Source organism: Lynx canadensis, chromosome C2 (genome assembly GCF_007474595.2).
Source record: "Lynx canadensis isolate LIC74 chromosome C2, mLynCan4.pri.v2, whole genome shotgun sequence".
Taxonomy (NCBI): domain Eukaryota; kingdom Metazoa; phylum Chordata; class Mammalia; order Carnivora; family Felidae; genus Lynx; species Lynx canadensis.
The window spans coordinates 132,863,689-133,007,867 of record NC_044311.2 but is presented as its reverse complement, the minus strand read 5'-3'; the positions used below and the strand labels follow the sequence as shown (position 1 = coordinate 133,007,867).

The 144,179-nt window shown below is 38.6% G+C and overlaps 2 protein-coding genes across 4 annotated transcripts; one reads left to right on the top strand and one right to left on the bottom strand.

The window, feature by feature from the left end:
* Positions 1-44,545: 44,545 nt before the first annotated feature.
* On the top strand, positions 44,546-65,171 carry BTG3 (BTG anti-proliferation factor 3). Its single transcript, XM_030329583.1, has 5 exons — positions 44,546-44,678; positions 48,037-48,215; positions 52,046-52,183; positions 57,961-58,168; positions 64,497-65,171. The coding sequence occupies exons 2-5, from the start codon at positions 48,043-48,045 to the stop codon at positions 64,734-64,736; spliced, it is 759 nt and encodes a 252-aa protein (XP_030185443.1). The 5' UTR covers positions 44,546-44,678; positions 48,037-48,042; the 3' UTR covers positions 64,737-65,171.
* Positions 65,172-65,316: 145 nt separating this feature from the next.
* Positions 65,317-122,210, bottom strand: CXADR (CXADR Ig-like cell adhesion molecule). Of its 3 annotated transcripts, XM_030329581.1 has the most exons (8): positions 122,043-122,184; positions 97,718-97,884; positions 93,439-93,643; positions 86,678-86,833; positions 85,175-85,297; positions 84,504-84,642; positions 82,813-82,996; positions 65,317-65,674 (listed from the first exon to the last, which is right to left on the bottom strand). In XM_030329581.1, the coding sequence occupies exons 1-8, from the start codon at positions 122,083-122,085 to the stop codon at positions 65,633-65,635; spliced, it is 1,059 nt and encodes a 352-aa protein (XP_030185441.1). In that variant the 5' UTR covers positions 122,086-122,184; the 3' UTR covers positions 65,317-65,632. The 3 variants fall into 3 exon arrangements, with proteins under 3 accessions (XP_030185441.1, XP_030185440.1, XP_030185442.1); XM_030329580.2 differs by lacking the exon at positions 65,317-65,674 and having other exon boundaries at positions 78,707-82,996; positions 122,043-122,210; XM_030329582.2 differs by lacking the exons at positions 65,317-65,674; positions 85,175-85,297 and having other exon boundaries at positions 78,713-82,996.
* Positions 122,211-144,179: the final 21,969 nt, after the last annotated feature.

Genomic DNA, 144,179 nt, shown 5'->3' with positions numbered 1-144,179 from the left:
GGGCTTTGTTAATGGGGAATCTCATAAAGAAGCCGTGATGCTACATCAACCAAGGTAGTAAATTGCTTCAAACTGTTTTTGTTTAAATGTTATAAAGCCCCATATACACTCACTGTCTCCAACACAATAATTGAGAACATGTACAATTAGATCTCGTAGTTACCAGTACAGTGCAAAACATAAGTACAGTTTCACTTTGATGTTGGAGCTTTTAAAAAATATTTTTCTTGATATTTCTTTTGGTTTTATTGTCTGTTGTAATTTGCTTTACCACAGTATGTAAACATTGGGAACTATGTATGCACAATTTAATTCTAATCTACCTGTGCCCTAGTGGTCAATTAGCATGTGAAGTGACCAAACAGAGTTAAAATCCTAAGAATTTGCCAGGTGGCATTCAAAGGTATTTTTGTCAAAATCACTTTCAGAAGCTTTACTACTGAGCATGTTAGAATTTCTAATTGGCAAAATTAGTGGCGTTTAAGTTATGTGATCGTTAGGCGTTGGGTATCTCTACCTTTGCAGGAACAACGTATATGTAAGTACCTACCCAGGCCAGTACTTCATACCAGGGGGACAGCCGGTATGGCCCTGCACCTCTGTCATCAGTGGATGATCTTGTCATCTGATCTGACCAAAAGGCCTGACCCTCCCTCCAGCAGACCATGCCTGTCTTCATCTTGGAGACAGCCTTGCATGAAGAGGCTGGTCATCATGTCAAGGGTTGAGACTGATAATATTCCAAACATACCCAGGCTGTATGATTGTTTTCTGTCTGTTGCTTGCTTAGAATACCGTGGTCTGAAATGTGCTTCTTGCTACAATTGCCAGACAAAAAAGTGGTGGGTTGGAAACACAGAGCTGACATTCCTTGTAACTGCTGGAGACTTCTGATAAAGTTCAAAATTACCTGACATTCATGCAACAAAAAACTGGGTGAAGGTGGTTCAAATTCTCATACTCTGTTGTTCAACACAAACCTCAAAATAATCCTGTATACCTGAATTTCCTCCCGCTACACTGTCATTTGTCTTCATTGACGGGCTCATTGATCTCTATGTAAGTGTAGTCTACTGGTCAGAATATCATCTTCAGGCAACGTAGGAATGCTTTTGTTTTCATAACCATCATTCAGGTACTAGGTCATGGATCCTCATGCTAGCTCCCAGACTCTTTTTTTTTTTTTCTTGTAAACAGATTTTATTTCTTAGACCAGTTTTAGGTTCACAGCAAAAGTGAGTGGAAGGTACTGAGATTTCTCATTATCCTCTCATATACACACACAGCCTCTCCCACTGTCAACATCCCCCACCAGAGTGGCCCATTTGTTACAACTGGTGAACTATATTGACACATCACTATCACCTAAAGTGAATAATTTACATTAGGGTTCACTCTTGGTGCCGTATATATTGTATGGATTTTGACCAAATGCATAATAACATATATCCACCATTTCAGTATCATACAGAATAGTTTCAATGACCTGCAAATGCTCTGTGTTCTACCCTTCATCCTTCCTTTCCTTTATTCCCTGGCAACCAGTGATCTTTGTATTGTCTCCATAGTTTGCCTTTTCCAGAATGTCATATAGAAGAAAGCACACAGTATGTAGCCTTTGCAGATTAACTTCTTTCACTTACTAGTATGCATTTACAGTTCCTCCATGTCTCTTCATAGCTGGATAGTTCATTTCATTTTACTGTTGAATAACATTCCTTTGGCTGGATGTAACACGGTTTGTTTATCCATTCACTTATGAAAGGACATCTTGATTGCTTCCAAGTTTTGGCAATTATGAATAAAGCTGCACATTCGTGTGCAGGGTTTTTTTTAATGTTTTATTTACTTTTGAGAGAGAGAGAGAGAGACAGAGTACTAGCAGGAGAGGGGCAGCAAGAGAGGAAGACACAGAATCCTAAGCAGGCTCCAGGCTCCAAGCTGTCAGCACAGAGCCCCGCTCAGGACTCAAATTCATGAATCACAAGATCATGACTTGAGCCGAAGTCGGACACTTAACCCACTGGGCCACCTAGGCGCCCCTCACGTGCAGGTTTTTGTACAAACATAAATATTCAACCCCTCCGGGTAAGTACTAAGGAATGCCATTGCTGAATCATATGGTAAGAGTATGATTAGCTTTATAAGAAACCATCAAACTGTCTTCCAAAGTGGCTGTACTATCTTGTATTCCCACCAGCCATGAATGAGAGTTCCTGTTGCTCCATACTCTCGTCAGCATGTGTTCTGGGTGTTCTGGATTTTGGCCATTCTAATAAGTGTATAGTTGTAGCTCATTATTGTTTTATGTTTTCTCTTCATTTGTTTTAAATTTATTTATTTATTTTTTAAGAGAGAGAGAGAGAATGCATGCGAGTGGGGGGGGGGGGGTGGCAGAAAGGGAGAGAGAGAATCCCAAGCAGGCTCTGCACTGTCAGCACAGATCCTGATGTAGGGCTCCATATCACAAACCATGAGATCAAGACCTGAGCTGAAATTAAGAGTCAGATGCTTAACTGACTGAGCCACCCAGGCACCCCTCATTATTGTTTTAATTTACATTTCCTTAATGACATAGGCTTATTTGCTATTTGTATATCTTCTTTGGTAAGACATCTTTTCAGGTTTTGCCAATTTTTTAAATCAGGTTGTTCATTTCTTATTGTTGGGTCTGTGTTTTTTAAGTTTATTTATTTATTTTGAGAGAGACAGAGACAACACAAGTGGGGGAGGGGCAGAGAGAAAGGGAGAGAGAGAAAGAAAGAGAGAGAGAGAGAAAATCCCAAGCAGGCTCCAAACTGCCAGCACAGAGCCCCATGTGGGGCTCGAATTCATGAAACTGTGAGATCATGACCTGAGCTGAAACCAAGAGTCAGATGATTAACCAACTGAGCCACCCAGGCACCTTGTTGTTGAGTTTTAAAACTTCTCTGTATTATTTCAGGTAGCAATCCTTTTTCAGATATATCTTTTGTAAAGATTTTCTCTCAGTCTGTGGCTTGTCTTAACATTCTCTTGACCAGAGTCATTTTTGATGTAGTAAAAACATGCATATTTGTTTGTGCATTGGATTTATTTACTCTTTCATCCATTCAACATGTGTTTATTAAGTACCTGATAAGTATGAGGCACTGTGCCAGGCATGCAAAAGGCAGGGGTAACCAACAGAGGCACTGGGTTGCATTTGCCTCTAAGTCAGAGCAACTCACATTTTAAATCCTATAACTTGTATTCCACCCTTTGTCATTTATCCTCTGACATATTATGGAGCCTGTCCTCTCCTCTTTATTCACACAGACTACCCTGATTGTTCTCCTTAACATGGTAGATGCTCACACCTAACTAGTCTCATTTTAGAGTGAGAAAAATTCCTTCCAATTCCTTCTCTATGTGGGTGACAATTATCCTTCTAAATTTTAAATACAATCAGGTCACATTTTTGGTTAAAAAAAGCATGTATGACCTATAGCTGGAACAGGCATCAGTTTTATTCCACAACACTGGAGTGTAAGAAACATCATTTCTCTTAACTTCTCTAAAATAGTTAAATTATGCTGAACTCTCTGCTACTTAGTTGGGGAGAAAGTCAGTTTCAGTCTTCTGTTTATTTGTTTTATTTTTATTTAGATTCAAGTTAGTTAACATACAGTGTAGTCTTAGCTTCAGGAGAATCCACAGATTCATCTCTTACATATGACACCCAGTGCTCATCTCAAAAAGTGCCCTCCTTAATGCCGGTCACCCATTTAACCCATCCCCCCCAGCCACCCACCCCCAATTTCAGTCTTTTTATTAGGCTTATTCTTTCCACCAAGAATCTTTTGAAATTCACAAGGATCTCACAAAATACATTCAAGAATGGCCCTCTGGTCTTAGTCTACAATGATCATTACTAACCTTCTCCTTGGCCGTATCCAGGTGGTCCTATTGTCAAGTCTAGCTCTTTAGAGAAAGAGTTTTGGCCGAGCAATAGAAAAGCCTCTGAAATAAGGAAAAACTAAAGTTAATCACCTTCTCTGGTGGGAGAAAATAAAAATACATAAAACAAGAGAAACAAAAACATTAAAATTTCAAGTTATCCTGACCTATGGAGAGCCCAAACTTCATAGTTGGCAGCTACAAGATATACCTACACTTCCCAATTTCACCTTCATCCTAAGGTGTGGCTGGAGCAGGTTCTCAACAGCTCATAGGAGCCAAGTGTGAATTTTTCAGGAATGTCGTGAGACAATGTTTAACAGAGCTATTATTAAAAATCAAATTATATAAATCTCACTCTCTCTCCCCTCCTGCCTCCCTAGAGAGCCCTCCCATCCCATCTGAGCTCCCAAAGCACTTTAAACGTGCTTGTATACAGTGAGTCTGACATTGTTCCTGTTGTTTTCACTAAAATATCCCGCAGAATATGAGTTTCTCAGTAAGATTTTTTATTTGTATTTGTCTCCCTTGCTCCTAGCAGAGGGCCTAAAACATGATAGGAATTCCATAACTGTTTGGTGAGAGAGGGAATGACTTGAAGGTTAAACCTATTCCCTTCCTGATATCTTGGGATCAGCCCTCTATCCAGCAGCACTGTTTCCTAGATCAGGCTCTGCATGTCCTTCCATTCTTTAATCAGTCACTACAGGAAAAGACTGGTTTCCCTCCAAAAGAGAGGTAACTTCCATTCTCCAGGGCTTTCACTCTAGGGGAGGGTTAAAATGCAGATGAAATACAAGTAGTAAAGAAGCAAAGAACCTTTAACAGTTCCCTGAGGTAAAGAAAGCAAATTAGAAGCTCAACATCCGTACATAAGGCCCTGTGGTACATGAGCCTGAAATGGAAAATTCATGTGGCTGGTTGGTAAACCATTGCAGGGTTGTCTTCAGCCCAATTAACATTTTGCAGGGAGGAAGTAGATTTGGTAAAAACTATGGGAATGTTTTATTGGTGTGTTGATAGGTGGACAAGATGGCCAGGAGGGTTGTTCATTGCATAGATACAACTGGGAAACACTCTTTTCCTCCTTTAGAAGAGTGTCATGAACATTTTGGAAAATTCGTGACAGAAATGTGTCAAAGACCAAAAATACAAAGATTGAAAATGATTGCTTTTGATTTTAGACTATGCAACCCCAAGTACAGAACTGCTTGACCTCATTTCTGATTCCATAAACAGCTTTGGGGAAATTGTCATTGCTTTGTCCTAGTCTTCCCAGAACAAGAACCAAATATCCCTAAGGATACCAAATGACACTACCACCCCACCACCAAGCTGGCAATGGCAAAGACGTAGGCTATTTGCAGAGAGCACGCCGCCTCTGCTGTGAGTGGGCAGTAAACTACCCGGGAGATTCGTGCTGCTTGCCTGGAGACCGGGTTGCTAGGTGCCTCTGAAGTAGTGAGACCGAGAGGTGTGCATTATTCCCCCCCACACTTCTTATTTTACACTGTGACAGTTGTAGCTTGGAAACAGAAGCAAAGAATAGCGTCTATAGTGTTAGGAATAATGGCCAGCCAAGTGCCCTATGGGGCAGAAGGAACAGAGTTGAGGCTTTTATCAGGAGTAGAAGAAAAAAGTAATGTGATTTGGTTTCATCATAATTGCTTAAGCAGCCTGGGTGAGAACTAATTGTGAGTTCATCTGGCTCCAGAGAAACCCCACCTCTTCCCTCTCCAGAATGGTACTAAAATATCAGCATTGCATCACCAGAAATCACTCCCATTGGTGGCCTTTCTTAAGGAGAGCAGCATGCTCTGTCTCTCTGAAAGCCACTGGAATCTGTATAGACCTAGGAATTTATATCTTTCCAAGACAAATAAAATATTCCTGGCACTCACTTGTCACTTGAAAACTCAGAGTGCTTGCCCATTATTATATCATAGAGGAAGTGTTGTTTTAAAAATGTGGGAGTAATGAAATGCAGAGAAGGAAATGAAGGGACAAGTTAGACCCTACATCACTACATAGTCCTGCCATTGTTGGACTCAGGGGAAGTCCTGGGTTTTAAAACCAGACTGTTCACTGATAATATCTTGACACTCCTGGGCTCTCTCACCAGCTTCCAGTAGCCCTAAAGAGACAAGTACTTTTGTTTTTTAAGTTTATTTATTTATTTTGAGACAGACAGACAGAGAGAGAGAGAGAGGGTGAGTGCATGGGGGAGGAGCAGAAAGATAGGGAGAGAGAGAATCCCAAGCAGGCCCTTTGCTGTTAGCCCAGAGCCCAATGAGGGGCTCGATCTCACAAATCATGAGATCATGACCTGAACCAAAATCAAGAGTAGAACGCTTAACCAACTGAGCCACCCAGGCACCCCAAGACAAGTACTTTTGCTCAGAAAGTTGGTCACCTAATTCTCAAAAGAGCAGAGCTAACATTGGAAGTCATCAGCTAGGACTTGGATTTCATCTATGTTAGTAGCCCAAAATAAAATCTAGCTGAAAGCTAAGTAATGCTGCTATAATATGCTTATTTGGATTCTATGTGAAATCTGAGAATGAGGCAAGTGCATATACAGTAGTAGAAAGAACATGGATTCAAGTCCTGGGTTCAATCTGAGTCCAAATCTTGACTCTGATGCCTACTAACTATTTGTAAGTTACTTGCTTCCTCTGAGTGTCAGATTCAACTGAGAAATTAGATAAGAATATCAGTTCCCTTGCAGGATCTATGTAGGATGCAAAATAATATGTAAAGCGTCTCCACGGCATTTGGAACAGAGGATGTACAAGATAAGTGGTGGCACACATCACAGTTCTGTATCATGGTAAAATAAAGCATAATCTGAATGCCTCCACATATGTGGCACTGTGGAGGTTACAAAGACATATCAAGCATGACTCCTGTCTTCTGAACCATCACAATTTAGTTAGATGCCAAGGGGAGAGCAGCAGACGGGGAGTAAGGACTATCTGAAGCAAAGTACCAACCACACACTGTAGAATTAGATATTTAACTGTGAGGTACAGATTTGAGGCAGAGTAAGAGTTTATGGAAAAGGCAGAACAACGTGGGTGGGGTGCTGGCTTTAAGCACTAAACAGAAAAACAAGCACAAGTGTGATTTCTTGACCACTAAGATTTACACAGAAGTCAAATTCTAGATTTAACAAAATCAAAAGAGCAATCTACTAAAAAGGGGTTCATTTTAGCATCCAAAGGTCATGTTAGCAAAACCAGGCAGCTCTGGTGGCTTATGCCCCAAGGTCACAATCTTGGAGAAGACCGGAGCACTTTGAAAGTTCTAAGCATGGACCTTGACTGGCCTTACCTATAGTGGATAGGAGATGAATGACCATCTTTATTTTGCAAGGAAAGTCATCTTAGAGTTAGAAAATGAGGAGCAGAAATAAATCATCCAACTCCACATAAGGTCCAAACTGAAATAAGTTTAAAACATATCATTTTAGGGGCTCCTGGCTGGCTCAGTCAGTTAAGTATCCGACTTGGGCTCAGGTCATGATCTCGCAATCTGTAAGTTCGAGTCCCATGTTGGGCTCTGTGCTCATGGAGCCTGCTTCCAGTTCTGTGTCTCCCTCTCTCTGACCCTTCCCTATTCACGCTCTGTCTTTCTCTCTCTCTCTCTCTCTCTCTCTCTCTCCTCTCTCTCTCTCTCTCTCAAAAATAAACATAAAAAAAAAACCCACATTACTTTATAAAGTTAAATGGTTTACTCTGCCCATAACTCTACTGACCTCACTTGTCATATATTCTTTTAAATATTTGGGGCGCCTGGGTGGCTCAGTCGGTTGGGCGTCCGACTTCAGCTCAGGTCGTTCTCACGGTTCGTGGTTTCCAGCCCCGTGTCGGGCTCTGTGCTGACAGCTCAGAGCCTGGAGCCTGCTTCGGATTCTGTGTCTCCCTCTCTCTGGCCCTCCCCTGCTCATGCTCTGTCTCACTCTCTCTCTCAAAAATAAAATAAAAAGATATTAAAAAAATTTTAAATATACGTTGGGCTTATGCCCAATTCCATAAATATGGATGAACAAAAAATATTACTTTATTTTCTGCAAATCATGGTAATCTGAATATGCACCCCCACAAAAATCTAACCATCATTATTGACCTCCGCTCAGTGGGAGACAAGGAAAGAAAACACACTAGTGCTGACTAGGTTACACCCATGCTTTATATTTTATATAGATTTGCCTAAATACAATATTAACTTGAATATTAATGATGCTTTCTCAAAAGTTATCCCAAAGAAATAGAAGGAATTGACTTGTATTTGAGTCTTTACAAAGCCTTTCCTGTTACAGGGGGGCCTGTTTAATTAATTCAAAAAGTTAATTACATATATTTGAATAGATGGTATAGTTTTACCCAAATTTTTTCTTAGAGATAAAAATATACCTAATATTTGAACCTGATCAAAGTCTCTCCTGTTATGGGAGACCTATTCAATTATCCTGATTCAGTCTCAGATGTTTAAAATGCTTATAGAAGTCAGCTGATGGAGTTTATTTTTTTTTTTTAATGCAAAAACATTTTACAAATTTGAAATTATTCTGGGAGGTATGATTTCTAAATTAACAATAGTTGGATGACATTGTAGATAATCCTTTTCCCCAAATTCATATGCTGAAATCCTAACCGTCAAAGTGATGATACTAGGAGGTAGGGCATTTCGGAGGTGATTAGGTCATGAGGTGGAGCCTCTCATCAATGGGATTAGTGTTCTCACCAGACACTAAATCTGCCAGCACCTTGATCTTGGACTTCTCAGCTTCCAAAACCACAAGAAATAAATGTTGGTTGTTTAAGTCAGTCTACGGTACTTTTGTTATAGCAGCCTGAATGGGCAAAGACAACCCACATATGAAACAACTTAACTGTGGAGTAAAGATGATGACTGAACATGCACATTTGTTTTTTATACTTTTCTGAAATCCCACTAAAACATGATAAATATTATTTTTCCAAAACATCAAATCATAAGGACAAAGTATGAGGAAAGACATAATATCAAAAAGTGGGGGGGGGGGGGGAGGGGGAAAGCTGAGAAGCATTGATTACAAACAAGCTTTGGGAACTGATGGCACTAGACAGCTCTGGAAATAGCGCTGAAGGTAGAACCAAGAAGAAGACACAGAGCCTCAAATCCCCTATTTACCCACAACAAAAGCCTATAAGTTTATCTTCTAGAAAAGCTAAGCCAGAGAACTCTGGGAGAGTTGGGGGGTGCTGCAATACTAAGCAGAAAATTAAGAATAGGTGGCTGTTGGCATATTGGGAATGAAAATCATCCCTGCCCCCAGTCCTCCATCTCTAAGTGGCTCTCAGAATGGTAGCAATCAAAGCCTAACCTTCCAGAAAAACATTCAAAGATCTTTCTCTAGGGGCACCTGGATGGCTTAGTTGGTTAAGGGGCTGACTCTTGATTTCAGCTCAGGTCATGGTCTCATGGTTCATGAGTTTGAGCCCCACATCAGGTTCTGTGCTGACAGTTGGAACTTGCTTGAGTTTCTCTCTCTCTCCCTCTCTCCCTGCCCCTTCCTGACTCTCTCTCTCTGTCTCTCTCTCTCAAAATAAATAAACTTAAAAAAAAAGTTCTCTCTCTAATAAATCCAACTCAATTCATTAAGGAAAAAATTCAAAGAGAAACCATAGGCCTGTATTGTCCAATATAGTAGCTACTAGTCACTTGTAATGATTTACATTAAAACTTTGATTAATTAAATTAAGTAAAATTTAAGCATCAGTTCCTCAGTGGCACTAGTGATTGATACATAGTGGCTATGATATTGGACAGTGTATATATAGAACATGTGCATCACTGAATACAGTTATATTAGATAGCACTCTTCCAGACAGATCTCCCTACAACAAAGCCAGCAATCTCTGCTATCACACTCTAAGTGTGCCACACTCTTAAATATGTGCAAACGCAAAGGATCACCGGATACTTAAGACATCTTTAATACAAAAAACAGAGAATACAGTTACAGTATAAGCAAACTGGAAGAATCAGACAATATAAGAGAAGAAAACATTTTATTACTAACATCTTCATGGAGGTAAGAGAAGACTCTGTTTCAATGAAACAAGTATAGCCTGTTTTAAAAAAAATCAGTAAATAAACATATGATATTAGAAATTTAGAAAATAACAATGGCATAAATGAAAAACTCAATAAAAGTGTCAGAAGATAAAAACTGGAGAAATCCCTCAGAAAGCAGAGCCAAAAAAGATAAAGAATGGAAAAGAGGAGAAAAAAAAATGAGAAAATTAGAGGACAAATTCACAAGGTCAACATTAGATGAAAGGAGTTCCCAAGAAACAGCACAGAGAAAATGAAGGGAGAAAGTTACTTATGAAACATTTCAAGTGTATTTCCCAGAACAGAATGACCTAAGTATGCAGACTAAAAGAGAATCCAGAGTACCCAGGCAATGGCTGATAATAAACCACACCAAAGTCATGTCATTGTGAAATCTTAAAACACTGGGACAAAGGCAAGCTTCCAGGTGGGGGGCTGGGGATAGATGGTCACCTAAAAAGATGGAGAATATGAATAGCTTTGGATTTTTCAGCAGCACACTGGAAGTAGAAGACCAACACCTTAAAAATTCTGAGGAAAAATATTTCTCAACAGATGTCTCTATTCAGCCAAACTGTCAGTTAAGTATGAGGAAGAATAAGGATGTTTTCAGATACTCAGTGTATCAAAAATTTTACATTACCTGTACCCTCTGTCAGATAATCACTTAAAAGCTATGCTTCACAGCGGGTAGACCAAAAACAAGGAAGACATAAGACCCTGGAGTCAGGAATTCTACAGGTGAGAGAGGTAGAAGAAATTACAAGATCCTGGTCAAGAGCAATCCCATGGTCATAGGTGTGGAGAGGCCCTGAAGATAGCCTTTCTAGATTAGGGCAGGTTAGGGTGCTTCAAGGATATGCAAAGCCAGAATAACGTACGTGTCTGAACATACCAAGAAGAGATTTAAGCAACTGGCAGATAGTTGCAGTTAGAAATACACAGAAAACTAATTTTAAACAATTTCAGGACAATTATTTAATCCAGGAAAAACATAGCTGTGAGTGGGAGGAATAATCATACTTGTATTAATCATTACATTCTACAAGGCATAGCTGTGAATAATAGCATTTATCATAATAATAATAATGCAATAACTTTTCTCCAACCCAAATTATGAAATAACTATAGAAGAAATGTGGGGAGCAAAAAAAAAATAGGCATGTGACAGAGTGAGGTATAGGCATGAGGACTAAAGAAAAATCATCATCTTCCAAAATGGGATATATTAATATCAATAGATAATGACTGAAATTTAAAAAATCAAGAATAAAAATTTTATTTACAAAAAGGAAGGTCATATACCCAAGAAAAAATAAAAGAGCTAAACGTGGTTGCTTCTGGGTAAAGAGAAATGGATGAGAGAGACTAAAGTTGTTTTTGTTGGTGGTGGTGGTGGTTTGTATTATCCTGTTATTTTATTACTTAAGCTTTGTGCACCTATAGCTTTGATTTTTAAAAAACTGAGGGGGAAAAAGGCACAGGGAAAAAAATCTAAACCTACTGTCCAAATATTGTATGAATAACTATTTATATCTTGGTGAAATTTTCCAGTGATGGCATCATGCTCAAATTCCCATCATGCCTAAAGTTGCCATCTTCTCTTCTAAGTTTCCTGTAGGTTTTCTGTTTTGTGTCATGATTCCTGCTTCCAAACTCTTCCATTCAATTTTCCTCTGGTCCTCCCCATGTTTCAACTGCCTGCATTTCTTGCTTAGAGATATAAACTTAGTACTTCTAGATAGTCCTATATACTTAATCTGCATCTCTAATTATAATAAAATCCTTGGGAACCAGAAGTATGTCTTGTACTTCTTTGAAAACCTAGCACCTGATTCTATTCTTGCAACAGTATGTACACATATGAATATTTCCTGGTGAAAATTTATTGAACATAGATGATTTGATATAGTCACTTTGTACGTGTCATCTAATTTAATGCTAAAACAATTCTGCAAAGTGAGTTTAATAATTGCTATCTTAAAGATGAAGTGTGGGGAAAATAAAGGACAGTGAAAATTTCACCATAATTCTGAGTGTAAGACAGCACATTTCTTTATTTTGTTTAAATGAAACTGAGTTGCTTAGAGTACCAATCAGCTGGCAGGAAATTCCATTTCAGACATTTCTGGACTGACCTCCTCCATTCACATTTCCAGTTGATACAAAGGTCGGGAGTGAGGATGTCTTCTGCACTCCAACATATTGGCTTATGGTCTCCACTGATCCCCACTGATATTTTCACAGTCCAAGGTCACATGATTTGTCCCTGAAGGAAGTTGTACTCACAACTTGAACAAAGGTCTCTGTCATCTCAGTTCCTGGCCATAGCTCCTAGAGCCCCTCTTCCCTAGCATCCTATAGCAATCCACCCAACTGGGAGTTAACAAGTAGGACCTGTGCTACCTTTTTTGGAAACCACCTAAACCCCCTTCCTCCTGCTGAACTCAAGGATTTGCTTACCTATATCCAGTTCTGTTTCCACCCCCAATACCACACCCCCAATAAAGCCCTCATCTTTATTCTCTTCCAGAGAAGAGAATGGGTCCCCACAATGGATCTACTCTTTCAAAACAAAACCAAAAAAAAAAAAAAAAAAAAGGAATGAAGCTATCCTCTGGCAACATCTGCTTTCCATTCAGCAACCCAAAGCCCTTGGGGCAAAGGAACACAATGGTTTGGCTACTTTCTTGGAATGGGAAAGGGAAAAATACCTCGAGCAGCGAAAACAAAGATTTTTTTTTTAATTACAGAGCAATAAAATAAAAATCCTGCCTCTAATATAAATGCACATATGCATATACAATATAAACACAGAGAAGCAGATACTTACATAATTATATTTATAATATACACAGTTGAATGAATGCCTGTGTGAAAAGATTTTCATTGTAAAAGCAGTAACTTTTATTACAATGACCTATCTTATCCTCCAGTCTTCTACTATTGCCTTTGAACCACATTCCAAACCCAGGGAAAAACATGTTTATAAAACTGCAAAGGTCAAGGCCAGTAATGGAAATTGATTTTACATGCTCAGTGGAGTGTTTTTAAAACCATGGAACAGTCTAAAGGAAAAGAAATCTATTTAATTACTTGACAGTCTTTTGTAGTCCATTAAAAAGGCTCCACAATTGTCTACCTCTCCTGAACTAACTTAACATAAATCCCTCCCATTAAAGAAGCACTTCTTAGAATTGCACAGAATGCACCCTTCTGAAAAGGTGAAAGACTCCAGAGCATGAACTCAAACTGAGAATAATGATTCCTACATGAAGACAAGTTGGTTCCTTTAAATGTTTTTAATGAGGCTGAAATTTTCACTCGAAGTTCCTGCCCAATACCTGAGTTGCTGGTCCCTTTGAACTTGTATTTTTCTCCTTTCACTGTCTGTTTGATAAGATGATGGGGAAGAAATCAATAGCTTCTGTTTCAGCAGCAATTATGGTACATTTTTGCTTTTATTCTTTTTGAATTTCAGTCTATCACGGTCAACACTGAAAGTTTTTTTCCCACATTTCAACGTTTATTTATTTTTGGGACAGAGACAGACAGAGCATGAACGGGCGAGGGGCAGAGAGAGAGGGAGACACAGAATCAGAAACAGGCTCCAGGCTCTGAGCCATCAGCCCAGAGCCCGACGCGGGGCTCGAACTCACGGACCGCGAGATCGTGACCTGGCTGAAGTCGGACGCTTAACCGACTGCGCCACCCAGGCGCCCCTTTTTCCCACATTTCAAAGCAAATTCATGGTAATTTGAAATATGATTTTACTGTAATTAACAACTAACTGCTCTTTAAATTCTTACCATTTTAGACCATTTTAGATAGGAAATAAAGAAGAAAATGGTATATAAATTAAATTCAAGGAGGTTTATATCTGACTGACTACTTGATTATACGAGCAAGTATAAGTCAGTACTAAAACGAGTCTTCTGGGACAATTGTTCTCCAGCTAGGGGAGGTCAGACTGTAAGTTCTTCTTAAGATCATTATGTTCATTACATCATTAAGTGAATTAATTCCACTTAATTAAAATTCTTGAATAAGTACATAATCAAGCACTATCGTCTGGAATTTTAGTAGTCTTTCTAGACAAGCCATAATTAATTGATTATGCATTAACTATACCGTATCTATTCTAGAATAGTAACTTGGAAACCATGGTAAATGGTTTGTACTACCACTGCTAGTTTGAAACAAATTTTATTTCAGATGCATTTATAGTGCTCTCTCCTCATACTAACATGACTTCACCATAATTGTTATGTCAAGGTAGGTTCTTACCTAAGGTTTCTTTCACCTTCTTGTCTTACCTGAAATTTAGCCTTCTCCAGATTCCTTCCCTTGCAGTCAATTCCAGTAAGGGCTGCTTCCTTCTACAAGTCCTAAACCTACAAGAGAATTGCTGTTTTCTTTTTCCAGACTGTGGTTTCCAGCTTAAACAACAACAACAACAACACAGCCTCAATACTACCCTATTCATTACTTTCATTCTCTAAGACTTTAGCACTTATATTGTTCCAAGAAGTCATATAGATAACCAGTAGAGGGGTGCCTGGGTGGCTCAGTCAGTTGAGCAACTGACCTTTGATTTTGGCTCAGGTCATGATCCCAGGGATGTTGGATTGAGCCCTGCATTTGTGTGGACCCTGCTTTAGATTCTCTATCCCTCTGCTCCTCTCCCTCACTTGTGCATGCTCTCTCTCTCAAAAAGAAAAGAAGAGAAAAGAGAAAAGAAAAGAAAAGAAAAGAAAAGAAAAGAAAAGAAAAGAAAATCAGTAAAGAAGTATTCATAAAAGCCCATGAATAGTCTCAAGAACAAGGGAGTAATCAATATCTTCAAACACTACCAAAAGTTTAAAGATTTTAAAGTGCCTGTTCGATTAGGCAATTAGGAAGTCTTTAGTAACAAAAAGAATAGTTTCAACATGGTGGTAGGGATGGTAGTCCATATCCAATGTCCAGTAAATTGAGCAATGAAGAAAAGGTCAGAAAGATGAAATCAATAAGGATAGATCAAATTTTCAAACATTGTGTTTACATATTAAAACAAATATATAAGACATTTATCTGTGGTAGAATATAGATCCAAAGTTAATTATTCTTAAGAGTGAGAATTGAGGATATTCATAAGAAAGCAACCAGTAGAGGGAAAGACTGAACACACAGAGGGAAGATACTTGATAAAATGAGGTCTCTGAAGAGGTGGGAAGGCTAAGAACAGGCTATGTTAAAAGATCAGGCATGAAAAGATATAAAGAATGGGATGGGAATGAAGCAAATAAAAATGGGGAAAGAGGTAACTAATTTTGTATTAGGATGTGGCAGATTACACTTTCTTTCCATATGTCCTTTAATAATGTAACCGTGTCACTCCCTCATCAAAAGATGGTCTTACCCTTGAATCTAGGCGGTGTTTAATGACTTGCTAGACCAGCAGAATGCAGTAGAACTGACATTCTGGGACTTCTAGCACTTCTGACCACATTTGGGAATACTTGATCTTGGGACATTCCCTTTCAGACCTAGACAACATGCTGTGAGCAGGCACACATAGCCACTGGAGGCTAGTCCCACATAGGTGCTCTGCTCAATATCCCCAGCCCAGCTCTTAGCTTACAACCAACAACAGTTGCCAGCCTTGTGGGAGAGACATCTTGGGCATCCAGCCAAGTCTAATCTTCAACTGTCTATAGGCCAGGCTGACTATCTTTGGTCAAGCTGCAATCACATGAGACACCCAAAATGAGAACTACCCAGCAACCCACAGAACAACTGGAGAAAAAGAATTGTTTTAAGCCACTAAATCTTAAGCCTAGTCAAGGCTAATCAGAACATAGAACAATGGGGAGTTAAGAGAGTTCAGGCTTTATTTCCTCTTAGTTGAGTAGAATGCAAAATGATTTGAAATAGCTAATATGCGCTAATATAAATGACACAGATAATTGATCAGAGTCATGTAGAAAAATTATTAAACACTGTCAAGGGCTCAGTTCATGTCATAGACCTAAATCTGTAATGGCATCAATCCCCTTTATGATTTTTCTCTAGTATCATGCAAAAGATTCATATAGGTTTGAGGTTTAGCAGTGCAGATAATCAGAAAAGCAAGGGGCCAAGAGAGCAGAAGGTGGTGCTGAGAAAGTGGGTAAGCAGTAAATCAGTGCCTGGAAGCAAGAGCCTACTAATACTTTAGGCACACGGTCTAGGTCCACAAAAATGTTTTAATTTCTTTCAGAATCAGAAGAAAAAATAAACTTTTTAAGCCAAAGAAACTGTTATATTTACCTTTTATAAGTGCAATTGTAATTTTTCTTCCTTTTTTTAGTGGAGAAAGGGGCCCATCAAGGCAAAAATCCCTAGGTCTCATGAAAGTCATTATGTGGTCCTGCCTAGGAGGAGAGACAGACAATATGAGAAAAAAAGGAGGCAGTAAGGGTCAGAGGTCTTGAGAAAACTATTATGAATATGTAGTCAAACTAGGACTGCAAGAAACATAAAAGGGTAAGGGACTGTGATGAGGGAGTGGAATGGGAGAGGTTTAAGTTTTCAGTAAAAGAGAAGGGTCTCACAGGGGATGAGAAGCTCCAGGATATGGTGGTAAGTGGTGGGAAGAGAGGTGGCTGTTGGAGAGAAGACAGCAAGGACCGTGGTGGTTGGGAGGTTGAAAAGGTTATTAGCACTGAAGTGATTCAAGATGGTGGCAGGAGTTAGAAGGACTAGGATTTTAGATGGATGAAAACTTTTTTTTTTTTAACTTTTTTTGTTTTGAGAGGCGGTGGTGGAGGGTAGAGAGAGAGGGAAGAGAGAATCCTAAGCAGGCTCCACTCTACAGTGCAGAGCCCAATGCAGGGCTGAATCTCTCATGAACCATGAGACCATGACCTGAGCTGATGTCAAAAGTAAGACACTTAACTGACTGAGCAACCCAGGTGCCCCAGACCAAAACTTTTCACATAAAAACTGAAGTACTGGAAGAAACAAAATTTTTTCTTAGTTGACACTTATTGACAAAATTCACACTAAGTGGAATATTGAGAAGCTCCTCAATTTTTATAATAATAAAATATATTTCAAGTATTTTTCTACCAAAACTATTGTGAATTTCTTTCTTTTTTTTAATTGAAGTAAAATTGACATAAAATATTATATTGGTTTCAGGTGTACCACATAATGATTTGGTATTTTTATATAATGCAAAATAATCACAATGTCTAGTCAATGTCCATCACCACATGTTTACAAAGTTCTGGTGTGCATGTGATGAGATCAAGATCTACTCTCAACAACTTTCAAATATGCAATACAGTATTATTAACTATGTCACCATGTTGCACAGGAATTTTTAAAATCAATTTCAAAATAGGAAAAGTATAAGCATGATATAAAATATAGATAGCAAAATGGAGACATTGGTAAATAACATATGAATAAAATTGTTCTACACAACAAACACCAAAACCAAATGACCATTCAACAAACTAGGAAAAAATATATTTCAATTCATGTATCAGTAGAGGTCTATTTTCCTTATAATGTAAAAATCTGCAACAAAACACTACAAAGATAGGTAAGGGTTCTGCCCCCAGTTCCAATGTGTGAGGTTTTTTTCCCACTCCACCAATCAAGCCTCTGACACCAACTAGGTGTCCTACAATTCAACTCAATTCTGACACCACCCAGAGATAACATCAGATTCCACAGGTTAAGGGCTCAGTCCCACAAGACTACCCTCCACTTCAGATACCAATCACAAGTTCAGGTTAACAGTGCTTCTGACTGGCCAGCTATAAATTCAAGTTCCCACAACTCCCTCCTTAGGTTTGATTAATTTGCTAGAGCAGCTCACACAACTCAGGAAACCCATTTACCCACAAGATTACCAGTTTATTACAAGAGATATTAAAGGATACAATCAACAAGCAGATGAAGAGATATATAGGGTAAGGTCTCAAACAAAGGATCTTCTGTCCTAGTGGAGTTTGGGGCCCAGCATGGTGGCACATGGAAGAGTTCTGTTTCGCCAACCTGGAAGCTCTCTGAACCAACTCCTTTCGGATTTTTTTTTTTTCAACGTTTATTTATTTTTGGGACAGAGAGAGACAGAGCATGAACGGGGGAGGGGCAGAGAGAGAGGGAGACACAGAATCGGAAGCAGGCTCCAGGCTCTGAGCCATCAGCCCAGAGCCCGACGCGGGGCTCGAACTCACGGACTGCGAGATCGTGACCTGGCTGAAGTCGGACGCTTAACCGACTGCGCCACCCAGGCGCCCCCTCCTTTCGGATTTTTATGGAGTCTTCATTACATAGGCATAATGGATGAAATCATTGGTCATTGGTGATTGATTCAACCTCTGTTCCCCTTCTCCTCTCCAGAGGTCAAGGAGATGGGACTGAAAGTGCCAACCCTCTAATCACATGGTTGGTTCTCCTGTATGTATGCATATGATTCTGTTTCCATAAAATATCTCTGGAAGGATATCCAAAAATTGATGATAGTTCCTTTCAGACAGAGGGCAGTGGGGGACTGGAAGACATAAGAGGAAGACAATTTTCATTTCACATTCTTTTTGATGAGGAATCACTTGTTATAGCCCTCAGAAATGTGGAAGTGACCAGAATAATTGAGGTAGGGTAGTGGGTATTAGAGTGGGGTATCATACAACTCAAAGAAAGAGGGCTTTTGGGGCATGATAGGAGAATCAAGGTTTGGAAGTAACAATGAAAGTCTAAGTGAATATCACTTCTGGGCCCCGAGATACAAATGAAGAAAGAATGGCTAGCATCTTTAAAGAAAGCTGCCTGACAAGTTATGATGTCAAGGAAAAGCCAAGTTTACATTAGAACAAGAATACAGTGAGTTCTGTGAAGAGATCACGGATGTTGTAGAGAATAGAATATTTCCAGAAAGCAGTAGAAAGGGTTGTGAGAGAGGTCAGCAGTGGGAAGCAATGAAAAGATGACTCAGAGAGGAAAAGCACAGAGCAGGATGAAGAAAATAAGAAAGAAATGCCTGAAGAGCCTGCATTCTAGACTAAAGGGTGACAGCCAATGAAAGCATGAAAGGAATTAATAGCTGACAAAGTTCTGTGAGTTTATCAGTGTCAGTCGAGCTTAGCCCAAGGTGACCCAATGATGTTAGCCTGGTCTGTAAGTGCTGAGATTACCACAGGCTAGAACCCATGTGTTATCAACTGTTTGACTATGGCATTTATTCTATGGACTCCTTGCACAGTGGCCCTAACAGAAATTCAGTAAAAAAAAATTCTTTCTGTGCCACCACAAAATTCAACACTGGGTAATGTGGACCACTTGTGTGGAGGGCCTTTCTCCAAACTTCATCATCAACTTGAAATTTCACTTTCTGACCTATTTTTCCCACATGCTCACTCACTCACTATACCTGAGCTTGCTTTTGCCTTCACTGAAACCTCTAGTCAAGTAGAACAGAGAAGAAATATTAGAGATCATCTACCCTAGTGGTTCTAAACTCTGGCTGCTCAATAGAAATCACCTGGCATTGCAATAACATGTTTGGACATTGAGGGCATTATGCTAAATGAATAAGCCAAACAGATAAAGAAATATTATATAATCTTACCTATACGTGGAATATACAACAGCAACAACAACGAAAAAAATAAAAAAAAACAAAAAGCCAAATGCATAGAAACAGAGAATAGATTGGCGGTTGACAGGGGTGGGAACTGGGGAGAATGGGTGAAGATGATCAAAGGGTACAAACTTCTAGTTCTAACATGAATGGGGAATCTAATGTACAGCATGATGACTGTAGTTATGTAGTGTATACTTAAAAGTGACTAAGAGTATAAATCTTAAAAGTTCTCACTACAGGGGTGCCTGGGTGGCTCAGTCAGTTAAGCGTCTGACTTTTGATTTTGGCTCAGGTCACGATCTCATGGTTTGTGAGATCAAGCCCCATGCTGGGCCCTGAGCTGACAGCACAGAGCCTGCTTGGGATGCTCTCTCTCCCACTCTCTCTGCCCCCACCTCAAAATAAATAAACTTAAAAAAAATTCTCACTACAAAACAAAAAAGGTAACTGAGATGATAAATGCATTAACAAACCAAACTGCAGTGATTATTTCGTAGTATATACATATATCAAATCATCGCCTTGTATACCTTAAATTTACACAATGTTATATGCCAATTATATCTCAAAAAAAATGGGGTAGAAAGTAAATCAAATGGCATGCTTTAAAACAAAAAACAAAAAAATCTGATTTAATTGTTCTAAGATAGGGACCAAAAATAATATATATTTTTTTAAGTTTACTTATTTATTTTGAGAGAGAGAGAGAGAGAGACACAGACAGAGGGAAAGGGAGAGAGAGAGAGACAAAGAATCCCAAGCAAGCTCCACACTGTCAGTGAGGAGCCTGATGCGGGGCTCCAACTCATGAACTATAAGCTCGTGACCCGACCAGAAGTCGGATGCTCAGCCAACTGAGCCACTCAGGTGCCCCCCAAGAATAATATTTTTTTTTCACTCCCAATATAATTTAATTGTTTGAAGACAGGGACCAAGAATAATATATTTTTTTAATTTCCCCAGGTCATTCTATGTATAACCAAGTTTGAGACCTGATTTTCTTCAATGCTTTTGTTATAAAGACAAGAAATTAAGGGAGATGACCCAAGGTCAACCCTCTAGAAAGTGGAGGGAGGGTTGGAACTCAGGTCTCCTTGTTCTCAGTCTAGTATTCATACCCTCTATTCATATTGCTTTGACCCATGATTCTATCCTTTCTCTTGGCTTTACTTGGCTCTTTACCCAACCTTAAAGCAGCAATCAAAAATACCAAAATGTGACCAGCATGACCTTCACATCGATCCACATATCCAGCTCTCAGCAACTGTGCAAGCCCAAACATCAACTTCAGTTCCACTGTAGGCTGCCATGCAATGCTTGAGAAAGTCACTTTATAGTGCCACTTGCCATCACTATATAATTCGTGATTTCTAAACTCTGAATCCTCATTCTACACGGCCATCTTATTTCACCCTACTTTGTTCCTTGTCATGTTACCCAGAGAGGCTGCTCCAAATTTTTCCTATGTGCCTTCCATCATCTGCCCTAGCTATATACATCCTCAGTAAAGTAAACCATCTGAAATTAATGCCATCTATTTCCCTGGCCTCTCCTCTGCCTGAAATCATCTCTGTATTTAAACCTATCCACTTACCAAGTCTAACTTTTGTCTGTAATTGGATTCAACCCCTCTTGTTTTTCTCTAGTACATGTTCCATCTGTCCCCCAACTCTTCTTTCTCCAATCAGTCATTTATTCTCTGCTGCCTCTTCTCTCTCAGCTTACAAATTTAGGAGCTTTTCCCATCCTAAGGGCAATCTTCCCTTATAATTACCACCCTATTAGTACCACCCTACTAATTACTATCCATCTTTCTTTCTTAATAAGACACTATTATCCAGCAAGACAAGTTTAAATGGGTTTTATATTTGTAAAGCTCTTAGAAGACTTGACTCATAACTTATAGTAAGTGATCTACCTACCCACCTGCCTACCCACCAATCTTCTATGTTATCTATGATGTTTGCTATCGATCTACTACCATACTATCATCTATCTACTATCATCTATCATCTATCTATGTATCTATCTATCTATGTATCTATCTACCCATTATCATCCAACAAAGTTTTATATATCACTCAAGGCCCTGTTCAAATGGCCTTACCTCTATGAAGCTGTTTCTTGATCAACTATGACAGGCCAAATCAATGCATGCTTTCTCTCTTTTACCAAATCACTTAGAACATGGTGAATCAGAGCATTGCTTCTGCAGTCCAAGTGCCTGGGTTTCAGGCCTAGTTTTGTCACTTACTTACTACCTACTGGTTGATGAAGTTTGGGACAGGTCCCCCCCAAATATGCCACTTTGGCATAAAGGTTATTTTGAGTTAAAAGTAATCAAGATCCAGCAGGTTTAGGAAAAGCTTTTTACCTCCCCTACAACTGCCTAAAAAGAAATTAGATAGAGGACCTGCTCCAGAAAGAGCTGTCACCATAGATAACTACATTATGATATGAAGTAGATATAATAGACAGGGAGGAACCTAGCAAGGTCTGTTTGATCAACGTCCTCTCTGTCCCATTGCTTCTAAGTGGCCCAGCAAACATTTGTTTACCAAACATTAACTCTTTTTCATTCTTCTTGAGCATTGCATTCCCTCCCTTTGAAGTCCCAGACCCTTGGCCCCTTCTCCTTAGTTCAAGACACCTTGCTGCTTTCTTTGCAATTTCCATGTCTGTGTGGATTTCCCGTATACACACTATTAAATTCGATTTTCTCCGGACAATGTGTCTCATGTCAATTTGATTCTTAGTCCAGCCAGAAGGACCTTGAAGGGGACAGGACATTCTTATTCCCCAACAAGGCCTTGCACTTCAGTTACTATCAGTAATATGGCAATGACAATAGTACCTAGCTCATCAGAGTACAATGAAATGTCATGCACAGTAGTATACATAGATATACAGCAATGACCAAACTGATGAGGTTTCTACAGCTGTGAAGCTTCATTTCAGAGGGTGAAGTAAATAATAAATGAGTAAAAATAAATGTTGATATATAACATCTTAGCTGATCACCTATTTAGAAGCCTTCTAAGAAGGTAAAGAATGATCCGGGGTCCATTCAATGCACTGGAGGAAGAGAGCCCCTGGTGGAGCAAACAGCATGTACAAAGGACTAGAAGCATAAAAGAAGCTGAAATGTTTACACAACTGACATGTCCTTTAACAGAAGCACAGCCAGTGAGGGGGAAAATAAAATAAGATGAAATTAGAGACAGAAAGCAGGCTCACAAACCATGGTAAAAAGATTTTATTGTATTTAAGTTGTAATAGGAAGAACTGAAGCATTTTAAGAGAATAAACAACATGGTCCAGCTTTTGTTTTTAAAAAGAGTACTCTAGGGGCACCTGAATGGCTCAGTCGGTTAAGTGTCCAACTTTGGCTCAGGTCATGATATTACGGTTCATGGGTTCGAGCCCCACGTCGGGCTCTGTGCTGACAGCTCAGAGCCTGAAGCCTGCTTCACGTTCTATCTCCCTCTCTCTCTTCTCCTCTCTTCTTCCCCTGCTCACACTCTCTCTCTCTCTGACTCTCAAAAATAAAAAAAAAATAAGTAAAAAATAAGTAAAAATGTTAAAAAAATTTTAAAAACGCTAGAAAAAATAGAAAGGAGGGAAAGAAGAAAAAAGGAAGGAAGGAAGGAAGGAAGGAAGGAAGGAAGGAAGGAAGGAAGGAAGGAAGGAAGGAAAAAGAATGCTTTGGTTGATGTTTGTAGAAATGAAATATTCATGTTCAGACATTAGCCTAGTAGCAGGTAAGCACTTACTGGCAGATTATATCTTCCACAGGTAACACCAATATATAGCACCAAGATGTATCCCATCTCGCATGTTCTTACAATATAAGATGCCAAGTCCCCTTCCTTTGAATTGACATAGGCCTATGGCTCCAGCAGTAATAGTGAAACCATATGACTTCCAGGCTAAGTCATAAGAGGCAACAGAACTTTGCCTTTGTTATTAGAACTCAGCCACCATATCGTGAGGAAGACAAGCAGCTACACAGAAGAGCCACCACATGAAGGTGTTCCAGTCACTGTCCAGTGGAGGTACCAGGTAATAGCCATAATTCTCCAGATACGTGATTCAATGAGTAAGGCTTCATATCTAGCCTTCAGCCTTGAGCCAGTCCAACTAATGCAGAATAGGGCAGAGAGAACCTGTCCCTGCTGAACCCTGCCAAAATGCAAATTTGTGAGCAAATTAAATGTCATCATTGTTTTAAGTCACTAGATTTGGGGGTGGTTGATTGCATAATATTGGATAAACAGAGAAGTGGGTTTTAGTATTAATATTATATATGCTAATTGCCTATCCAATAGTCTTTCCCTCCTTCCTTCTGAAAAGCAGGACCTCAATTTTCTTTGGAGTAGAAAAATAACCAGTTATAAAAACCTATTTCCCTAAATGTCTTCCAGCTAGTGGCTGACATATGATTCACCTCTGGCTAATGAAATATAAGTGGACATTTACTATTTAAAGGCTCCCAGGAAAGCTATTGTACTCCTAACAAAAAGGGACAGATTCAGTTAGCAGGTATTTTATGCCTCCACCTTTCCTATCTTATTGTCCATAATTTAAATATGCTATCTAGAGCCATCTTGGTTTAAGTGCTTGGCCACTGAAGTCAGACCACCTGAGTTTGAATCTGTGTGACATCTCTGAACCTCAGTTCCTCATTTGGAAAACTGGAATAACAACAGTCCCTATGCTATAGGGTTGTTTTGAGGGAAATAAATGAAGATATTTAAGGGGTTTCATACATATTGTGTGCTGAACAAATATTAGCACACTGAACTGTTATTGATTCTGGGAAGTCATAATCTATTCCTCTAATTTTGGTAACCATATCCTTATTTCTCTTCAGGGTAGGACATCAGCCACTCTCAGGCTGTGTGTGTTTTTTGGCTCAGGCCTAACCCCAATTCCAGGTGGTACACTGGACACAGGCCTGAGCCATTTGACTCCTCATACTTCCCAGGCCAGGCTAATTTGTTGAAGGATGGATAAGTTACCCAATCTAAGGCAAAAATGCAACAAGACTTTTGCTGAGACTTCCAAGACAGAGGCAGACATTCTCCACGGGTGGTCTTAAGGTTGAAAAGATGTAAGGTCTGGAACTGCTGGAGCCATTTTGGCCACCACAGAAAGAAAGGATGTCTTAGTATAGTGACAAATAGGAGAGCAGAGATGCTGGGAGAGAGAAATGGGCCGAATGGCATCACAGGTCAGTGTGAATGACTTTCAGTTACACAATCAAACCCGCCTTTTTACTTCAGTCAATGTGGTTTTTTTCTGCCCAAAGAAAGAGTTTTAACTGATTCAGCTATTATTATTATTGAAGAAGATTTTGTTGAAAAGATGACATACATAAAAATTGAGAAACATAACTGAGATGTAATGTTTTAATTACTCAAAATTATGCCAAGCTGACAATTACTTTTTCAGTTTGTATGTTACCTCAGTAAAACAGGAATAGAAGGAAACTTCCTCGTCCTGATAAGAGACATATATGAAAGTCCTATAGCTAGTATTAACATTAATGGTGAAAGACTAAACACATCCCTACTAAAATAGGAAGGGAAGGATGTCCACTCCACCACTTCTATTCAACATTGTACAGAGGTTCTAACACCATAATAAGGTGAAGAAAAAAATAAAAGCAAACAGATTAGGAAGGAAAACACAAATCTGTTTATTCATAAATGATGTGCTCGTTTATGTAAAAATCCTAAAGAAATTGCAAATAAGCTACAAGAACTAAAACTGAGTTTAGTAAGATAGCAAAATCAACATACAAAAAAACAATTATATTTCTAGAAATTAGTATGAGCAGTTAGAAACTGAAATTGAAAATTTACAATAGCATCAAAATTACGAAATGCTTATGAATAAATTTGATGAAAGAGGTTTATGACTTATACACTAAAAACCATAAACATTGCTGAGAAAAATTAAAGAAGACCTAAGTAAATGGACAGATATACCATTTTCACAGATTAGAAGACTCAATATTGTTAAGATATCATTTAAGTGGCAAGCTGATTTTAAAACTTATATAAAAATGCAAAAGATCCAGAATAGCCAAACACTTTGGGAAAAAAGAACAAAGTGAATTTTAAGTTTTTTAAAGTATTTTTCTAGGGAGTCATTTCTAGAAGTATAGTTCTAGATAAAAGGCTGGAAATATCCATAAGAAAAACCAATTTAATATTAAAGTAAATTTTGCAGCTTAAAACCATTTTAGTTTGAAATATTTTTAAAGTATATTAGTAGTTGTCATGAGCTTAAGAAATGCTTGAATGAGTGTATAAAAGACATGAACAGAAACTTTTCGAAAGAAGACATCCAGATGACCAACAGACACATGAAAACATGCTCAACACCACTCTTTATCAGGGAAATGCAAATCAAAACCACAATGAGATACATCCTGACACCTGTCAGAATGGCTAAAATTAACCACTCAGGAAACAACAGGTGTTGGCAAGGATGCAGAGAAAGGGGAACACTTTTGCACTGGTGGTGGGAATGGAAACTGGTGCAGCCACTCTGGAAAATAGTATGGAGGTGCCTCAAAAAATTAAAAATAGAGGTACCCTATGACCCAGAAATTGCACTACTAAGTATTTAACCAAGGATACAAAAAATGCTAATGTGAAGGGGCAAATGCACCCCAATGTTTATAGCAGCACTATTGACAATAGCCAAAGTATGGAAAGAGCCAAGTGTCCACCAACTGACGAATGGATGAAGAAGATGTGGTATATACATACAATGGAATATTACTCAGCAATCAAAAAGAATGAAATCTTGCCATTTGTGACAATGTGAATGGAACTAGAACGTATCACACTAAGCGAAATAAGTCAGAGAAAGATATCATATGATTTTCACTCATATGTGGAATTTAATAAACAAAACAGATGAACATGGGGAAAGGAAGTAAAAATAAGATAAAAACAGGGAGGGAGGCAAACCATAAGAGACTTAAATACAGAGAACAAACTGAAGGTTGCTGGTGCGGTGCTGAGTGGGGGATGGGATAAATGGGTGATGGGAATTAAGGAGGGCACTTGTTGGGATGAGCACTGGATGTTATATGCAAGTGATGAATCACTAAATTCTACTCCTGAAACCATTATTACACTATATGTTAATTAACTTGGATTTAAACAAAATTTTAAGAAAGAAAGAAAGAAAGAAAGAAAGAAAGAAAGAAAGAAAGAAAGAAAGAAAGAAAGAAATGCCTGAATAACTCCATCCTTCAGACACCAGGTGAGAGTGAAATGGGATGGTTCATGAGGGTGCATGGGACTACCTGCTAGTGAAATATATGGTGCACTGGAAGAAAAGTAATCTAATTTGCTAAATAAATTAAAAGTTATAAAATTACTAATAAATAAAAAGAAAGATATCCTATTATAGAGAAGATATTTTACAAATATTTGATGCTTATAATTATTATGCCTTAGCAGAGCAAAGAATAGCAATTTTAGAAACTGTACCGAACTGGGAATCTGTATTAGTACTGGCTCTGTCACTAACCAGCCTTTGGACAGGTTAGTTTACTTCTCTAGGTCTTAGTCATTTTCAAAAGAAGGTTATTAAGGGATATAATTTCTTTTTTTTTTAATTTTTTAAAAATGTTTATTTTTGAGAGACAGAGAGAGACAGAGCGCGAGTTGGGGAGGAGCAAAGAGAGATGGAGACACAGAATCTGAAGCAGGCTCAAGGTTCTGAGCTGTCACCACAGAGCCCGATGCGGGGCTTGAACTCATGAACCACGAGATCATGACCTGAGCTGAAGTCGGACACTTAACCAACTGAGTCATCCAGGTGCCCCTAGGGACATAATTTCTAAGAGCTCCTCCAAGATCCATCCTAAAAATTTTTATTTAGGCTTTTCTGTGTGTGTGTGTGTGTGTGTGTGTGTGTGTGTGTGTGTGTGTGTTTCAGCATTACTTCATTTTGAGATAACTTTTATTCATTTCTTCTCTATAGAATCCACCTCCTTGTAATCTACATCTTTATTAGAGAACAGTACTATGGGGTTGTGGTTGTTTTGAAGGAATCAGGGGCTATAAAATGGTATCCTCTTTCATCTAGGACCAGTAAAGGTGGCCTTTAGCACATCTCTACCAATGATTGTGGATACTTCTATTTTTAATTCTCTCTACAGTCCTCCAAAATGCAGTCTTTGGCAGATCACATGCATGAGATACCACCATTATTTTTCTCTATTGATTTCCAGAGCAAGCTAGAGTATTGAAGGATAGATAAGTAAACTAAGAGGTTCAACGTACTAAATGGAAATAGCTAGTTCAAGTTCACCAACTAATCTTTCTCTAGGTACATCTGAAAAGCTCCCTTTGATATTTTTGTAAATCTGATTCCTGACTTAGTAGAGAGCTATTTTGCTAAAAGGAATATAGTCCAAAAAGAGCCCTGTTTAGGCTATCTCTTTTTAGTGCATAAAGACAGAATTCAAAAAGATAAGCAACATGAATGAAATTTTGCAGCCTTAAAAAGTATTTTGTCTTTTAGCTGTGATAGAATGAGGTACCACTATCTTATTCTGCCCCAGGCAGGTCCCAGTTGGCAGATCTTCCCATATAGGGCATTACTATTATGTAAAGTTTGAGATGAAATCTCTTTTCTAAAGATCATACTCCTGGGTTCATGACCTTTTGAGATTTTCTTTCTTCTTCTGTTCAACTTTATTTTAGAAGACCAAAAGACCTGCTAATCTTTACTAGTGTATGTGAGGTCATTCTGAGATATAAGTTTCACATATATAAAAAACATTCCAGGTGTGGTTTCATGTTATACAATTACCTTAGCATAGGTTTAAAAAATTAGACGTGGGGTGCCTGGGTGGCTCAGTTGGTTAAGCATCCAACTTCGGCTCAGGTCATGATCTCACGTCCGTAGGTTAGAGCCCCACGTGAGGCTTTGTACTGACAGCTCAGAGCCTGGAGCCTGCTTCGGATTTTGTCTCCCTCTTTCTGCCCGTACCCCCGGCTGGCACGTGTTCTCTCTCTCTCTCATGAAAATAAATAAACATTTATGAAAATAAAATAAAATAAAATAAAGAATTAGACTTAAACTTTGGGACCATGTTGATTCTTGACTCTAGCCAGAATCTAAGCTCCCTCCTTCAAACCTTTCATACCTATCAACACAGGCTTTGACTCAAGTCTAACCCCTTTAGTTTTAATTATAAGTTATACCACTAATGACTACCTGAGTTACCAACCTGGCTTGTGGCTCCTAAATGTTGCCCTTTGGAAATTTTTACCAGTTTGCCCTAATTTTCTTTTAACTGAGACTCCATATTAATATGCAACTCGTTATCTGTTCTTTTTATACTTCTTCCCATCCTTGATCTTTCCTAAGGCTGTTAACTCACATTGTATTCTCTTAAGTTTCCCGCTGAACCCTTAAACTTTGTATCTCACAGACTTTTTAAACTCAGATCCCAATTTTAACCTAAAGACTGTAAAACCCTTCACTCCTGAAAAACATGTGAATTTTGTTGACTCCAAACTGTCCACTCTGAATCTTTTACTATATGGTGCTAAAACTGGAAATATGTAAGCTATGTATACCTCAATTCTCAATCATGTTTGCTTCCTGTTGAAATTTCCCAAATTCAGACACTTTTTTAAATAGTAAGAAATAAATCCAATCTTCCTTCATTGTCACCATAATCAAGTGCTGTCTAGCCTACTGTGCCTTGGCAACACAAATGTGCCTTTGGCTTACAGTCTGCCTTAGATGGCATTAACATGGAGAAATGTATAAAATGACAATCTGTAGAGAAATGTATAAAATGAAAAGGATATCAAGAGTGAATTTTTTTTAAAAAGGTAAAATTGCTAATACTATTGTATTGATCTCACCAGGTCTCTATGGGAATGAGAATTTGATATATTTAAGTTGTTGCTGGAATCTAAATTGATTACTGTACACTACATTTTCAAAGGTAATTCTGGAAATGTTTTAGTGTATCTGGAATTCATAAAAATTATTTCATTAAAAAAGAATCCAAGTTGACATCTGTAGGTGCTATCTCACACTTGAGTAAAAACAAAGTCAGCTGTTGCCTAACTGTAACAGTACTTTTATTTGACACTTCCAAATGCTTGGCGTAAAATGAAGCAGTGTGCTGGCCAACAAAAAGCAAAAGAGTGTGGAAAGCAATGGGGAGATGAAATTGGGTAAAAGCAAGACATTTTCAGTTCAACTGTTTTATTTTATAGTCTAAGACTATAAAAGCAACAAACTGTAAAACTTTACTAAACCGTTTACCACTGAATTCTACATAATTCTACAGTAAATGTCATAATCTATCCTTCCCTCAAGAAAAAACTGTCAGTTCTATATTTAAGCTAAAGAGTCTACAATGCCAACATAACAAAAATCTATTTTGAGGATTAAATACATTTCACTATTCAGATTTCCATCATTTTCTTAATATAATACTGGTCTTTCTACAATTACCTTAAAGTCTACACTTAACGTCTCCATTTTTCTCAAATTTGGTTCACTTCCTTCAGCAGGTATGAGGGAGATGGGAGAGGCCTGTTTCTCTACATTAACTTTCTCTTTTCCATCTCTGTTTCCTTTATCTTCTTGATCTATGCCATCAATGTCAACTTCCGCACTTGAATTCTTTTTTCCACAATCCACCACTCTCTTGGAAAACATTTCCCCATTTCTTTTGCTCTCGTAAGAACCTATGACTCAAGCTGAATGGGGAGCTGAATTTGCTAAAAGTATATAGCACAAGGTAGAGAATTATATTGCAGAACAATGCAAAAAATAACTTAGAAATGAATATTAGAACAAACAAAAAAAGGAAGGAGGTCTTCTCTAGATTAAAAGACTTGTGAGTTAAAACATTCAAATGTAATGTGTGAACTTTACACACATTATGAATTATGACTCAGGCAACCACACTGTATGAAGAAATTTTTGAGACAATCAGAAACATTTTAATATGGACTAAAGGTATTTGACAATATCAAAATGATATCAAGATGTGATTATGAATTTTGTTTGTAAAAGTGGATTAAATTTTGTTTTTTTTAAAGTTCACTTTCTTTTTCAGAGATGCATCATGAAGTATGCAGAAGTGAAATAGTAGGATTTCTGAGATTTCTTTCCAAATAGTCAGCAAAGAGAGAAAAGAGATTAAACAAGTGTGGCATAATCTTGATAACTGTTAAATCTTGATGGATATGGATTGTGCTATTCTTTTTTTGCAGGTGTTTAAATTTTTTCATTTAATACTATTTTCAAATTCAAAAAAAAATAATATATTCCTCTTTTTAAGAGTCCTTATTAATCCTGAATCTTAGAAATTTTCATCTGAGTGTCTTCTCCATTCAAGAATTGTCCAATATATTTTTTAGTTGTTTTGATTTCTTCTTAGATTCTAGCTCTTAATCTCCTGGCTGTATCTAACCCTCAAATGCACATTATTTCCCACTCAGAATGCCTTAGAGATCTCCTGGGTTATTCTCACTGTACTCAGAGAGCCTGATACCCATAAACAAAACAACTCACCCAGGTGTTTTTCTAAACAAAAGCTATTTTTCCTGTAAGTTCATTGACATCCCCTCTCTCCACAGACAGAACTTATCATTCTCCCCTTTGTGTTTTCATAGCACTTTAAAAATAACCCATATTGAAACATTAAAATTATGTATTATTATTTTACTTGTCTGTCTTCCCTAGTAAATTGTAAGTTCCTTGAGAACAGCAACTGTGATGGCTAATTTTATGTGTCAACTTGACTGGGCTTGCAAGTGGTGAGCAAATATTTGGTCAAACATTATTCTGAGTTTCTGTGAGGGTGTTTCTGAATGGGATTAACATTTAAGTCAGCAAACTGAGTAAAGCAGATTGCCTTCCATTATGTGGGTGGGCTTCATCTATTCACTTGAAGTCCTGAGTAGAACAAAATAGCTGACCCTTCCCCAAGTAAGAGAAAATTCCTCCTGCCTGACTGCTTTCAAACTGGGACACTGGCTTTTCTCCTGCCTTCAGACTCTAACTGTAACTAACATCAGCTCTCCTGAGTTTTGAACCTGCTGACCATTAGACTAGAAATACACCATTGACTCTCCTGGGTCTCTAGTTTACCAATTCATCCTACAGATCTTGGGACATTTTAGCCTCCAAAATAATAACATGAGCCAATTCCTTATTTAAAACCAACCAACCAACCAACCAACCAACAAACAAACAAAAACTCTTTAATATGTATACATCCTATTGGTTGTTTCTTTGGAGAACCCTAATTAAAAAAAAAAAAAAAAAAAAAAACAACTCATATCTTATGCATTTCTAATGAACTAGAACTTGGCACAGTGACTAACAAGAAGTAGATGCTTCTTTTTAATGGTTTGTTGAATTACCTGGCATTTTAATATAGTGCTTTAATGGTCTAAATGTAAGATTTATATTTGACTAATTAGTTAATTTTGAAAAGAAAGAAATGTTGGGCCCTACAATGGTATGAGAAAGAGTAAATTCCTTGCTTTTTAAAAATTGCAGCTAAAATGTTAAGTCAACTAAAAGAAGAAGGAAACTACTAAACTAGACTAGAATTAAACTAGTTTCCATGTTTTATTGATCCATTCTTTAAATTTGGTCACACATCTATTCTTTTATCAATTTGGGTCTGAATTTTCTCATTATGGAACATGAAGCTAGCTCCTCCTCCCATTTTTCCCTGGCTCTGGCATTTCCCTCTTATCATTCCCAGTAGCAACTATAGGTTAATTTTCCTAATACATTCCTTTTATCTTATCCCAAAATTTTCAGCAGTTCTCCACTATCTACATCCTTCACTCTAATATTCAAAATTGCTCACAATATGATCACAATCTACCTTTTCATCAGACTCTCAAGCAAATCCTCCATCCTTCCTGCTACGTTGGTAAATGCACACTTCTTTTACTTACATTCAACTAAATTTACTGTAGTTCTTAAAATGCCTTCCCCTTATTCTTAGCAAGTCCAAATTCTCTTAAGAAATAGTGGAGAGGGATGGACCTAGAGGCCATTATGCTAAGCAAAATTAGTCAGAGAAAGACAAATATCATATGACTTCACTCATATGAAGAATTTAAGATTCAAAATAGATGAACATAAGGGAAGGGAAGCAAAAATGATATAAAAACAGGGAGAGGGACAAAACATAAGAGACTCTTAAATATAGAGAACAGAGGATTGATGGAGGGGGGATGGGCTTAATGGGTAAGGGATGTTAAGAAATCAACTCCTGAAATCATTGTTGCACTATATGCTAACTAACTTGGATATTAATTAAAAAGAAAGAAAGAAAGAAAGAAAGAAAGAAAGAAAGAAAGAAAGAAACTGCCTAATTAAAAAAAAAGAAAGAAAGAAAAGTAGTGGAAAGGGGTGCCTGGGTGGCTCAGTAGGTTAAGCGTCCAACTCTTGGTACTGGCTCAGGTCATGATCTCACGGTTGGTGGGATCGAGCCCCACATCGGGGCTGTCAGCACAGCCTGCTTGGGATTCTCTCTCCTTCTCTCCCCACCCCTCCCCACTTGTGTGTGTGCACTCTCTCTCTAAATAAATAGATTAAAAAAAAAAAAGATTTTTAAAAAAAAAGTATGGTTTCTTCATCTTCCAGCACGGCTCTGTCATTAATAAACAGTTCTTAAGTATCTCTTATGACAAATACACACCTGTTCTGTGAAACCAGAATCCCCCTCACCGCACCCCCAATAGCTGGACTTGCTGAGTCAAGTGTACTTTATTTTCTATGCCATTCATTCGCCACGTATTATTTTTAGGCTTTATCATCTTAAATATACTACTGTCTCCTTACTAGCAGGGATTTATGCTTCTGCATATCCTTGACAGATAAAGTTCTCAAACTTTAAAGAATATGCTTGAGAAACTTATTTAAAATGCTGATTCCCAGGGCGCCACGTGGTTCAGTCGGTTAAGCATCCGACTTCGGCTCAGGTCATGATCTCACGGTCCATGAGTTCGAGCCCCATGTCAGGCTCTGTGCTCACAGCTCAGAGCCTGGAGCCCGTTTCAGATTCTGTGTCTCCCTCTCTCTGACCCTCCCCCGTTCATGCTGTCTCTTCCTGTCTCAAAAATAAATAAACGTTAAAAAAAAATTTTAAATGCTGATTCCCACACCTCTCATCCACCTCCTTCCAATTCTGATTCAGTAATTGGTAATCTACATTGTCATAAGTATTCCCTTGCTGTCTTGTGATTCTGATTCAGGTGATCCAGGGACCACACTTTGAGAAAAAACTGATCCACTATATATATAATACATTTTGTTGCCTGCAGTTAGCATGGGTTCAAAACTTTATTTTTAAAACATCTGTTTTAGAGGGGCCTAGGTGGCTCAGTCAGTTAAGCATCTCACTCTTGATTTTGGTTCGGGTCATGATCTCACGGTTTGTGAGATCAAGCCCTGAGTCGGGCACTGTGCTGGCAGGACAGAGCCTGCTTAGGATTCTCTATCTGTCTTTCTCTCTCTCTGCCCCTCCCCTGCTCATGCTCTCTCCCTCTCTCTCAAAATAAATAAATAAACATTAAAATTTTTTTTTTAATTTTTTTTCCTTTATTTTGAGAGAGAAAGAAACAGAGCACATGAGCGAAGAAAGAGGGAGAGAGAGAGGATCCCAAGCAAGCCTTGCATGCCATCAGAGCAGAGCCCAATGTGGTGCTCAAACCCACAAATCGTGAGATCATAACTTGAGCCTAAGTCAAGAGTCAGATGCTTAACTGACTGAGCCACCCAGGTGCCCCATAAATAAACATTTTTTAAAAATCTGTTTTAATTTAGAAGGATAGGTATGCTTGCATTGAGAAAATTCTTAAATGGAAAATGGCTTAGGAGTGCTGGGTAACTCTAAAATATTCTGCCCACATTATCAAAGACATTACCCAGGAGGAAAGAAAAGAGAAAAATGTATAGGAAACTAAAGAGACTGCACAAGGTGCTGCTTGATGGATCAGCTACAGATAAAAGTCATGGGCTGAAACCTTAAAAATGGTGAAGGCTAAATGTCAGGATGAGCTGATACTTCCACAAGGGGCTGTTTGGCTAAGTTCAGAGGAAGTGTTCAGATCTCTGCACAGTGTAGATGGAGCTAGAAAGCAAAACCTTCAAAATCTCATTTTGTGTTTATTCTTTGCTCCAAGCAAAGCAATTTTATTTTTTTTAATGTTTATTTATTTAGTTTTGAGAGACAGAGAGCGAGAGCGGGGGAGGAACAGAGAGAGAAAGGGAGACAGAGAATACCAAGCAGGTTCCACATCGTCAATACAGAGCCTCATTGCAGGGCTCCAACTCGTAAGTTGTGAGATCTTGATCTCAGCAGAAACCAAGAATGGGACGTTTAACCATTTAACCGACTAGGCCACGCAGGCACCCCAAGCAATGCAATTCTAAATAAGAAAAAACAAAACAAACATCATAGAGAGGGGAATTGAAGAAGAAGGAATGGTAATTTTGAGGGGATTAATATCTCTGATTCTAGAGTCATTTACAGATTTAGGGCTGTCAGTAATCTTTGAGGAAATATTTTAAATAAGAGAAATACCAAGAATTTGCAAATAACATATATCTTTATTTTGAAAGATGGAAAAAATGAATTCTTAACTGCAGACTTGAGCTCTTTCAAGTTTCAGAACAGATTATTAAAAAGCTTGTCATCACTTAGAGATGGAGGAAATGGAACCTTTGAGCTAGTTTACGTATGCCAAGGATAGAAATGCCAAACTCTGTATTCTTTTATGATAGATCAGGGGATGCTATAGAAGTTGCAACTAATGACTTCAGCAAGGGATTTGACAAACTAGTAACATTCTTATGAGTAAGAGTTTTCTTTAAGTTGTTCTATTATGTGAATTCAGAGTTAGCTGACTCATTTTTCTGAGACATGATTAATGGAGTGGGGGCTCTGGGGCTTTTTTGGTGATTTGCATTCATTCAATAAATATTTATTAAACATTTACCATGTGCCAGGAACTGCTGTAGGTAGTGGGAATACAATGGTGAATAAATCAAAGTCCCTGTTCACAAAGGATTTCATAGAAGGAGACAGACAGTAAACAAGGAAACAAATATATTCAATGTCAGGCAATGGTCAGAAAAAGGAATAAAAGAAAAGGTTAAAGGGGAAAAAAAGGAGCAATGGCAAGTGGATATTTCTTTTAAAGGCTGGTCAAAGAAGCTGATAGAATCTGGTGATAATGGAGCAGAAACCTGAAAGAAGTGATGATTATCCAGGTGAAGAATATTCCATGTAGCAAGACAGTAAGCATACAGGCCTAAGATGGAAGCATGCTTGGCCAAGAGGCCCAGTGGTAGGCAGAATAACAGTCCCCCAAAGCTGACCATGTCCCAATTCCCAGAACTTATGAAACTACTATATTTCAGGCAAAATAACTTTGTAGATGGAATTAAAGTTCCAGACCTTAAAATAAAGAAATTATCTTGGATTACCGAGGTAGGTCTCACCTAATCTCATGAACCTTAAAGGCAGAGAACTTTCTCTGGCTGTAGCAAGAGAGATTTGGCAGAAGAGTAAACCAGAAAGATGCCAAGTATGAAAAGAATACTGAACACTGTTGCTGTCTCTCAGATGTAAGGTCCCCAGAGCAAGGACCAGAAAGAGGCCTCTGGAAGCTAAGGGCAGGCCCTAGATGACAAACTGCAAGGAAACAAGGACCTCAGTCCTACAAACATAAGGCACAAAATTCTGCCCATAACCAGAGAGAACAGCTAAACCAACCCAACTTCTGACCTGCAGAACTGTGAGATAATAAATTTGTATTGTTTTAAACTGCTAAATTTGTGGAAATTTGTGGTCATTTGCTTTGACAGCAATAGAAAACTATTATAGACTACACTGGATTGAAAGATAGGGAGTATAATAGGAGATGAAACAAAAGAGGTAGAAAGGATGGATTGCAGGAAGAAGATGAACAAGAGGGTAGCTACTGTGTGGCCTTCTAGACTATTGTAAGGCCTTTGTTTTTAACCACAGATGAAATGGGAGCCAATGGAGGATGGGGGCAGGCATAACAAAATCAAATTTACATTATAAAAGGATCACTGTGAACTACCTTGTTTAGAATCCAGCTGAATGAATATTGCAATAGTTCATGCAACAATGTAAACTAGGAAAATCATAAGGGAAATAAGAATAGTCAGATTCTGGATGTATTAAGTTGAAGCATATAAACTTGCCATTTGAGTGACTCAAAAACAGTTAAAAATCAAAGGATGAGTCTAGAGGATTTGCTCATAGATGGCCTAAGGGGTGTTGGAGAAAGAAAGGAGTCATTGTTGACTCCAAAATCATTGGCCTGAGCCAAGGGTATAAGAGTTCTACTGAAATAAACAACGAGATTATGGGGGTAAAGGAGCAAGGGCAAGCATGGATTCCTCTTGGGACATGTTATGTACGAACGACCTATCAGACATCCAAGTAAGGATGTTCATTAACTGTCAGATATACAAGACTGAAATTCAGAGGATCATCTGAGCTAGAACTATTAATTAGGGAGTCCTCTCACAACAACGGTTTTCAAAACCATGAGATGAAGAGTTCAAACACGCAGGAAATGAGTGTAAAGAAAGAACAGTGGTGCTTCCTGGTTTACTTCTTTTTGAAAGTCTTTCCTAGATCATTTTTTTCTGACTTGTAAATACAAATACATGAATAATCCCACAATCTGAAATACTTTTTAAATATTTAGTTATATATTTAATGAATTGCCTGCTGAAGGGCCCCAGGCTCCAATGTGCAACAATAGCATATTGATAATTTTGAATCAAAATTACTTAACAAATAGCCAGTGCAAGAACAAACACTCTGACCCCCCTTTGTCTCCTGAAAGCAGGAAATAAATCTCCCAAGTGAAAGGTATCTTCCCTGTACCAGGAGGTAAAAAGACATCCTTATCACCAAAGATAGGGATTTCAGGGCTGAATAGATAAACAAACCTTGTTACTTTTACTAATTTACTACCTAGCCCAAATTTTGTTTAGAATTCCTTACTAACTGAAACTCCTGAACATAAATTTATTTTGTCCTGTCAATTCCTCACTGATTTATGTTTCTTTGTCCAAAAAGTATATGCCTTGGTCATTTCTTTAGGTTTCAATTTTATTATTCGGCCTCTGTGCACACGTTATTATTAAACTTTGTTTTTTCTCCTGTTAATCCGTGTCATGTAAATTTAATTCTTGGACCAGCTGGACAAACTTTGAAGGGTAAAGTAAATTTTTCCCTTTCCAACACTGCATTAAAAATAATAAAATTGAATAATATCCGTACTATCACAGAAAATTCAAAATAAAATAGTCATAAGGTCTTCCAAATTAAACACAGATCATACAGTTGAAATACCCTAGTGAAGTTAGCATAAGCTACACATGCATATCAAAAGACAGGTGAATTATATTTCCTCAATAGCTGTTGCTCTGAGACATTTTCATATCCTATTATTGTTTACATTTTTATATAACATTTATGCTGAGTATCTGGTGAGGAGTATTATTTTTTCAGTTCATTTTGGTTCCTCAATACTGTGTGAATTCAGTATTTACATGTGTGCAATTAAAAGCAAAAGCGAAACAAAACAAAATTACCAACTTAACAACTTTGTTCTATTTGCTTTGCCCCCATTGTGTTTCAGTTGTTGCTCATGATATATACAAGTCATAGCTAGTTTACTATTCTCACACTTTCCTTCTGAAAAAAAAAGTATTTGTGAGCACTTTAGGCTAGTATACAAGCACTAAGATATTATATATGTACAATATATTATATATTAAGCATAAAGAAAATTTGTAATCTTTACATATATATATGTATACATCTTTATTATAAACCTGTCATGAATCTCTCTCATTCTCTTTCTCACTCCCTCTTTCAAAAAGAGAGATAAAGTTTTTATTTGTATATCTGAAATTTTAAATATTTATATACATGTATCTCATACATATAAAGTTTTTATATCACAGAGTTACTGAAACATTCCTACAAGGTAGAGAAAAACCTGACCTGCTGCAATTAACTCCCTAAAGCACTCCTGTGAGCACAATTACAAAATATTTTTGCCAACCACATCACAAACAATTATTAATGTACTAACTTTAGTTTCATGTTTTGAGCTTCTCCTGGGCCAGGTGTGGAGTGGGAACATGCTCTTTACGAAAACATCCCATTGGATGTGCTGACAAAGCACATTTTTAAAGCATACTCATAATCACTCTAATTAGGCCATCAAATGTCAGGACTTGCTATGTGAATTTGGTGAATTCTACCCAACTCTGTGGTGCAACTGAGAAGTAACCCTACCTTGGAAACAATTTCCTCATACTATGGCCTCTCCCCCTCTACCTGCCTGTATTGAAAAGTGGTAAGGAGGGTTTGCAATGCTGCCCTTTCACAAGTCTGTGAAACTTCCTTTCAGGTGGGAGCCCAATCACATCCAAACCCTTTTATATGCCCACAACACTATATTGTCTTTATATGTCTTTGAGGGAATGAATTTACAAAATAACTAATATGGAATATGGAATATGGAAGATAGATTGTTCACATCTCTATCTTCCACTAGATTGTGAGTTACTTATTTGTCCATATTTTGATCCTTTCTAATGACGGACACACTGTTCTCAAAGCTCTAGCACAAATATTTGACACGGTTATGCAGAAGAAGTCACATGAAAACATCCAATCTTCCCTCCCTCATTCTCCCCCATCTCTACCACCACACAACTGATTGAAAAGAGCAAAGAAAAATAAAACAAGAAGATATGTTTTCTTAATGAAAACATTCCTTATATTGTTCACTAAGGAATTTATATTTTTAAACTTAATTACCATTGTGCCTTTGAGAAAACACTATTGAATGGAGGCCATTGTGATGGGTAATCTTAGGTTTCAACTTGGCTAGACTGTGGTGCCCATTTTGGTCGAACACTAGATGTTGGTCAAACACTAGATGTTGCTGTGATGGGTATTTTGTAGATGTATTAACATTTACAATTAGTGGACTTTAAGTAAAGGAGATTACCCTGATTAATGTGGGCGGGTCTCAAACAGTTGAAGGCCATATGAACAAAAATTGAGGTTTCCGGGAGTAGAACAAATACTACTTCCTCAAAATCATAACAAAAATCCTGCCAATGGATTTTGAACTCTTCGACTCTTGCCTGTATTTTTAGCCTGCCAACCTGCCCAACAGATTTCAGACTTACCAGTGCCCACTACCGCATGTACCAATTCCTTAAAAAAATCTTTCTCTCCACATATGCATCCTATTGGTTCTGCTTCTCTAGAGAACCCTAACACTTGCATTTCAAAGCATTCTTTCCCATACCTCTGAAACTTTTGCTAATTGAATTATACTGTATTCTTAATTTTGTTTCATGGAGTGTTTCTATTACTTACTAATAGAAGTCAGTTTCTCTGTTGGTACAGAGAACAAGAGAGTTGTCAAAGGAACTCAACAATGGCGCATGTCCTGTCAAGCAGGAAAATTTTACATCAGAGGTTTCAAATATGAGCTCTATTTGAGCCCAGAGTGTGAAGGTACCTAAATATTATACCCTACCTCCTAAGCTAGGAACATTTTCCTAAGCTAGTTTGTACCAATTAACAAATCTTAAGCAATTACCAATAAAGAATGAGTAGTTTGACCAAAACATTTTCTTCCAAAAAAGATGTGCCATGTTTGGGGCATGGTTGGGGCAGGGAGGAGGGCTTCAACAATTAATGCAACTCAAAATAGGAGGTTGGTGTGCCCAGTTTCCATTGCCTCATTCATCAAGAGAGTCTGTGTTGTGACTCTTGGAAGTCAGTTTTATTGCATGATGTAATGGAGAAAATAATGAAGATTACAAATTTTCTTTATACTTATGTTTTTTTAACCACTGCCAGTTTACAGATATTTAAGAAGTTGAAGCAAAGAGACTAGATTTAGTTTCTTTTAATTTAGCCAAATGGTTAGGTCCTGGAAATTTTTGAAGAAATGTATTAAAGTGTTTTTAGAATTAAAAAGTCTTAGATCTCACTTGGTAGACCTCCAATGGCCCTCAGAGCCTGCACACTTTTCCCTGATGCTATATAACAGAACTTTCTCTGTCCACTATAAAGGTGATGGTTTTGTACTCAAATTTAAACTTGACATGTACATTGAGAAGATGGTGAAATTGCTATTCCGTTTACAATGCTGAACTTCTCTGAGCTCAATGGAATAACAGATTTTAAGGAGTTACACAGTTATTTAGTGGAAAATAAGTCCTGGTTATGAAAGCAATTCATAGATCTTGGTGATTGAGTGTGAGTCATATTCTCTATGACTTTGGGATACCACAAGATATGTGTGATTATAAAGCCCCTGACCAATGAGGGTGGCTCATTTTCAAACAAAACAAAACAACAGCCTTAAAATTTGTCCTGGGGCCCATGGGTGGCTCAGTCAGTTAAGCATCCAACTCTTGATGTCAGCTCAGATTTTAATCTCAGGGTCATGAGTTCAAGCCCCACTTTGGGCTCCAAGCTGGGCATGAAGCCTACTTAACAGAAAAAATAACAGCGACATGCAGAAGAATGAACCTGGACCCCTTTCTTACACCATACACAAAAATAAACTCAAAATGGATGAAAGACCTAAACGTAAGACAGGACACCATCAAAATCCTAGAGAAGAAAACAGGAAACAACCTCTTTGACCTGGTCTGCAGCAAACTTCTTACTTGACATGTCTCCAGAGGCAAGGGAAACAAAAGCAAAAATGAACTACTGGCACCTCATCAAAATAAAAAGCTTCTGCACAGCGAAGGAAACAATCAGCAAAACTAAAAGGTAACCGATGGAATGGGAGAAGATTTTTGCAAATGATGTATCAGATAAAGGGTTAGTATCCAAAATCTATAAAGAACTTATCAAATTCAATACCCAAAAAACAAATAATCCAGTGAAGAAATGGGCAAAAGACATGAATAGACACGTTTCCAAAGAAGACATCCAGATGGCTAACAGACACATGAAAACATGCTCAACATTGCTCATCATCAGGGAAATACAAATCAAAACTGCAATGAGATACCATCTCACACCTATCAGAAAGGCTAAAATGAACTCAGGTAACGGCAGATGTTGGCAAGGATGCGGAGAAAGAGGAACCCTTTTGCACACTGCTGGTGGGAATGCAAACTGGTACAGTCACTCTGGGAAACAATATGGAGGTTCCTCAAAAAATTAAAAATAGAACTACCCTATGACCCAGCAATTGCACTACTAGATATTTATCCAAAGGATACAGGAGTGCTGATTCACAGGGGCACATGCACCCCAATATTTATAGCAGCACTATTGACAATAGCTGAAGTATGGAAAGGGCCCAAAGGTCCACTGATGAATGCATAAAGAAGATATGATATATTTACACAATGGAATATTACTTGACGATCAAAAAGATTGAAATCTTGCCATTTGCAACAACGTGGATGGAACTAAAGTGTATTATGCTAAGCGAAATAAGTCAGAGAAAGATAAATACCATATGGTTTCACTCATATGTGGAATTTAAGAAATAAAACAGATGAACATAAGGGAAGGGAAACAAAAATAAGATAAAAACAGAGAGGGAGACAAACCATAAGAGACTCTTAAATATAGAGAACAAACTGAGGGTTGCTGGCAGGGTGTTGGGTGAGGGAATGGGCTAAATGGGTGAGGGGCATTAAGGAAGACACTTGATGGGATGAGCACTGGGTGGTATATGTAAGTGATGAATCACTAAATTCTATTCCTGAAATTATTATTATACTATATGTTAACTAACTTAGATTTAAACTAAAAAACAAAAACAAAAAACACTTGTACTAAAACTATTATACCTATTAACACACAGTATTACTGAGCATTAGAGTTAACTACGGAAAGGAATCAACTGTGAAAGAAAAAGTACGTATTAATGGATAATTGTATTAGCTCTGCTTCCCTCTTCCAGACTCCTAAAGAGGGTCCTCCCCTCCTAAAGAGGGTCCTCCCATGTAACACGACCAATTCTTTTGGGCTTTTGTCATTCAGAATCAGGAAGAAAGACAGCTGGGGGAAAAGATCTAAAGCACACACCCAGGGCTGGAGAACAACAGTAGGGCACATTTTGAAATACAATACAAGCAGCTATCTTGTGTGAGAACACAAGATGAGAGAAAAAAGAGATATGTTTAAGATATGTTGTTTGTTATTTATCTGCTTCACAGTGTTCGGGCTATGAGAATTTTTAAAGAATTATTTCAAAATTATACCTCAGATATTTGCCTGTGTATTTTGAATATGGTCCTGATCTAAGACTGGACCATGTGGGTCACAGATTTATAAACATCACACAAAATACTAATCTCAAACTATAGAAATTTCTGGACAAATTCTGAGTATTTGTAGCTATTTTATGAAATTGCAGAGATAAAAGCCTTAATCAGTAAAATAGCCTCAATCAGATTGTTAAGAGTTTAGAATGATGGAAACACTCTCCTATCTGCTAGAACAGTCCAGGGTGTAAATATCAGTATCCTCTTTAAATCGACCAATAAGGAACCATAGATAGAACAGTATAATTTTTTTTAACAAATAAAAGCTTATTGTATTGGCTTTAGAATTGCCTAATAATAAAAAAAAAAAAGTGCTTTGAATCTTGAATCACCAGTATCAGTAATAAAAAATAAAATATTCATAGAATAGGGCTGAAAACATGCTCTCAGGCCTAGAAGGCAGTGAAGAATCTGGTCCACCTACAACTTGAACAATCAGGGCTTGAGCAATTTACATGTTTTAGCTGGAAACAGTGAAAACTGGCTCTCTTTCAGTAATAATTTTTAAAAGAAGTACCTTGTATTTTTCTAGTCTGATGTATTCACGTACTTTCGCAAACCTAATAACATGGTGCCAATTCCATGTAAAAGATTGGAGAGATGCTCCTCCTTTTCTTCAGAACGTTAAAATGTACCTTTTCCACATTTGTATTTGCTGAGATTAAGCTCTGTGTTTGGGAAGCCCTTGAGTAGAAGTGTCTCAGAAATAGAAAGCTCGGGCTCCCAAGGTTTCATTCATTTGGCTGACATCCCTGGAGCCCGTTCCTTGCGCAAGACACTGAACTCAGTGCCAGGCAGGTACACCGGTCTACAGGACGTAGTCCCTGTTCTGAAGGAGCCACTGGCCTGGCCAGGGAAGGGCCCAACTAGGGGTTCTAAACAAACAACCTAAAATATCACAGAGCGGCTGCACAGTTGACGTGCCTGAAATTACCCCAAAGACGAGGATCAGTCCACAAATGCAAAGTCTTCCTTCCATCTGATACGGGTCGCCACCCCACCTCTCAAGAAGAGCTGAAGCAGAGCGCTGGGTCTAGAACTCATGGCCCCAGATTGTTAGGGGGCAGGTTGGCAAGGAAACACAAGAGGGGGAAGCGGAGGCTCAGGCGCGACCCCCGATGGCGACGCAACAGGCAGGGCGGGCGGGGGTCGGTTCGGCCCTCACCGTGATCTCAACGCAGGATGGAAGCACGAGGTGCTGTGGGCCTCGCCGTCGGACCAGAGGGTCTGTCAGCGCGTCGCGCGGCTCGGGTCTCAGGGTCGGGCTCTAGGCGAAGCCCCGCCCCCCCCCCCTCCCCGGCTCCTCCGCCCCCGCCCCCTAAGGCGCGCGAGCCGGTCCCGCGCGGCGCCAACCCTTTCCCGGGTCATCGCCCCTCCTCTCTTCCGGGCCGCGAGCCCCCCGCGCGTCGCTTCAAGGCTGCGCTCGCTCGCGCGCGCGCGCTCTCCTGTCCGCCCGCCCTCTCAGCGCGCGCTCGGCCGCCCGACGACGCGGGAGCCACACGCTCCGGACTAGGCTAGCTGCGCTCGCTACCGCCGAGCGCTGGCCCGCTGAGGCGGCGCCCTCGGTTCCCCGCCCGGAGACGGTCGGGGTCGCCAAATCTGCGGCCCCAGGGCGGCGGCGGTAAGGAGACCGGGACGGGGGAGGCGGACATGGTGGAGCCGAGGGCGCCGGGAGGAGGGTGGTCCCGGCGACCAGAGGCCACGTCGAAGGCTCGCGGCGGGCGGCGCGCCAGGGAAGGGGGAGGAGTGTGGGATCGAACCGGATTGCATCGGCCCTGCTCGGCAAGAAGGAAGGACTGTGGACCGAGGGGGGCGGCCCGAGAGGGTTTCCGCACGACCCTCGGCGGGATGGGGACGGAGGAGACGCCGCCTCGAGGCTCCTGCCACGTTTCCACCGCGCGTTATCCTCCGCTCGGGGTGGGCGACAGCCTTGCTCCTTCCCACCACCCTTCCGCGTCCGTGCGTTTTCCCAAGCCGGGGACCCGGCTTGCTGTCCGGGGGGTCGCGCCTGAGGGGAGCGCCGTCCTGGAACCCAGGGCCCCCCGGAGGCTGGAACCTGGCCGGCGGCCGCGGACTGCCGGGCGAACGGGAAGACGCACCCCGCGAGGCTGTTTGCGGGGGAGGAGGGGAATGGGGCTCCAGGGCCCTTCCCCCGCTTAACTCGGGGAAAACCGCGATTGCAGAAGTTGGACGCGCTCGCAGGCCGTTCTTTCCAGAGTGGGTGGAGATGTTTGATGCCTACTCACCTAGCACTCTTAAAACCCAAGCGTGAGTGCTTAGCAGCAGGTTTTTGATGGCTTAAAAAGTCCGAGTCCCGGCCCCGTGGGAAATCCTGTCTCTCCTCCTCGCCCGGAGCCCGCTTTGTAACGCCGCGGAGGCTGGTCAAGGGCTCCTCACCCCCACGGCCGGGATCCCCGCTTCCTCAACCTTGGGAATGTCTATCAGGAATATTTGTTTGTAGAAACGGTTGCGATTAGCCTTTCGTTACAACACAGGGAAAAGTGCAAAGTTATAAACTCCTGGAAGGCTGAGCTTGGTTTTCCTTTGGATTTTGTGCACGCCGCTGTGAGCAGAGGAGCCTGTGGAACAAAGTAGAACTTGAGCCGCCGCCGCGGTGACTACGTCCCAGGATGACGTCACCGTGCGATATTTAAAATGGGAGCTTTTCGCTCGCGGTGTGGGTGGAGGAATTGCGGCTACTTAAGACGCCTTTGGTCTTACTGGACCTGCTTGCTTCCAGTTTCTCTTTCTCTGACTTTATAACTACCTCGTTTACCTTTTGGTACTCCCAGAATTCTAACTGGTGAGAGTGGGTTAATTTTTCTGCTATTCCAGGCATCATTCCTTCAAACCGAAAAAAAAAAAAAAAGTAATTCCATATGACTCATCCTGTGTTACAACCAATAGCAACCACTAAGTGGTTCTTTCCTTCCTTTTTTTTTTTTTTAATTTTTGATAGGAAACAGAACAAAACAAAAATGAGAACAAAACCCTGAACTCAGATATGTAGAACGTAGTAGACAAATTTAATGAATGAGAAGAATGATCTAGTTAAGAATTCAGTACTTTAGTATGGTTCCTTGTTTTCTTTGGTGAGATGGAAGCTAACGTAGTTCCATCAAAAAGCAACTTTCATCTCAAACCGTATATTAAATTGCAAGTGGGCTATCTTTTCCATCCTAATGCGGTGGAATATAAATACAGCCTTATGAAGTGGAAATGGCTCAACATTTTTTTAGGAGTACGCCTCACAGCAGTTGCAGAAGGCAGAGATTGTGTGTACCTGCACGCTCTTATATGCAACCTAGTACCTGTTGTCTGGTAGCTGGCATTCTGTGGTTCCAGGAGAAAGGTTTGGGTGTCTTCCCATCCAGGATCAGAGTGGGTATGGCTGCCAGCACACTTCTCAGATAACTAGAACTTCTTTCACAGTGAGATCCCTTGTTTGAATTTGCACAAGGAGTAAAGGAATCATATTATGAAGAGGGATTTTAAGAGGTGTGAGAAAACAAACGTGTGAGAACACAAAAACTATCAGTTGGTTAGTTGGTTTTTATACTAAATATAGCAGATGCTGTATGTCTTTAATAATTGGCTCTGGAAAGGGTGATACTGCTTGGTAAATGCAGCATGTGAATAACTCCAAGTTACTTCCAGCAGCCAAATGAATGAGCTCATCGTGTAAAGCCAGAATATACATCGAAACAATCCCAGGACAAGGTTTTTGCCTTTATGGATTAATCAATGATAAATCAGATCTGCCATTTAAAGAGTCTTGAGGCAGTTCCAGAATGCAGCTAAATCTCTGTGATTATTTCTTTTAGTTTGATTTTTCTGTAGATGACCCTGAATTTCTGCTCTCTTAAATATGTTTTGATAGAGCCACTATTTTTGGTCATATCTTTTAGGCAAATAGATATCTGTTCCTGAAAGAATGCTTATAATAGAAACTCATTGCTGAATTTTTTCTTTATGTGTAACAGCTTTGTTCAAATAGGATTCACCTAGCATACAACATACACATTTAAAATCTACAGTTCATTAGTTTTAGTATATTCACAAAGTTGTGCAGCCATCACCACAATCCATTTAGGACATTTTCTTCACCCTACAAGGAAACCCTGTACTCACTGACATCTCTCCTCCTTTCCCCTATCACTCCTGCCCCTAGACCACCAACCTACTTTTTGTCTATGTAGATTTGCATATTCTGGAAAACTCCTATAAATGAAGTCATACAATGTTTGGTCTCTTGTAACTGCCTTCTTTCCCTTAACACAGTGTGTTTGAGCTTCACCTATGTTGTAGCATGTATCAGTATATCATGCCATTCTTCTTTTTGTTGCTGAATAATATTCCGTTGCATGTATATACCACATTTATTTGTCCATCAGTTGACAAATGTCCATCAGTTGAACATTTGAGTGCTTCCACTTTTTGGCTGTTATGAATAATGCTAATATTGACACTTGTGTACACGTTTTTGTGTAGAAGTAGGTTTTCATTTCTTTTGGGTATATATAGCTATGAGTGTAGAATTGATTGGTCTTATGATAATTCTGTCTAATGTTTTTAGGAATTGCCACTGTTTTCTATAGTAGCTATACAATGCTGGCTTTCAAAGTGGACTTGTGTTTTAAAGTTCAGATTATTTCACAAAATTTTAAACTTAAATTATTGTAGCTAAATGTTGACAAATTTAGTAAAAAGTATATACTATCTCTGATTTATTTTAGCCAACAGGAGCAATTTGGTGTGCTCTCTTTATTGAACTTCACAAAGCTAAGTGATACGGTTTTTAGATAGTATTATTATAAGGTCTTTATGGTATAAATTAGTGGTTATTTTCCCTCTTCCAGATCTGAGCCAATGAAACAGAAGATAAAAGAAGGGAAGCTGTGGAAGAGGGGTATTTTGCAGAGCTTTATCTTCCAGTTTTTATGTTCCGTTTTTTGAGAAAAACTGTTTTATCTTTGCAGGGAAAGATGAAGAACGAAATTGCTGCTGTTGTCTTCTTTTTCACAAGGCTAGTTCGGAAACATGATAAGTTGAAAAAAGAGGCAGTTGAGAGGTTTGCTGAGAAGTTGACTCTTATACTTCAAGAAAAATATAAAAATCACTGGTATCCAGAAAAACCATCAAAAGGACAGGCCTACAGGTAAAGGATTAAATTGGACAGTTGGATTGGACTAAGTGGAGAGGCTCATAGCACCTGAAATGAGTGCAAGGCCAGAGGACTGAGGGGGTATCCAGTCCATTTCTTTCACAGTTTATCTGCAAAATACAGAACTCTGGGGTGACTTTGGTATTTTTTTCCTTACACATTTTAAAATACAAGTATTTGTTGTTGGTGTCCCACTGTCTGGACTTGGGAGGCCAATACTGTTGGCTTATGGGAGTTAGTCTTGTGATTGTAGTTTGGTTTCTGCTTGAGTGGATTTCTTTATGTATCACAGGTACTTGAGGGTTTTCACAATTCTAGAAGATCCCTAAAACTTATCCATAAATGGGCACGGTAAGAGTTGAGAGAAATGAGTTTTCTTTGTTTCTGCAAGTGAGTTATGTGTTACACATTTTGGAAAAAAATAAAAGTTTTATGGCAAAAGAGAGCTGAGTATTAGACACCTAATGCATTTTGACACAAGAATAATTGCATTTATACTATGCATAACTCTTTATGGTAGAAACCACTATAACTGTTTTATTGATGAAGATAATTTGTTATGATCTACAACTGGTAAATATTAGCTCTGCGTTTTAAAGTCAGGTCTCACTGACCCTAAATTCTTTAGGGCTTCTGCATACCACAGTTTAACCGCTGCCTTGTCTCTGAGAGGGAAAATAACTCTCACTTGCAGCTGTCTGTTGTACTCTGGTTTATAAGTTACATTTTTAGGGGCGCCTAGGTGACTCAGTTGGTTAAGCATCTGACTTCGGCTCAGTTCATGATCTCACAGTTCATGAGTTCAAGCCCCACTTCAGACTCTGTGCTGACAGCTCAGAGCCTGGAGCCTGCTTCAGATTTTGTGTCTCCTTCTCTCTCTGCCCCTCCCCTGCTAGAACTTTCTCTCTCAGAAATAAGTAAACCTTAAAAAAAAAAGTTATATTTTTAGCTTAAAGAGCAGGCTCCTGCAAAGCATGTCCTGGCATGCTAATTCCGTGGTATTTATGTGACCACTGTATTGAGAACCTGGGTTCTACTAAATGAACTCAGCTGTCAAACCGTGCCCCATTTGTGGAGGTGGCCACAAAAAAATGAAACAGTGTGACTACAGAAATTCTTTTATTTATACATATTGCTGCCCCCATCAGCACTTCTGTGCTTTGATGTAAAAAGGACTTCATTTCATTTGCTGAGCTGTAGCAAGTGCAAGACTATTCAGGGAATCTACAAGGGAAGTGAAAATATGATTTGTTTAGTTCTCATTTCCTAGAAGCCACAGGTGAGCATGTATTCTATTGAAAAGAAAAGAATCAAATTTATTGATGTATTTTCCTCTTCATTTTTATCCAAGGAGGTTTCCTAGTAAATTGGAAAATGTGGCGAATTAAAGTAGAAATGTGGATGTTCTATATAAAGCAGACTCAATATATTTTTTATCTTCTCGCTTGATTCTCTTAATTTTTTTCTGCACATCTTCATATCTGATAGAGTGAACAGCTTTTTTAAGTTAGAGCTGTTGAGGCTTTTACACTGATGTAATTGACATTGGACAAAGACTTTTTTGGAAGTGCCAAGACAACTTTTACTATTACTGAAAAAGGAGACACTGTCAAGTAAATGCTTAAAGGTCAGACAGTGTACAGTTTCATTTCCATTAATTCTAAAAACTTGAGGAAAAAAATTAGCTAAACAGGATTAAATTGGCATATGATCAGAAGTATCATTATTGAGTCATTTTGAAGCTGTCTTTGAAGTAGAAAACTATTAGACTTAATGGTGGGTTGTTACTATTATAAAAATGAATAGAATATAGGATTAACCAGTAAGAGTCTTGAATCCATAGAGTAGGTTGTACGTGTTCATTTTCTTCTAAAGTGTTTATAAATTAAAATAGTTTCTCCACAATATATACAAATAAGAGGCGTTTATAGGGCAATTTGGCAATATTATCAAGATCTGTAAAAATACTCCTACTCTTTGAACAGTAAGTCTCCTAAAAATCTCTTCCAGAAGTATAATCAGAAATGCAGATAAATATGTATGAATATGGATGTTTCTTTATAATTGCAAAAAATTGGAAATAACTGTCAACATTAAGTAAATGATAGACTATTTTTATGCAACTTTTAAAATCTTGTTTTTGAAGACTGGCTAATGGATGAGTAGTCACAGTATAAAGAGTTTAAAAAAACAGCACAAAAATATGTAAGGTATGCAAATTTTGTTGAAGCAGAGTCTCTAAGCATCTTTATTTACATATATATTTTTTAAGCTTAGAGTCTACATCATCCTTACTGTAGATAACAAAAACACATACATCTATCTTACCTATAACTGCTTTTGATCCTAGGGCACATGAGGCTTTTGAATCAACATACACAGCACTACAATTTGTAAACATAGGACCATCTTAAATAAAGGAACAAATAGCATCTTACCTGCATAAAATAATTTTTTCACTCTGATTAGTACAGACAGAATAGGGTATTTAATAAAAGAGATTTTAGAGTCTTGTCCAGATTTGACCCTTGAATTCACCACTTTCTAGTTGTGATGTTGGGCAAAATACTCAGACTCTGCCTTCTTTTTTTCTTACAGTGGGGAAGTGGTATCTAACTTACAGGATAATATGAAAATTAGAAGAATTAATACATGCGAAGCATCTAGTAAACTGTCCATTTTATAGTAAACTTTGAGAAAGAATTATTTAGAAATCTGTATTCACTGTTAATGAGAATTTTTTCAGTTTTAAATGAAAATTGACATCAACTAATAAAATAATTTTTAAAACTTTAAATAGCATGTTTTTCTATTCATATTGTTTTATTTAATGGTATAATTACTATTTTTCAGCAAACTTGTATGTTCCATATTTTAGAACTTTGGATCTGAGGAAGAAGTGAAATGACTTAATCTGAATTCACCCAATAAATAAGTGCTGGGACTGGTACTAAAACCTGGGTTCTCATGATTGATTTCTTAGTTGTAGGCATTAAATACTTTTATTGTACCCACCATTTCTGTTACATAATCAAAATGCTTAAATAAGTATGTATTTTTGCGTTCATCCTGGGAGTCATCTTTGAGCATTCCATTAGGTAGAGGTGGTATTTCTTAGGTTTAAAAAATGGAACAGAGGCTACATTGGTTTAAATTTTTTTTTCAAAAAAAATTTTTTTTTCAGTTATTCTGACAACTTTTTTTTTTTTTTTTATGAAAACCCTTTGGTAACAAATAAATGAGATAAGCCAATAATACTTTGGACTGTATTTTAATCTTAACTATGTGATATGAATAGTTCTGTGTGTTAGACTGATTCTGTATTTTAGAACAATGATAGGTATTTCTTAACACTTATTATCTGGGATGTATAAGCAAGGAAATGATCAAATCACAAGAATTTGAAAATATTTTAAACATTGGTTAAGGTCTTTTGTTAGTTGTGGAGATTTTGTTATATAGTAACTTGGCCTATTAATACTACCTTTAGAGCTCTAAGTAATTTCATGCAACTTTAATACTCCTTGCTCATTTCATGGACCTGTGAGATTGAGTAGTTTCTGGCTAAAATGAGGTAGAGTCAGTTCTTCAGATTTCTCTGGGCTCGCACAGAAGCCCTCCTCTTTCCACCAGGCTGAGTAGTCTTGTTGATGCTTCCTCTTTGCCTTTAGTTCGCATTTATTATCTACTTAGGATACATATGCTCCAGCATTCTCCGCCAGGGTTTGTTTGTTTTAAATTCACATTGGCAAATACTAGTAATATAATGAGGTTTATGATTAAGATTCAATTAAAGCTATTAACATTATTCTACTTTGTTGTAGATGCATTCGTGTCAATAAGTTTCAGAGAGTTGATCCTGATGTCCTGAAAGCCTGTGAGAACAGCTGCATCTTGTACAGTGATCTAGGCTTGCCAAAGGAACTCACTCTGTGGGTGGATCCATGTGAGGTGTGCTGTCGGTAAGTTCTTGAGTGTGCCAGCTGAGAGGATTACCGTGCTGGAACTGATTTTATGAAATTCTCTCAGGTATTGCCTGCCTGTGTATCTTTATGGCCAGGTTTTTGCTTTCTCAGTTGTGAATTTTGTAAAGTAATCTGAAGGTGAAGGGCTGGTTACATTCCTGTTTTACAGCTAAAGAAACTTACAGCTTAAACTTACTTACAGCTAAAAACTTGGGGTACCTGGGTGGCTCAGTTGGTTAGGCATCCGACTTTTGCTCAGGTCATGATCTTGCAGTCTGTGAGTTCAGTCCCCGTGTTGGGCTCTGTACTGACAGCTCAGAGCCTGGAGCCTGTTTCGGATTCTGTATCTCCCTCTCTCTGCACCTCCCCTGCTCACGCTCTGTCTCTCTCTCAAAAAAGTAGATAAAGATTAAAAAAAAAAAAATTTTAAGAAACTTAAAAACTGATTGGGCAGGGTTTTTATGGTTCTTTCTACCAAGAAGTTTATTATACACCAAAAAGCAGAATTTAGATAGCTAGACTCCTGTAGGTCAATTATTTTCTTTCATTGGTGGTGTACATGTCTTTCCCATCTTCAAATAAGAAAATAAGTTAATTCCAAATAGTACTGGATAATAACTTTTGGTTGGGGCACCTGGGTGGCTCAGTTGGTTAAGCTTCGTTTTGGCTCAGGTCATGATCTCACGGTTTGGGAGTTCGAACCCTGCACCCGGCTCTGTGCTGGCAGCACGGTGTCTGCTTGGGATTCTTTCTAACTCTCTCTCTCTCTCTCTCTCTCTCTCTCTGCCCTCCCCTCCCTCTCTTTCCAAATAAATAAATAAACATTTAAAAAGTAATAATAATAACTGGGGCGGGGGGGTTCTGTTTGTTTCTACTCTTGCCTCCCTCTTTCTTTTTGGTTTTTAAGTGACCAAGTAATATTTTCATGGTTTTGTTTTTATAATGGAGATTATTTCTACTCTTCTAATGAGCAGAATTATACATAGGTGAGTGTTAGGTATGATATTTAATTGAACTCCATTTATTCTAAAAGCATTTATTGTGGACCAGGCATTCTTAGTTTTGGGGTTTTAAAAAAATGAAAGTGGCATTCTGCTATCAGGTGTTCAAAGTGTAATAAGGGAGAAGAAAGAACAAGCAGATTACAACAGGGTGATTTATACTATAATAGATAATATGTACAAAATGCAGTAGTTGGTGGCACAAAGAGAACGTTACTGCCTCTGCTGGGCAGTACACTGCTAAGTGATATGTGAGCTGGGTGGAGAAGGATGCAGTTGACTAGGTGACAAAGTGGGAAGGACATTTCCATGCAGGAAGAAAATAGGATGAGTAAATTCTTGGAATCCCTGTGAGTAATTTCCTACAGCTGTTCCTTTAAGGTGTTTCCCTTTGGTTTTAAGTGCACTTCACCCGTTGACTATATATAGTAGAGACACTTTTTGATGCAACCATAATATATTCCAAAGGTGGACTATGGAATTTGATCTGATCTTCAACAATAAAAGTAAAGATGATGACATGTCATGCCAAAAATACATGGTAATTCTTCCACCAAATTATTCTGGACCACAATGGAGTTATTTGGTAAAAGCTGCTGTTGTCAGCTTATTCTGTAGGAAACTTAGGTACTAGATTCTTCAACACTTCTTCTCAGAAAAAAGGAGAGCAAGACATCTCAAGTTTTGGTCCAAGAAGGTCAAACATTTTTAGATTCTGGGACTAATTAAGGACTCCTTAAGCCAAGGTGAGACTTTATAGACTTTGGCCACTGAGCCCCTGCTGAGGACCTTAGTATACAAGAAATAGTTATCACAAAGTTACTATATTGAATTGCTTACTTTTTTATTAGGCCTGCACTTAGATCCTGACTCTTATTTAACACACAGTTCTTTTAGTTGGTTACATAGGTTTTCAGCCATAAAAATTATAAGCAGTGTTTGAAAGGGGCTTTTTCATGTAGTTATAAAACTACCAAAAAAAAAATACCATGTAGTCTTAATGTGGAGACAGGAGCAAAAAAGCTAAAGAGTTGGCACAAATGTATTATCACCCAATCAAATAATGAGTATTATTTAATATAATGATCTTGAGTCATTAGGGAAATGTTTCTATGTCCAAAGATGTGTTTAAGAATTTGGATAATTGTAGGGACTCCTGGCTGGCTCAGTCAGTTAAGCATCTGACTTCAGCTCAGGTCATGATCTTGAGGTTTATGAGTTCGAGCCCCGCATCAGGCTCTGTATTGACAGCTCAGAGCTTGGAGCTTGCTTCAGATTCTGTGTCTCCCTCTCCCTGCCCCTCCACTGCTTGTGCTCTCCCTGCCCCCCAAATAAATATTTTTAAAAATTTTAAAAAAAGGTTGGATAATTGTATAAACATTTTGGACATATTTATTTGAAATGACTTAACTAAATCTTGGCACCTGAAGATGAAATCTCTAAATAGATCGTCTACTTAGGTGGATACTTCATTGCTTAATAATGCCAGATAATGAAAAATTATTGTTCCTTCATCTTATTAATATAAGAAAATCTTTGCATTCAGTAGCTTTATAATAATTTTACAGGGGCGCCTGGGTGGCGCAGTCGGTTAAGCATCCGACTTCAGCCAGGTCACGATCTCGCGGTCCGTGAGTTCGAGCCCCGCGTCGGGCTCTGGGCTGATGGCTCAGAGCCTGGAGCCTGTTTCCGATTCTGTGTCTCCCTCTCTCTCTGCCCCTCTCCCCCGTTCATGCTCTGTCTCTCTCTGTCCCAAAAAATAAATAAATGTTGAAAAAAAAAAAATTAAAAAAAAATTAAAAAAAAAAATAATAATTTTACATACAAGTAAAATTTTGCCAACAATTGACTGTGATGTGATATTTTTTCACAGCTAATAGAAGTCACCCTCAAGGGCGCCTGGGTGGCTTGGTAGGTTAAGCGTCCAACTCTTGGTTTCGGCTCAGGTCATGATCTCACAGTTTTGTGGGTTCGAGCCCCATGATGTGCTCTGCGCTAGCAGCACAGAACCTGCTTGGGATTTTCTCTCTCTCTCTCTGCCCCTCTCTATTTCTGTCAAAATAAATAAATAACAACAACAACAAAAAGAAATCATCTTCATTATGTGATAACAGAACTCCAAAAAGAAAGATGTGCTAGTGATTGAGTAGAGGTGATTGCTCTAAGTTAATAGAGGAGATTGCAATATTGATTAGTACTTTGGGACCAAAACTATAGAGATAAACATTCTGAAAATTAAAGCTGATCTAGCAGTTATATAATAGAACAAATATCTGAGTCATTAATAATAACTCATTGGTACACTAGAGATTAAAGTTATGAAAAAATTGAAATGCACTCAAAAAAGAACATTCTTCATAGTATCACTGAGTTATTCCATCAGTATAAAATATTGGAAGTGTGCAAGGATTGTTGGTGTAGTTAAAAGGTTATTGTTTAATGAACTATGTGAGGACATACAAAATAGATAATGGATCCTTCCTACAAAGAGAATGCCTGCGAATGGGTGGCAGCTTTATTATCCACTCAACATTCTATACCTTTTTTTTTTAGAATTTCTATTATCCTTTTCCTGATCTAGAGCATTAGACACTATTAATGTGTTTCAAATTAACTAAATGGACTTAATGTTTAGCAGCATGTGGTTGAAAAATGGAAAGTTTAAAAGTTGTCCGTTACTAATTGTAAGGCATTAACTGCACACTCTAATGTTAAAATAATCAACAGCTTCACTTAATATGAGAACCCTCATACCCAAAATACTACAGAGGGAAAGATGCAGAACCTAATTGAACTAGCTGATCCTTCATTAGATGTCTGCCCTTGATTTAGGTTTCAGTTTCTACAGAGGCAGGGATTTTTCTCAAATTGCCTGCCTTTCTGTTTTACTTGAATTTTGACTCCATTAATGGGCAAAAACTGAAGGTTGGCCTAAGCCCCTTGTTAATATTGCTGGCATTATTAACATGAATTAAGCTTTGTATTGAAATGTGTTGAGTCTTTAATATATGGGCAGGATGGAGAGGTAAATTTCCATTGCTAAAACTATATTATAGTTTTAAACTTGAAATTATAGTACAGGAATTCTGTGTTGTGAACAATTTGCCCAGCTTCTCAGGCATCTTATAGCAGAGAATCACTAGCTGAAAACCAACCAGTACCCAGTCAGCTCTCAGCTTTCTTGCCTAACAGACAGAAAACCAAGGCCTAGACACGTTAAATGACTTGCCCCTTGTTACAGAGCTAGTTAGTGGGAGAGCCAGAACCAGAAACATGTTCAGTGCTCTTTCCACCATCTAGCAACTCTTTTTATGAAGTAAACTGGAAAAGAATAGAAAAGGGAGTTATGTCCCATATTAGGTAGCATTTATGGCCCCCTTTCAGCCTGTGTGAGAATGGAAGACAGCACAGCTATCTAAAGAAATAGAACTCACCTGTGAGACTGCATGATTTCTGTAAAACTTTCAAAGGCTTTATTGCAGTTTGGCCTTTTACTTATTGTACATATCCTGATTCAGAAATAATTTGAGATAAGGATTATCTCAAAATGAAATTAATTTACATAGTTAAAATAAACCCTGTTTTTCTGTCAAGGTTGTTTTTGTTTTTTTAAGCTTAAAATCACTTTGTCTTTCTAACTTTAATCATATGTTGTATAAGAACTGCTTAACAATCCCATTTCCTTTGTCCTTAACACTTACTAGAAATAGTTTCATAGTGTATATGCTGTGTAGTCTATGTAAATAAATTTGTGGGTTTCTCCTATGCTCCACATAAAAACTACTGGTTTTACTATTCTTTATGTTATTTTCCCTCATTGCAGAATTTATTTTCCTTTTCTTGTTTCTATTTTTTTTTTTTTTAACATTTATTTATTTTTGAGAGACACAGAGCAAGACAGAGCACAAGCAGGGGAGACACAGAGAGAGGGAGACACAGAATCCAAAGCAGGCTCCAGGCCCCGAGCTACCAGTACAGAACCCCATACAGGGCTCAAACCCACAAACTGTGAGATCATGACCTGAGCCAAAGTTGGACGCTTTGACTGACTGAACTGCCCATGCGCCCCCCTCCCGCCTTTTTTTTAGTAATCAACAGCCAAAGTTACATATACCAATTATTTTTTTTAGCTCAAGGCTTTAAAAATATTTTGGCAGAATTAAAAGGCTCATTTTACTTTTTTCAAAAAATTAAGATGAGAAGTTTTCCTGGTAAGCAATATAATTCAAGCAAAACCCCTTTATTTTCCTCAACAGTAGTGTTTGTTTTCCAGTTGTCTTAGTTCTCATTTTTGTCAGTGTGGATATAGGCAACTCAGACCCTCTTTTAATTTAATAATGGTAAAGTAAATCTCAAAGGAAATGTCCAGTTGATTTGTGACTTGAATCACTAGTATCTATATTATAGTAGTCAGCTAAAAATACATTAGAAAATCTTACTATATAAGCCAGGTTAATGGTACATACAAAAATGTAATCAAAACAGTGAATTTCTCATAGATATTTTAAACAACTATTTTTGTTAGGAGGCAGTGGGAAAGAAAATTGAAGAGAATAGAATCACTTATTATTTGCACGTAAGTAGGCCAGAAGTAGAAAATCATGGCTGACCTGTTGGCCTGTAGGTGGGTTACGTAGGGTTAAGTTCTGGGAGTGTTCCTTCTTTGCTTTGGACCGATGGCATGTCCAAGCCTGTTTAATTGTTTTTATGGACAGTTTCTTGCTTTTGTTGATAGTGCTTCAAGGTGTGTGAATTTGTTTTTTTAATTTTTAGGTATGGAGAGAAAAACAATGCATTCATTGTTGCCAGCTTTGAAAATGAGGATGAGAACAAGGATGAAATCTCCAAGAAAGTTACTAGGGCCCTTGATAAAGTTACCTCTGATTATCATTCAGGATCCTCTTCTTCAGATGAAGAAACAAGTAAGGAAGTAGAAGTGAAACCCAATTCGGTGACTACAACCCCAAGTCCTGTGTACCAGGTAACCATGGATCAGCTCTCTATTAAAGGTCATGAGCATGGCTTGCCATGTCATTCCAGGTAGTCCTGCTCATGTTGTTTGGGGTTTCTGATTTGAGATTTTGAATCCTGGTTCTTGCTTTTGTACACTAAAGGAAGCTGCTCCTGAGATGTAGACGTCCTGAGTCACTTTATCAAGGGTCTGCTTTACTACTACTCAATAAGTAGGATAAAAACATTCTATTTATTTATTTTTTAGGATGAATATATATTTTTAATTTTAACAATATATTCAGAAAAATTTATGTATTTTTAAATTTTAATTTGATTTTTTAAATTTAATATATATATATTTAATTTTTGACTTGAGAGAGCAAGCGAACGGGGGAGAGGGGCAGAAGGAAAGACTGAGAATCTTAAGCAAGCTCCTCATCCAGTGCAGAGCCCAACTCAGGGCTGGATCTCACAACTTTGAAATCATGACCTGAGCCAAAATCGAGAGTTGAACGCTCAACCAGCTGAGCCACCCAGGAGCTCCTAGAATAAGTATATTTTAAAAGGTGTGTCAAAGAGAGGCCCCTGGGTGGTTCAGTTGATTAAGTTTCTGACTCTCTGTTTCAGCTCAGGTCATGAATTCATAGTCTGTGAGTTTGAGTCCCACATCGGGCTCTACACTGACAGCTCAGAGTCTGCTTCAGGTTCTTTGTCTTTCTCTCTCTTTGCCCCTCCCCTGCTCTTGCTTGCACTCTCGCTCACTCTCTCAAAAATAAACATTTAAAAAAATGTGGCAAAGAATAGAAAAAAACCGTGGTGATAAAACATTCCTGATTTTTTAAAAATCCTTATTGTATTAAAAAATAGGTATTCATTTTTTGTAGCCTTCAGCACTTCTGATTAATACCATTGGGTTTAACTTTATTCTCCCCATGATTCAAGAGAAACTTCACTGAATAATACGGGAGTTAATTTTTCACTCAAGTCAAAACAATATCTCCTTTACTTACAACAGTGGAAGAGTTACATAGCTACCAGGCACGCACTTACAAATTTGTTCACTTATTTATTATTTATACCCCACACACCAAAGAACGTTTAACATACTTTTAAAAATTCTTGGAGTGCCTGGGTGGCTCAGTAGGTCCAACTATTGATTTTGGCTGAGGTCATGGCCCCATATCAGGCTCTGCACTGGGCATGGAGCCTGCTTAGGATTCTCTCTGTCCCTCTCCTGCTCACAGGCACTCCCTCTCTGAATGAATGAATGAGTGAATGAAATATATATAGTACATATATATAAATATATATAAGCAGTTCAGTGGGGAAAGTCTTCAAGAACTGGTACTAAAACAACTGGATGGTCTATATGGAAAAAAATGAGCCTAACTGCTATTTAATGTACTTAATATACTCTTAATATACACACATCTATATATACATATATATATACACACACACTTTTAATACAATAATAGTCTTCAACAGAAAAGATAAGTCAAAAAATGTTAGGAAATCTATTCAGTTGAGCCTTATTTGTACTTTTTTCCTATTTTGAGGGTTGTTTTTTTAAGTTTTTTAATTTATTTTGAGAGACAGAATGAGCTGGGGAGGGACAGAGAGAGAGTGGGGACAAAGGATCCGAAGCAGGCTCTGTGGTGACAGCAGAGAGCCCGATGAAGGGCTCAAATTCATTAACCATGAGACCATAACCTGAGCCAAAATCGGACACTTAACAACTGAGCCACCCAGGCACCCCTGAGTTTATTTAAAAATGTACCTATTTTTATTAATTTCACCTTATTAGTTAGATGTGATGAAACATATCCAACATATGGAGCGTAGGATTTGGGCTACAATGAGAATTTCAGGCTAATGAGTAAGAAATTAGTGTTTTAAGTATGAGAAACTAAATCTTTACATTCACCATACATTTATATAATGAACATACTTTCAGTATACTTTAGTTTTTTATTTCTCTGGGGTTTTGTTTTGTTTTGTTTTGCTTTGTTTTTTCAGTTGTTGAATTATCCTTCCTAGGCTTGTGAGGGAAATTAGGTCTGATGATTATCATTTTTAGGGATATATCTATATATGCATATTGTAAGATAACATGCACTTTTAAAAAACAACTTAAAGCAATGTAAAAGAGTATGTATGATATATTCTCCAAATTACTGTTGTTATATTGCCTGGAATTCATTCACACATGGCAATTTTCATACTCAGAATTTTATTGTTACTCAACAAAGCAAGAAAGTAAGTCTTAAATTGAACTGATTGCTGCTGATTTTTTACAAGTAAATTGACCTTTAATTTTTAGATTTTCCTTTTAAATTAAATTGTATTTATTTCTCCCCATGTTAAGAAACTTTTAGGGTAAAATTAAACAAAGGCATGGAAATTGAAGTGTCTTTTGTGTGCTTTTAAAATAAAATATTTTTCCTTGACAATTTTTCATAACAGAGAAGCTTGACTGTTATAATCTATTGTGTAGAAAGCTGGTGCAAGTGACCCACTTTAATCTTTTCTTCCTATTCACTTTTTCATCTTGAACCTGGTACTGCTAAAAGGTTTTAAAAGGGGAGTTTTCAAAGTAAAGATAAAAAGTTCCTAGGTTAGGATCTTTTTTCTCTTAGAAGTCCATTTTTTGAAAGATACCCCAGGAAATTACTAATTAAGAAGTCAGGATTATATGGTATGGGGTGCCTGGGTGGTTTTAGGTGGTTGAGTGTCCAACTTTGGCTTAGGTCATGATCTCAGTGTCTGTGAGTTCGAGGCCCACGTCAGGCTCTGTGCTATCAGCTCAGCCTCGAGCCTGCCTCAGATTCTGTATCTCCTCTCTCTGCCCCCTCCCCTGCTCATGCTGGGTCTCTGTCTCAAAAACAAATAAACATTAAAAAAAATTTTTTGTGTGAAGAAGTGAAAATACTGTCATTTCTCCCCAAATTGATCTATAGATTCAAGGTCAGTATCAATCAAAATCCCAACAAGCCTTTTTCTAGAAAGTGACAAATTGATTCTAAAATTTATAAAAAAGGAGAATAAAGTTAGAGGCCTTACACTAATATAAAGCCATTGGTGCCTGAGTGGCTTAGTCAGTTAAGCATCCGACTCTTGATTTCAGCTCAGGTCATGATCTGGTCCATGGGATCAAGCCCTGCATAAGGTTCTGTGCTGATGGTGAGACTGCTTATGGTTCTCTCCCTTCCCTGTCTCTCAAGGTAAATAAATAAACTTAAAAAAAAAAAAAAAAAGACAGTGTAGATTTAAAGATACACAAATACATTAATGGAACAAAATAGAGACTCCAGAAATAGACTTACATATGTTCAGTCTTTTTTTTTTTTTTATTACTAAAGTATCAAAGCCGTTCAATAGGGGAAAGTCTTCAAGAACATGTACTAAACCAATTGGTTAGTCTATTTATGGAAAGAAATGAGCCTAACTACTGTCTGACATGATACACACAAAAAAATTAATTTGAGATAGATCATAGACCCAAACATAAAAGCTAACTCTGACACTTCTGGAAGAAAATACAAAAAGGTATCTTTATTATTTGGGATAAGCAAAGATTTCTCCCAAGGGATATAAAAAACACAAGAAAAGAACTTGATAAATTTGACTTCACCAAAATTAAAAATCTTTACTCATCAAGACAAGCCATTAAGAAAATTAATAGGCAAAGCATAGACTGGGACAAAATAGTCTCAGTACATACATCAAAGGACTTGTTTCCAGAATATACTTTGTAAATCATTCCTATAAATCCATAATAAGAGACAAATGACCCAATTAAAAATAATAGACAGAAGATGAGAGTAAACACTGTACAAAAGAAGTTATATAAATGTCCAGTAAACACATGAAAAGGTGCTTAACCTCATTTATCATCTGGGAAATGCAAATTAAAACCACAATGAAACACTGCTTCCAGAATGGCTGAAATTAAAGTCTAACGCCACCAACTGTTGGCAAAGATGTGAAGTAGCTAGTCATAAACTGTTGGTGAGAGTATAATGTGGTACAACCACTTTGGAAACTCTGGAACTTGTTAAATATGCATCTCCCCTATTACCCAACAATTATACTCTTAAGTATTTAGAGAAATGAAAATATTTACAAAGCCATGTATTACAATGTTTATAGCAGCTTTTTTCATAATAGTAAAATGGAAAACAACCCAAATGTCCATTAACAAGTGAATGGAAGAAAAATTGTGAGGTATTCACAAAATAGAATAATAGTCAACAAAAAACAGGAAGAACTAATAATACTAAATACAATATGGAAGGACCCCAAAAACATTTGGTTGAGCAAAAGAATTTTGCCATACACAAAGAATACATGCTGGCTGATTTTTATTAAAGGTCACAGACGGAAAACTCTGGTGATGGAAATCAGAACAGTGGTTGCCTGTGGTGTATTAGGATTAACTAGAAAGGGTAATGTAAGCTCCCGAATTTTGTCGTCTTTCTGACAGTTTTAAAACCTTACCAGCACCCCAGTGTAAAAAGAAATGAAAACATTGCATTTTTCTGTTTGTTTTATAGGCCAATTATTTGAACTCTAAATTCTGCCTTATTTCCCCATTATTATATATAATCAAGAATTAACTGTATTGGGGTGCCTGTGTGACTCAGTCAGTTAAGCATCCAACTTTGGCTCAGGTCATGATTTTGCGGTTTAGACCATGATTTTGCGGTTCACAGGTTCAAGCCCTGTTTCGGGCTCTATGCTAACAGTTCAGAGCCTGAAGCCTGCTTTTCTGATTCTGTCTCCCTCTCTCTGCCCCTCCCCTGTTAGTACTCTGTCCCTCTCTCTCTCAAAAATAAATAAAAATGTTAAAAAATTTTTATTAAAAAAGGAATTAACTGTACTAAGGTTATTCATTGAAGCATTGTTTTATTTGTTGTGCATTGTTTTTTAATAGTAAAACATTGAAAACAGCCTAAATGTTCTATCAGTAGGACACCAGTTAATTTAGTTATGGCATAGTCATTGCATTACATCTAGCTGTAAAATAATGAAAAAGGACGTTATGTATTGATATGAATGTCTTTTAAAATATGTGTATAGATGTATGCCTAACTATTATATGCATGGATTGATTCTAAGGGTATACACAAAAAAAATAGTGTAAGTTGCCTCTAAAGGGTAATTGGGTAGCCAGTAATCAGATAAAGAGGGACTTTCCATGTATATGCTTTTATACCTTTTGTATTTTCTATCATATGAATGTAATTGTATACAGACTATAAGTTTTAAAATACCTGTACTAAGAGGAACAGATTAGAAATCAGAGAATTCAGGGGCACCTGGGTGGCTCAGTTGGTTAAGCATCCCACTCCTGATTTCGGCTCAGTCATGATCCCATGATTTGTGGATTCAAGCCCCTCATCTGATCAGTGCAGAGCCTTCTGGGGATTCTCTCTTCCCCGTGTGCTCTCTTTCTCTCCCTCTCACTTTCCTTCTCTCTTCTTTCTCTCTCCCTCAAAAAGAATAAACATTTTAAAAAGAAAACTCAGAAACACATAGTCACAAGGTACAGCATTCTTAGCAGGGGTGTACAAAATTGCTGATAACTTTTTGAGTAATGTGGACTTGATGTCCCATTTGACTTAGGGGATAATCTAAGACTGTAGTTCCAAAACACAAACTGGTTGTGTCAGAATCACCTGAAGTGCGGTCAGAGTACCTGGCCTCTATTCCTAAAAGATTGTTATTGTTCAGTTAGAGCAGGGCTAGGGCATAAATGTATTTTGTGTTTAAAAGCTTTTTTAGGTGACTTCTTATTAAACAGCCAGCTGTGGAAACCACTGGTCTGAAACATGATGTGTCCTTTCAGGCTTCCATTCATTCTGTTTTGATCTTTCCTGCTTGTTTTAGAGTGCTGTGTTTTTTATTCATTTTCATTCATTAAGAAAACTAATCAGGGGCACCTGGGTGGCTCAGTTGGTTGGGCGGCCAACTTCAGCTCAGGTCATGATCTCACAGTTAGTGAGTACAAGCCCTGCATCGGGCTCTGTGCTGACAGCTCAGAGCCTGGAGCCTGCTTCTGATTCTGTGTCTCCCTCTGTCTCTCCACCCCTTCCCTGCTTGCTCTCTGTCTGTCTCTCTCTCTCTCTCAAAAATAATAAACATTAAAAAAAAAGAAAAGAAAAGAAAACTAAGCAATCACCTACAATATATGAAATTTCTAACATATTTAGATCTGACCATAGGAATGTTATTTAGACCTACACTTAAGGGTAGGGTATGGGTGAGTGGTTTTGGTTTTCTTTAGTGAGTAATCTGGAATAATGTGACTGATTTTTCCTCTGAATTAACTTACTGTTTCCTCTTTCATGCAGATTTCAGAATTGATATTCCCACCTCTTCCAATGTGGCACCCTTTGCCCAGAAAAAAGCCAGGAATGTACCGAGGGAATGGCCATCAGAATCACTACCCTCCTCCTATTCCATTTGGTTATCCAAATCAGGGAAGAAAGAATAAACCGTATCGCCCAATTCCAGTAACATGGGTACCTCCTCCTGGAATGCATTGTGACCGGAATCACTGGATTAATCCTCACATGTTAGCACCTCACTAGCTGCTTTTGATTCTGTTGGTGTCAATGTTGAGAGAAGGTAGAATAAGCTTGACCACATATTAAAAGTTCATATTCATATAGTAGTAAAGTTAGATGGGCCAAACCGTCAAACTTATTTTTATAGAAAAGTTATTGATAATAATCTTTCTTAAAAAAATATATATGCACTTTAGATATATTGATATAGTTTGAGAAACTTTATTAAAGTTAGTCAAGTGCCTGAGTTTTTAATATTGGACTTGAGTATTTATATATTGTGCATCAACTCTGTTGGATATGAGAACACTGTAGCAGCAGACGATCTGTTCTAGCACCTTTGAGCATTTATGGAGAATATGTAAGTTATTTATACACAAGGAAATCTATTTTATGTCATTGTTTAGAAGAATTGCGTGAAATCATGTAGTTGCAAATAAAAAGTAGTTTGAGGCATGATGATGTGTGCTTCTTTTCTATGCATAAAAAAGGCAGAAATAGCAAAGGGGATATTTCACTTTAATGTGTTTAAATATTTAGCAAAGAAAAAACATAAAATATAAAGTTTTCTTAAAAAAATCAACTTTTTATTAACCATAATTTTCCCCAAGGCAACAGTATCAAAATGTGCATATAAAAGTCTAAAGTTTATTAGTAGTACTAGTGGAAAATATATATACAATAAAACCTCTTTAAACCATCAAAGTTGTGATACATAGGATTTTCCTAATCAAGAATCAAAGTCTGTATTAATTTTGACATGGCATCTGACTTATATGCCTAATGCCACTTCATAAAGCAGAAATGTTCTCACATCTCTGTTCCTTGTGCTTTTTTTCAACACATGAAAGTCATTAATAGATGTCTGAATTAAAGCCAAATAGTACAGTACTTCAGATTCTTCAGTAGTCCCTTCATATTTATACCACTGTGATGCCATCAGTCTTGTAAGCGTACTTGAACTACAAAAAGAGAGAAAGACATATAAGAATTTGGATTTTTTCCCAAAATTAAATTTTTTTAAAAAGATACTTTTTTCCTGTTAACCCACATCTTTAAATGTCTAGTCATAAATTATTTGACTTAGAAAAATCAGGACTTGCTAATAAATCATTAGAAGACCTTGGCTATTCCACATATTCCTGTTGTCATTTTTTTCTGAAAAATTCTATTTAAGTATAGAATGCCAGAAAAGTACCCAAATTCTAAGGATACATATCCCAAAGATTTGAAAGTATGTGGAATTTAAATTACACAATGTCAACAAGAAACTTGTTTTTAAACCTTAGAGACATCTAGTTTTAGTATTAACTTAAACTATATACACCTTTTAATGTATTTCTAAGCCATGAACATTTTTTTCCTGAAATATAAAATGAATGCCTATTCAGAGTTGAGTGTATTTTTCTAAGAGTAACTGGCATCACATGAACATTAGTTTTATTTAAGTTTGAAAATGTTTTTAACTGTTCCATTCTGGGTCCTAGGAAGTTTTGTGTAATAACTGCAGATAGTGTGCAATTATAAAGATGGCGGGTTTCAAGTATTTTTATCATGGAATTAGCAGAGAGCATTTGTTCTTTTAGTTTGCTCATGTTGTAGTTATGAGCTTATTGGGAAAATCAGAAGCAATAAATATCCATACAAGAAAGGAAGTATTTTTGGGACACATCTAGTAACCAGGGCTTTCCACTGTGGATTACTATAAAACCTAAATTTCCTACTCATTAGTGCTGACAGCTAAATGGCTGAGTGCCTTGGGGAAAATGCTTGTTTTACATATTCCTAATACATATTACCTGTAGAAGACTTTGCCCTTTGATTGACTATCCAACCTCCCACCTTATTTGAAAAGTTATTTAAAGCAAAAGAAAACTCATCAATATAGCTTTTCTAATCCATTCCTAATGAAATAAGCCATCTTTCTCTAAGCAGTTGGGTCTTAAATTCAGTCTAGTAAGCACAGGGTACAAAAATTTGTCAAACTTTTTGAATGGTATTTAGCACTCTAGGAATCATAACATCTCTGTGTCTCAGATAATTTGGACTGTTCTAATGAAGACAATATGGCTGCATAATTTCAGTTTGAAGGCCTTTTTTGGGCTGTTTCAAACAGTGGTTTGTGACAAACACATCTTTTTGGTAAGTTCTATTACATCAGTACTAAAGTACTTATTTCTGTTTTTTTAATGTGATATTTATGTCAAAGCATTTATGTTGACTTCTCAACTATCACTGTCAAAGTGATTTCTTATTTGCTGAGTGGAAAGAAGCAAAACCCAGAGAAGACATTCTATCCATTTTACAGATAACAGTAAGTTCAAAAACATTTTTATATATCTATGTGCCAGTAGTTTATTTAATCCTCATAATAACCCCATGAGGTAGGTACCATTATTACCAATTTAGATAAGGACTCTCAGAGAAGTTAAAAAATGCCCAAGATAACAGCTAAGAAATGAAGCCCTGACTTTAACCAGTCTGGGTTTTTTTGCAAAGCCCATGTGGTTCATGGTGCCTTGGTTCAGTTCATTATAATTCTGTGAGAAGTTTCGGTATCAAGCCAACATGTGAAAAAAGGGACAGATGTAAAGATTAGATTAAGCAAATGAGGATAGAAGACATTTAAATTATCTGTTGATTAATAAAATCTTGACAGAGTTCCTTTTTACAAACCACTAACTTGATAGACATTTTACTTGCTTGAACTGTAAATCAGATTGCAATAGGAGGAGATACAGCCCACTTGACAGGATTGAGATGACAAAGCTAAGTGTATCAATGATTGGTCCCGGGGAAAGATCACACACAGAATTAGCGGTATTAGAAAGGCACAAGTTCATCATAGGCTTTAATTTCTGTTCGTTATCAAGTATATTTGATGGTTTAACATGGTGTTCAATGTTCTCATATTCTCGGGAGTTTGTTTTCCAGTTGTGAGGCAGTAATACTGTGAGGTTCGAAGGGAAACAACATCCATACGTTACAGATGGAGCATAGGCTTATCCTGGGAGTTGTGCAAGCACTAGTTCCAGAGAAGGCTCATGTAATTTGTTTAAAATGTGCACACTTTATCCACCACAGAAAGCATCCCTTTGTCTCCCAATTTATCGCATTAGACACTTTGTAGGTTCCTTTGTTCTTTTACATAATTCGAAGGATAACCTAAGGAATGAAATGGAAACCCATCTAACCCTTGTCAGACGCAAATTCACCATTAGTACTTGTAGCATATACACCACTGCAATTAGGTTGGTTTGATGTTAATTCTTTAAAGCACATGATCAGCACAAATAAAAGTGTTAAACTTTTATTGTTTGTACCCTCAAAAAAGGAATAACTTGCTACAGAAGCGACTCCTGTAAGTTTTACATAATTAGACCCTTGCTTAAATTTCATAGGACTTGAAAAATACCAAGTATTATGTAGACATCCATAACTTGGCTTTAAAACACCATTTTTGAAGGGTAGTTAAAAATATAAATGTGCAGATCTTCTGGCTAAGAAACGAATTCTGGGAATTTGTCTTTAGAAATACTCAAAGGGTCCAGCCATTATCTATGTTCATTGCAAAATCCAAGTAGCCAACAACAGGTGAACAGTTAAATAAAATCTGAACATCTATTCAAGAAAATACTATGGAAAAGTCCATGTAGCTACCAAAAAAAAAAAAAAATTGAAATGACATGGCATAAAATGTTGCAGATTGGGGAAATACCACAAGTGGGGGATGAAAAATATTATTTCTATGATGGTGCCAAAAATTGCCTGGAAAAATAAGTACCAAATTAACAGTAGCCAGTGTTCTCAGAGGCAGGGGAAGGGGTCAGATACAGAGAACTTTATTTTTCTAGATTGTACACTTCAGTCTTTAGACTTTTATACTGAGCATTATTACTTTGTAACTAGAGGGGTAGAAAGAAAAAATATTTTTCATAAGCACTTAATTTAAGCCAAGTTTGGTGGATTTATTTTTAGCAAATACAAATACTCTATCACTGATAACCAAACTGCATGTATGTTTCATGGGGAGTCTTACACTTCTGAATAAAAGGATTGTAATGTGGGTAAAAATTTTGTTGATCATACTGCGTCTAGAAGGAAATATTCCAAAATAATAAATGCTTGTAATAGAGTGGTAGTATCATATACTTTTCCTTCACTGTTCCCAACTATATGTAAATAATATCAATTTCATAAGAAAAATTTAGAATATGCTTTGTGGAAGAGAACCCCTATTAGAAAGACTACTAAATACCTGGAAATAAACTAAAAACAGAAAGGAGTGAGTCAAATAGAAGAGAAAAATTTATAAAAATTTACAAAAAGAAAAAACTGACTAGAAGAATATGCCATATTTCTAAATTGAGTCAACATTATAGAAACTCCACTTTTTAAGTTAATGTGTAAAAATATAAATCATAATTAAAATTCTGATAAAATTTTAATGGAAAACGAAACTGATTTTATGTTTACATGGAAGAATAATTCTCCAAAATAACCAATAATTTTTTTTTTTAAAGAACAATGGATAGGGAGTATTCTTCCTTTTACACGATTTGTCAATATATACTCAAAAGTTAACATAGACCTGAACAGATGAACAGTGAACAATGAAACAGAATTACAAGTCACAACCAGAAACAGAAATTTAATGTATGGTGAAAGTGACTTTTCAAATTGAAAATGATCCACTAATAAATTAATAGTGAACTATTTTGACTATGTATTTTTTTTCATTTTTTTAAAGTTAATTTTTAAAAATAATCTCTACATTTGGGGGCTCAAACCCATGACCCCAAGATCAAGAATCATATGCTCCTCCAAATGAACTAGCCAGACACCCTGGATGCATTTTTTTTTAAGTTAAATTCTAACTCTAAGCCATAAAGATACATTCCAAATAGATTAAAGATAAAATGTTAATTATGAAACTAAAAGTACTGAGAGGAAATATGAAGGGAGATATTTACTAACTTCAGCTTGGGAAACTTTTCCCAATTTTAACAGGAATGTTAGTGGTTTGGAATTAAAAAGTAAACTGCATATCAAAAGACATCATAAATTTAAAAGAGAAACTCCAAAGAAAATTTGCGCATGTTTAAAAGAAAATGGATTAGTATTCTATCAAAAGCTTGTATATATAGTTATTTAGCAGAGCTAAATACATATAAAGAGATGTAAAAACTAAAAACGAAAGATGTGCTAATGGAACACTAATGGCAAGGAAAATAGAAGAAGTTATGAAATACCATTTTTCACCTAACAAATTGACAAATATTGAAAAGATTGTTGTTTGATTCTTTGTGGAAAACAATTTGACAATGTCAATGTTTTTTTTTTTTAATGTGCATATTCTTTAATCCAGTAATTCAAATTCTATATACCTGGAAGATAACCTATGGAAATACTTTTGCAAATGTATAAAAATGTATAATTGATGCAGCATCATTTGCCATAATAAAAGACTATAATTCATTCATACTATGTAAGAACATGAGGCCAATAAAAAAATGATCTGTGTCTACTGATGTGGGAAGATAATCACCATATTGTGTGACAGGTACTGCCAGTAAGTCCCTTCCTTCCATTCTAAGTTAAACCTATGTATGTTCTACTATTCTCATCTTACATTTGAGGACACTGTGTCTCAAGTATTCAAGTTGCCTAGGTGACCTAAATTAACAAGAGCTTCAAACCCTGGCAGGATAAATCCAGGACACATGTTGGGAAGATAGGCTAAACTGTTAAGAATAATATGTGAGCATTTTTGTCGTTTAGAAAGCAATAGCATCGATGTTTTGGTGTTATTCTCTTGATGCAGACTGATTTAAATGAAAAGGAATAAATTACCTTATTAAAATTATTTGGCCACAAGAGGGCATCAGATATTCTTTTCCAACTTCAAAGCAGAAGGCTGTATTTGAAATCTCCCTTTTCCATGAAAAGCATTAGTGGTTATACTGTTTTTTTTAAGTGGCTGTTGTTTAAATCACTGCTTTTCCTATGGATCTATATGTAGAATTGTCACTAGTAATGGGGAATTCTAACTCAGAATGCCATATTCACTGTACACAAAATTTCTTTATTAGAATTATTTTTCTGTTAACAAAAGTAATGTTCATTTTGGAAAAAAAGGAACAGCACAGAAAGATCATTAATCACCTATAATCACCCCCAGCAGACATGACCACAGTTAATATTTTAGTAGATGGGGATGTTTAAAAGAGGGAACTTTTACTTTACATACTCCTATACTGTTGTATTAAGAAATATGTTCGTTTTATGGTTACACAATGTGATATTTTGAAATACTTTCTTATGTCGATTTTCTAAACAATTTTTTATTTTCTCTCTATGTTTTAATTTATTGTTTAAATTTTTATTTTAAATTCTAGTTAATTAACATATTCTAAAACATTATTTTTAGTAGTTTCATATTATGGACAGGTTAATCATGTACCAGAACTGCTAACTGAATTCACACAGAAATGTATAGATGATAAATTTTTGAGTTAAATTAATAAGCCAGTGTGATTAACTATTTCACTAAATTCAATAGGAAAAAAACTGGGTTTGCATCTTATAAATCATCCCCCAAACACTTCTTCTAAAGAAGTGAAATAGGGGCACCTGGGTGGCTCAATGGGTTAAGAATCTGACTTCAGCCCAGGTCACGATCTTGCAGTTTGTGAGTTTGAGCCCACGTTTGGTTCTGTGCTGACAGCTCAGAGCCTTGAGCCTGCTCTGAATTCTGTCTCCCTCTCTCTTTCTGCCTCTCCCCTGCTCTTGCTCTCTCTCTTAAAAATAAACATTAAAAATTTTAAAAGAAGTGAAACAAATTTTACTGATTAAAAATGAAATTTTTGAAACTCTAAGATTAGTGGAACATGAAAAATGTGAAATTGTTTTGTCATCTGAGTTATTACTAAGTGAAATCTATTTCATGTTTCCCAGTGATAAGACAGACTATATTTAAAATCTGATATGGATAGCTAATAAGTTCCTTTGGAAAATAATTTTGAAGATACCATTTGTGATGCTTGATACTGTGAAATCTGGGAAGGAAGACACAAAAAGTTAAAATACAGGACCTGACAGGCATTTGGCATGCAGGTTTACAGTAAAATCCCTCTCCCCAGACACAATTAGGAGTGCCAATAAAAAAAGTTTTAAGTGGAAAACCATTAAAAGTGATATATCTCTTAAAAATTTTTAAATGCTTAAAATGTACCAATATACTTTGTCACCAAATCATGTAGTTAAGAATTTTTCTTTGAATATGGGTCTACTGCTAAGAATTATGTTTTCTTTTTCCCATAACCTACATCCATATTGATCCTAATTAAAGCCTAGGTTTTTTATAGTCAAATGAAACCAACATATTTTGAAGCAGAATCATTTCCTTACATATGTTGTCTTTGCCACATCTAGTATAGCTGCTATGTACAATTTACTTAAATTTTGTAATCAGCAACATAACAAGCATACATGGGCGTGGTACCAAACAACATGCACTCCAGTCATAACCCCCATGGGACCATCAATCCATCTGGGAGAAGAGTGCAGCTGCCAATGCTCAGCGTGCCCTGGGCATCAGTGACCACGTTTATGCACAGAAAGCACTGGTTAGGCCAGAGTCTGCTCTTTTCCACTGGCCTGCCTGGCTGGTGTTGGTGGGAGCAGTGAGAGATGAGACAGCCACACATTGCAAATTCCCATTTTCTTTCTTTCAAATGGTTCTCAAGGGGCCCAGACTGCCAAGAACTGGAGGTTCTTAGAAAAATACTAGATTGGGAGTCAGGTGACCTGGAGTTTGTTCCTAATTATGTGGCCTGGGGAGATCAAAACCTTTCTGGATCTTTATTTTTTTCCTGAAATGATATTGAACTAGATAATGTAGCCCATGGGTATTTTAGGTTTTTTGTCTTTTTACAAAACTTAAACTGCCATGTCAATTTTCTTAACTATATCACAAATTTGTTGCTCATATTACAAAAAGGTTTAAATCAAACTTATAAACATGCTCATAAAAGCCCTGTTGGGTACTATACAATGTATCTTTACTCTGTCCTGGGCGTAGAACAAAGTATTTTTTAGTTGGCAGAGCAGAGATGATAATTCATGTGATTATTTAATTTTACTTTGTGCTGTTGTTCCTGTGAACACATAATAAGTCCCCTTCTTGTTAGTAGATCAAAATACTACTGGAGGCTGAATGTCAAAGGACTGTGATTTTCCAACAGGTTGCAAACCAGTCATTGGTATCTTCTATATCCCACTCTCCTTAGAATTGCAAGGTCATTCATTCTACTGTTCCCTACGAAGGTTCTCGCTGTTGACAGTTCTGGGACTATGTGAGAGGGAAACAGTCCTACTTAGCAACATTAAAAGAGCACAGTGAGGGTAGCCAACATTCAATTTGGGAGAGTGTGTGATAACTGACCTAACACGTGACATACACATCTCTTCTTTTCAAGTGCAAGAGAACTCATTTTCTTCATTACTTTAGTTTGTGCTGATTCCATTAAAATGCTGTGAGCCAAAACACCAGCAACTAGAAACCAAAGATAAATTAAGAAAAAACACACTGTGATGGGAGTACATGAAGCAATGGCTTGATGTGAACACAGAGCTCCTGCAATTTGATCATCAACCAAGGTTACTGAATCTGTGTGTTGAACATCTGGGTAAAGATGTCCCATCTTTGAAAGGTCTGACATCTGCTTAAGTTTCCATGTGAACATGGAAAGACACGGGACCTTCAGCTTCCTCTGAGGGTACAATTTCAAGAAGGGAGAAGGCAGATTGCACCAGGAGGATGGTTTGGGAAGGATTTGGATTACACCATCAGGAAAGGGTTAAAACCATAATCAGAGTGAAAGAGAAAGGGTAGCCTAGCCAAAAAAAAAAAAAAAAAAAAAAGTTCATTTCACACCACAAAGGACTAATTTTTATTAATATTTAAGAGCTTCTCCAAATTAGCAAAATCAGTACAAAAGAAAACTGAGCAAAGCATATGAGCACTGTTCTCAAAAGTACAAAGGGCTTTTAAACACGGGAAAAGATATTCAAGTGAATAAACAGAAATACAATTTTAAAGAGAGAATTTTCTTCTCAGAAATTGGGAAAGATCAAAAAGTTGGGTAAGAGTATGGGTGAGGATTTGGGGGAAGCTAAGCACTCTAATCCACTGCAAGACAAAGTGCTGTAAGAAGGTATGTTAATAATAGCTATCAGAATATTCTTGACTCAGCACCTCTTCTAGACATTTACCTTAAGGATATAGTTATACATATGCAAAATAATGTATATACAAGTATACTGCTTGTACTTTTACTCATTATATTAAAAAGATGGGACCAATTTAAATGGCCCTCAATTGGAGACTGGTTAAATAAAGTTATGGTATATCACTATGACACAATATATAGTTTTAAGACAAATATGGTTGTTTTAGGTGGGTAGATACATAAAAGATAAAAATGTATAGAATAATGTGAAAAGATTTGCTAAACTGGAAACTGTATAAAACTTTATTTAAAAAAAAAACAAAACATGTATATGCAAGTGTAAGCATCGAATAAGTGTGGTAGTTGGAGGGCCCGTTGTGAAAGTCTAAAATCAGGCCAGAGTATAAACTTCAAGTTAGAGGTTGTCCTGGAAAGCTTTTGAGCAAAAGAAATGAACCTAAGTGCTTTAAGACAATTAACCTAGAAGCAGAGTTTTAATCAACTTTTGTCTAGATCATAGAGGTGATTGTAGAGCAATGGACATCTATTTGCTTCCATAATCAGGTGGATTCTTGTTTTCTTTCTACAGTGGTCCATCACCTCTTCATATATTCCATATATTCCTGAGGTTAAACACTATTTCTCCAGAAAAAGTTTCATCTTGTCAGCAAGATTCGTAAGGAAAGACAAATCATAACCATTCCATCAACTACTTTTCCAGTTGACAAGCAGATATGAGGTTAACAGCATATATAGTCACTCCAGTTTTGAAATCAAGATCACACATACTCTCTTGGTTTAGGAATGAGGGAGACAGACAACCATGAAATAGCTGTTGGCATAGTTATTTAGGTGCTGATATATTTTTTTAACATTTTATTCATTTGTGAGAAACATAAGCTAGAGTATGAGCAGGGTGGAGGCAGAGAGAGAGGTAGACACAGAATCAGAAGCAGGCTCCAGGCGCTGAGCTGTCAGCACAGAGCCCAACACGGGTCTCGAGCCCATGAACCGTGAGATCATGAACCGAGCCGAAGTCCTATGCTTAACCAACTGAGCCACCCAGGTGCCCTGTGTGCTGATATTTTTATTACACTGCTAAAAAGTAAGCAAAGAAGCTCTCTGGGAATGTGTTCCACACCAACTTTCACTATTTTATTAGTTCTTCATCATAATTTCCAGTCATCATTACTGACATGGGTTGAACTGTGTGCCTCAAAACTCCTAGGTAGTAGTCCTAATCCCCAGTACCTCAGGATGTGACCCTATTTGGAAATAGGGTCCTTGAAGTTACAGTTTGTTAAAATTAGGTCATCAGTGTGGGTCTTAATTCAGCGTGACTGGTATCCTTATAAAAAAAAAGGAAAGTTAGGACACAGAAACAGATACCCATAGAGGAACAGCCACCTACAAGTCAAGGAGAGCGGCCTGGGCAGATCCTCCCCTGACAGCAATCTGAAGGGACCGATTTTGCCAACACCTATATCTCATACTTCTAGCCTCCAGGATGGGAGACAATAAATTTGTCTAACCCACCCAGTTTGTGGCACTTTGTTATGGCAGCCCTAACAAACTAATACAATTATACATAGAAATTAGTTATAAATGACTAGTCATTTCAGAAAACTAATCATTTAAAAAGACTTGAAAACAATTGACATTCTATGTTTGTTTGAAATTAAAATCTTCTAAGAAATGGTGTTCCAGCCATCTAAGTAGATTGCCCTGAATTCTGAAACCAAGATAAATTAGTATATCACAATTAGGCAATGATATTTAAGTATGTAAGTTTCTTGGCTTCTCTAAAGGTGTACTCAAATATTTCTGGAAGTTTGTGAAGCCCGAGAAAAAAACATACTACCATTATTGACTTGGCCTGGAAACCAGTCATCTGCAAGGAATTTCATTTATTACCAAAATAACCCTGGAGAAAACAGTCACTAACTTGACTCCAGACTATTCAGAATCTGAGGAAGGTTTTACAGGTTTACTTCTAAAATGCTTCTCCACTTCTCCGGGTTTTTATAATAATTAGGTTTGTTTTAGTGTTTGCTCCTATTCAATCAGGTCACCCCATTCTGTATTTGTCCAAGTTAACTTTTTAAGCAATGTCACACTTTTTCCTCTCACCACACATACTCACACTTTTTCTCCGGATACAGTCTTTTTGGAAGAGATCAGGGCAGTTGTCTTGCAGAATACAGGACACATACCAAGTCAATGCAAACTTGCCCCTAGTGTTTACGTAGTTTCCTTTCTAAAAATTCACTCAGCATTTACTAATATGCAAGTCAGAGTTAGGCACTGAGTATGATGAGGTGAGCAAATCAGCTTCAAACTTAAAAAAGGGCATATTAAGCATGTTCAACAAACGGAACGGAAAAGACTTTGTGCCCTCAAAGACCTGTGCTGGCAGTGTTGAGAGCTCAGATGCACCCCCAACTTATAAGTAAGGAAAAGGGGTACATATCAGGAAAAATGACTCAGTTGACACTAGCAGGACAGGTAAACGAGGGTTGTTCTCTGGTTGAAGAAATCGCATACCCACAAAGGTCCAAAACCAAGGCCCCTCAGCTACTGAGCGTGTCTACTGCGTGAAGGTGCATCTGCAGCTATGGAGGTAACCAACCGTAGGGAAATGGAATGGACCTTGCAAGATCTTCTACATTAGGTTAAGATGACCTGGTTTTTAATTGGACCATATTTACATTTGAAGACAACCAATCCACTAAGATTTAGTTAGTGGATTAAGGGACAAGGTCTTAGGGGAAGATAGTCAAGATCATGACGGCTTCTGGTACTTTGTTGGGGACTGACATTGGTTTTTACCTCTAATTTCCTACATCTTCTCCCACCTTTCTCATTCCCCCATTAGAGTTAGAATTTTCACAGCTCAGCAGTGAAATGAGAAGCAAACTAACCATGGATTTGTCCTGAAATTTATTTCTTGGTCCTTCGATTAACTCTAGAAATTTTTTTTCCTGCAATTACACTTCAGGGCAACAGCGCTTCCCCCTCCACCCCCTCCCCCACCATGGTTATCAAATCTAGAAAAATCATTTAAGTAACAACACATTCACATTTGATTTTGATTTCAGAAATGGCAAGAAAAACTGAGCTTCAGTTCCTAGGACTGGCTTTTTCATCTTTTGTTACCTTTACTGCATTTAGAAAATTACATTTGATTATGCCTTAGACTTAAAAGTAGACTGTTTTTACTTAAAAACAAGTTACTTTAGGGGCGTGGGTGGCTCAGTCAGTAAAGCGTCCAACTCTTAATCCTGGCTCAGGTCATAATCTCACAGTTCATGAGTCCAGAGTTGGGCTCCATGCCGTGAGTGAAACCCTACTTGGAATTCTCTCTTCACCTGCTCTGCCTTTTCTCTGCTTGTGCACAACACGCACTCTCTCTCTCTCTCAAAATAAATAAATAAACTTAAAAAAATTATATTCAATTTTATCTCAAATTTCAAGAATTTCGTCAGTTTTGCCATTTGGTACTTAATTAGCCAGAAATGTGATCTGGCTAATTAAAATATGAGGGGTGCCTGGGTGGCTCAGTCGGTTGAGCATCCAACTTTGGCTCAGGTCATGATCTCACAGTTCATGAGTTCAAGCCCTGTATCGGGCTCTGTGCTGACAGCTCAGAGAGGCACTGGAGTCTGCTTCAGATTCCGTGTCTCCCTCTCTCTCTCTCTGCCCCTCCCCCACTTGTTCTGGGTCTCTTTCTCTCAAAAAGAAATAAAAACATTAAAAAATTTTTTAAAAGATTAAAGTATGGACTAAATTAAAGGCATTAAATTATACTCAGTAGTTTCACTTAGCATATTTTATTGAAATCTTGATTCTTTGAAAATCTGTGAATCCCTATCAGCATCCCAGCTATGAGGGACAAATGCAAAGAATTTTCATTATTCTATCAGTTCTCTCTTTAGAACCATCCAACATCCCCTGTGACGGATTTGTATCCCCATTTTAAACAGCGGGAAACTGAAGCTAAGTAAAGCATATAGTAATGAGCAGAAGTTTATGTCTGACTACAAGGCCTATTTTATAATCTTTTTATCTTTATCTTTTAATCTTTTAATCTAGGAACAGACAATTTCACATTAATATAAACCAGTGGTTCTCAACTAAACCAATTTTGCCCCCCATCCCAGTGGATATGTGGCAAAGTTTGGAGACATTTTTGACTATCACATCTCGGGAAAGAAGAAAGAATGCGACTGGCGTCTAGTGGGTAGAGGCCAGGGATGCTGCTCGACATACTACAGCGCACAGACTGTTCCTCCCAACAAAGGATCATCCAGTCCAAATGCTACAAGTGGGAAGATCGAAAAACCCTGCACTAAACAAAACATTCCTAAGTGTCTTCTTACAGAGGTATTACTACCTCATTCTGTTTCCTGTAGTCACTGTTTAGAATCAATGAACCATAACTAGCTGTGTATGTACTTAATGCTACTCTTGGAGTACTCAAATTTGAATTCATGCTCCAAACTGTGAACTGATCACAAACTCTGTGGAGGCTTCAACCCCAAATATTACATTATGCTATATGCTGTCATGTAAATGCACAGAGTGGGGAAAGAGAAGTATGTTTGACATGTTTTCATGAAGTGTGATAGTCTGATCTTTATTCTGTTCAATAAAGGATGCAAGGAGGGGAGGAGAAAAGGAAACTCTGAGGAATAGCATTATTGAGGTTTTATAAAGTAGACATTTCTCAAGAGGCACAATGAAGCCACACGAGGCAGAAAACTGCTTTCTTCATTTTATTTCAAAAGTACACAAGGTCACAAAACTAGAGCAAGTTTTTGTTTTTTTAAAAACAAATTTTGTTCTTACAAATTTCAAAATCTGCACCATTGGATACTTAAGCCAGAAACTTTAAATACAAAATCACTTTTGAAACTGACACTTATCAATTCTCTACTTGCATATGTGAAGTGTCAAAATATTTTTTATCAGTAGTACAGGTGTATTTATCACAAAAGTTCACAGTTAGGAATGAGAGTAAGTGAATAAATTGTGGTTCTCTTAACACTTCCCATTGAATAAATTAGCAGAAAACAGAGTTCTCTGATTGGAGCTTTTGGTGTTCGTGACCAAAGCCAAATCCAACGGACATCATCACACTTTTAAAATTACAAAATAAGGTATTTTTTAAACTTGATTTTAAATAATTTTAAATAATAATTTTAGTAACTTTAATATGAGATTAGATGAAGCAAAATATTTGCTGATATCTATAAGATAAACAGAACCACAATTCACAAATTTATTATTTTTCCCTGCTTCTGTAACACTGTAGAATTTGTGCTCAGTTATAGACCTTTTTTAGTGTCAAAACAGGCAAATGAATAAAAAATCCAACTGCAGAATGTGTTGCCTCTATTCCAAGTCTAAAGGCATTTGAAATATTAAAACTTGCCCAGAACATTTATACTACTAAACACATGGCTATTATAAAGATATATGTACATATATATATATATAATGTCACAAGCCACTAAAAAGTTAAAATTGTGCCAACATTTTCTACAGCTACTCCTTACATCAAAGCATTAACCACATAAATTTTTTTTTCTGTTCACACTGGAATAAGGCATCTGACAGCCCTAAACACTGTGGAAATTGAAGAGATTAGAAAAAAAAAACTTTAAACATTCATAGAACTTCAAATTTACATGCCACACGCACACAAAAAGACAAAACAGTTATTTTAAGAAGTCATACATTATAGAATTTGATATCCAACTTCATGCAGCAAGTTCTTTTTATATTTAATCACGTTTACTTGCCCCTTCACTTGCTCCAAACTTCCAGAACTCAATCTTAAAAATTATTTTTAACAAAAGTCAACTATTTCTTCATATCCATAATCTAACTGCATTTCTTCATTTAACCCCCCCAGACATACTCAGGCTCTGTTTCCATTGTAACAACTCCATGGTAGATAGCCCAAATTTAAAGGAAGTTATTCGCCTGGAATAACTGGTCAGTGTCTTCAGTAAGAAATTGTGGGGGTTCTCTAACGGGAATACTGCTAAGATTGCCAAAAAGAAAAAGAAAACCAGTAAACTACATATTTAAAGCACAGAACTCATACTCTACACTTTCGTTTCTTTTCAAATGATTCAAATGAAACTGAAAAAGATGGTGTCCAGTCTTTCAAGGGTACAGTAGAATCAACCTGTTTGTCTTCACAGATGCAGTGCCCATCTTGACGGACACTGGCTTTCTGATGGAAACGCACGAATTACAGTTTTTGGCTGAACTGCTTGGTGATTACGAATAGTAAAGAACAAATACCCTATCTCTAGTTCAACTGAATTATCACTGAGAGTTATCTGGGAAGTTATCAGTGCCATCCAACTTTTGGATTAGACTGAAATTTACAATGAGAGCAGCTGGAGAACTAAGTCTCAAACTGAATTCTGTCCTTGAAATTTAATCACACCCGCCAAGTCTTTTCATTTTCAGGTCACGCAACTGATGTTTTTACAAGCTCCATTCTCAGGTTGTAGGTGGTATGGACTTTACTTATAACCAAATCCTACACTAGAAAGTCTTACATGTCCACCTATTATGGTAATTCCTACTTAGACTGACTGACACTGTATGAAAACTGGTAACAGGAAGGACCAGATTTTTTTTTTTTTTATTAATTGAACTTTGTGATCTGTTATTTATTCTTATACTATCTTATAAGTTTTATCATATAAAACAGGCCAGACATCTGGCATTCAAAAATAGCTACTGTTATAAAACCATAAACACAAAGGGTGTTGGGGGTGTTGAAGTTTTAAAATCTTTATGAATAACACAGTTAAGCTGCACCCAAAAAGAATAGAGAAGAGGAGGCAAGATTCAAAGTATGAAAAGAGAAACGTGTCACAGTGATGTGTTTTTTAGGAACAGTACCTTCACCTCTAAGCACCTTTCAGGTGATAGCTAGCTCATAGGCACCAGAAATTCATAATAAAAATTAAATTACCCAAAGGCACAGATGAAAATGTTAACACAAGTATAAAAGCAATATTATGTAGGGTTAAAAACCTACCTAAAAAAAAATGCTTCCAAATATATAAAACTATACACTAATCCATTACACAGACATTCAGCTTAAGTTCACCATTAATTATAAAGTATACACCGTATTCTGCCTAATCTCAAATTCATACCAACATTAATTTATAATGTAGCATTTACCACCACAGCACCCAAAGAGATCTACAGAAACCAACTCCCTACCAAAATCTAGGGAAAAGGTTTTAGAGCTAGTGAAATATTTATTGGAAACCTTATTTACTATAAAAGAAAACTGTTGGCTCATTTGACTATATCCACACTCCCTCACAATCTTAAGGGAAATACAAGAAATTCACTTTCTTCTACTACCACAGTATTTAACACATTTGGCAGTTAAGAGTATACCTTTTACTCCTTTTCCTTTCATTTCTTGCTTTTTATTAAGAATAAATCACTTTCACAAAACTAAGGCTCATTCTTTTCAAAGCTCACCTTCATTTTCTGCAACTACACAGACATGTTGGCCATACAAGAGCAGCTATGCACCCTCCCAAGTCTGAAATACAGAATTGATGGAGGACACTTACTAGCTTAAAATTATTTCATCTTCTGAGTCTAGAAAGAAAATATCCTCCGGGGACTAAATTCAAGTGGGTAAATTTAGGATTACATGTTTCTAGAACACATAATATGCAATACCAACCACAAAGCTCACCCCCCACGCCCCCGCCAAAAACAACCACACTGAACCAACCAGGTAAAAAATGCTTTTAAATTTGGAACCCATAATTAGGGAATTTCAAACTGTTAATACATGAGCCATAATTTTTGTTAGAAAAATATCTTGTCCAGGGCTAGTATTTAGTTGGAACTGCAAAATATTCCATCCTGTTTCTGGCTGGTCATTGTTCTGAAGACCATCATAGGCCTCAAGGCCCTCGGATTACTCCTCAACAAAACCCATACTCACTATTGCACCCCTAACTAGTGTCATTGCTGTATGTAGCTGACAGCAAATTTTCTAAACAAATCAGAGAGATGCTCCATTATTTTAGCATATAAAAGAGCTTACTGCGTCCCTGTTGCCTATAGCAGTCTATCAACTAAATAGTTAAGAAATCATTTCATAGACAAGGTTTATGAATGATTCTGAAGTAAAAGTAGCAATTTCTAGAATACTGTACTGTTTTCTATGTTATTAGAAGGATTTCAAACTCATATTTAAATGACTTTTCTAAGAAGCTATAAAAAGAACAAACATAAATGTATCATAAATATTTTTGCCATGAATGTTTCTTTATCAACTTGGAGGGAACTATCTGATCACAAATTGAGAAAAGCAATCTAAAAATAATGGTAGAAAAAAGTAAGTACCACTTTCAGATGATTCAAGTATCAACTCAGAGTGCATGTAAGTTCACCAATTTCTTCACCTATGATTTCATATTCAAAGTGCTATATTTTAAGTATTAATATTTAGAAATCTTATCAAATCAATCTCCTAAAGGAAATTTTTTTCAGATGGTGAATGTCTTTAGTGACTTCAATGCCTTTACTATTTCAATAACCAAACATAACTTTTATTATTTTTTTTTTCCCCAAACAAAACTTTTTAAAGTATAACTCTCAGTTTCCAGTTAACTTCTTTTTTATCTATTTTGAGGCTGGTAGCAGAATTTAAAACGGAACTGGCTTCCCTATCTGAAGAGAAGGAAAGAGAGATGGAAAGCCTGGATGAAAGCACAGAGGCTCTATACTATAGACCCATCCTTGCTCTGTGCTGGAATCATCACAGGCACCGCTCCCATCCTACTTAGATTAGGGGCCGCTACCTTGGCAGGTGGGAGAGTCGGACTCTGAGGAGTGCGTTCAAAGTCTTCACTTGGTACTTGGTTATACTGAGTCTTGGAATATCCTTCCATGTTGGAAGGAGACATGGATCCCAGGGACGAGTGATTGCTGCCGATGTAGCTCCTGGCAGTGGATGTGCGGCTCTTTGGAGGAGGCACGTCTTCCCTAGAAAGCAAAGATCCCAACACAAGGTCAAAGAACAAGTTTCTAAAAACCTACAGTTATATAAGCTGTGAAAAATGGACAGGAGTGAGAAAAGATCCTCTAAGTACCAGGTATATAAAACTGTGTGTGACACAAATAAAGCAAGCACAGTAAGGTACAATGTCATGAACTGTGTATTTGTCCAAAATCTATCATTTACAGAGTGTATATCTCCACACAAAAATGTAATTTTTACAAAAATGTATGTTTCTATAATGTTGTCTTATAAGGAACAAACCTCAAATATCTTCATACTCTACTATCACTGATTAAGATAGTCTAGTTAGAGTCAGGCAACACATTGTAGTTGATAAAGCACTAACACTCACAGATGTATTTCCACCGAAAAAAAAAGGAAAGAAGGAAAGAAAGAAAAAAAAAACCTTTTTGTTATGAGAGTTACTTATCTAAGACCTTAGCTGAAAATTTAGCAGATATAAATTTGCAAAAGCTGAGCATTTAGGCATAAGAATTTTCACACCAAACACTGACAAAGAATATATATGAGTACCTCTGGTGCAGTTTAAAAATACAAGTGCCCAAGGGCACCCGGGTGGCTCAGTTGGTTAAGCATCAGACTCTTGATTTCAGCTCAGGTCATGATCTCATGGTTGTGGGATCAAGCTGGGTGTGGATGCAAAGACAGAAAGAAAGACAGAAAGGAAGGAAGTCAGGGAGGGAGGGGGGAAAGGAAGAAAAAGAAAAAAAGAAAAAGAAGAATTCAAGTGCCCAGACCCCATGCTAGACCTATCAAAATGTCAATTTATTTCCTGGATGTTATTTAGGTCATGTTCTCATTTTTTAAAAAAGTTCTATAACACAATATGCACTTCTAGTTAAGATCTACTGGCTTAGAATGTTAAAAAATAAAATAATATCACATTATCAACAGTACTATAAACTACCTATGTCACTTGATACTATCAGGTCTTTCTTTTCAAACCTTACTATCTGCTTTTTTTTTTTTTTTTTTTTAATTTATTTTTGAGAGACAGAGAGAGATAGAGGGCAAGCAGAGAGAGGGAGACACAGAATCTGACGCACGTTCCAGGCTCTGAGCTGTCAGTACAGAGCCCAACGTAGGACTCAAACTCACGGACCGCAAGATCATGACCTGAGCCGAAGTCGGATGCTTAACCGACTGAGCCACCCAGGCGCCCCTCTTTTTTTTTTTTTTAATTTCATGCCTGCACTTACTGGGAGAAGGCAGGCAGTCTAGAGATAAGTATTTTGCAGAGGCCCTTACGATAGGATTCAATATTGGGGCAGAAGGCAGGGCACAATGGAGGTTGGTGGATTCTGCACCCTCGAAATTGAAAGTAAAAGCCTTCAAATGCATTGAGGGGAAGAGCTACAGCTTTTACCCAGTTCTTAAAGTGGTAAATGCTTCAGATGGTTAAGAGAACTCATGCTTTGGAAACCAAATCAATTTAGTTTATATCACTGAAGTCTTATGTCACTTAATTACCTGATATCATGATGAACTTCCTTTTCATATTTTTCTTCTCTGCGCTTTTTACGACAGCAAAAGACGATAAAGCCAATGAGCACGAGAGCAAGCAAAATCCCTACAACAGCTCCTGCAATTGTCCCAGCTCTGTTTGAAGCTGGAACAAGATGTTAATAAGAAAATAATTAATAGTAACAAAAACCTGTATCTAGTCATGTTGAAGGTAAGGATACACACTGACAGAGTTCATAGCATATATTAACTTTAAGAGACAAATTAATTAGTTTTTGGTCCAGTGGGAAAATCCACTGAAAGAACTTTTTTCTGAAATGTATAATCTATTTCAAGCATAAAAATTATGAAACTAAAAGATTTTAATATTCACAGCTATCTTGGCAGGCATATAAGAATATTCTAAATAGCTTGTGTTTATAACGGCGAAACATGGTCCGAGAGTCGATTTGACAACTCTTAGCTTCTTAATGTCATTACAGTAATGAAGATCTTATTAATATTGTATTTTTTTTCCTTTCCATGACTTAGAATAGCTAATCACTGAGCCACAGGGTGCTTTGCTAAAAGTTGGCATCCCCTTGCCGTTAATACACACTTGCTGACTGAACCAAAGGAAGCTGTATAAAGCCCATGGAAACAAACATCATCACAACAGACAGAAAGAAGGTACTTACGAGGAACGACATCCAGGCGCAGCAGGCACTGATCAGAGCCTACTCTGTTTGTGACCGTACAGCTGTATGTCCCAGAGTACTCAGTGGTGGCATTTTTTACAGATATAACAGGTGAAGTCATTTCTAGGAGGAAAAAAAGGGTGTGTGTGTGTGTGTGTGTGTGTGTGTGGCAAAACCCACTTTTACAATACTGTATTCCTAAATTTTTAGTAAAGGCAAGCCCTTATGAAGCTTGACAACCCAGGTAAAAGTGAGACAAGCTGAGGGGCGCCTGGGTGGCTCAGATGGTTAAGCGTCCGACTTCAGCTCAGGTCATGATCTCGCAGTCCGCGAGTTCGAGCCCCATGTCGGGCTCTGTGCTGACAGCTCAGAGCTTGGAACCTGTTTCAGATTCTGTGTCTCCCTCTCTCTCTGACCCTCCCCAGTTCATGCTCTGTCTCAAAAATAAATAAACATTAAAAAAAAATTTTTTTTAAATAAAAATTAAAAAAAGTGAGACAAGCTAAACCTGGAAACAGAATAAATTGCCAGGGAGACATCTGCAGGTCTCCAGAATGCAAACACAGTTGACTCTTGGACAAGGGGGTGGGGGTTAAGCATTCTGATCCACTGCACAGTTGAAGAACAGGGTGTAACTTTTGACTCCTCCAAAATGTAACTATAATTAGCCTACTCTTGATTCTGGAAGCCTTATAGTAACAAACAGTCGATTAACACATGTTTTCTAGGTTATGTGTATTATATACCATATTCTTAACAATAAATAAGCTAAAAAGAATATGTTACTAAGAAAATCATAAGGAAAATACATTTACAGTATTCTACTGTAAAAAATCCACATACAAATGGACCCGCACAGTTCAAACCTGTGTTGTTCAAGGACCAACTGTAATTGTCCCTCCAGTTCATTTGTATCACCAGTGACAGTAACCACAACTGCCTTAGCCAGGTAAGGTCTCAGCTGAGGCAGAGCCACAACAATTATAAAAAATATTGGGGCATCTGCTGGACTCAGCTGGCAGAGCATGCAACTCTTGATCTCAGGGTGCTGAGTTCAAGTTGGTTAAACATCCAACTCTTGATTTTGGTTCAGGTCATGATCTCATAGTTCATGGGATCGAGCCCCGTGTAGGGCTCTGCACTGACAGTGTGGATCCTGCTTGGGATTCTCTCCCTCTCTCCCACTGTCTCCCTCTCTGCCCTTTCCCTGGCTCGTTCTCTCTCTCTCTCTCTCTCTCTCTCTCAAAATAAATAAACATTAATATGTGTGTGTGTGTATGAAACAAATATTATAATATCCTAAGCAGTGAAATCACCATAAAAATATTTTCATTAACATTATATGACACTAAGTTGTCATTATAAAACACTGAATAATTCTCATGGAATCCAGAAAAGGGAAGGTATTTGGGAATTTGAAAATATGTATACATACACACACACCCCTAACCAGACTTAAGTACAAATCAAAGGCACATAGTACAACTGCAAAATCACCAGTACCTGCTAACAATGAGGCGGGCAGTTTCTGTGAGTTGGACAATTTTTGCCATTGGTATTGTAATGGAAGTGAACCTTCTTTTGGTTCACATTTTAGTTTAAAGTCACTTCCAATTTCTTCTGATCCATCAACATAACATCTTGTACCTGAAGGCTTAACTGAGAAAAGAAATGTAACTTCATGTAAGAGAACAGAATTTATGTTTACAAGGATTAAACACACAGCGTGTCGCATAACCACAGACTCATAATCATGTGGTCCTGAGTCCAGAGTTGATGGGACTGAAAGACTGTAATAGGTTATCAACACCAGTTTACTCAGCTTTATCCAAAACAAAGTAGGCAAGAATGAGCTCAGGCATCCCGGGTGGTAGCTCTGTGCACCCCCCTTTCCAAAGGGCACATCTGAAAAAAGAAAGGACGGTGCGAACAGTACCCACTTCAGACTCAAGGAAGCTTCTGCCTCCCTCCACTCCTTACCTATTCTTCTGAACTGTGTGACAGGTAGTTAGCCCTCTGGCAGCATCCACCATGTCATATCTCTCAGTGCTGCTACCTCACCAATCGACGGATTTATAATAAACAATGCTGATAATAGGGATACATATGTTTACCAAAGCCAGGACCAATTAACACTGCATTTACATTAACCCCAAACTATCCAGAGTGCAGTGTTATAAAAAGGTAAACCTGAGGTTATATTCCAAGTCTCTCTAGGTAACCGTTTAAGCAGCTGCTAAACCCATTACTTTCAACTCACTCCAAACACTGGATTAACACGTTGGATTTCATACTCTTCTGTTGAACTTTTATTATGGCACAATGTACATAAAATAAAATCAACACAATTGAATCTTGTGGGATGATCAGGTTTAATGAATGTATAAGCACCACCATTAAGAACGGGTCCAATCCTTTTCCAAGCAAGTTCCCTCATGTTGAGATCTCATGCCACACCCCAAGCAGCCACTGATCAGATTTCTATCATACTATAGATTCATTCCACTTCTTACAGAGTCATATAAATGGAATAATACACATTTACCTTTTGTCTTGTTCCTTTTATTCACCGTAAGGCTTTTGAGACTGACCCATGCAGTTGCGTATATCAGTAGTTCATTCTTTTTCAAGGCTGAGCTTTATCTTTTGATGGACTATAACATAAATTTGCTTATCCATTCACCTTCTAATGAACACTGTTTCCAGTTTTAGGGCCAGTGCTAAAACTCAATCAGCTAAACGGAACAGGAGAGGTGTGTAGTCTGCCACCATCAGGGTGAGTGACCCATAAGGAAGGCACTATAAGGAGCCATAGCATGTCACTGGGCAAGAGAGGAGGGATTATGAAAGATTCTGAGGACGGTCTGAGAGAAGCGTGTACCTGTTCTAAATCAGATGATGTTTCTGAGGGAGGATTAGGAGAAGCAGGGATTAAACTGGAGATGAGGGCCATTTAGCAATGGAGTGCCCCAGGAAAAGAGGAGTAGTGCAAAGTGGGGGCATCACGGGGGAGGCCACAGTGGTCTCCAGTTTACTCCTGCCCCACAACCTTGGAAACTGTGTTCCCTATGAATTCTGCAGCTGGCTTTTATCAGCATCCGTCTTCCCAGCCTGATAAGTAGCACGACTGTGTTTTTCTTTTTTAGCCTGAGCTCATTTTTATTCTTTCAGTCCTGAATGGGCATTTATTCTTTCACTACTATCAAAATGTAAATGGATTTAACAGTTTTGTGCTATTACAAATGCTGCTTGAATAGTACATAAATATCGATACATGTTTTCTTTTTTCTTGGTAATTTCTGGGTCATACATGGTAAATGCATGTTTAACTCAATAAAAAATGGGCAAATGGTTTTCCAAAGTTGACCAACAGAATTGTTGGGGGGCATCTTTAAGGTTGTCAATCATGATTTCACTTCACATATTTCTTGATAATCCTTAAATTTGATTTTATTTCTCCACGCCATCTCTTACTGACTGTACTTTTTAATAAGGATCAACACATGCATTTATTTAAATGCACTGATGATTTTCCTAAGAAAATTTGTTTCTTTTTCAGATTGGTCAGTCGCTCTGGGGACTACTACATCAATTAGACTTTCAATTCAGTCTAATGCAAATCATTTCATCCTGTGAATCTCCACTGAAATGAGCTTTATTCTCCATTTCTTCAAACTACCAAATAAACCTTTTATTACATAAACTAGCAGTAAGTGAGATATTAAAGCAATCCTTTCTACATCAAATATCTATTGGTACCAAGTATTCTAACCCTAATCTTCATCTTTTCTCCTGAAAATATCTCTTTCCCATAAACCAACATATCCAATAACGGGCAGTTACTTAAAGTGGCTGCCACAGAGCTTGAGATCCATACTCTATATCAGAATAAGACTTCACCAACACTGGCTTCTGGGTGTCACTCTGGAGTGGTCTGCCTGCTTTCCATTGGGAAGAGAAAGTGCCAAGTCTTTTACATGCTAACCCCAACCATCATACCACAGGGAAGAAAACTCTTAATCCATGGCACTTGGCTATCCTGAAAGAAAGATAAAGAAACCACAAAGGAACACAGAAAAGTCTTGTCTTCTAATGTTTCTTTGGCCTGGAGTTCCAGGACACCTGGCCAATGTCCCCAGAACATTTGCCTCCATGATTATTAGCATAGCCAACAGTCCTTCTCAAGTAAAGGTGCATGTCTATCACCTTGCACTTGGGCAGTGTCTCAAGGTCTACTAGTACTGTACTCCATATGTCCTGCATCATCACCCCTCCATGCTAGTGGCCTACATCAGTCTATAGGAAGAACACTCGAAATTCCTATATGGGACAGGGTATAATTTATCATCACATCATTCATCCAGGAAAGCTATTTTTGCTTGGTTCAAAATACCAGGCTTCCTGGGCTTAGATCTAGTTTGCAGTAACATGGCTAAACACAAGAAGGTCGGAACTATTGGTAAATATGAGAAATAAGCCAGCACACTAAGCACACTGTGGCAAAATCAAGATGAAAGGAAGAGCTGTGAGGACAAGGTACTGTGGCTCCCACATGGAAATGGTAGCCAGTGATTACTGGACTTACAACACCACTTCTGCCATCACAGTAAAGTTTGCCATCACAAGACTAAAGGACTTCAAAGACTAGGAGACCAGGGGTGCCTGGGTGGCTCAGTCAGTTGAGTGTCAGAGTCTTGATTTTGGTTTAGGTCATAATCTCATGGTTCATGAGTTCAAGCCCCATGTCAGGGTCTGCACTGACAGCATGAAGCCTGCTTGGGATTCTCTTTCCCTCCCTCTCTGCACCTCCCCTGCTTACTTGCTCTCTCAAAAATAAACACTATAGAAAAGAAAGATAAAAAGACCAGTAGATCAGTTTCACCATTTGAAACACCGCTAGCCTATAACAAATGGATTACTTTATGTAACAACAACAAAAAATACCGAGTCCAGGTGAAGTCACACATAGAAATCAATGGGCAAAAATCTGAGGAGAAACAAGATATTTGCATAGTCTCAAAAATGGTCCCATGATACATACACATACATACATACATATATGTATGTATGTATGTGTGTGTGTGTGTATGTATATATATATATATATATATTTTTTTTTTAATTACAGATTTTTTAAACTTAATCCATTTTCTTATTGGAGAAACTTTTCTATAAAACTAAAATCATTTCAAAGCAAAAAAATGGAAAACAAATGCCACACTCCTTACCAATGGATTGCAAATCCCTCAGGCCCCTCAAGGCCAGTGAGCTACTCCACATGCTGGTACACTATACACATACAGGGAATGACTGTTACTCTACTCTTCAAGACAACCCAGTCTGTTTATACCAAAGGGTCTCAATAATATGCCCTATCAGAGGTCCTATCAGAAGGTGGTAGTGATATCTGACCACCATACTAACCCTCCATCAATTCTCTTTGTTACTGAGCTACATCCACAGGAATTTTGGCATATCTGAAAGAGCTGGGCAGGCTCTGACAATGGGGCAAGCTATAGTAACACATCACCCCTCACACCTAGGCAACTAACAGTCATCCCTGTCCATGTTCACACATAGGGCTCAAGAGATAAACTCTCGTTATTCTGTGAACACCATGATGGCATCACCTCCAGATTCCCACAAGAAAATCAAGGTATTATATAGTCAAGCCTTCAAGTGAACTGAGCTCCACTGGACTAACACTCAATCTGGTCCCTAGAGGCCTCTTTATCTTTCTTCCAGACTATACAAACAGATTTTTCAGGAAAAGCTAACAGATAAGCTTCCATCCAACTCTTTTTTTTTTTTTTAAGTTTATTTATTTAATCTCTACACCCAACATGGGGCTCAAAATCATCAGCCCAAGGATCAAGAGCCACATGCTCGGGGCGCCTGGGTGGCGCAGTCGGTTGAGCGTCCGACTTCAGCCAGGTCACGATCTCGCGGTCCGTGAGTTCGAGCCCCGCGTCGGGCTCTGGGCTGATGGCTCAGAGCCTGGAGCCTGTTTCCGATTCTGTGTCTCCCTCTCTCTCTGCCCCTCCCCCGTTCATGCTCTGTCTCTCTCTGTCCCAAAAATAAATAAACGTTGAAAAAAAAATTAAAAAAAAAAAAAAAAAAAAAAAAAGAGCCACATGCTCTTCTGACTGAGTCAGCCAGGCATCACCCTCCCCCCCCCACTTTCAAAATTCTGATAGTTTCTCCCAGCAGCAGCCATGACTCATCTGAAAAGATGGAAGAGAAAGTTACAAGAAATTCTCCTCCAGCTCTGACACAGCCTCTCAAATCACAGTCATCCCCATTGCCCTTCAGCAATCACTTCCCTTTCTCCTCTTCTCTTCCACTTAACCCATCTCTCCCTCTCTGGTTTGGATTCACAGCTTGCCTGGCCAAGGTGATCCCCTCCAGAGCTAACAAAGACAGTTACTGTGTCAATGCTTCTCACTTACCCATCTTGAGGTGTGAGATGCTGGCTTGTGAGGTTCCTGCATGGCAGTCATGGCTGCTGTCACCAATGTGCTTAGCCACATCATGTGCCAACCATTATTACTGACCCAGGTTCCTTCTAGGACATGAGCTGCCTTTTGCTGTAATGATTCCTTAGTCAGGAACTGCAAATTCAATCCAGAACTTGGTCCGATGGGAACATACACACACTCACACACACTGTGCTTATTCACACTGCTTCTGGAAATGTGTGCCAACAAATTCTTCCCAGTGTACCTGCCCACCTCAGGGTCCACAACAAATAATTCCAATAACAAGTACAGTCTGACTGGTACATCACGGACCAGTTAAAATTCCATATATGTCTTAACACAATGCTTTCTGGAGAGCATTGTTAAACGAAGATACACAATCAGAGTTATAATCCTAAATATACCTGCAGCTGGGATAAAAGTTCAGACAAATTATTAAACTTTTACCCGCTTTCACATTTATGAAAAAGAAAGGTAACTCCATGTTTATTAAATGTAGACACAGAAAGCTAGAATTTGCAACATTACCATAGGAAACATTTTGAACTAGTGCCATTTAGGATGAAGTGCCTTTTACCAGGGCCTTGGTGTGCTACTCAAGTGGAAGACTGCCATACCAACCAAAACACCCCTGAATTTGCCACTGGACTGCACAAAAACCCACATTCTTGTTCCTAGTCTCTACTTGCTCTGATACTCATTCTTTAGAAAAGAGGGATGTTCTAAATGAGGCTGGAATCCAATACATCAATTTTCCATCCTCCCCACATTGATCAGTTCTCTAAAACAAAAGGAATGAGGATATGGGAGAGAACTGGCTTGATCAGTTATTTCTAGGGGTGTGCTAGGCAGTTCTAGCAATCCAAAATTCCGACACAAAGTGGGTCTCCAAATGTAACCCAAACCAGGAGACCTTAGGTCACAAAGAAAGGGAATTTCCTGTCATAAAACAGAGCTAGACAGTTGTGGTTTTCTATGTAGTAGCAGTTATACTTTTGTGTAAAGTCTACTGCGGTATTTTAGAAGTGTATTTACGAACAATAACCTTTCAGTTTCTCGATTGGAAGGAATTAGGGGTATTTGTGCACAACCACAGAATCTGGAGAAGAATAAACATTGCAGTCTCTGAAAGTTTACTTATCTCCTTAACTGTCATGGAGACAACAAGACAACAAGATAGTGATCACCTATCTAATCCCTTTACTTTAAGGATGAAAATCAGTGATCCTCAGGGAGGTTAAGTGATTATCTGATGTGTAAGGACCTTATCCCAACCTTCTACTATATTTCACTTCTCTGTTCTAAATACTCCAACCATTCATCGTAGAAATCTCACTTATTGAGTTATGTAGTTTGAAAAAAGCTTAAAGTGTCCATAACAAACACTTCTGAACTGAATGGAAAAGGATAGAGATTTAAGGATAATTAAATCCTTTTGTTTCAAAAAGGTAGGCTGAGGCCCAGGAAATGAAGAGATTCCATTTCAGTCTCAAGGCAAATCTGAGAATACAAAAACAAAACAAAACAAAAAAACAACAAAAAAAATCCCTCATCTCCTAATGCCTGGCTTAGGGTTCTTTTTTCATATCACAAAACTCCTTCATTTACCTTTAAACTCTTTTATGAATTTCACAAAGAAGCTAGTCACTCTTATTTTTTTTAATCCAAAAAAGTATGTTAGCTTTATGTTCTGTTATCTGAGGACATTCGAATTCCTTCAAATGCTCCTACAGAACCATGTTGTACTACCCTCTTAACAAGTACCATTTAAAACAAATAACTTACCAAGAACTGTCAGCTGAATCTTCTTATTTCCAACACCAGGAGCTTTTTTCACTTTGCACTGATATGTGCCAATATCTGACAACTGTAAATTTGTTACATTTATTGATGCATCGCCAGATTTGAGATCATTACTTGTAAAATGCACTCGTCCTTTCAGATCTTGATAGTAGTCATCATAAATTTTGTCTCCAGAATATAAAATAATCTGAAAGAAAATAAGACAGGAGGAAAAATAAACAAGCAAACCAACCCTCTGTGTCATTACAAGAGTTCTGGATATGCCACGGTACTTTCTGTAGATCAAAAAAATAAATAAATAAATAAAAACACAGTATTATCAGGAAACCTACAATTACTCAAATCACAGATTTAAAAATCAGATCATGGGGTGCCTGGCTGGCTCAGTCAGTGGAGCATGTGACTTTTGATCTCCGGGTTGGAAGTTCGAGCCCCATGGTGGGTGTAGAGATCACGTAGAACAGTTAAACGTCCAACTTTGACTCAGGTCATGATCTCACCGTCTGAGTTCGAGCCCCACGTTGGGCTCTGTGCTGACAGCTCAGAGCCTGGAACCTGCTTCGAATTCAGTGTCTCCCTCTCTCTCCCTATCTCTCCAGCTCACACTCTGTCTCTCAAAAATAAATTTACGTTAAATTTTTTTTAAAAACCTTAAAAAAGAAAAGAAAACAGAAAGCAACTGATCCTTGAATATGGTCACACACTTTGGCATCAAACTCAAATAATAATCAGAGAACATGACTATAGTCCATATCCAGCAGGTAACTTTTATCTGAGATGTTAACTATGGGCAGTATAATCAGAAATAGTGTCATCTGTAGGAATTTCTTGATGGCAGGGATTTGGATTCTTTTCTGTATTATCACCTCCCCTGTGCAACAGCCATGCTAAGCCCACTACCTTACCCACTAGATGTTTTAACTTATATATTAAATGTCTGCATCTAGGAAGCACTCAGTATCAGTTTGTTAAGTAAGTAAAAGCAACAACTGAAAGGTCCACAGCTGACTTACTCTATAAACACAAACTATCACTGTCCTTGCTGCATCTACTTTTCACACTGACTTGTCAATAGCAACACTGTAAACTCATGAGGCTGTGCTATCTTCCTCTGCATTTAACTGACTCCCTTATTCAATCTACTCCACTCAATCCCTCGTATTTTGTTACAAACACACCTTAATAGGCCTTTAAGGAGCATCTGACAAGGTGTCCTCACCGTTAGTTATTTTGTAAACTCTCTTAGTATTTTCCCATGAAAACAATATTACAAGTGGTGGTTATGAAATGAAAAACTAACATTTGCCAGGCAATTTTGATTCCTCTTCACAACTCTGCCAGGGTGGTGCCACTGTCCACATTTAACCTTGAAGCTGAGGAAAGCAGTGGCTCTTAGAGATCAATTGTTGCAAAGTCACATGGCTAAGATGCAAATCAGATCCATTTGACTTGGTACTGACTTTATTAACTTTGTTGTGTCATTTTAAGCTTACAAAATCCTTATGCATATAGTATTTCAGTGAATTCTTATCACAATCCTGAGAGGTATGTGTATTTGTTCCTATTTCACACATGAGGACAGAGGCTTATGAAATGTGGGAGGCAGTATAGGATAGTGCAAAGGAGAATAAAGCGCAAGAGGGGAGTGACAGAGACCTGAGTTCAAACCCCAACAGCTCTGTTGCTAGCTGTGTGCCCCTGGGCATGTTCCTTCAAATTTCTGGACATCCATTTCCTCTTCTTCACATGTATAATGATTCTCATTTAGGGTGTTGTTTTAAGGCTTAAATAAGTATATGTAATTGAAGTATATACAACACTGCCCAGCACACAGTAAGTGCACAGGACATGGTAACTGTTTGCAGACTAAAATCATACAAGAAACAAGGATGGTAACTTCTCCAGTCCAGTCCCCCACCATAGTGACTACTAATTTAACTGAAGTAAATAATGGCTCAGCTAACATATAATGTAACTGAAATTCTCTATCAGCATCCTCTTTTGCATCAATCTTTTCCTGTCCCTTTTACCTATCTTTTGGTTTGATTTTACTGTGTTTTAGGTTAGAGGCCAGGTTTCTAAACCCAGAAATGGACACTTAAACCCAGTCTCTAGTCTCATACTTGTCTCAGAAGTCTGTAGGTGACAAAGCTGTGCCTCCCACTCAGCACAGAAGACTTTGGGTCCTCCTTTCACAAAATACTGTGCTTCCTGGTCTCTAGATGTACCTTGTCACGCAGCTTAACACCTGAGACCTAAGCCAGAAGCACTGAAGACCCATGCTTTCCATTCATTCATGTGAACTGGGGGAGCGGTCATGGGCTCTAAGGGGAGATGGCCTCTGCACTGGCTAGGGTGTGAGGAGTACACAGAACCTCAGGTAGAAAGAAGCCTGTGTTCGGGGTGCTGGCACTGACATGGAAGGAGAGACAAGGAACAGCAGAGCAAGACAGGGAGGTGCAGGATTTCTGGGCTGAGCAGACAAAATGAGTTAGGCTCTATTTTGCTTAGGGAGATAGAAGGAAGTTGCAGTAGCAGAATCAGGGCAGAAGTATGTGCTTGGAAGGGGTGGCCCTAGTCATTCACAACCTGGGAAAGACGTTCATTTTTTTCCTTCAGAAATACATCATGGGAAACCTGCGTGAAATTGCCAAAAACAGTAAGTATTTCACTGCACTGATACAGTCGTTAAATGGCTTAATAACCCCTTCTTTTAGATGGACCATAAATAAAAATAAATTTTCTCTTCCAAATGTATGTTACTATATTCCTCTAAATATTTACATTTATTTTTCTCTCTCTGTTCTAATAAAATGTTATTTTTAAGAATTAAATGTGTCAGTGGGAGCCTGGCTGGCTTGCCCAGTAGAGTGTACAACTCTTGATCTTGGGGTTGTGAGTTTAAATCCCATGCTGGGGGTAGAGATTACTTTTAAAAAATAATAAAATCTTTAAACAAAATTAAGAGAATAAATAAAATTAAATGTGTCAGACAAAGCTAATAGGCAACATCCTAAGTTAGGTGAAATATTTTGGTACCATTAAAAGGCAAAGTGTGATATATGTATTTGGAAATTAGATTATTGGGCAATTTCCCTCCTTTGTGCCACTTGTGGATTTCTAGGTTTTCTACATTAGGCTCTTAATACTTTATAATCAGACAAAACTTCTATAGGGTAGCCTGGGTGGCTCAGTTAATTAAGTATCCGACTTCAGCTCAGGATCTTGCAGTCCATGAGTTGGAGCCCCACGTCCAGCTCTGTGCTCACAGCTCAGAGCCTGGTGCCTGCTTCAGATTCTGTGTCTCCCTCTCTCTCTGCCCCTCCCCCGCTTGCGCTTTGTCTCCTCTTTCTCCCTCTCAAAAATAAAAAAAATTTTTTTTAAAGAAAAACTTCTATAACAATATTTTGCTATTTAATTTTTTTAATGTAAAATTAGATATTTTATAAATTTTTCTGGTATGAAGGCTTTGCTTTCTAAGAAATTCATTACACAGGATATTTAACTTGAAGAATACAGAAAACAGCCTCTGTCATAATATGTACCTACATTACATTGTTACACACGGTGACCCTTACACAGGTAAGAGAATCCTTGTGTTAAAAACTGAATTCCAGGGGTGCCTGGCGGCTCAGTCAGTTGAGGGTCTGCCTTTGGCTCAGGTCATGATCTCACAGTCTGTGAGTTCAAGCTGCACATCGGGCTCTGTGCTGATAGCTCAGAGCCTGGAGCCTGCTTCATATTCTGTGCCTCCCTCTCTCTGCCCCTCCCCTGCTTGTGCTCTGTCTCTCTCTCTCAAAAAAATAAACATTAAAACAACAACAACACTGAATTCTAAAAAGAACAAAAACAAAAAACTGAATTCCATCCAATTCTTCACAAAGTCTAGTTTCCTCGTGGTCCCCTGGCACATTATGCATATTCCTGCCATGCATCATGCCTGCTCCATACGCTCCTCCTCCCACCATGCTGTGGCTCACACTTCGAACTCCAGATTTCAGAACATTCCTAAGTTCCTCTTCTTCCTTAAAGCTTTCTCTAAGAAAGATTAGGCCACTTGTTATCCATTTCACTCCATTACACATGTCCTCACTTTCTGCCAGAGTGACTGCTTTCCTCCCCCATATCACAAGAGACAGAAGTCTGGGCTTTCCTCATAGCTCCCCCTATCCCCACCCCCGTCCATGTGATCGGCATAGTGATGGACACTTAAGACAAGTTCTAGACTTCTGGTGGGTGAGCAAGCACTTAGCAAACTTACCACTTGATCCACCTTCTGATTATCAGCCGGTGATAACAGCCACTCGATGTCCAGTGGTCCCTGGTCTTCTGGACTAAGGGTAAATTTGCAGGGCAAATAAGCAGTTTCCCCTTTGGCCTTTTCAATCATCTGATCAGGAGTAGTGATACTTAAACTTCTGGTGAAATCTGGAGAAAGAAACATGCACATGGACTAAGCATCTGCTGTTAGGCTGGTAGCATGCTCAGCATACCCCAGCTGTTCAAGAGAACAGGCTGTGATTTGGGACCAGAGTGAGGAGGTCCAAACACAGTGGTGCCCAGTTTTTAGCTTGTGCCTTGTAGAAAGAAATGGAATGCCAATATTAATAACATCTCGTTTGATACAATTTCCTTTAAGGGCACTGTGAATCTCCCAACATTATGTGCAATACAAGTTTCTATTGGTAGAGGGTATTCTATATCCAAGTAGATGTTTTAAAAGTAAACTTAACTACAGTCTCTAAAAGGTCAATGACATCATACCAGCTCAGGCTACATTAATTCAAACTTGTCACAGTGCCACAGACACACTGGGAACTCTTGCTGCTGGGGCACATGCTGATGAATTCTGACATGTTTTCCACCAAGGCTTCTTCAATTCTAAATTTTTATTAAATTAGGGGTGCCTGGCTGGCTCAGTCAGTAGAACATGCGCTCTTAATCTCTGGTTATGAGTTCAAGCCCCACAATGGGCACAGAGCTTACACAAAAGAAATAAATAAATATTTATTTATTTGGCTTAGTTGGTTAAGCATCCGACTCTTGGTTTCAGCTCAGGTCATGATCTCACGGTTTGTGAGATCAAGACCCATGTTGGGCTCCGTACTGACAGTCTGCCTGGGATTCTCTCCCTCTCTCTCTCTGCCCTTCCCCCACTCTGTCTCTCAAAATAAATAAACTTAAAAAAAATTATGTATTTTTTAATTTACCAAATATTTGGCCTTAATATTTTCTGGAAGACTTTTCTTACTGTTTCTCTCTTCCTATTTCTCTTCTGAAAAATATCTGTCATACTTATTATTGTTAAAAAGATATCTTAAAATTCCATAACTTATTCTGGAATTTGTATTCTATGAAACTTCCACTTAGGTCACAGAGAATTAATAACCATTAATGGCAATATTTGAAAAGTATGTAAAAACCAAAATAAGATGTCCTAAACCCCAAACAAAAATTCCAAAACTCTTCTGAGTTTGTTAAAAAGAAATGGCCTAAACCCACTGATTTTTTTTTTTAATGTTTATTTATTTTTGAGAGAGAGAGGTGCAGAAGCAGGGGAGAGGCAGAGAGAGATGGGGACAGAGGATCTGAAGCAGGTTCTGTGGGAGCCTGATGCAGAGCTCGAACTCAGGAAACTTGAGATCATGACCTGAGCTGAAGACAGACACTTAACCGACTGAGCCACCCAGGCACCCCCTAAACCCACCGTATCTTTGTAAGAACAGAACAAAAAGTCTCCTCTTTGCTGCAAAACTCGTACCACTTACATGCCAAAAAAAAAAAAAAAAAGTTAAAAGTAAACTACAAACAAAATGGTAGTTTCTTGATAAATATCAGAGAAAAAAACACTGAGTTTAATAAATTCACATTTTGTTTGTCAAGAGGAAAGCAATTTTGTTCATATCAACTCACATATAAAAATAGGTTTGTTCACTAGGTAGGTCTTAGAAGATCAAAGTCTGAAAAAGCCAACAATATGATATGAAATGCAAATTTAGTATGTAAATAAACTATCACACAGAACTTATTTTTTTAAACTACCTACACTATAAAAGTTTGCACAGCACTAGTTTGTCACATCTGTTTTCCTTTTGATAACCCAACATTTTCTTGCATATAAACTTCAAGTATCAACATATACAGAACCAGAGTTTCAAATGATTATAACATTTGGTCCTCTCCATAACCTAACACTGACTTTCAGGGCTCAGTGATGATCTGGAAGAGGTCCTAAGCACTAAGATTATGTATGGTACATGAGACCTGCCTCTCTGTCCTTTCTTTCCCCTGCTGTGACCAACATATTAACATTTTAGAGCAAAATTAAGAATAGGGGTGGCTGGGTAGTTCAGTCAGTTAAGCATCCAACTCTTGATCTCAGCTCAGGTCTTGATCTCAGGGTCATGAGTTCAAGCCCAGCACTGGGCTCCATGCTGGGCATGGAGCCTACTTTAAAAAAAAAAAAAAAAAGTAAGTAAATGTGAGTCCTAATTCTCCATAATGATGATTTTGATGTTGTTTTTCAAATAATAAATTCCAACAGACCAAGCCAAAATATAGAATTAAATTATTAGCCATCCCAAAATCCTTTCCATTATCCCTCAAAGAAGGTTAATGCATATCTGTCACTTATAATAAAATGCTAATAAAGTTAAAGCTAATAGATTGAGAATGAAAGAAAAGCAAGATAACACACAAGCTATTTATATTCGAGCATCATCCTAAGCTTTTAATCACATTTAAGTGCACTCCTCAAAAAGCATATTAAAACTGGACATGTACTCTACCCTCCCTTAAATCAGAGGCTGGCCTAACTCTGACCAAAAGAGTGCTGCTGTGTGAGTTCCAAGGCAAAGTCTCAAAAGATCCTGTTGCTCCCACTCTTGCCCTCAGACCCCTGCCACTAAGTGACCAAACCACACAGGAGAGAACTGAGGTTTCAACCAACAGCTGCAACCACTCAACATACAGACACCCAGAAAACCCAGCCCCAACCTAGACCAGTTGTCTGCAGCCCTATGAGTGAGCCTAGAACTCCCTATCTCAGCACAGCCTAAAAATGACAACCCCCAGGATCGTGAACTCGCACACAGTTTTTGTTTTAAGCCTTTAGAGTTTGGGTTGGTTTGTTACACAGCAACCAACTCACTGATTCAACCCAAATGGACTATTTTATTCAATATCCTAAAAAAGACCCATTACTATTTCAATCTCCATTTCGTGCCCACATTCTATTTAAAATTATTTGATTTTTGCATGTATAATCTCAAATGCTTCTCTTGAATTAATATTCAGTCCTCTGAATATACACAGTTTACCTTTTCTAATAAACTCAGTTCCATTCCTACCTCATTCACTAAGACATTCATTCTCCTACCTTCAACCTACACTGATTTTTCTTTCTGTCTTTGTATGCATATTCACAGTACTTTACTTTCTGCTCTCTTTATTATCCAATTGGCACTTAGCACATACTATGCAAGGGTTTTTTTCCTTTATAAGCTTTCTTGCAAAGTTGATTTAGATAGCCTCCACGGTTTTTGTCATATGCTCTAGATGTTGATGAGCTTATCTTCTTCCCATAATACGTTGTATTAAGTATATTCTAAAAACTCATGTCCCAATTTAAATCATTAGGCTCCAAAACAGTTAAAAGAAATTGTGGATACCCCTATCTTCTGTTGTAGTTCCTTGCACGCTAGTAGAAAAAGAACGGGTTATAAATTTGATCAATTTTATAAAGGTTGAAAAAGAGTACTAAATCCCCCATAAATTGTTCCTGTTACTTGAAGATCTTCTTTCCATAGCTACTATAATTTGTTACCTGCACTTAATTTGTCTGGATATTAATACTTTATGTATTAAGATAAGAACAAGCTAAGTGTACTCCAGAATGAAAATTCCATTCCAAAATGAATCAAGACATAGCCCAAAAATATGGAAGGAACAATATATAAGAGAGTGAAGTTTTGCTATTAATTATTAAACTTTCAGGTTATTCAGTGCTTTTAGAGTTTTTATTTTATAAAAATAAAAAAAAAAAAGTTACTCTCTCCCTCTCTCTGTCCCTCCCACACTCACTCAAGCTCTCTCTCAAAAGTAAACTTAAAAAAAAAAGTAACAAAGTTCAATGACATCAAACATCTAAATGTGTATAATGTTCAAGTCCTCCTAACCATACTCTGTACTTCTATTGCACAGTCATTAGAATAAAATGCAACTTAGTTTTTCATGACAGTATCTTTCATTCTCTTGTTTGACACATAAAAATTATTTTTATCTTAAAAGACTACCTCAGGAAACAGTTACATATGTATTAAAATGATCTGGAAAGATATATACCAAACTCTTAACAGCAGTTATTGTTTCAAAACTGAGATTTTAAGAAGGGTGATTGCCCATTTCTGCTTTACACTGACATTCTCTTAATGTGTATGCTGCTAAAAAACTTTTTTAAACAGCTCTTTAAATGGCTTTCAGTATTTTTTTCCAAAAAAATGCTTAAAGCATTCAACTGCTCTTCAATGTGTTGCACTAGAAATGAATTAAAATCTCAAGATTGTACAAAACAGTTATTGGGTTTCCTAGCAACATTGAAGGGTCCTCTTTGCACAGAGGCATAGTTTTTCAAGTGTTGAAGTATGCAACAGTCACAAATTAATACAAGACAAAAGGCAGACACTTGGTCCCATGCCGTGTCTCCGGGGATTCTTTCCTAATATGTGCTGCCCAATTCTATTTATGCAGCAAATTGAGCGATAATTTAACTTACAAACTACTTGCAGGTTCAAACATGGTCTGAAAACTAAATCAAATAACAAATCTTATGATGTTATTCAAACTTATATTCAGTGTGATTAAATGCATAGAAGAACATTATCAACCACAAGTATTCGCTGAATCCAGTGAATAAGTGCTCAGCATTGGATTATATAAGTAAACAAACTGAATCACAACCCATTTTTGGCAGTGACTAAAATAACATCTCCTGGTTTTCTGCTTGCTTTTTTTTTTAACCTCCAGACTTCAAATCATTTGAATCTTCAGAGCTTCTCTTCTGCCCGGTCTGCCTTCTACTGCAGCATCAAAATGACACCAGCTCACCCAAGTATTTTTCTAGCCTTGATGTGGTCATCTCCTACCAAACATTAGAATTGTTGCTACCCTAAGAATGGAGTAGAACTGGAGATAATGGAAGACTCCATTCCTCTAGCTGGAAGGCAACATTTTGAACTGATGACCTACTTTGATTTCTCTTTTTTTTTTTTTAATTTAAATCCAAGTTAGTTAACATACAGTGTAATAATGATTACAGGAATAGAACACTTACATAGCACCCAGTGCCCATCCCAACAAGTGCCCTCCTTTATGCCCCTTGCCCATTTAGCTCATCCCCCCCCCCACCCAACACCCCTCCAGGAACTCTCAGTCTGTTCTCTGTATTTAAGAGTCTTTTATGGTTTGTCTCCCTATCTGTTTTTATCTCATTTTTGCTTCCCTTCTGCTTTCATTTCTTTAACTGACTTCTTCAAATTTAAGCTACACATTAACCTGGATGGTCTTCAGCGATCTTTTCCTTATCACAATCTTTTTTTTTTTTTAATTTTTTTTTTCAACGTTTATTTTTATTTTTGGGACAGAGAGAGACAGAGCATGAACGGGGGAGGGGCAGAGAGAGAGGGAGACACAGAATCGGAAACAGGCTCCAGGCTCTGAGCCATCAGCCCAGAGCCTGACGCGGGGCTCGAACTCACGGACCGCGAGATCGTGACCTGGCTGAAGTCGGACGCTTAACCGACTGCGCCACCCAGGCGCCCCTACAATCTTAAAATCATAGGCAAATGAAAAGCGCTCACTGAAACCTTATGGTTGATTTTTTAAAAAAGAGAGAAACAAGTAAACATAGGGATTTTCAATAATGTTGAGTGGATAAAGTCTTAAAAATGGAGGACACAAAAGCTATTAAAGAAAAGACACAAATTTAACTGTATTAGGTAAGAAAACCACAGGCTAGCTTTTAACAAATTTGCTGAATGAAGGAAGGCTTTCTGTTCTTCTATCACTTGGGAAACAAAGAGAACAGCTTCAAACATATTTTTCATGTCTTTATGTATATCAACAAGATATTAAACGTGAAGTCTGACCAGTGATGGCATATGGACCGGGATTTTAAAGATCATGTCTGAGTCCAGGCACTTCTTCTAGGAAGCATTCCTTGTGCCCAAACATGGATTGAATTAGATGTCCTCTATGTACATCTTGGGCAACTGATAAGTCCTCCATCATAAGCACTTTTCCTGCTTTACTGAAGTTGCTTTACTGTGTGCTTCCTACCCTGTACCCCCAGTGAACATTTCACAGTTTATTTTTTTTTAAGTTTATTTATTTATTTTGAGAGAGACAGAGATAGCATGAGCAGGGGAGGGGCAGAAGGGGGAGCGTGGGGAGAATCCCGAGCAGGCTCCACAGTGCCAGCTGCAGAGCCCAACACAGGGCTCGAATTCACAAACCACGAAATTACAACCTGAGTGGAAACCAAGAGTCGGTTTGCTTAACCGACTGAGCCACCCAGGCACCCTACATTTGATTTTAAAGACCAAAGCAAGAAAGAAGAAAAGAAAAAATACAACACGACCCACAAACACAAGCACCTTCACACCAGAAGGAAAACAGAATGGATCTACCAGAAATAAAAGATGGTCTATTTCAAAATAGTGGAGAAAACTTAAGTTGTAATATGACTAAAAGGTAGAAATCAATTAAGACCTTCCTTTATTAAAGATGGAACTATAACTGTCAAAGTGTCTGGGGCTAATCATACATAGGAAATCAAAGAAATCAGTGGAAGCACTGAGGACAGAAAGATAAGAAAGTCCATATTTGTGGAGCACTGTGTTTGTACATGCTGCCCACTTTCTCCCTGCTCCACCTTCTCCCACTCAGAGCATCTCTAGCCACTTATCAAAGTACTTCTTACTTGTTCCCTCCTCTCTGTTCCTCACAGTGGGAACTGCCCCCTCCTCTACATTACACAATGTGTTCCTCTATTGTTGACACTGTTTATGCGGCCCCATCCTTAAACACATATTTTCACTCAGTTGACAGTGTCTCGGGGCTTCATCTCTGGAGGGTATGTCCCAAGACTAATTTAATAAACCCCCAGACCTGGGGCACCTGGGTCACTCAGTTGGTTAAGATCTGACTCTTGATTTCAGCTCAGGTCGTGATCTCAGTCCTCAGATCTTGTTTGCACGTTCTCTCTCTCTCTCTCAAAATACATAAACTATAAAAAAATTAAAAAATTAATAATAAAAAATAACCCCCCAGACTTGGCATTGGGCAAAACTGCTGAACTTCAAGCAGACAGCGAAGGTCAGATCAGAGGGAAGGTGAAGGAGCTGCTTGAAAGAGGAAAGGTGACTAATGGGAGACAAGACCATCAGTCCTTATGGGAAAAGCATGGGAAGGGGGGCCATGGGAAACCATGTATCCAGGAAAGCAAAGGAACAGAATGACCCCTACACAGAAGATACAGCTGCGAAAAAGCTGAACAAACCTGGTCATGTTCTGATGGGAGCAAAGGCTGATTTTTTTTTTAATTTTTTTTTCAATGTTTATTTATTTTTGAGAGACAGAGAGAGAGCATAAGGAGGGGAGGGGCAGAGAGAGAGGAAGACACAGAATTGGAAGCAAGCTCCAGGCTCTGACCCGTCAGCACAGAGCCTGATGTGGGGCTTGAACTCATGAACCATGAGATCATGACCTGAGCTGAAGTCAGATACTTTACCGACTGAGCCACCCAGGTGCCCCCTGATGCTTTCTTTAAAACTAACATTACAAGAAATGTTAGTAAACCTGATAAGAAATTAACACATATGCAACTTTACATATAGTATATGTTAACATGAGAGAAATCAGACATTGAGAAAAACTTTTATTTGTAAATATTCTAAAATCACAACTGCAGCTAAGTCTTATTTTTCAACCATCTTTAGAACAACATGAAGCAAAAAGAAAAAACACTAAATATTGATGCATGGCCTTTCAAAATATCTAGAGTCATTCCAAAAATCTTAACAAAAAAGGGGGAAAACTGGGGGGGGAGAATTTAAATTTACATTCCAAAAGTCTTGCAGATTTCTTTGAGTTCATGGGAAGAGGTACATTATGATGACCTTAACATCAAATGCCATAAGTAATTCACCTGATATTGACTTTTATGAGAAATGTCAAAAAATGTCATAACGGTTACTATTTTTTTTAAATGTATTTATTTATTTTTGAGAGACAGCATATGCATTCATATGCGTGTACACGCAAGCAGGGGGGAGGGAGGGTGCATGCAGAAAGTGAAGGAGAGAAAAAGAATCCCAAGAAATAGATTCTGACAAGCGTGGATTTGGATATGGGGTCCAAACCCACAAACCGTGAGATCATGACCTGAGCCAAAATCAAGAGATGCTTAACCAACTGAGTCACCCAGGTGCCCCAAGGGTTACTATTTTAACGTTAAGAAATAAACTGGGTAAATCAGGAACTGGTATGTTTAAAGGACACGTTGATCAGGACAAGTATAATTCTGTTGTGTGTGTCTGATGACAAATACTACAGATGCCTGTGTTAGCAACCAACTCACTGAGATATTCCAAACTGTGCAAAAATGCAACTCCTAGAACACCTGGCTGGCTCAATCAGCAGAGCATGTGACTCTTGATCTCAGGCTCATGAGTTTCAGCCTCATATTGGGGGTACTAGTTTACTGAAAAAATTTTTTAAATAAATAAATAAAATGTTTTTTTTTAATGCAACTGCTATACTCTTAAATCATTTCCTTGATCCTACCTTCAACCTATAGCAACTTTCCTTCTCACGAGGAAGTTGATTGGGGATTAGCAATTTTTTTTTTAAGTTTATTTACTTATTTTGAGAGGACGAGAGGGAGAGGGAGAGGGAGGGAGGGAGAGAGAGAGAGAGAGAACACGCATGAGCAGCAGAGGGGCAGAGAGAGGGAGAGAGAGAATCTCAAGCAGGCTCTGTGCTGTTGTCAGTGCAGAGCCCAACATGGGGCTTGAACTCACAAACTGAACCGTGAGATCATGACCTGAGCTGAAATCAAGAGTCAGATGCTTAACTTACTGAACCACCCAGGCACCTCAGAATTAGCAATTTTTAAAAGTCACCTACATAGTGAGTGTGTCTAGGGGGGAAAAAAAAAAAGACATTTAACTGCTCCAACTAGGCCTTTCAATATTGCCGGAGGAGAGAAGAAAACACTTACAGGAAGGTAGAAATTATGCTCTTGGCTGTCTACCGGTTTTAATTGTTTAATTCCTATATGGGCTACCCAGTACAGTATGTTAATATGTACTTAGAGCTAAGAAAATAATACTGACGGTCAGATAAGTTAATTAAGAATGAAAAATGACACTGAGTATACTTACATGCTTTTCTATACAGTTTCTTAAATATAAATTTTCAGCTCCCCACTCCCAAGGAGAAATAAAAAGTACCCAGGAAATAAAGAGAGATGGAAATGGGGAAATCCTTAACAATAAACAATAACTAACAGTGACTGAGATTATGTGTCAGGCACTTTTCAAAAGTGTATACATATTTTTTTAAAAAGGTGTATACATATTAACTCTTTAAATTCTCTTTGAAGGAGGTACTACTATTATCCCCATTTTACAGTGAAGAAATCAAGACCCTGAGAGGTATCTGGGCTACTACGGGGAGCAAGATGTTCCCACACTTATCCTGTTGAGTTGAAGTCCACCAGTAAACACCCTTGAACACAGACATCTTGTTTTAAAAATCAGTATGAAATACAAGAGTAGGTTTTAGACCCCACTCCAATCACTATGGTGGAGGAGAGTTTGAAGTTCACACTTTCCTCTGCTATACAAAACTTCCAAGTGACTCAGTTTCTTAAGCGGCTGGCTCTTGATTTCAGTTCAGGTCATAATGTCACAGTTCGTGGGATAGAGCCCCATGTCTGGCTCAGCACTGACAGCACAGAACCTGCTTGGGATTCTTTTTCCCTCTCTCTGCCACTTCAACTGCTCTCACGCACACATGTGTGCCTGGCTCCTCTCTCTCTCTCAAAATAAATAAACTTTAAAAATTGTTTAAAACAAAAGATTTTAGGGGCGCCTGGGTGGCGCAGTCGGTTAAGCGCCCGACTTCAGCCAGGTCATGATCTCGCGGTCCGTGAGTTCGAGCCCCGCGTCAGGCTCTGGGCTGATGGCTCAGAGCCTGGAGCCTGTTTCCGATTCTGTGTCTCCCTCTCTCTCTGCCCCTCCCTCGTTCATGCTCTGTCTCTCTCTGTCCCAAAAAAATAAATAAACATTGAAAAAAAAATTAAAAAAAAAAAAAAACAAAAAAAAAAAAAAAAAAAAGATTTTAAACTTATCTCTACATCCAACGTGGGGCTTGAACTCAAAACCATGAGATCAAGAGTTTCATGCTCTACCAACTGAGCCAGCCAGGCACCCCTGGGTGAACCTTTTTTTTAACAAGGAAATAAATACCAGACTAGGAATCTGTTGTCATTTGTCACAAAACAGTAACAATAACAAGAAACCCATTATCATTTTGAACATGTTGTTGCTTCTTTAGGGCTTAAACATAAATTAAGGATACTGAACCAAAATGTCTACTTCAGATCTAAATATGTCCTAATTTTAGATAATCAATCAACCAACAAGAAGTCTTCCCCTGACATCTATCTCCTCCCCTTCTTCTGCAACTCAAAGGTAGTAAGTAAGAAGTAGTTCTGAGCTCACTTAAATGTGCAGACATTTCTGAAACATTTGCATACTGAATTATGAAAACAGTTCTGTCCATTAATAGCATTGGCTCCAAAGTAAGATTTGGGTTCAAATTCATATTGAGCTTACTAAATGATTGGTAAGTTTCTAGCATTTTTAAGTCCGTGTGTTTCTCTCTTACAATGGGAATCAATACGGGCGCCTGGGTGACTCAGTCAGTTAAGTATCCAACTTGGGCTCAGGCCATGATCTCATGGTTCGTGAGTTTGAGGCCTGCATCAGGCTCTGTGCTGACAGCTCAGAGCCGGGAGCCTACTTTGGATTCTGTGTCTCCCTCTCTCTCTGCCCCTCCCCTGCTCATCATACTCTTGTCTCTTTCTCTCCCAAAAAATAAACATTAAAAATTTTTTCAAAAATAAAATGACAATCAATAGTAATAGTGCCTACTTCATTGTAGGAATTAAATAAAAGAATGTATGTAAAGCTTTTAGAACAGTTCTAGCGCAACATGGTATCATCTTTCAATAAACAACATCTAATATGACAATTCACTGTCATCCTATAACACTATGTCACTTCTAGGACATAAACTCCTGTAGTGTTGGGAAGGTACTTTTTAAATTTTTTTTTAATGTTTATTTATTTTTGAGACAGAGAGAGACAGAGCATGAACGGGGGAGGGTCAGAGAGAGGGAGACACAGAATCTGAAACAGACTCCAGGCTCTGAGCTGTCAGCACAGAACCCGACGCGGGGCTTGAACTCACGGACCGCGAGATCATGACCTGAGCCGAGGTCAGACGCTTAACCGACTGAGCCACCCAGGAGCCCCAGGGAAGGTACTTTTTAATCTTTTATCACTCACACTTAGCAGTGCCTTCCATACAGGACGAACTTAAAATCTGTTTTGTAAATAAATGACACTGAAATGTATCCACTAGGTTTGACAAAAAGAACATCACTGGTGACCTAGGTCAAATCTGATTTAGTGATGGCTTTGGGCAGTTACAGTGGAATACAGCTAACTACAAAGGTTGAGATGTGTGACTAGACACAGAAGTAGAAGGCTACTGTTTTAAGGAACTGGCTCTCAAGGGTAGGAGGAAAGTGGCAGAGTATGATGTGTGGTCAATGAAGGGTTGTTGTGAAATGGGAAATGTAGAGCATGTTTATACAAGTCAAAAGGAAAGAGCAAATAGAATGAAAGAGGTTTAAAAATACACAGAGCAGAACCCTCAGAAACTGAAGGATCAAGACCCCAGAAAGAATGATGCCTAGAAAATAAGAAATAAGACAACCTTTAAATAAGAATGGAGGGAAGGAGTTAAGAGGACAGTACAATTATGGATAAGCTTATTCACTAAGGTACAAGAAATTAAGGGAATTTGTACCTGATAGCCTCTATTTCCTCTGTGACAAAGGAGGCAAACAGCATTTACTTAGAATAAAAGAGGCAGAAAAAAATGTGGGCAGAGGGTTTTGGAAGGCAGGTTCAAGTTCTGAAATACCTGTGAAAGGAATGGGGAAAGAAGTGAGAGACTGCAGAATGGTACCACGAGTCCAAATGATACAAGCTCATAGTCGATGAAGCTGAGCAAAGATCTACATACTGACCTTACCATACCCTTTTCTCTAGTTTTATGGATTTGAAAATTTCCATAATTAAAATGTTTTCTAAAAATGATGTGGCACTGGGACGCCTGGGTGGCTCAGTCGGTTGAGCGTCTGACTTCAGCCCAGGTCCTAATCTCGCAGTTGACAAGTTCGAGCCTGGCATCAGGCTCTGTCCTGACAGCTCAGAGCCTGGAGCCTGCTTTGGATTCTGTGTCTCCCTCTCTCTCTGCCCCTTCCCTGCTCATGCTCTGTCTCTCTCTGTCTCAAAAATAAATAAACATAAAATAATAATAATTAAAAAAGGGGGATGTAGCAATATGCACCCCTCAGAAGAGCCAAAATGATAAAAGGCTTTGATGGGGACATGGAACAATGGAAACTCGCACACTCTATTGGTGGGAGTGTCAACCTGCACGATTAATTCTGGAAAACTGTGCAGCCGTTTCAACTAAAGCTAAACACAGGTATTATCTATGGGACCCCAGAAACAACATTCACAGGTAGAGAAATGTGTGCAAATGTGCACTGAAACATATGAATGAGAAAGTCACAGCAGCATTTTTCACAATAGCAAAAAATTGGAAAAAAATGTCCAGCCACAGTAAAATGGGTAAGTCAATTGTGATTTCGCCACACAATAGAATACCATGTAGCAATGCAAACAATCTACAGCTACAAAAAATGAATGATCTTACAAACATAAGTGAAAGTTACACCAAAAACCCCCCCCACAAAACATATATCGTATAATTCCATTTCTATAAAGTGTTAATACTAACCTACACTGTTAGAAATCAGAAGAGAGTGAAGAAGTGACTGGAAAAGGCCGGGGACTTGAGATATGTCAGTAGACAGAAATGACAGTTTTGAGGAACTTGGCTCTCAAGGGTAGAAAGAAAGTAGCGGAGTATGATGTGTGGTCAGGGAAGAGTTGTTGCGAAATGAGAAATGTGGGTTATATTCTATTTCCTACTCAGGGTAAGAATTACACGGATGTTTCTGTTTTGTGATAATGCTCTCACCTGTACACCTGTAAATAATGCTCTAAACTTTGCGCTTCTGTATGCATAAATGACATACTTGAGATAAAAGGTTTACTTTTCTTCTTTAATTTTTAAAATTTAGGTAAACTCTACCCAACATGAGGCTCAAACTCATGACCCCAAGATTAAGAGTTGCATGCTCTACCAACTGAGACAGACAACCCTAAAAGGTTTACTTTTAAAGAAATTTTAAAAGAGCTGAATGAGTTAGAGATAAAAGTTATTTTTATTTTGTTTTTGTTAAAAAAATCACATCCCACTGCTTTATAAATGGACTTTATATATTAAAAAAAAAAAAGTCTAGCTAAAGTGGACAATAAAGTCTCTCCAATGTACACAGCTGAGCATCACAGTCCATGAGCAGGACCAAAGAAACTGGCCTGGAAGATCAATCCATATCAGAGATGAGAACTGAGGTCTGACCAGGGGACCCTGGATTATTAAAGAAATTCTTGTTTTAAAGTAACCAGAAGTGGGATAGAGGGTGGTTAAAGGCCTGAAGATCTCACTGATAGCAAGAAGGTACGACAGAATTTCAGGAAAGCTCTAGGTGCCAATGACCACAGAGTTCAAGATTTCAGAGGAAAAAGTATAAAGAGAGGGTTACCTAAGTAAACTAGAGAGAAAATCACTGTATTTGAGAGGTCAAGGAACTGCTATGTAAGAATGGTGGAAGAATGAACTGTAAAAATGAAACATAATGCTGTGATGGGGGCAGGACAGGAGTATGAGGTAAGGCATTTCTCAGTCATTGTGAAGAAGCAACCAGAAGTTTAGTATAAGGAGAGGGCAGGAGTCTCAAGGTTGAAGGTCTAGGACACAAGGATGAAGGAGGGGAAAGTAGTGTGGAGAAGCCAGTGGGGCCCAAAGAGAATAACCAGAAAACCATACATTTTTATATCACGTAACATTTCTACTCTGATCCCCATCCTCCTCTGCTGAGAATCAGAGCTGGGGAGTAAGTGCCTGACTCGCTTCTCTGAACTGAAGCTTTCCTACGGTATCAGAATGGTGTCTTCTTCACATCTTCTGAAGCATCTGGCACAAAACCTCACCCACATGTACACATTATAATCTATTTACCCCCAAATGTCTTCCATAAGAATTGAAGTTCTGAATAAGAAATATTCGATATATATTATAAACCAGGACCAGGAAAAATGTGAATTATAAAGGAAAGCCAGGGGAAATTAAGAAAGTAAACACGCAAGACAGATTTTCTGTCTTGGATTGTGACCAACCCTTCCCCACCCTCTCTCCCCCCACCCTCTCCACACACACAAATACTCCTCTCAAGAAATTCAAATCTCAACTGCAATCAGAATTAAGTCTAAGCCTTTTGTCGAACTATGTTACCTTCCCCATGTTTTCTAATTTTAGAATTCTCTGGCAAAACAAACGCAAACGGCATATTTTGCCTTATGGGTAAAGTAGATCCATTGCCATGGTGAATACTTTCATCGCCTTCACAGAATACGCTCTGTTGTTAAAAATCTGCCTTTGCCTCCTTGCTCATAAAAACCTCAGGCTCTCTTCCCTTCCTTTAATTAACATGAAACAGGAAAAGTGAGTACTTGGCAACACACACACACACACACACACACCCACCCCTCAGGTGAAATGTGTTAAAAAGATGAGCTCACAGTAAGTAAGAAAGCAAAGAAATAGATATAACAGCAAAACGAGTAAATAATATTATCTCCTTATGGAAAATCCTGAAGGTAAGAAAAAAAGGGTTCATTACAATAAGAAAATCATCTCCGTTGTAAGCATGTCTAACTTGATTGCCTCAATACTGGCATTAATTCCTTTCTAATATCCCAAAGTGAATTCAAATTTCCCTAGCAACCATCATCAGGGGCCATTCTGTCCTTATTTTCCACCTTTCCATAAATGCATTTATTGCCCTCACAGGCAAGTTAAAAATGTGATTTTGGTGCATGTATTTGTTTTTTCTGCCTCATACCTAAGATGTAAATGCACATAGCAATCAAATAAGGGCAGCTAATATAGTTTTGTGCATGGGTAACAATTGTTCTCATAATTTCAAGAAAGTTAGCTAGCATGTTACCAATAAGAATACTATGGATACAAATAATAACATAATTATCTCATAAGAACACTACACCCATGTTTGTTCAGTTAGCAGGATGTTCCGAGACTAGTTATGTTAGAAGGTGACTGGAACTAAAGCTTCAAATTCTAGACGTGTGCTGACCACCAGGATAGCTGCTAGTCACATTCGGCTACTGAGCACTTCAGACATGGCTGGTGCAAACTGAGACGTGTGTAGGCCAAATACTAACCAGATTTCAGAGAATTAGTGAGAAAAAAAATTTTAATCTTATTAATGTTTAATTTGATCACATGGAACTATTTTGTATATACTGAGTTAAACAAAATATATATTTTCCGAAGAACTGTATTGTCTCACAACTCTGGACTCAAATATTTCTAACAAGGTACAACCTGGTAGGGCTCAGGAGCCCGAGAGCTCCAATTCCATCTAAATCCCACCACCCCTGTAACATCCATACATATGCTTAAGGCAAGCCAGAAAAAGGAACAAAATACATATTCAAATGAATTTCACTTTTTCTTTTTACTTTTAAATGTGGCTACCAGAAAACTTTAAATTACATATGTGTCTTGCATTATATTTCTACTGGACAGTACTGTTTAGACCAATGTGACAATTTATTGGACTTAATTCCTATAAATTAGAGTAATACAAACTGTTCTTCCTACCCCAAGGATGTCAGAAGAGAAGACCCAAATGAGATGGGTGTGAAATTGTCTTAAAAAATAAGGTGCCTGGGTGGCTCAGTCGGTGAGCATCTGACTCTTGATTTCAGCTCAGTTATGTCTCACAGTACAAGAATTCGAGCCCAGCGTTGGGGCTCCTCGCTGACAACACTCGGAGCCTACTTGAGATTCTCTCTCCCGCTTCTCTGCCAACCCCACCCCCAGCTCGAGCGCATACTCTCAATCTCTCTCAAAATAACTAAACTCAAAAAAATATATGGTACATCATAACTATGCATCGTGGTTCAGTGTGATGGTCTATAGTGACCGCAACATAGCACTGATTCAAATTCCAGTCCATGAAGTTATACAAACAATGCATATATTGGTATCTTTTATTGTAAAATATAAATTTAAGACTTCTATAATGTGTTTTTTGAAATAAAATATACGTGTATATTTAGCAGGGGGTAAAAAAGGTACAATCACTTTTCCAGCCCAGAGTTACCAGTAGATTCTAAAAGTATCAGATTTCACATTGTGCCACCAAGTAGGTTAAAGACTCTTCTCAATTTTACCGTACAAACTACCCAGGGCACAAAATACTCAAGAGTTTTTGTCTGGGCCATTAAGGAAAACCCCCATGGGACTCGTCTGGTATTCAAGAGTTCAAAGCTCTCTTCCCTGGGGAATCCAAGTGAGCCTGAGAGGGTCAGCTACAGTCACTCTAAGGATTTAACAGAGATGTGGCTGAACACATTTGATTCACTGTATCTGAATGTTTCTTGAGATTCCTTGAGAGCATGTGATCTGTGCAGCCAAACTACCCTTCCTTTGGAGAAACCTGTAAAACTCACACAAAACATACATTTACACTATAAAATGGTGAGGTCGTGATTACAATTAGTTACTGTTTCTTCTTAAAATCTAAACAAATTTTTATGTCTTAGAAGTAAATTAAATCAAAGCCATTCACATTCCAACTTATAAAATACCTCTGAAAGAATGAAAGTGATTTCATAGTTTCACAGGAAATTTGCATTGTCTCAGTTAACCAATTAACAATGGTTAATTTGACTGTTAATCCTTTTTCTCACCAACTATCAAAGGACAAACTAGACCATGCCTTGATCTCACACTTACCCTAAAATAGACTATTATCTCCCTCCCTTATCCTACCTTCTCTTTGTCAACAGGGCAGACCACAGTCTTTTCTTCTACAGCACACTGCTAATTAAAATTGCAAATAATGCTGAGTCAAGTTAAGGCCTTTAATGCTTAAACTCTAATTGGCTAACTCTTTGTTAAAAACCAGGAAGAGTGAGTCAATGAGGTGAGGGAAGAAAGGTGACAGAAAAGGCCTGTGCAAAAGCACAAAAGAGAAATTGTCTCTTTAAGTCACCATTTCACCAGTGAATGTAGAAACATTTTCAGCTTTCTTTGCATTTTTACAGAGACCGTAATGGATTCAACAGACTGAACAACTTACAAAGCAATACCAATAATAGACCCCCAAAGAGATCACCAAACCATGAACTCCAAACCAGCTCCCCCAACAGCTCACTTCACCATGCCAGGGTGATGTTTTCCAACCCCTTCACATTCCACTGTTTGTCATTTCCGCACCCCCCCCCCAAATGTGGAGTAGAAAATGAGTAGGGAACCACCACTAGAAAAGGTTGTTGCTTTTTACTTATATTTCGCACCACACTCCTAATAGAAACCAGTCTAATTCCAACACCAATGTAACAATTATTCTAGAATATTAGATTTGTTTTCTTAAAAATATGTAAGATAAGGGCGCCTGGGTGGCGCAGTCGGTTAAGCGTCCGACTTCAGCCAGGTCACGATCTCACAGTCTGTGAGTTCGAGCCCCGCGTCGGGCTCTGGGCTGATGGCTCAGAGCCTGGAGCCTGTTTCCGATTCTGTGTCTCCCTCTCTCTCTGCCCCTCCCCCGTTCATGCTCTGTCTCTCTCTGTCCCAAAAATAAATAAACGTTGAAAAAAAAAAATTTAAAAAAATTAAAAAAAAAAAATATGTAAGATAAGATGAAAAACAGCAGGATAAAGCCTTAAGTTCTTTTTAATTACATAATTTTTAATTATGTTCTGGGTTACTTTATCATTTTACAAATGTATTTTTTTAATGTTTTATTTATTTTTTTGAGTGTGTGCGTGCAAGTGGGGGAGGGGCAGAAAGAGAGTGGGAGAGAGAATCCGAAGTGGGGTCTGCACTGACAGGGTGACAGCAGCAAGCCTGATGTGGGGTTCAAACTCATGAATGGCAAGATCATGACCTGAGCTGAAGTCAATTACTCAACTGGCTAAGCCATCCAGGCACCCCATGGGCTAGTTACTTTATCCATTTCTTGCTGGCCACCAAATAAATGAACCAAAAGTTCCCACTATCAATTCTTGCCTTTATTTAATTACACCTGATAATGATTTGTATAAAACAGAGGAAAGGTAGAAACAACATGATTGGGAGAACAGGCTGCAACAGGAGATTACAATGAGACGGTGTTAACGCAAATTCACTCCATTACTGAGCTCAGGGCAAAACAGACACACACAGCTTGCCTGTGCAGGGTACGGAGCCCAGCCCTGCTCACCTCTTCTGTGAGGAACATACTCTTGATCTTCAAGTGCTCTTTCCCTCCAGGTCTTTTTCCACAAGCCAACAAACATCAATTCCTGTCTAGAACATTTTCCCATTTAATTAGCATGGGCTGTGCATACACTGGGAACACAATATGGAATCAACAGACAATCCTTGACATCATGAAATGTACAGTCTGGTCAGGAAAAACAATTACAATAAAGGCCCACCTGACAAACATTAGAACACACTCCAGTAATGTAATGTGCTTGGAGTAGGGAAAAATTCACTTAATCAAAGGCCAACGAAGCTATTTCAACCATCTTAAGAGGTGATAACCTGGACTACGAGTAGTGGCTGGAGGGATACAAGTGACTCAGAAAGTGACTGGATGTAAGCAGATGAGAGAACAGGAAGAGTCAGTAAGGTACCCAGATTTCTGCCTGGGTATTTTGCTAGCTGAAAAAGCCACTTAATGGGAGAGGGAACAGTCGTTATGTAGACAGGTTCAATTGGAGGCACCTGCAGAAAGTCGAAGCAGGGATGTCAAGTGGGTGGTTTCAAATGAGGGGAAAAAGCTTGGGAGACAAACTAGAAATAGATTGGAAGCTGTCAAGACATAAACGCTAACTGAAGCCATAAACTGAGGAACCCCAATATTTAAGGTACAAGGAGGAAATGGTGCACAAAGGAAAATAAGGAACAAGGTTCTAAGTCTGGGTGGCTGGAAGGTAAGGGAGTCCTTAGCTGCTTAGCTTCTGCTACTGTCCCTTGGAATGAAGGTCATTTGTGCAATGTTTCACTGTCAAGACAACTGCAAACGTTAAGCGTGTTTTTCATTCTTTACTTACCTGATGCCCACTCCTTAATATATGAAAATCCCGCTGTACTCTATCCCCTACAGAAAACTGTCCTCCTTATGGAATCAAGAACTTCCTGAATGTCGCCAATAATCTCCCAATGGTAAGACCCACTGGCCTCATTTCTACATCAGTTTCTGGGATACCCTCATCCCATAGTTCTCCTACATGCCCCCCCCATCACTCCTTATTATTCACCCTCTGTTTACTTATTAGATGTTGATGCTCTCCAGTGTCACATTTCACCATCTCTCCTAGTCCTACCAGCTTTTCCTGGTTAACCTTACACAGATGCCACCTATCAGTGGTGATTCTCAATTCTCTATCACCAAACTTTGTCTTTCCTGAGATCCAGTCCTTTGTTTCAATCTTCCTAATAGGTATTTTTTACCTCCATTCCCTTCGGGCTCCTCAAATATCACCTGTCTAAACTTAAGCTCATTGGTCATTTCCCCTAAAACTTGCTCCTTTTTTCTTTACCCTCTGTTGGTTAGTGACTTCACCATTCTCCCAAAGCCAGAAATCTTACTGCTTCTCTCCAACTTTTTCTTGCAACCAACCAGGTATCAGGTTTCACTGTATTTCCCTTAAAACTTTTCACACCAGAGGAAGCCCAACACAACTCTTGTGTTTTTGTTTTTTTTTAACAGGGACTGCTTATGTGTAGATCATCCCAGATAGCTTCCTGTATCAGATCTATTGGTTCTATCTGCCTCCAGAACTGCCTCCAGGTTCATCATTCAAGAGAATAATCTCAGTGTATAATCTCACTTTTTTTAATGCCTTCACAAGCTTCTTTGTACCACCAAGGAGGGTGGCAGCACTTGACAGCTGTCCATCATCTTCATCTACTAAGCTCCTGGCACAGCCTTAGATCTTCACCCACCCACAGTGTGGGTCACTGGTTAAAAGGCAAAATCTCAGGCCTCACCCCATATTTTCTTATAAGAAAGACTCAGGCACACATCAAAACTTTGAGAAGTGCTGGTTAGATGCTCTAATGCACTGAATTTCTCACCTCTCACAATACATTATATCCTTTCAGAACTCCATGACTTTGCAAAAGCTGTACCATCTGCTGGGAATGTCCTATCAAACCTTTGCACCTACTACTGTAAGGGCGCCTAGTACAGGCACAGTACATAGTAGGCCATAAATATTTGAATGATTGGATCATTAATCAATTAATTAACGGATGAGTTCGGCTCCAGACTTGCACAGTGTAAGGTACTAAAGTGCATTCGGATGGAATGTGAATGTTAAGCAGTTGGAAACAGTGGCCCAGAATTCAAAGGAGAGGTAGGCTGAGCTGGCACTATTTTTAAGTCATTAGCAACTGTTTGGAGGTTACAGTAATGGGTAGATGAGGTCACCCAGGTCTAAGATTGAAAGAAGAGGACTATGGGCCAAATCTTGGCTAAGGTTGACATTTTAGGGACCTTCTGTAGAAGTCAATGAAGAGCAAGTTAACAGGGTGGGAAAGAACCAAAAAGAAGTTCCAAAAGATAAGCGGATTTGGAACACGGTGATTGTTACCTTTGGCAACTAAAGTGGAACAGAACAATGAGATCAAAGATAAAGCAGAAGCTTAACTTTAGACTAACAACTGAATGAGACAAGGCTACTGGAATGATCACTAGAAGGACCATCTTTATTTGATGAGAAGGGAAAGAGAGAGAGAGAGAGAGAGAAATGGAACCGATGAGAGCTACGTCATATACACAGGCGTAGTGGTAAAAAAGCTGCAAACTTTTAGCCACACAATATTGCTGAACATTTGCTATTTGCCACATATCACAAGCTAACTAACACTGGGACTGTAACAAGAACACAGGTCATGCCCCTGCCCTCTGACCTAGTGCAATGAGATAAACTGAGTGACTGATGGACACCCCACAACGAGCAGGGTAAGGAGCCAATCTAACGTGGCTTGCCTCTGAGGAGGGGTGACTTTTTTTAGGTGGTTGGTATAATGGCCAAAATGTGAACAGTAAGAGACATATATAGAGGAGATAAAGTTCCCACTTAATCTTCATATATTTTATGCAAAAGAAGACTTCCGGAAAGCAAAATGATAAACATTTCACTTTGCTCCTCAACAACTCTGCGGTGGTAGGATCCCTACTATTGACACATAAAGCAACTGAGGCACACAGAAAGGACAGGGGCCTGCAGCCATCAAACGACTAACAAGCTGTAGGTAGACAAGTAATTTTTAGTTTCACTCATGCTGACAGTGTGAGAAACAGCAGCCCCCCAAACTTTAACAAGATCCCCAGGTGATGCTGATGCTGCTGGTACATGGGCCACGTCAGTTTTACAACACTAAGCCCTGACTCCCGGTGTCTTCATAATGGTGCCAGGAAGCACTCAACTAAAATCAAAAAAGGGCTAATAACAGAAGACTTCAGTATTTGGCACACAGCAGGTTCTTATTACATGACAGATAACCAGTGACAAAAATTTAGGATGTCAATCAGAGGTAATCAAAGAGGAAAGAGGCAAAATAACATGGTGGTAAGAGCAAGGATTAAAGAGGAAGTTTGTGACCTTGGCAAATTAAGTTATATAACTATTCTATGCCTCAGTTTCCTCACATGTACAATAGGGATCATTGTAATACACACCCTCTAAGGTTACTAGGTAGATGGAGTATATGTAAAGCCCTTAACAGTGTCTGGCATTTAATAACTGCTCAATCAAGGCTTTAATTTTACTACGATTGCTACAGCTATACTACCACTGCCACTATTATTAGTGGCACTACCACTGGCACTATTATTAGTGTGACTTAGGTAGTATGACTTGCTGCTGGGTGGGTAATAAAATGCATCAAAAGGACTTCCACTAGCAACCAGAATATACCACAAAACGCTTTACAACCCATATGGAGACAAATCTAGAAGAAAAATAGCACTGCAATTTTTAATCTGTAAGCCTCCTCCACTCTGTTTTGCCAAATGTAGAAGCCAATCATGTTACCACCCAAACTGAATTCATAGCAACGGACTTCTAAAATGGCAAAGAGTATCTCAAGAAATACTCGAAGCCATACATCAGTTACATAGTTTTTGAGTTGTTCCCTAAACTGGGAAATTGGAACTAAAAATAGTTGTCTTGTTAAGCTAAGGACAATAGTCCTTTAATGAGAAGCTCATTGTGCCTAACAAAGTGAGGCACCCAGAAAAAATGAGATCCAGACAATTAGTTGGACATCCCCAGGGGGTGAAAAACAGAATCCTCTTCAGGGCGCCTGGGTGGCTCAGTCGGTTAAGCGGCCAATGTGGGCTCAGTCATGATCTCCTAAATTTGTGAGTTCGAGTCCCACCTCGGGCCCTGCGTTGACAGCCTGGAGCCTGCTTCAGATTCTGTCTCCTCCTCTCTCTGCCCCTCCCGAGCTCGCACTCTATCTCTGTCTCTCTCAAAAATAAATAAACATTAAAAAAATTTTTTTTAAATCCTCTACATTGTTTATGTTATTCCACTTTTCTGCTCTAAATGTAGCCTAAAATATTCTTCCCATAGAGAACATGTGTTCTCCACTTCAACTTCAGCTTAGTCCTTGACAAAACAAAGATGGGAATGTACCAAGTAAACTGGTTACTGACCCTTCATCTTTTGCAGAAGCTTTACTTTGGACATTTCACCCAAGTCTAAATGATATGTATCAAAAAGGTGGAGGTGGTGCTATAGTCTGAAGATTAGACTTGGTAATAGAATGTTGATCCCATGAGTAATGCTCACAGATGTGGCATCCAACAATGGAATTAACATTTCAACAGGAAACGGAGAGCCATCCCAACAGAAAGGGCCACCCGATCCTTTCAGGCTTAAAAAAAAAAAAAAATCCTTCCAGAAGCTACACGAATGTGTCTCCAGGGTCCCACCTATGGATTTTTTTTTCCTTTAATTAACAATTTGGTTCTAAAATACAAGTGCTTACCCTGACAAACAAGATCAGGTAGTTAAAACACTGACATGAAAACAGATCACTTAAAGTGTCAAATGATTGTGCCTTCTAATAGTCCACGCATTTTTTAAATGCCTTTTTTCCCCTCCCGAGAAAGACGCAGTCGAAAAACGTACTTGGCGAATCCTTTAAGAAGTGCCCCGTACAAGTCATCCCCTCTTATCTTCAAAATGAATTAACTCATCATAAATTCAAACCGAGGTTACGAATTTCTCCTTTGCACTTTGCGCCGGGACTGCGGAAACCAAAACCGCATTTTTTATTTATTTATTTATTTATTTTGCTGGAATCTACTTTTGATTTAACACGGTCTACTTCGTCGAGTTACCTTCTAGGTAACAGCTCGTGCTTGGGCTCTCCTCTTCTACCAGACCAAGAAGGCTCAGGCTACTGTTCGTTCAGCGCCTCTTTCCTAGAGGTAGCCTGGACGATTTGAGGCACTGAAAAGCTCGGTGTCTATTTAATCATGGCGTTTGTAATTCAGCCTCCCCGTTTGGACTGCTCAACACCTGCAAACTCGCAGCCCAAGGCTTTGGAAATCGAGTAACCCCGGGCGGACACAACACCGCGGCTAACAAGGGAAAAGGCAAGCGCGAATAAAGCAAAGCTTGCACCCGCAGCAAAGAATGGTCTGGGAGAGACGCCAGGCGCATCCGGCACGCCGCGCCCACCACCCGCGCCCGAGGAGCCCCTGTACCGCCGCCCCTCATCTCGGGGCTCGGTCCCCACCATCTCCAACTCCCCCCGGACACTTCATGCCCCTGCATGGCTCTATTCCGAGCCATTCCACCTTCCCGGCTCGCACGCCCGGCTCCGCAAACCACCCCATTTTGATACCCCCCGCACGGCCACCACTGCCGCAGCGCCCCCAAACCGCACCCGTCCCCTCCCCCACGCCTCATTGTTCCCGGGTGGCCGCAGGCAGCGAGCGCCCCAGGGCGGTGCCGGCAACAGGAACCCTAGGAACTGAATTGCCCCCCACTCACCCGCGACTCCCCACAAGACGACGAATCGCAGCAGAAGCGCCATGGTGGCGGCCCGGCCGTGGGCGGTGACTGAAGGTAGGCGGCTCTCACCCGGGGTCTCAGTCACCCTGCGCCTTGCGCGCTCCCGACTGGCTGGCGGCGGCTGCACCTCCGCACCCCCGTCCCACCCCACCCTTGCACGGCAGGTGAAATACGTCACTTCCGGTAGTGGCTGAGCCCCGCGGCGCGCGCCGGCTCCGCCAAGAGCGTGGGGTTGCCGTGGCAACCAGTGCGGACTGCCCTAGGGATCCTCTGGAATAGAATTCCCTGGCCAGCTGCGCTCTGTCTTGGGGTGAGCCGGCAGCCATTCCCCCCATGAGCGCAGGTCCCCGCTTCAGTGCCTTTAGTTAAATCAGGGTGTGTGCACTAGGGTCGAGCAGGCTCCTTTCCCCAGTTGCGGTCGCGCCCTTGCTTCAGGATGAGGCACGGAACGACCCACGCCTGCGGTCCTGCCCCGGGATCCTGAAGGGCGGCAAACACGGTTGGCCCCGCAGGCGCTCACCCCGCCCTCCCCTCTGGCTGGTACGGAATGAGGGGCCTCCAGCCACGGGTCCCACCTCTGGCGGTTTGCTGCGAGGTCTCCCTCCTAAGGCTGTGAGGACCCAGAACCAGGCAACCACCCTACCCCGGGCATTTGCTCCCTTATCGTTGAGTCGGCGGGATGATGCGGAAGGCTCGAGAAGGCTTTTCCCTATCTCCAGTAATGACCAAACCCCTCAGCTGCAGCTTCGGATTTGGGAAATATCTGGACTGGTGTTTTTGACCCTGTGTATTTAAAGGTTATTCTAACCCTATAATTGGCCATCGTGGACCAGTGAGCTTTAAAAGTGAGGCTAAGTAGGGGTGGTTAAAGGCTGGAGGCGGTGTTGGGGGGACCAGCGAAAGAGATTTTGAATCTCCTGGTCTGCCCTACAGTGTCACTTCCTGGAATCCTCCATACTTGTTCTTGTGTCATTTGTGTTCTCAGTTGCCCTTTCCAGATAGGGTTTGTATATAACTGCTAAGAGACTTTTGTGTTTCCAACAGTTCCCTATCTGGAGTGACTTAGAGGAGAGAAGCAGTGTGGTGCAGTGGGTAAGTTCTTGGGTCCTGGAAAGGGACAGTTAACTGGGCAAGTGTTTTGGAAATACACCTAGCTATGACAATTAGATGACATACGGCACAAAAGAATATTTGGCACTGTGCCTGGCACATAGTAAATACTCAGTCAAATGGCAGCTAATAGCACAGAGTGCTTCAGATCCCCTCTCCCTCTCTCTCTGCCCCCCCCCCCGAAAATAAACATTTTTTTAAAGTGGCAGCTAATAAAGAATAATATTGGAAAATTCTTATTATTTGTTGAACCAGCAAAGAGAAAATAAATCAGTTGTTGGTAAGACCAAAGTTGCTCAACTGCAATTTAGCCTCGTGGTCGGCTATACTGACTGCATATTAAAATGATCTAGAGGGGGCCTCCCTGTCCCTGTCGGTGGAACTTGGGACTCTTAACGTCAGGGTTGTAAGTTCAGTTTCACTTTGCATATAGAGATTACTTTAAAATAAAATCTATAAAAAGTAAAATAAAATCATCCAGAGAACTTGTTCAAAATACCAGTATCTGAACCCACTCCAGTGATCCTGATTCAAAGGGCCTCCAGTGGAGTCGTGACTGATCTACGGAGGAGAGTTCAGAGTAACTGCTAGGGATTCCTAGCAGAGGAAACAAAAATTCTACCTGATATAATTGAAGGTATAAAATATTGGGAACTTAAATTTTTTCTTAACACATTATAGTTCATGAAATTAGAAAAGAATAAATATTAAAGTTGTTCATATCTATTTCAGACTGTTATATGAGAATTTCTCTAGTATTAATCACTTCAAAGAAGGAACATTTATTTTAAGTGTCTCTGGTAGAAATTAAACTCACCCTTCATGGGTTATCTCAATCACATACTAGAGGAAATCTTTTGAAATTATCCAGAAGGATTTTTATCGGAACATTTTCCTTCTAGTACTTTTTTTTTTTTTTTCCAATCTTTCCCTTTTGCCTCCTTCTGTGGTAGACATTTTCATACCTATCAATCACTTCTTACTCTGTATATTTCTAGAAGGCCAGAAAGGCACATTATTTATTCATCTTTGTCACTCTAGGAAGCCAGCCCATAGTAGAATCTAGTATTTGTTGAACTGAGTATATTTAATTCATATGTTAATATGTTGATGTATGTTAATAAAAAGTATTTAAATATGTATACAATAACTCACAAATCATCACATCTGAATATGTCTTTTTAGAATGCACCTTTAAAATGTAAATTTTACAAAATTAATGTTTTTTTTATTGGTTGGAGTTTTTTTTTAGTTTTTATTTAAGTAATGTCTACACCTCACATGGGGCTTAAACCCACAATCCTGAGATCAAGCGTCTCATGCTTCTCAGACTGGGCCAGCCAGGCACCCCCAAAATTAGTGTTTTACCCTTCATTAGGTTACTGAACACAAATTTTTCCAAGTATATCATCTCTAAGATTTAAGTAACTTTGAAAGGAGTAATTTACCTTATTCAGGAAACTATTCTTTAAACAATTATATCAAAGATGGGGGGGGGGAAGTTAAATGGAGTCATCTTTACACTTTGGTTTACGACTATATTATTTCATAAAAACAGCAGCTAAAATTATGCCAATATCTGAAACTTATTAATACCTTTAAGAAGCCTTTGTGGCTAAGGGTGCCTGGGTGACTAAATTGGTTAAGCATCCGACTTCAGCTCAGGTCATGCTCTCACAGTTCGTGGGTTCAAGTCCCATGTCCAGCTCTGTGCTGACAGTTCAGAGCCTGGAGTCTGCTTCAGATTCTGTATCTCCCACTCTTTTTGCCCCTTCCCCACTCACACTCTATATCTGTCTCTCAAAAGTGAATAAACATTTAACAAAACAAGGCTTTGTGGCTATAGTTAGCTTAGAAATTATGTATACAAAACTGTAATGAGATAATGTCATTAATTCTGGATCATGCAAATTATTGATCCTTTGATATATTTTTCTAACTCTTTATTAGAGAGAGAGACTGCACGTGTGCTCACGCACACACACACACACACACACACACACACACACACACACAAGAGCAGGGGAGGGGCAGACAGAGAGGAGAGAGAATCTCAAGCAGGCTCCATGCTGTCACCACAGAGAACGACTCAGGGCTCAATCCGAAGAGCCTTGAGATCATGATCTGAGCCAAAACCAAGAGTCAGATGCTTAACCTTTTAACCCACTGAGCCCCCAGGCGCCCCTGATTATTTGATATTTTCAAAACAAGCTGACGATAGTGCACAGCCATTAAATGAATTGTCCTAGTTTAGTAAAGCACCAAGCATTCCATATTGTATAGCCTCTAAACCAGCAGAAAGGTGATTTTTGGTCTGTCAAGAAGGTGATAATTGTGGAGACATAAACAACTATGGTTAACATAGCATATGTTCTTACGAAGATTTCTCAGCAGCAGTGAACTTGTCAACACACTGAGAGATGATTAAAATCCTATGAACACATTCAGAGATTGACTTATTCATAAGAATTAAAGGATTTTTCCCTGTTACCAACCTGGACTATGAAGGCATGTGAAGCAAGAAACTTTCTTTCATAGATGACACTGGCTGATTTTTATATTTTCTGGAAAATGAAATGAAGGTTTCTGGTGCACCCGCCTGCCTCAGTCCAGAGAGCATGCAACTCTTGATCTCAGGGTCATGAGTTCAAGCCCCATGTTGGGTATGGAGCCTACTTACTAGAAAAAAAAGAAGAAAAAAGAAAAAGAAATGAAGGTTTCTCACAAGTGTTCTACTTGCAATATCAAGAACATGGGTTTCATGGGTTAATACCATCCAAGACATCTATTTACCCCTGTGCAAATGAATTTATAAATACATTTTTAGTTTAATGCCATGTATATAATATTTAGAAATCAACCCTTAGTCAGTGACCTAGTTTTTTTTTTTTTTTTTATTCCCAATAATGTGATTCCAGAAGGAATACACAGGAGTGATAAGTTTAGGGGCACCTGACTGGCTCAGTCAGTGGAGCGTGTGACTCTTGATCTTGGGGTTGTGGGTTCAAGTCCTATGTTGGGTGTAAAGATTATGTAAAAATAAAATCTTAATACTAACAAACCAGATCCAACAATACATTAAAATAATTATTCACCACAATCAAGTGAATCCTGGGATGCAGGGCTGGCTCAATATCTGCTAATCAATGTGATATATCATATTAATAAAAGAAAAGATGATAACTATGTGATGCTCTCAATAGATGGAGAAAAAGCATTTGACAAAAAACAGTACTCTTTCTTGATAAAAACCCTCAAGAAAGTAGGGATAGAAGGAACATACCTCAGGATCATAAAGGCCATATGCGAAAGACCCACGGCTAATATCATCCTCAGTGGGGAAAAACTGAGAGCTTTCCCCCTAACGTCAGGAACATGTCAGGGATTTCCATTCTCACCAGTTTTTCAACATACTGTTGAAAGTCCTAGCCTCAGCAATCAGGCAAAAAAAGGAAATAAAAGACATCCAAATCAGCAAGGAGGAACTCAAACTTTCACTCTTCGCAGATGACATGATATTCTGTGTGGAAAACGCAAAGACTCTGCCAAAAAACTGCTAGAACTGATCCATGAATTCAGCAAAGTGGCAGGATATAAAATCAATGTACAGAAATCGGTTGCATTTCTATACACCAAAAATGAAGGAGCAAAAAGAGAAATCAAGGAATTGATCCCATTTACAACTGCACCAAAAACCATAAAATACCTAGGAATAAACCTAACCAAAGAGTAAAAAACCTATACACTGTAAACTATAAAAAGCTTATGAAAGAAATTGAAGAAGATCCAAAAAAAAAAAAAAAAAAAGGAAAAACATTCTATGCTCATGGATTGGAAGAACAAATATTGTTAAAATGTCAATACTACCCAAAGCAATATACACATTCAATGCAATCCCTATCAAAATGGCACCAGCATTCTTCACAGAGCTAGAACAAACAATTCTAAAATTTGTATAGAACCAGGGGAACCTGGGTGGCTCAGTCTGTTAAGCATCAGACTTCAGCTCAGGTCATGATCTCATGCACGGTCTGTGAGTTCGATTCCTGCATCGGGCTCTGTGCTGACAGCTGAGAGCCTGGAGCCTGCTTCAGATTCTGTGTCTCCCTCTCTCTGCCCCTCCCCTGCTCATGCTCTGTCTCACTGTCTCTCAAAAGTAAATAAGTGTTAAAAAAAAATTTTAAGGAATAAAATAAAATTTGTATGGAACCAGAAAAGACCCTGAATAGCCAAAGTAATGTTGAGAAAACAACCCAAAGCTGAAAGCATCACAATTCCGGACTTCAAGCTGTATTATAAAGCTGTAATCATCAAGACAGTGTGGAACTAGCACAAAAACAGACACATAGATCAATGGAACAGAATAGAGAACCCAGAAATTGATTCACAAAGGTATGGCCAACTAATCTTTGACAAAGCAGGAAAGAATATCCAATGGAATAAAGACAGTCTCTTCAGCAAGTGGTGCTGGGAAAACTGGACAGTGACTTGCAGAAGAATGAACCTGGACCACTTTCTTACACCATACACAAAAATAAACTCAAAATGGATGAAAGACCTAAATGTAAGACAGGAAGCAATCAAAATCCTAGAGGAGAAAACAGGCAACAACCTCTTTGACCTTGGCCACAGCAACTTCTTACTCGACATGTCTCCAGAGGCAAGGGAAACAAAAGCAAAAATGAACTATTGGGACCTCTGCACAGGAAATCTTCTGCACAGCAAAGGAAACAATCAGCAAAACTAAAAGGCAACCAACAGAATGGGAGAAGATTTTTGCAAATGACATATCAGATAAAGGGTTAGTATCCAAAATCTATAAAGAATTTATCAAACTCAACACCCAAAAAACAAAAAATCCAGTGAAGAAATGAGCAAAAGATATAAATAGACACTTTTCCAAAGAAGACATCCAAATGGCTAACAGACACATGAAAAGATGCTCAATGTTGCTCATCATCAGGGGAATATAAATCAAATCCACAATGATATACCACCTTACACCTGTCAGAATGTCTAACATTAACAATTCGGGCAACAACAGATGTTGGTGAACATGTGGAGAAAGAGGATGCAAACTGGTGTAGCCACTCTGGGAAACAGTATGGAGGTTCCTCAAAAAATTAAAAATAGAACTACCCTACAACCCAGCAATTGCACTACTAGGTTATTTATCCCAAGGATACAAAAATGCTGATTTGAAGGGCACATGCACCTCAATATTTATAGCGGCACTATCGACAATAGCCAAAGTATGGAATGAGTCCCAATGTCCATCACCTGATGAATGGATAAAGATGTGGTATGTATATACAATGGAATATTACTCCGCGATCAAAAAGAATGAGATCTTGCCATTTGTAACAATGCGGATGGAACTAGAGTGTATTATGCTAAGCAAAATAAGTCAGTCAGAGAAAGACAGATACATGATTTCACTCATGTGAAATTTAAGAAACAGATGAACATAGGTGAAGAGAAGCAAAAATAAAATAAAACAGGGAGTCAAACCACAAGAGACTCTTAAATACAGATGAGGGTTGCTGGTGGGGTGTTGGGTGGGGAGATGGGTAAATGGGTGATGGGCATTAAGGAGGGCACTTGTTGGGATTAGCACTGGGTGTTATACATAGGGGATGAATCACTGGAATCTGCTCCTGAAATCATTATTACAGTATATGTTAACTAACTTTGATTTAAATAAAAATAAAATAAAATGAAATGAAAAATAAAATATGATCTTAAAAAAAAGAAAGTGATAAGTTTATACAGACTAAAATTAAAGATTTTATTGCTGTCCTTTGAATTTTCTTATCCAAGAATAGTCTGTTTGTTCCAATTGCTTTATTTGTTTTGGTCTCTGTCACTTCATGCTAGTTGCTTTTCTCCAATTTCTGCTAATTTCTTGTTTTCTGCTCAAAGGTTAAAATAGGGCAGAAAAAAAGGAAGCATATTGAAAATTCCCGGCTTATAGGGGACATTTTTCCATTGTGGTCTCAGACTGGGTCAATCTGGGGAGACCACCAATTAAATTACTTTTGGAAAATACAACTGGTATCTAGCTCTTAGGAGTAAACACATGGTTAGCTAACTTTATTATTATTATTTTTAAGGTAGGCTCCAGACCCAACATAGTGCTCAAACTCATAACCCTGAGACCAAGTGTCTCATGTTCTACCGACTGAGCCAGCCAGGCACCCCTGAGCCAGCTTTCTGGAAGGATGGCTGGAATAGCACTGAGGGCATCAACTTTAGTATATAAATACTAAGCAAAAATCTGCCCTCAGTTGAGGTGAATGTCCCCATGCATATTGAAATGTTAAAAACCTGAAGAAAATTAACAGTAATTTTCTGAGTAATACAAGGATCTCAGACTGGTTTAATTCCTATCAAATACCTCTCCTAATTTATATTGTAATCTAATGTTTTTGTTCTGTACACATTGTAAAGTATACCTTGTCATTTTTTTAATATAACCAATGTCTTTTTTTTTTTTATTTTCTTTAATGTTTATTTATTTTTGAAGGAGAGAGAGACAGAGTGTGAGCAGTGGAGGGGCAGAGAGATGGAGGGAGACACAGAATCCAAAGCCGGCTCCAAGCTCTGAGCTATCAGCACAGAGACCAATGTGGGGCTTGAACCCATGAACTGTGAGATCATGACCTGAGCTGAAGTCGGATGTTTAACTGACTGAGCCACCCAGGCGCCCCTTAATATAGCCAATGTTTAACTAGATTTGTCTACATATCTTTTTCATCATTTCTTCTTGCATGTCAGACCACTTCTGGGATGATTTGCCTTCTCCCAGAAATATGTCCTTTATAAATTTCTTTACTGAGGATCTCTTTAAGGTAAACTTTGTTTCTGTTTGTCTAAAAATATCTATTTTTAATTTAAAAGGTAGAGTTCTTGGTATATAGAATTTGGGGCTTATTGGTCTTTTCTGTCAATGCTTTCAAAATACTATTCCACTGGGGACGCCTGGGTGGCTCAGTTGGTTGAGTCTGACTTCAGCTCAGGTCATGATCTCACAGTTTGTGAGTTGATCCCCACCTCGGGCTCTGTGCTGACAGCTCAGAGCCTGGAGCTGCTGCTTTGGATTCTGTGTCTCCCTCTCTCTTTGCCCCTCCCTTGCTCTTGTTCTCTCTCTCTCAAAAATAAAATAAAGACACTAAAAAAAAACAAAAAAAAACAAAACTATTCCACTGTACTCTGGCTTCCTTTGCAGCTCTAATAAAGTCTATCTAATGATCTTTGTAGATCATCTGGCTGTTTTTAAAAATTTCTCTTTGATTTGTTGTTCAGTTTCATTACGTTGTGTCTAATTTGGGATTTGTTTATTTATCCAGCCAGGGATTTCCTGAACCTGAGAGAATTCCTGTCATCTCTCAATTCTTGAAAAATCTCAATATTCAAATTCTTGAATATTGCTTTTTTCATATTCTCTAAGATGTGCCCTCTGAGATGCCCATTAGATGTATGTTACAACTCATTTTATCCTACACATCTCATCCTTTATCATTTTCATATATTTAAAATTCTGAGCTGAATCCCAGGTAATTTTTTCAGTTTTATCTTCCAGTTTGCTCTTCAGTTGTGTTGAATCTACTCTTCAATTCTCCGAATGAGTTTTAATTTCAATTATATTTTTTCATCCATAGATATTTAGTCTTTTTTTATATTTGTTGGGTTTCTAATTCTGTACTCACACGTCCAAATATTTTCTCCCAAATATTTCTTACATTTCTTTAAACATATTAAATGCACTTAATATATCTTATGTGTGCAATAATTATGTGATTTGAAATCTTTGGGTACCTCATTTTGTTTTTTGTTGTTTATACAGATTCTTGCTTGTGTTAGGCTTCTTTTTTCATGTTTTATGGTTATTTTTTATTGCAAGTGGGTATTTGTGGAACTTTATCTTTGTGGAGTATTTGAGGGTTTGAAGTGTTTTCCTTGAGAGAGAATTTATATTAGCTTCTGCCAGGATCCAAGGGCACTACCAATCCAGGAAAACTTTAAAAATAATTTTTGGCATTAAGTTCCCAAATGACACGATTAATATAAATTTGGATCATAAACCAGCATGAGGAAGGGCTGGTAGTTATAAATACTCTAAATTCTCAGATGAGGCTTATCATTCTCAGATCTTCCTTAGCCCTTTAAAATAAAATAACACTCCTGTAGTCTGTAGATTGGCTGTACACAGAAATCAGACCACATCTTCCTTTGTTGACAGCCCTCTAGGGTTTTTCATTGAGCTTGCTCCATTCAGTTTGTGGAATCACTTGAAAAACATTGTATTTAGTCGCTTTTGCAAGATTCTCTAGTGTCTGGGTGGAATAAATAAATTCTTGTTAAGGATTTCTTCAGCAGGTTTTCCTCAAACTATCTAAATTAGGGCATTTCCAGGGCCACATTCAGACTATTGGGGACCCTAGGTACTTTTATCTTTGTGGTCCCCTCCCACCACAAAAGATACTTAAAATTGTCTTTCACAACTGTGTTGGTAAAAAGACAAGTTTAATCCAGGCTACATTATATCATTATTTCTTCTGATTATTATTTGTTTTGATGTTTATTTTTTAGAGAGAGCACATGTGTGCACATGAGAGCAGGGGAAGATCAGATAAAGAGGGGGACAGAGGATTTTATGTGGGCTCTGTGTGGACACCAGAGAGCCTGATTCGGGGCTCAAACTCACAAACTGCGAGATCATGACCTCAGCCTAAGCCGGACACTTAACCGACTGAGCTACCCAGGTGCCCCTATTTCTTCTGAGTTTAAAAGAAATGAAAACATATTCTTTTTTTTTCAATGTTTGTTTATTTTTGAGAGAGAGAGAGGCAGAGAGCCAGGGAGATAGAGAATTTGAAGCAGCCTCCATACTGTCAGTGTAGAGCCCAACGCGGGGCTCAGACTCACAAACTGAAGTGTGAGATCATGAACCGCTTAACAATTGAAGCACCCAGGCGCCCCAGAAATGAAAACATTTTCAAAGGCCCTGGATATACTGTCTCTGGGCATTACTTGCCTCTTCCTGCCTCTCAATTCCCCTCCTCTCAATTATAAGTTTTTCTGTACGTAAAACATTAAAGGTTTAATATGAAAGGGAAGGAAAAGAGCGAACTTATAAATATTCCTCTCATCTCTGTTTCACCTCTTTTGCTAAAGGTCCCATCCGTATGGTGTCTTGATCTTCAGTCCCTTTTCTCTACGTTTTCTATGTCAAAACAACCCACAAAGTACTGAATTTCTCCTGTACTAAAGATAAGGGATATGATATTTACCTAAGGATAAAAATTTGCTGCTTGTTCTATTTAAGCTCTTCATCTCCATGTTATGTAGTTTGTATTTTGGCTTTGAGGTGTTTACGTTTGCTTGTTTGGGTGAAAGTAAATAGGACTGGCAGAATAAACCAGGAGCCTCTATCCTCTTTCTGGGATTTTACACTAACTCTGCTGGTAACCTCTGGAAAGAAAATTATATTCTTTGAATACTATAATAATCCTCAGGAAGAATTACAATGGCTGGTGTTTATGACGTATACATAGGGCATTTTGAGAACAGATGACTTAATGTTTGCACAGTGCTCTGGGCATTTTAGATCAAAGATGCTGAGCTTACCCAGCATTAAACCATTTAATTTATACTTAGATTATATATTTAAATATGACAGAAGTGGATGGAGCCTCATATACTTTATATTTTGCTGGTTTCTTTTTGGCTGGAGACAGCTTTCTGTCTGATAGATAATAGCAATGCTTTACATTTATAGACCATATAACATCTTTCATCCAAGGAGTTCAAAGAACTCCGCAATTATGACTCATTGTTCCTTAAAATATCTCTACAAAACTTGAGATGACATGCATTGAGGTAAACTGGTTATTGAGGTAAAGAAACTAGTGTCATGGAGGCGTTAAAGTGTTAACGAGGTATTTTGAGAGTCAGAGACAGAATTCAGCTAAGTCTCCCCTTTCTCTGATTAGACCTTAACATTCTATCCCCATGATGGTAAGATCTACAAGGGCTTCGGTTGTGTTTATAAAAATGATAATACTTCTCAGCTGTGAAGAGTTGAGCTCTTACTTCTCCAAGCTCATCTCATTTTCCTACCCTCCCATTGCTGCACCCACTCTGCAGATGCTGTCACTTATGCCTGGAACATTTGACCTACCAGGTGGGTAGTTCCTAGTCATGGATCCCATTTCAGAGTGTTTCCTTCTAAAATGAGCCCCTAATTAAATCAACTTTCAGAATCAGGGTTTCCCAAAGTACTAGGCACCTCCTCTTCAGAGGACTTGGCATAATTACGGTTCTATACTTGAATGTGTAAATTATTTGATCGTTTGATTAATGCCTATCCCACTCCCCCAATGGCAGGAAACATGTCTGTTTCCTCTTTCTAGTGTAGTCCCAACATCTAGTTTTTTTGTTTTTTGTTTTTTTGTTTTTTTCAACGTTTATTTATTTTGGGGACAGAGAGATACAGAGCATGAACGGGGGAGGGGCAGAGAGAGAGGGAGACACAGAATCGGAAGCAGGCTCCAGGCTCCGAGCCATCAGCCCAGAGCCTGACGCGGGGCTCGAACTCACGGAGCGCGAGATCGTGACCTGGCTGAAGTCGGACGCTTAACCGACTGCGCCACCCAGGCGCCCCCCAACATCTAGTTTTGTGGTTGGTGCTAAATTTGACCTCAAAACCTATTGTTGACTGAAATAATTTAGATTTTAGGAAAAGTGTTCTTTCACAATTCAAGCCCAAATCTGAACATTTCAATTCAGAAATATAATCAGTAAGACAATAGTTGACATTCTAAACTATTATTCTATCATTTGAATAGGAAAATATATAGAATGCCTCAACAACTTAATGCAAACTAAAACCATTAAGCCTCTAGTAAGATGACAAAAGACAAGTTAGGAAAATGGTGAAAGGGCATGAGCTCATTAAAAATATGATCAAGGTGGGGCGCCTGGGTGGCGCAGTCGGTTAAGCGTCCGACTTCGGCCAGGTCACGATCTCGCGGTCCGTGAGTTCGAGCCCCGCGTCAGGCTCTGGGCTGATGGCTCGGAGCCTGGAGCCTGTTTCCGATTCTGTGTCTCCCTCTCTCTCTGCCCCTCCCCCGTTCATGCTCTGTCTCTCTCTGTCCCAAAAATAAATAAACGTTGAAAAAAAAAAAAAATTAAAAAAAAAAAAATATGATCAAGGTGGGAGCGCCTAGGTGGCTCAATCGGTTAAGCGTCCCGCTCTTGATTTCATCTCAGGTTACGATCTCATGGTTTGTGAGATCAAGCCCCACTGTCAGGCTCTGTGCTGACAGCTTGGAGCCTGCTTGGGATTCTCTCCCCCTCTCTCACTGCCCATCCATGCTCGCTCTTTCTCTCTCTCTCTCAAAATAAATAAACATTTAAAAATAAATAGAAAGGGCCTTTCCTAATGCTACCTTTGTTTTGGAAAGAAACTCTAGGGGTAGTACAAGGATAGATCTGAAGGAAGTAGGAAGAAACAAAGGAGGAGATCTTTGAAGAAATTATTGTCATAGTTACAGTAAAAGCTGGTAGGGTGTGAACTCCAGTTTTGGTGAGAGAACAGGAGACATTTCAGAGAAAGGACCAGCAGGATTTGAGCCCAGTTGAATGTGGGCTCTGAGGAACAGGAAACAAAGCCAGGTCAGGTTTCTAGGTTTGGGCAATCAGTGGATAAGGGTGCTATTAAGTAAATAGGGAATAGAGGACAAGCAGGTTTAGTAGAGTATAAATGTTAGGTTTTTGGTGCCTGGGGGACATCCAAGTGGAGATGCCAGAAAGAGAGACAACTGGCTGGAGATCCAGATTTTGGAACTTAGATTATACTCCTTTGAGGAATTAGTTTTTTTATATTGGTTGTAAAGCTCATAGCAGCCATGCTGTAAATATGAATTTCACAAGGAAGCTGATAAATACCTTTTTAGCCTATAGTCTTCCTGACAGAACATGATGATACATCCTTCAGAAGAATGTTTCTTTGGAACTTGCATTCACAAGGCCAACTCCACACTCCAGTAAAGCAACTTGTCTCCCTCAGACATAGAATTGGGAGCCAAGACTTCTTTGTCAAACCTTATTCTTTTTCCAAGAACAATGGAGCATCGAATGTTTGAGGGCAAGTTGCATATATTTAGGATGTGGGATTAATATTATAGTTTAAATTTTTTTTTCAACGTTTATTTATTTTTGGGACAGAGAGAGACAGAGCATGAACGGGGGAGGGGCAGAGAGAGAGGGAGAGACAGAATCAGAAACAGGCTCCAGGCTCCGAGCCATCAGCCCAGAGCCTGACGCGGGGCTCGAACTCACGGACCGCGAGATCGTGACCTGGCTGAAGTCGGACGCCCAACCGACTGCGCCACCCAGGCGCCCCAATATTATAGTTAAGAGAGAAGAGACTACATTTACATTTAAACATGTGAAGGGGAGAATTGGCAGATTGTTCAGATAGGGATAAGTGATCTAGCATGGATAGACGCTGGTGGGGATATAGGGGAAAATTGGGGTGAAGGACCTGGTCGGCATTGAGTGAATAGCAGGAGAATCAGCAAGAATAGAAAGCTTGGGACCATAGACTCCAGGCAACTTTTGCAACCTTATGAATTAGTTTGGGAAGGTATAGGCTGTGATTTATAAGGAAGGAAGAAAGGAAGGAAGGAAGGAAGATAGATAGATAGATAGATAGATAGATAGGGGTGCCTGGGTGGTTCAGTTGGTTAAGCATCCAACTTTTGATCTCAGGGTCATGAGCTCAAGTTCTGTGTTGGGCTCCACATTGGGCTCCACACAGGGTATGGAGCCTACTTAAAAGAAAAAAAAAAAAAAATATATATATATATATATATATATATATGTATGTGTGTGTATATATATATATATACATATATATGTATATATATATATATATATACATACATACATACACACATACATATGGTCATTCAGAAAAAAATATTTTGTTCATCTGAATGACCAAATATATATGAGAAATATTTCTCATATATATTTGATCTTCATCTACACTTCCTGGCTCATAGATGCCAAAACTCTTGAAATTTCTAAAGCAATAAGAGCAATGAGAACACCTTTTGTTATAATGTTTGGTCTCTTGTCTTCAGTTCCTGAAAATGCTTCACAGCCATAAAGGTGAAATGGATGTTTTGTTATTCATAACCAGCCCCTTTTCACCACCACTAGGTTTGCTAATGAGGTGATTTTTGGAAATTCCCTACCTTTGGAGGCTGATTGCCTATAGAACCAGTCTTTTTTTTTTTTTTTTTAATGTTTATTTATTTTTGAGAGAGAGAGAGAGACAGCACGTGTGAGCAGGGGAGACACAGAGAGAAAGGGAGACACAGAATCCCAAGAAGGCTCCAGGCTCTGAGCTGTCAGCACAGAGCCTGTCACAGGGCCTGAACCCATGAACTGTGAGATCATGACCTGAAAGGAAGTTGGATGCTTAACAGACTGAGCCACGAGGCGTCCACAGGAGAACCAGTCTTGAATAGAGAGGTGGAACTTTCATTTCCACCCTCTGAATTCTGAGAAGGGGAGAGGAGCTGGATGTTGAATCAATTAGCAGTGGCCAGTGATTCAATCAATCATGCCTGTGTAATGAAGCCTTCATAAAAATCCAAAAGGCCGGGGTTCAGGGAACTTCCCTGTACGTGAACCAGAACTCTTCCATGCATGCCACCATGCAGGGCCCCAAACTCAACAATTACAAAAGCCCCTGTGTTTGAGCCTTTGCCCTGTATATCTCTTCTTCTGGCTGTTGATTTGTATCCTTTAATATTCTTTGTAGTAAACTGGTAGTCAAGTAGATAAATGGGTTTCCTGAGTTCTGTGAGCTGCTCTAGCGAATTAATCAAACCCAAGGAGGGAGGTGTGGGAACCTCTGATTTATAGGCATTCAGTGAGAAGCACAGATGACAACCTGGCTGTGGCACCTGGCATCTGAGGTCCACTCTAGCAAATTAAACCCACGGAGAGGGTTATTGGAACCCCTAATCTATAACTGGTTGGTCAGAAGCACAAGTGATGAGGTGGGGGAGGGGCCACTTGTAAACTGAGCCCTCAACCTATGGAATCTGATGCAGTCTCTGGGTAGATAGTGTCAGAACTGAGATGAATTTTAGGACACCTGGCTGGTGTTAGAGAATCGGTTGGTGGTGTTGAACCCAGCACCCCCCCCACACACACACCACACACACATACAAACATTTAAACTGGGGAGCAGATGGAGTGCCTGGCTAGCTCAGTTGGTGGAACATGCTACTCTTGATCTCAGGGTTGTGAGTTCAAGCCCCACATGGGGGTAGAGGTTCCATAAAAAAAAAATTAAAAAGTAAAGAAATCATCTTTTTAAAAAATTGGGGAGCAGAGCCTTTATCAGCTATGCATTCTGCTAATCAGTAGTGAAGAAGAGAAGATGAAATAGAGGAGATGCCCAGGGATGGTGGGAGTAGGCAGGGTAAGGCTATTCTTTGGACCACCAGGTGACTCCCAAGCTGGGACAGCCTTTTGCAGTTACCTTGTATGTTTCTAATTTCAGATTGCTAGTAGGGAGAACATATCCCAGTTCACAACTCAAGTTCTCAAGAGCTAGGAAACTTGTAAATTTCTGATAAAGGAATAATTGTATTATTCTATAGATGGGCTTGTTATCAAGGTGATCTTACCTGTCCCTAATTTTACATGTTTAAAAGTCAGTTATGCATTCCTGATTCAAAAGTACTTGAAAGATTGAAGAAGCCCCCTTATCACTTAAAAGCATTCTCAGGGCATCTGGATGGCTCAGTAGGTTAAGTGTCCCACTCTTGATTTCAGCACAGGTCATGATCTCACGGTGTGTGGGATCCAGCCCCATGGTGGGATCTCCACTGGCAGCATGGAGCCTGCTTGGGATTCTCTGTCTCTTTCTCTCTGTCCCTCCCTCACTCATGCTGTCTATCTGCCTGTCTCTCTCTCAATAAATAAATAAACTAAAAAAAAAGCATTCTTGACTCCACTGAGCTTTATAATTTCACTTTTATGAAAATTTTATTGCATATAAAAATAAACTTTGGCTGACTTGCTTGTTTATTTAATTTCCCTTCTGTTGCTAAGCAAGAAAGGAATACAGGGCAGTTTGTGGCATTTTAGGTTTTTTTGTAATCTCTGATAGAGATTAAGTACATTCTGGCTTGACCAAATGGAATTGCATTCAGTGCATATGTTAAACTCTGTTAACATGACAGGAATTTTGTAGACTATTCTGCAGATGTGGTAGGCCATGTCTTTTTTGAGTTTTTATTATTATTATTATTATTATTATTATTATTACAATATTATACATTTCCTTCTTGCTTGATTAAGGAAAGAAATGGACTTCTGGTGAATAGTGCCAGGATATCCCATATGGCTCTCAATAAATGGCTGCTGGTTTCCTGACATTCTTTTAGATGCTCTTTCATGCACTAAAATTGCTTAATGGACAGAAGAAGAATCAAACGGACAAACATTGGCAACTCAGATAGAAACTCAGATGACAACTCAGAGTGGATAATTAGGTTTGGTCTGCAGAACAGCAAAAAGCCATCTGCCAAAAGACATGCCTGCAGATTGTAGGGGCCAACTTCTTAGACCAATACTAAGATTCCAGTTAATCTCTCAAGGTTGAGAGCCCAATAAAGGCAGCAAGAAGGAAAGGTCTCAATTCAAGTCAAAAAACAAATAAACCAAAGTGGGTTATAATCTTCAAGAAGAAGAAATAAACATTGAGCCTCCTGATATCCTGGGTCAGCTCCTTTTCATACCCTTTTATTTTTCCCCTCAGGTCCCAAAGGGCTGCTGAGAATTTTCTTTTCTCCCTGTGTTTATGGTGCTGTGACTTAGAAGCCTATACCTAATCCAAGCTCATTAAAATTTACTCCTACATTTTCTTCTAAGAGTTTTAAGTTTTAGCTTAAACTAAAAACTTAATTTTTAGGCATAGTGGCTCAGTGGGTTGAGTGTCCAACCCTTGATTTAGGCTAAAGTCATGATCTTTGGGTCACAGATCAAGCCCCTCACTGGGCTCTGCACTTCTTTGTCTCCCTTTCTGCCCCTCCCCAACTTGCTCTCTCTCTCTCTCTCTCAAAATAAATAAATAAACATTTAACCAAAAAAGTTTTAGCTCTTAAATTTAGGTTTATGAGTCAATCTTATTCTTCAGCATGTGGATACCCAGTGTGTCAGCACCATTTATTGAAAAGTATATTTATCCCTCATAATTTTTTGGCACCCTTATTGAAAATCATTTGACCAAGGGCACCTGGGTGGCTCAGTCGGTTAAGCATTTGACTTCGGCTTAGGTCATGATTCATTGTTCTTGAGTTCCAGCCTGGCATCAGGCTCTTTGCCATCAGCACAGAACTGGCTTTGAATCCTCTGTTCTCCTCTCTCTCTGCCCCTCCCCTGCTCCTATTCTGTCTCACAAAAGTAAAATAAACATTAAAGAAAAAAAAGAATATCAATTGACCATAGAATATAAATGTTTATTTCTGAACTCTCTTTTCTAATCCATTGATCTATAAGTCTATCTTTTTTATTTTAAATTATAGATTCTATTTTTATGCCAGTATGTCTTATATACTGTAGCTCTGTAATAAGTTTTGAAATCAGGAAGTCTAAGTCTTCTAACTTTGTTATTTTATTCAAGATTGGGTTGGGTAGGGGCACCTGGGTGGCTCAGTCGGTTGAGCATCCGACTTTGGCTCAGGTCATGATCTTGCAGTTGGTGAGTTCCAGCCCTGCAGAGCCTGGAGCCTCCTTTGGATTCTGTGTCTCCTTTTCTCTCTGCCCCACCACCATTCTCACCCTATTTCTTTCTCTCTCAAAAATAAATAAACATTAAAAAAAAAAAAAAGATTGTGTTGGGTGTTCTAGGCTTTTTGCATTTCCATATGCATTTTAAAGATTCAGCTTATCAGCTATAAATCAATTTGGGAAATGTTGTCATCTTAATAATATTAAGTCTTTTGGCCCATAAACATAGGGCGTCCTCCTATTTATTTAGGTCTTTTAAAATTTCATTCTACAACGTTTATAGTTCTCAGGGTAAAAGTCTTAAAATTTCTTTGTTAAATTTATTATGTTTGATGTTGTTATAAATAGAATTGATTTCTTTTATTTTTAATTTTTTTTTAACGTTTATTTATTTTTGAGACAGAGAGAGACAGAGCATGAATGGGGGAGGGTCAGAGAGAGGGAGACACAGAATCTGAAACAGGCTCCAGGCTCTGAGCTGTCAGCACAGAGCTCAACGCGCGGCTCGAACTCATGGACCGTGAGATCATGACCTGAGCCGAAGTCGGCCGCTTAACCGACTGAGCCACTCAGGCGCCCCTAGAATTGATTTCTTAATTTCATTTTCTGATTGTTTGAGGAAGGAGTAGCTCAAAAATGTTAAGTTGCCCAAAGGTCAAAGTTGCTAGTATATAAAAATACAACTGATTTTTGTATGTTGATTTTATATCCTGAAACCTTACTGAACTCACTTGTTAATTTCATTAGGACTTTTTTTTTTTAATGTGGATTCCTTAGGATTTTATATAAAACAAGATCATGTCATCTGGAAATAGAGATAGTTTCATTTCTTCCTTTCCAATCTGGGTGCTTTTTATTCCTTTTTCTTATCTAATTGCCATGGCTAGACCCTCTAGTACAGTAGAAGTTGTAAGTGGACATTATTCTCTTGTTTCTGATCCTCAGAGGGAAAGCATTCAGTCAGTCTCTCACCATTAAATATAATGTTAGCTGTGAGTTTCTCATAGATGTCTTATCAAATGAGGATGCTTCCTTCTATCCTTGGTTTTGTGGAGAGTTTTTATCAGTAAAAGATGTTGGATTTTGTCAAGTGCTTTTTCTGCATCTGTTGAGATAATCATATGTGGTATGATGCTAGATACAAAAGCCTAAGATATTAGGAAGAAAAATGTATTTTCTCCATAAACTACCTCTAGTGTATATGGAATATAGTGAGGTTAAATACAAACTAGGGTTATAACAAAAGACCCAATAATTAGACAGTAACAAGTAATAGAGAGTATGGGTTCCCCATGTAAAAGGAGAAAAAACTAAAATTTTAATCAGGTTGAATGACCATGAGGAACAAAACCAGTCAGCACCACCTAAGGTGGCAAGCTTGCACAAAATTCAGCACAATTTGCAAAAAGACCCCTGTAACACATCCTGTCATGCTCTTGAACGGCTGCCACATCCTGAAAGTGCTACCAGAAATAGTGAACTCTATCCTCCTTGCCACTGTACTCCTGAAACTTGCAGTTTGGGACTTGAGTCTGACCAGTCCCCACATAAAGGGCACAGAACTTATGGTTTTTGCCCATTTAACCCTGAGCTTAATCCTTCCCCTTTGAAGTGTACTTTCGGTTTGCAGCCAAAGGCTATTATCTCCCTGGTTTGCAAACTGCATGGCAATAAAGCTTTTCCTTGCCTCTGACAAAATCCTTGCTTTCCAGGATGTTTTTTTTGTTGTTGTTGTTGACAAGGGTCTAATGTAATCATTATAGAAAGGGTCAGTGAAACACAGATAGGTTTCCAAAGATCAATATAGAACTCAACCCATTTTTTAAAAATTTTTTAAAATTTATTTATTTTGAGAGAGACAGAGACAGCATAAGTGGGGGAGAGGCAGAGAGAGAAAGAGAATCCCAAGCAGGCTCTGCACCATCAGTGCAAAGCCTGATGTGGGGCTTGAGCCCACAAAGTTGTGAGATCATGACCTGAGCTGAAACCAAGAGTCAGATGCTTAACCGACTGAGCCACCCAGGCACCCCAGAACTCGGCCCATTTAGCAGGCATCTGATTTTAGCATTGGTTGGTTAGAGTATAGATGAACTAAGCATAACCAGGATGAATAACCTATATGGGAACCAGTAGAGTAGTGGTTTGACTTGGGCTGACCCTGAGGTACAGATGTAACTGCAAGATTTTATTTAGAATATGATTCCAGGAAACACAAGTAGGGAAATGGGGAAGTGAGATAACCATGGAAAAAAGCCAACAGAAGGTATGTTGATATGTAGATTGACTCTGGGTAATGCATCAATCCCAATGGGAGATCCTGAAAGACTGTGTAGACAAAGTCTTGGAGTTGTTCCATCTGAAGGGTGGGGATCTGGGGTGTTTATTTACCAACTCCCATATGTTGATGGCTGAAGGCTTTTCCTGGGATATGAACTCCCCAGCATTCCCAGTCTGTCCTTCAGGAGTCCAGCACATTCCTGCAGTTAGAGAAGGCCCTCAGGCAGTCAATCAGTCATTGGTTCTTACCCATAGGAAATATGGGAACGATATATGCTGAGTAAATATAGGCCTGGCACCAAAACTTGTCCTACATGGTTCTTAAGGTTTTTTGGTTGTTAACCACTTGGAGAATTTGATTAAAATTATGGATCATCTCAGTAGAAAAAACAGTAAGTGCCTATATGTACATGATTTTGTCTTCAATTTATTGGGATTTAAAAGCTACATCTGAAGTGTCAAAGAGTTTCTATCTTTTGGGATCTATGCTGATCTATGGAAAATTTTTACCTTGTCCCATCTTGCTGGAAAGTGAATACAAGGTGGTTGGGGCCAGTTAGGGAATTACGAATCTTAGACAGCCTTGTGGAAGAAAGTATTATGAAATCTGAATCATAGACTGCATAGTTATTTTGAAATGCTGTATTCTTGATGATGGAATGGATGACATTTTTAGAAGGAATCAGGGATGTGAAGGAGGGAAGTCCAAGTGTTCCTGTAGCAGGTGGTATAGTTAAGATATCACTGTAAAAGTGTTATATAGAATAGTATTTCTAGGGATTTAATGTTTGTGACCACCACCCCCCTCCCATTCATATGTTGAAACCCTAACTCCCAATGTAATGGTATTTAGAGGTGGGGCCTTTGGGAAATAATTAGGTCATGAAGGTTGAGCCATCACGAATGGAATTAGTGCCTTTATAAAAGAGATCCTACAGTTCCTTAGCCCTTTCCACCATGTGAGTATACAGTAGGGAAAAGGCTATCCATGAACTAGGAAGCAGGTCTTCACCAGACACTGAATTTGCCAGTGCCTTCATCTTAGACTTTCCAGTCTCCAGAATTGTGAGAAATGTTTGTTGTTTAAGCCACCCAGTCTACGGTATTTTTATTTTGAGAGAGAGAGAGGTAGGGGTAGAGAGAGAGGAGAGAGAGACAGAATCCCAAGCAGGCTCCGCACTGTCAGTGCAAGAGCCTAATGCGGGACTTGGTCTCATGGACCGTGAGATCATGACAGGAGCCAAAACCAAGAGTCAGACACTTAACTAAGCCGCCCAGGTGCCCCTGTAGCATTTTTATTATAGCAGCTCGAACAGACTAAGATAAGCATTTTCCCTAATTAGGTGAATTATGAACTTTTATTTGATTCTGATAAGGCCATCTAAAATTCAAAACGGTCTATTTTTATTTTACATCATGTTTGTTGAGTGGGCAATGCAATTGTATAGCTTCAATTTTAGTAGCTATAAAAGGATATAAAAGTATTTTTTTTCCTTATGACTTGCCAGTTAGCTAGAGTTCCTCCAGAAGCAATAATTATTATCAGTTTCTAGCTTAGTAGTGTTTATGGCTATGAGAAAGAGATTCCCAGTACCTAGGAAAATTAACCAGTATTGAAACAGTATCCAAATTGCTATGATATCATCACGACTTTGGAACAAAGTCATTATCATAAAACGAGTAAGTATAGTCCCCGCATGCCTGTTCCACTTTGAGAAGGAGGCTTTTTGGCTTACTGGTTCTGGTTTACTGAGATTTCTGGCATGGCATAGACCTTGTATGTTGGGACGTGCATACTTTCTCTCATTGTGGTGGGTCAGGAGTCACTAGATATCTCTTATGACAAGGTTATGTCTTAAAAAATGCTTGGTAACCCACTGGTGGGGATGGATCATGAAGGTGTTG

Excerpts from the sequence above, each read along its gene's own strand:
- BTG3 (XM_030329583.1), top strand. The coding sequence starts at position 48,043 with ATGAAGAACGAAATTGCTGCTGTTGTCTTCTTTTTCACAAGGCTAGTT. Across the intron at positions 48,216-52,045 it reads TCAAAAGGACAGGCCTACAG|ATGCATTCGTGTCAATAAGT; the intron begins GTAAAGGATTAA and ends ACTTTGTTGTAG. Across the intron at positions 52,184-57,960 it reads CCATGTGAGGTGTGCTGTCG|GTATGGAGAGAAAAACAATG; the intron begins GTAAGTTCTTGA and ends TTTAATTTTTAG.
- CXADR (XM_030329580.2), bottom strand. The coding sequence starts at position 122,085 with ATGGCGCTTCTGCTGCGATTCGTCGTCTTGTGGGGAGTCGCGG. Across the intron at positions 93,644-97,717 it reads ATCAGAAGGTGGATCAAGTG|ATTATTTTATATTCTGGAGA; the intron begins GTAAGTTTGCTA and ends ATTTTCTTTCAG. Across the intron at positions 84,643-85,174 it reads GCGCCTGGATGTCGTTCCTC|CTTCAAACAGAGCTGGGACA; the intron begins GTAAGTACCTTC and ends ATCTTGTTCCAG.